Source organism: Rhipicephalus microplus, chromosome 2 (assembly GCF_043290135.1).
Source record: "Rhipicephalus microplus isolate Deutch F79 chromosome 2, USDA_Rmic, whole genome shotgun sequence".
Lineage (NCBI taxonomy): Eukaryota > Metazoa > Arthropoda > Arachnida > Ixodida > Ixodidae > Rhipicephalus > Rhipicephalus microplus.
Window position 1 is genome coordinate 130067310 of NC_134701.1, and position 133734 is coordinate 130201043.

General features: G+C 47.4%; 1 protein-coding gene and 1 non-coding gene across 2 annotated transcripts; one reads left to right on the forward strand and one right to left on the reverse strand.

The window, feature by feature from the left end:
• Nucleotides 1-22739: 22739 nt before the first annotated feature.
• TRNAA-AGC (transfer RNA alanine (anticodon AGC)) lies at nt 22740-22812 on the forward strand. Its single transcript has one exon. It is a non-coding gene; the product is annotated as a tRNA-Ala (tRNA).
• Nucleotides 22813-38836: 16024 nt separating this feature from the next.
• LOC119170736 (uncharacterized) lies at nt 38837-100601 on the reverse strand. Its single transcript, XM_037421986.2, has 6 exons — nt 100195-100601; nt 93783-94264; nt 90961-91247; nt 83259-83450; nt 54518-55363; nt 38837-39335 (listed from the first exon to the last, which is right to left on the reverse strand). Exons 1-6 carry the CDS (start codon nt 100368-100370, stop codon nt 39063-39065), a joined length of 2256 nt encoding a protein of 751 aa, XP_037277883.2. The 5' UTR covers nt 100371-100601; the 3' UTR covers nt 38837-39062.
• Nucleotides 100602-133734: the final 33133 nt, after the last annotated feature.

Consider the following 133734-nt stretch of genomic DNA (forward strand, 5'->3'; position numbering starts at 1 on the left):
CCGGGAGCCGTCGTACAGCGGAACAACGTGAGTTTTCTAGAGAGCATGTTACCACAGCCAACAAACGGGGCTAGCTTCTTCGCAGGCTGGTTGAATCTGACGAATGAAAGCTGGCGGCTCCTAGAGCAAGACATCACCATTGTTCTCAAGCTTGGTTCCTTTCTCAAACACCGACGGAGCTTCCACAGCGTGTTTAGTGTCGCAGAAGAGTACTTTGTGTTTCCTTTGTTTCACCCCGACTTCCCAGCGACCGTTAACTATGGCGACACCGGACGCCTCCTTGCAGAGGAAATACTCAGAGGCTTGTACCATGAGGATGCATATGACACGAACCTTCTGGAGAATCGGAACAACCGCAGTGTAAGTGACAGCTACAACACTCCTGAGTTGTCGCCGAATCACGTAGACTCAAAGGCTCTTCTGACAAGCCTGTCTGCCTACAGGCTTCAACTTGCACGACATACAAGCAGCTCATCCAGCAAAGAATTTTGCCTTGCCCAAGACAGGCTGTGTTTCGTAGCGTCTTGCTACGCTTTGTGCTCGAGCGGTAACTACAAGGACATTATTTACGGGGACGCAAGCCATCGCTGCACAATCCTGTCAAAGCGTTCCGGAGTTGGCAGCAGCGTTCCAGTGTGGAAGCCCAGAATGAGTTTGGCAGGAGAGCTACTGACCCGTGATAGTCTCGTCATTAAAATTCTGTCTTGGAGCTAATGTCTGAACACTGTCGTTAAGCTAAAACTACACAAAACAGGTCCAATTGAACAGACTGTGCACCAGTGTCCGCCAGCATCAACTGAGTTTGCAAAATTGGCCGAAGTATTTAGGGAAGGGGGCTTCAGCTCCATTAAGTTGAAACCTGAAGAGGGCTGAAGCATGCAGCGTTTTGAGAAAGATTTCTTTAATGTGACACTTGTGGTATCATGCCTGAAACCAGAAATGTAGGGAAGGAGCTTTCCGCTCCGCTAATGTCGTTGAAGACTGCTTTGTATGCAGCTCATCATAAGGTCTTCTTTTTCTTCCTCCTCTTCCCTACACACCTGGTTTCACTTTCTACTGCATATATAAGAAAAGGTGTTTCCGCTCCCCTGACGTCATCGGATATTTGTTGGGATAACTGTCGCCTCCTTCATTTTTAGTGGACCGGTGTCGAGTAGTGGGATTTTGTCAATTTTTGTCGCGAATACCCGTTTATGATGGACAGTGGCAACATAACACACCGCGACGACATTAGACGTCGAAAAGCTAAGCCCCTAAGTTGCTTCGAGCCTACAATGTTGGATAAAGTATTCATAAAACAGCGGTGCTCAGGTACGTAAGTCGACGCTTGACTAAAAACTCAAGAACTTATCTTGGCATGTTCTCGTGCGCCTAAATGAACGATTCCGGGACAATTACCGTGTCTCGGTCAAGTTAGGTGAGCGGCGAAAATCAGTGGAACCCTGGACTTGGAGCCCCAAACAACATTATTTTGAATTCCACCTTTTCTACTCCTGCCCTGATAATAAAGTTTTGTTCTTGTTCTTGCATTTGTTCTTGGACTTGCATTGTGGCATGGTTCGATAGTTCATGTATCAGGTGTCTTTGTGAATCCGAATGGCTCTTCACCAGGAAAGTTATACCACCATTTTTTGATAAAGAACTGTGTCACGTGAGTGGTCTCGTTTAACAATGCTTTGCGCTTTCGTCATTAACGTGTTTTTAAGCAAATACATCAGAATATGAAATCTCTTGATTTGTCACCCCAGGTCACCCGGACATCATCGGCTCAGAGTGCGCAATATCAAATCTGCATATAATCCGCAATTTTAATAAGGCAGCGCCCTGATATCTTGCGCTGGAATATATTCCTGTCCCGCAAAAACATCGATGACAAATGAACAGCTTGCACATAGCCGACAAGCAAGACAGATTTCCACGACCTAATCTGTGACTCTTATACGCAGTACATGAAATTTTAGAGAGCTGCACCCCCCCCATTACCGTCGTCATCTTACTCAGAATCATCACCAGAATCATCGCTTTTTTCAACTTCCAGGATTTCATCTACAAGGTGTAGGCTTCGGTGAGTTTGACTTAGATGGATTAGCCTCTAGATAACCCTCTACAATGTGACAATGCTGTCAAAATATATTGCGTAAATGCTTGTTATAGAAAAAATGATGTAGGAAAGGAAAAAAGAGGACTGAATAAAAGGACATTATGGAAAAGAAATAAAAAAAATCGAATATTGAACATAGTAAAGTTGAAAACACAATGCTAAAAAGTTGGTGGTTGTATTTTGGTGTGTACTTCACGCCGAAACAGGGAAAAGAAATTGCGTTTTCACAGCCGATTCGCCGATTTTGGTAGTATTATTTTACGCTACTTTTTCAGATTGGCTTCATTTTTAGTTTAGTTTCATTTAAGTATCCTGCCGCCCGGTTCTTGGCCCATCCCCCTTTGTGGGTAAGCGCCATCCATCAGAGGTCATCAGCATCAGCATCAAATGAGGCGTTGATTATTGGGTCACATGAGAAAGAAGAGGAAGACTAATTGTCACGCGCCGCTTTTCGAACGTGCCACGCGGCGCAACATCTTCAGCAACGGCGGCCCCAGAGTGGAACGCGATTCACCTTGACGAAGCGGTTAACTGCTTCCAGAGCGAGTCGTTTTTTTTTTAAAGCTCGCTTTCTCACGCAGGACGATGTTCAGCCGCACTAGGGACCAGGTCGGATGGACCAATGCGATTTCAGATGCCTGGGCGAGCAACTACAGCAGCATTAGCAGCAGATCCAGTTCCTCGGATTCTGGTGTTGTCGCGTTCGGCGGCCGCAGGCGCATCACACGCCCGGCGAGACGGCCGGGCTTCAATCTCCTCGAGTTGAACGAACTTCACGAAGTTCGCCAGATGCAGGCTGCCGCACGCCGTGCAGCCGATGCTGCGGCCCGTGGTGACAACACGGGCAGCGCATTGGAGCCACCTGCAGCCCCAGGGCCAGCGCCGGAAAGCCAGGCGGGTTTCAGATAAGCATGCCTATCTCGAGTTACCTTTTTTAGTCAGCCTAGTGCTCGCATCATAGAGCTTTTACGTAGAGTAATAGTATTGTGTTTATATATCTAAGGACCCCAAAAGCTCGCAGAGTTCAAAGACGAAATATTGGTTTCTTTCCCATCTTCACTATAATCCTTCAACAGGTGCTATCTTTTACTAACTACTTATTTCTTCTTAAAACAAGTGTAAAATTTCATGGCTAACCATGTAGTCTATCAAGAATTCACGCTTTTTGGAAACACGCTGTTATTTGCGCTGGAACTGTCGAAAACGCGCCAAAGAAAGTGAAATCAGTTGAGAGCGCTCGATATATTGATGCGAGATGAGGTAGAACGTGCCTGTGAGTACACGAAAAAGCATGGTGGCAATTCACAACTGATATCCCTCACATATAGACCAATCGAGAGCTCATTTTCTCATGACGTCACTTGAACAGGCTGCTGGCGAGAAAGTGACGAAATCCTAATAAAGAAGAATGTAAGGCAGGGATACACCAACTCTCCAAGGCTGTTTACCGCGTGCTTACCGAAGGTTTTCAGTTGTCAAACTGGGAACAGTAAGGGATATGAATCGGACCAGATTATCTTAGTAAGGTACCATTTCCTGATGACATTGCCTTGATGAAAAACGTTAGGGACGGATTGCAAATCAAGAATAATGGGACAAGGAAAGCCGAATGGCAGTATGTCCACCTCGGTGAAACTATCGTTACGGTGCTCAGTTGCTGACCCAAAGGTCACGGGTTCGACCACGGCTGTGGCAGTCACATTTCAGTAGAGGTGAAAGGGTCGAGGTCCGTGCACTGTGCGATCACAGCGCGCGTTAAAAAACTTATCGTAGTTAAAGTTTGCGCAGCGCTCAATTACGGCGTTTGTCATAATCATGTCGTGGTATTGGGACATCAAAATCCAGATAGAATCATCATCCTCATTGTTACATCGTGCATAATGAATAGCACAGCATAAACGGAGACATCTTGTTTATTTCATCTTCTTCCTTCTCCCCCGTGGCGGCCACCGAGCGCGTGCCACCGCACAGCGCTGTAGTCGGTAGCGACGCCTTATACCACATATCCCCTCTTGCAAAAAAAAAAAAAAAAAATAAAATAAAAATAAATGGTAGAAACACACAAAACTGTTTTTGTCTACTTCCTAACGAAGTCCTTCAATTTCTTTGGGGTCTTCTTTTTACGCTTGCTTTTCCTTGCAGGCGCATTAAATCCTGGACTGGTCAAAGCTTGCGTGCCGTCTGGTGGAGATGATACGGGGTCTGCCCTTTCATGACCATCCGCTCTTGATGTGTCCCATTGGGGCGCACTAGATGACCGATCAGATGCAGGGGACCAGTTCATAAGGGCAGCGGTTTCAGGCTGTAATGCATGAGAAGACCGATTAAATGCAGGTGTCCAGTTCATAACAGCAGGGGTGCCCGATTTCATTTTGTTGACCGCTCCGGAGTGAACTGCGATTAACTTAGATGCGTTCCACACACGCCCATCGTCCAAAAGGTACGAGGCCGGTCCCCGTTTTCCAATGATCTTCTTGGGCGCGGAAAATTGTGAAGACAGCTTACCGTGAGCTGCAGTTGTCTTAACGCGCACGTAATCACCAACGACGAAACTGGGTTCCTTGGCTCCACGTTTTTCATCGGTGTAGCTCTTCGAGATCATTTGCTTCTTTTTGACATGCTCTCGTAGCTGTTCAATCGCCCTTGACGGGTCCGTGCTGAAGCATCTGTCGGGCAATCCCAATATGTCAAGTCTGGTGCGAGGTTGGCGTCGATGAAGAAGAACAGCGGGTGTCGCACCAGTAGTCGCGTGAGGCGTACAGCGATATACTTGCAGGTAATCAAGCATGGCTGTTCGTACGTCACGACGTTCAAGCAGGGCTAGTTGAATGTACGACTTCAGCACCCTATTGAATCTCTCCACCAAGCCGTTAGCTTGTGGGTAATACACGGAAGAGTTGTAGTGCGTTATTCCACGCTCCGTGAGAAACTCGTCAAAGCTTGCTGAAGAGAACTGTGGTCCATGATCGGATACAATACTACGTGGGTAGCCTTCTCGCGCAAAAAGTTCAAGTAAAAACTTCTTCACTGTAGACGTGGTCGCATCTCGCACGAACGCCACTTCAGGCCACTTGCTATAATAGTCAATAACAGTAATCGCAAAACGGCAGTCGGCCGAAGCTTGCGTGAAAGGTCCCACAATGTCGATGGCAATTTTTTTCCACGCCGCGTCAGGAAGAGGAACAGGTTGCAGTGGCGCTGGAAAGGTACGTGCGGACTTGTCACAAGACTGGCAAATCACGCATGTGCGCACCAGTTCTTCAATGTGACTATCCATGCATGGCCACCAATAGGACTCTCTCAGGCGAGCTTTGGTACGACTAATGCCTGGATGTGACTCGTGGGCCAGATCCATAAGGCGGCGTGTCAACGTTGCAGGCACGACAATCCTGTCACCCCGGCATAGGATATCACTTACAACAGAGAGTTCAGCCTTCACGTAAAAGTAAGGTAGCAATTCTTTTGACAGTGATTTCTTGTCAGGCCAAGAAGTAGTCGTGAAGTGCTTAACTTCACAGATAATCTGATCATTGGCACTTGCTTCTTGAAGTTCTGGCATGGTAACTACGGGAGACAACAAACAGATAAATTCCTCTTCTGGTGCATCGCGGATTAAACTCTGGACGGGTAGCCTGGAGAGAGCGTCAGCCACGACGTTTTCGCTACCTTTCCTGTATTCGACGGTATAGTTGTAGCAGAGCAACCGTGAGGACCAGCGCGCAATCCTTAATGGTCGGTGACCGGTGCCTTTCGTCGAAAGAAGCGTAACCAGCGCTGCGTGATCCGTTCGTAAGATGAAAGGTCGCCCCCATAGATAAACGTGCCAGTGTTCGCAAGCCCAAACACAGGCAAGGGCCTCACGTTCGCCGACTGAGTATTTCCGCTCATGCGGTTGAAGTGTGCGGGAGGCGAATGCGACAGTTTGCAGTGAGGTCCCGTTGTCTTGCTGAAGTACTGCACCTAATCCATATCCTGAAGCATCAGTTGTAACGAACACAGGCAAGTGAGGATCGAAAAGATGAAGCACTTCGCAAGATGTGAGCAGAGATTTCAGGCGCTCCAAACTGCTCTGTGCTGCCGCACTCCAAACGAAAGAGGCTTGTCCTCGTAGCAAGGCGCGCATTGGCTCGACAACATCCGAAAAATGAGGAATGAACTTGGAATAGAAGCCTGCAAGCCCCAGTAGCGAGCGGAGTTCGTTAATATTTGTAGGTGATGGTGCCTTTGTTATCGCCTCAATGGATGACATCAACGGAAATAATCCTTTGGCGCTCACAACGTGACCTAGAAAAGTCAACTCTGCCACGTCAAAGACACACTTGTTGTTGAGCCGGAGGCCAGCATCAGAAAGACGTTGCAATACAGCGCGCAAGTTTCCCAAATGGTCCTCTCGGGATCGCCCATACACGATGATGTCATCAATGTAAAATAGGACACATTTGCACCCTTTCAAGATCATGTGCATCATTTTCTGGAACGCTGATGGCGCCGACGCCAGTCCGAAGCAAACCCTCTTGAAGCGAAATAGTCCATCGTGAGTGATGAACGTGGTAAGGTCACGGCTCTCTAAACTGAGCGGTAACTGGTGATATGCAGAAGCTAAGTCTAGCTTCGAGAAACGCTGTGCCCCAGCCAGGCTGTTCAGGAGCTCCTCAGTTTGTGGCAAAGGAAAACTGTCTACTACCACAGCTTTGTTTGGCTCCCGTAAGTCAACACACATGCGAATCGAGCCGTCTTTTTTTCTGGCTACGACAATAGGGGAGACCCACTCAGAAGAGTCGACACGCTCAATGATGCCCTGAGCTTCTAATTTCTGAACTTCTGCCGAGACTTGCTCGCGAATGACAAGTGGCAGTCGTCTCAGTTTGCTGGCCACCGGTTGTACAGACGCGCGAACTCTGACCTTGTGAGTGAAACCTCTCACAGTTCCCAGCTCTTTTGCAAATAGGTGCTCAAACTCAGAACGTAATTCTGGAGGTAGCACCGGAGTTTCTTGCGTCATTAGAAGACACCTGAGCGGTGACCCTTGGATCTTCATATCCAGAGCAGCGATGCCGTCTAATCCCAGAATGGTCGTTCCCCCAGGCACAACGTATAGTAGAACAGAAGTGCATCGGCCGTGAAATGAGGCAGTAGCAATGAAGCATCCTTGTATAGGAATTGCTGCCTTTGAATAATCGAGAAGCTGGACGGATGTAGACTTCAGTGGATACGCTTTAGAAAAATAGCGTTGGTAAAGTTCTTCGGCCAGGATCGAAACCGATGATCCTGTATCGATCAAAAATGGTACAGAAATTCCTTCTATTTCCAACGCTGCGTAAATTCCCTTCTTACGGCTCCAGGTCTGACAAACACTTAAATGGTCGTCTGGATCAGCTGTATCGTTACCTTCCGCTACATGCTGAACATTCTTCTCAAACTTCCGCAATGACTTGCACACCTTTTCAAGATGGCCAATTTTCTCACATTGTCGACACCTATGTGCTTTGGCCTTGCACAGAGAGCTATTTGCAAGGTGTGCCGTAGAACCACAACGATAACATACTTGCTCTTTCGGAGATATGCGACTTTGACCGTGCATGTTATAGCAAGTACATGTGCTACAATGCCGTTCTCTGTGATTTGAAGTATCTTTTACACGATGAACTTGCAAGTCATTTTGTGCAAGTTCTCTTGCTTCATTAGTCGCTTGATCATGCTGTTTGGCAATGGTAAGAGCCTTAGAAAGCGTGAGAGACTCTTCCAGCAGAAGGCGTTCACGTAAGTATCCACTTGTGGTTTTCTCTATGAGCTGGTCGCGTATCATGTCGTCCGTTAGATCACCGAAATTGCATGCTCCTACAAGACTTCTCAGCGCGGTGACGTAATCAGCCGCAGTCTCACCTGGGGCCTGCGTACGTTGACGGAAACGGTGACGCGCTGCAGTGACGTTCAACGTGGTTTTGAAGTGACCTTCCAGCGTCGCGATGGCGCGGTCGAACACATCAGTACTAGGGGACGTTAGTGTACCTGCCGCAGCGCTCGCAGGCACGAGGCACGGGTCGTCAGTAGTCGTCAGAGTCTGGAAGATACGTTGTCCTTCCAAGCCCAAGCAGTTGAGCAGGATCGCCTTCCGACGAATGGCAGGTAGGTCGAAGGCGCCCGAAGCAACCATGTAATTCTTGAAAGCCTGGATCCATTGCTCCCATGGAATGTCCGGGTGTCCAGGTGACGACAGGAACGGAGGTGGCGGCTGTAGCCCCGAAATACTCATCGTAGAAGATGGTAGGCAATAAACGAGGGCACAGATGAGGTTCAGGCCGGTAGCACATGGGCTGGTGAATCCTCGTCGCCAAAATATGTTACATCGTGCATAATGAATAGCACAGCATAAACGGAGACATCTTGTTTATTTCATCTTCTTCCTTCTCCCCCGTGGCGGCCACCGAGCGCGTGCCACCGCACAGCGCTGTAGTCGGTAGCGACGCCTTATACCACACTCATCATCATCATCACAAAGGAAAACGGTAGGCTGAAAATTGATATGCAAAAAACTAAAGTAATGTTCAACAGTCAGGGAAGAAAACAGCGCTTTGCTATAGGTGGCGAGGCCCTAAATGTGGTAAACGAATACGTCTACCTTGGACAGGTGACCGCAGAACTAAATTGTGAGAGCGAAGTAAAAATGGGATGGAGTGCATTCGGCAGGCATTCGCAAACTATAATTGTAGTTATCCCTGAAGGGACAAGCATGTTACAGGTACTTACGCACGGAGGAAAAATATGTATTTTAAAAAAAACTGTGCCAAAAGTGTATGCGAAGGGAGAGGAGGACAACACAGTCTGGGTAAATTTTTGATAATGGAATAACATCTCGGCTAACAGTCCAACTCGTCGAACAGTTAGAAATATGACAGCTTACAATGAGGGTTGAACTTAAATTGAGGTCAACGCAGAGGTAATGCGTCAGGAAAGTCACCGGTGTAACCCAAAGGATATGAAGAGAGTGTAGGTGTGTGGGGGAACAAACGGGAGTTGAAGATGTCTTTAATCGAGAAAAAAATATCCTAGCCGTGGGCGTGTAGCACGTAGGCATATAACCGTCGGACATTAAGAGCAAAAGACTGGATGCCAATAGAAGGCAGGGGCGTGAGGGCGAGAAAGAAAAATAGATGGACAGATGAGGTGAAATAGTTTGCTAAGATGACGAGGCAGCAGCAAGCACAGGACTGGGTTGCCTTTGCCCTGCAGTGCATGTCGTTGGGCGCTACTGCTACTGCTGCTGTTGCCGCCACAGCGGATTATGATGCTGGTAATGATTCGACGAGGGACCGTGCACACAGGTGCCCGCGGCGAGAGCACAGTACTTACGGTGGATTGGCTGCATGCTATCCTGGAGTGGAGAACGCATTTCGATGGAGGCGTAATGCTAGAGCCTCATGTTCTGTGCGATTTCAATGCACCTTGTAGAATTATCCGCAGTCCGCTAGGGCATCGCTTTCAGCCCACGATTCGCTTTGGGGCACAAAACCCTCACTTACAAACCAACCTTTGCAAGCCGATCTCGCCCAGAGAACAGAGACGTCACACCTTGTGACCGAAGTTTACTAGCAGCACCCACTGAAAGGACTTCAGCATGCGGCCGAGAGTATCACTTGCTGCTGTCTGCTGTCTGGCCTATAATTCCGTGTTACTGGGCATTGACCACTGTGCCTGCGTCCGAAAATATGATATCGTCACTGCCTATGTGATATTACTGGATGACGATTCTTTACTTGCTCTGGAATGAATGTGGCAAGGTGGCACTAAGGTTATGTAGACCAGGTTATGCGAATAGTGTTCCACCATATCGGTAGGGCCCCTCTACGCCTCAAAAAGGGTAGGATAGCCATTGCAGCTAATATTTCTTATTCTGTGGTTAACTGATGAAAGAGCAGAGAAGGCGTTCGGAGGCCACGATTTCAACATTGTAAGCCAGCTTACGACAGGCGGATTAGACAAGCTTTTCGAAAGGGGCTTGTAACAGAGTTCATGACGAATAACAAACTGGTGGCACAATGTCCAATAATGAGCGACCCAAGAAATGTCACGCGAATAAGGTGGTATTGTTTTCGAGAAATTAACGTTAGAGCACAGTTTAGAGAAAAATAACATGTGATTACCATGATGGCTCCGCGGTTGAAAGCTGGTACGCCACTACAACAGGCACACACGCTATACTGCGCCTATTTCCGTAAGGCCAAGTATTGTGGGTGCATAGCAAGTTCGAAATGGTTTCATGCGCTAAGTGTTTGAAATACGCACTAGGAACAAGATGTCGCTATCGCATTCAACGCCCATATGCGAAGCTTTACGGTCCCCTGATTTTTCAGCACTTTTGGCGCCAACCCATTGAATTCGGATGATTCTGGTAGTGCACCCAGCGCGATGCGCCGCGAATGTGCGCTGCCAAGAGCCGAAACGACGTTCGCAAGCCTCCGAGACGAGGTGGCGCAGTCCGCATTGCCAGGGTCAGCATTGCGAACCACATGGTAACAGTAAGGCCAGAGTGCTACATGCTTGCTTGTTTACCACCGAATGCGGCCCCTCGTTGGTTGCAGGCACTCCAAAAGTCGTGGTTGCCATCCACAATTGCGCTCTTTCCTTCAAAGCAGCTGTAATGGAGTGGTTAAACCTCTGCATGTCGTTGGGCGCTACTGCTACTGCTGCGCAATTGTGGTTGCCATCCACAATTGCGCTCTTTCCTTCAAAGCAGCTGTAATGGAGCGGTTAAACCGCTGCGGTAAAATTTTTTTCGCTTACCGATGAAATAATTAAAAAAGCAAAGATATTTTTCCATGGGCATGGTGGAAGTGGTGGTGGCGATACGTAATGAGGTAGTGGTGCAGAGGATGTTTCCAACTAAGACATGGGGGCCTTGCGCAATGAGAGGTAGCATTGCGAAATTAGTTTCAGGATGACCAAAACCGTTGCGGTGCTCCTATGCAAACTAAGTACCGAATTTCCGCATTCAGCAATAAAATGAAAGTCTGCAGGTAATACACAATCATTTCTTGGTTGCCTAATGTATTTGATTATTCGGAATTGGTTAATTCAGAGATTTCTTCCGGTACCGTGAGAAGCTAATTAACGGGATTTCATATAATTCACGAATTAAAACATGCGAATAAGCTTTTTTGGAAGATACTGCAATTTTAGAATCGGAGAAGGGAAAGCTTCAACCAACGTTTGTTTTGATAGGGCCCTGTAACACTTTTTGAGCGTGGTCAGAAAACGCTGCCGATTGGTAATAGAGGGTCCAGACAACACGCAAGCCAAATCTTATAGCGCAGCACGCGTCCTGAAATTCACAATAAATTATCAAAGTCAGCTGAAAATAGCTCTTATATCTACAGATCACCGAAAATAAGCCCAGTAACCCCATATATCAACAATTGGCTGATTAGAACATGGCGCGCTCGGTTGTTACAGAAGTCACCGCGAAAGGCCGTCACTTGCCTACGCGTGCGGGCGCGATAGCACTAAGAAAGCCGCGTATTCGAAGAAAAAAAAAAGAAAACAAATGCTCAAAGTCACGAGGCGCAAGTGACTTTATTTGTTAGCCCCTCTCATCCCTCCCTGCTCAGCTTCAGCACTTTTGTCGGGGCGAGAGAAGAGAGACTGTGTTTGTAACGTGTGACAAATCTTGGTAACTCCGCTCGTGCTGGACGGATATTTAAAATTTTTGTGGTGTTCAATTAGTGAGCGAGTTCCGAGGTTCCACAGAGAAGGGTTTCAGGGCCCCTTTAACCCGGCGTTTTGAAGCCTGGCCGGCTTCTTCAAAAGTGAGAAAGCCCGAGATGTGCAGCGCCTATATACGATCGATTGCCGTGCGTGCGAGGTTTACCGTCGCTCGTCGCAATTCCTGGCAGTAGAGAGATGGCAATGCCTTCGTGAAGCGCTTAATATTTCGCGCTGTCAGCTGAATGTGCCGGAATTCTAGGAGGAGCCACCGCCGAAGGGTCCATTCTGTTTCCAGGATCACCGCGTTGCGGGGACTGAAATGGTTGTCAAACCGCTCGCAGTGTTCTTCCACTGCACTCCGTTCATCGTGCAATTGACGGAAGTCACTCTGGTGCTGCCACATTCCTTTATGGAAGCTCTTGATTTCACTAATGTATGAAGCAGGACAGTCAATGTAGGCAATCTGGTACGCGTGTTTAACAACCGTATGATGGAGAACGCACGAGAGAGAAAGGAGACGCCTATGTCGTCTGCTACGGCGCTCATTGGCGACCACCGCTGCAAACGTCATTTCCGTGCAATGCTTGACGCCCTCGTCTGTTCTCGCCGCCGTCGCCGCACTCGCGGAGTGAAGAGCGGGTGATCGCGGTGCTGCGTTGTGTCAGTGATCCGACTGCCTTTGGGGTTGTTTCCGAACTACTGAAGCCATAAGTAAACAGTGTCCTGCGTGGACAGGCGGCATCTGCACACTCGTGGCATTACGACGAGTAGTAGACGGACAAGATTTACGCGTTGGAGCGAGACGTACGGCCGCGGCCGCTGGGTTCTATTGCGTGGGGAGCTCGTTTTTCGCCACGCGTGTTTAGCTCGTGCCTAAGTTTCAACCACCCAGAGTTGTAGGTTGAATCCCCATTCGAACAGCCGCATCTAACGGCCGTACGCTGCCGTTCATGTTTTGAGCAGTTTCCAGTGCTTTCTTTTACTTGCGAGTTTTAAACAGATCGGCACGATTTGTCTAAACCTAACATTTTGTATTGTACATACCTACCGGCCCAGTTAAGTTCGCTAATGCAGGTGAACATTCTTCAATCTGTTTATGAAAACACTGTTTACACTTGAGCACAGCGTGTTCAAGTCAATATATGTCAAGTTTATTAGAACCGTTCTGAAAGAGCGATACAGCCAAAATATCACATTAACAGGTCCCAGATTTCAGAAGAACTGCTGAGAGCCTATTGTTAATATGTATGTTGTATGTATGGATCCATCCACATGAAGGCAGCAAGAGTGGCTCTCAGCGAAAGCTTAATGTGGAAGCGTAGAAGTAATAAAATGGTTGGGTGCCATGAAAAATGAAAGATATTGCTTAGACAGGAGGAACCTGATGACATTATTCACAGAATTTTTATTTTCTCTGTCCATTAGTTCTTCCTCACTTATAATAAAACACCTTATCCTCTCTCAAGCACGCAACCATATACGTAACACTGTAAAATTAGAAACTACTAATGCTCTCTTTATTTGTGTGCGTTGAATTTTGTACTCCCTCCGGCGGCGCCCTCGTGCCTTGGAAGTATTACAACCAGAACATCCGTCATAAACGAACATACTGTTGCAAAAATGTATTGAAAACTAAAGCCACCCTTAACCATCATTCAGTTTCCTTTTGCACCATCTGCCTGCGATGTATCTCTTTTTTTCGCCATTGTATTAAGCTGATCAGTACCATCACAGTGATACAGCTTCACTGCAGGTAAAAAGCTGTCTGGGGCGTATTATGAGCACATGATGGTTTAAACTGACAATGACTAACGATATATATGCATCGATGATGTAGGCAACACCGTCGGTAGCCTCGAAATTGGTCAATACATGAACGGTGACGTACGGCCGTACCTGCAACAGCGTAATAAGCCCACCGGATGAAAACTTGACGTGCGTTTAAGGGCCTTGACAAAGATGCTGCGGGATCTACGGGAAAAGTGAGCCCTGATGTTAGCGACGCTGCGGCAAACAAATACGTCTTGTGGGCAGTCCGTCTACGCAAATCGCCCGAGACTGTTTATTTACGGTGTCAGTAGTCCGGAAAGATCCCAAAGGCAATCTTATTTAAACAGTTGCCTTCAGTACACCCCAGACGTAGTTTGCCCGATGCTCTTTACATAAGGTTTAGGTAGTTCGGAAAAAACCCAAAAGCAATCTGATTCACGAAACACACCACACACACAGCTGCTCTCAGTGATACCGGCGAGTCCACGGCGGCCTTCGCTGCTGTAGTGGCGACCGCAAAAAACTGAAAAAAAAAAACGCGGAAATGACGTTCCTGGTATCCGCCGCCAATGAGCGCCGTAGCAGACGACATGGGCGTCTCCCATCTCTCTCGCGCGTTCTCCAGCACATGGTTGTCGAACACGCATGCCGTACACGACGCCCTTAGCTTTTACCACAGGTGAGTAATTTTTCGGCTGAGAGGTGAAACTGCTGGTGGTGGTGTACACCCACAACCAATTAACACACCATCAGTATTTTCATCCTTCGGCCTGAAGTTCACGCACCTCCGTAAAAAAGCTCAGGGCGTCAAGTACCATATGACGCCCACCAACTTCCCCGCTTCTATACATTAGGTAAACCAAGAACACTCATAAAAGAATGCGGCAGCACCAGAATGACCCCCATCAATTGAATAGTGAATGTAGCGCATTGGCAGAACACTGCGTGTGGTTTGACCTCCATATAAGTCTCAACGATGCGGTGATCCTGAAAAATGAAAGGAACCTTCGCCCGGCGGCACCTCCTCGAATCCTAGCTCATTCAGCTGACAGCGGGAAACACTAAGCACCCTACAGAGACATTGTCCTCTCTCTACTTTCAGGGCTTGTGACGAGTCACGGCAAACCTCGCGCTCACAAGCAATCGCATTTAAGCCGTGCACATCCCAGGCTGTCTCATTCCTGAAGAAGAAGCCAGTGAAGCTCGGTTGCGTCAGGTTTTATTAAAGGGTGAAAATCTCTTTAGAAGAGGCCCGCAAGATTATTTGTTTGTTTGCTCACATATCCTCAATCGACAGTATGTACTGGATGACTGATGCGGCTAGTACTATAACAGTAAAACAACGGCGAAAAACATTCACAAACAATCATGACGCACTAAATTACTCTACTCGTTTAAGCCGCTGTATAAAGTAATTCCTCTGCGTTTGCCTTCACGTTCGCAGGAACGCAACGGCGCCAAAGTTGAGCTTCGTCGAGGGAACTGGTACTTGAACGAAAGATTGCAGACTATCCTTTCCGCCACGCCAGTCCTCTATAGCGTCACTCTTGTGGTTTACCTTAGCTCGACTATCTGGATCCGTATTAAGTACCGTGACATTCTCTACGCCAGCAAAAGGAAGGTCTACGCGGACCACGCAGACCTACCACTCTTCTCTGGCTGCGATGAAATGGCATGCCAGCAATACATGGCTGTCATTATAAACTACATTAACAAGTCCCAAGACCCTTGTAAGACCTTTTACGGGTTTGTCTGCGATGGTTGGAAGCACCAACATCATCTGATCTCTGTCGTTGACGCGGCTGAAGACTCGATGTACAAGCGTGCGCTCGATGCGGTCGAGCGGGCTTTCCACAATGGCCGGAAGCAGGCCCGAAACTTTTCGTCCATGGCGAGCGTCGAAAAGAAGGTAGCCGCCCTGGTAAAGTCCTGCATGGAATTGTCAGAGAACAGCCTGCAAGATCTGAAGAGGTTTATGACGGAACACCATCTTCAATGGCCAGCAAAATCCCCTTGGGACTCACTGGCAATTCTTCTCAACCTCTCTGGAAACTGGAACATTTACTTGTGGTTCCAAGTCAACGTCAGACTGTCTCCGTTTCGCGTGGGGAGCTCTGAGCCGGTGCCGAAAATTGTTCCTAGCGCCGCTTTTCGTTCATGGATCGCTACGATGCGGCTATTCCTCGGCCATCGAACGAGGTCGACGCGATCGCTCCGCTACCAAAAGTACGTTCGAAGAATGCTGCGCCTCTTCGACGTTTCAGCGCCACGCTCTGCCTATATCATATCCACCATCGAGGCGATGAACAAACTCGCACTGGGCACGCTAGCGCTAGCCATAACAGCGCCTAAGCCGAGCATAGTACGAATGTCAATCCGTGTCCTTGCCGAGACAGTGATTCTCCCCATTCCAACTGGTCGTCTGGTCCTGCTCTTCAACGAGTACCTAATGTGGGCACGACGCTTTTCACCCTACGACGTCATGACAGTGAAAACGTGGGTCTCTTGCGCTCTGTTGTCTACATTTTGGGACTCGGTGTCGAGCCACAACAGGCGCTCACACTGAGCCTGGGTCTTCGCGTCGCCCACGAGCTTGGCTGGATGGCCCACAGAGAAATCGCGGACGTCCCACTGGATATCGCAGGTCTACCTCGATTGGCTCATGCGCGACGCTGTCTTGTCGAGATTGAGAATGCAGCAGGTACCGGAAGGCTGTGTCTGTTTCCTTCACATCTGGAATATGATTCTTTCATTCGAGACGTGAGATGTGTCCTTAACGGTGCTGTGGCACGTCGAAGTAAGGTATTCGTTCAGCTCTGTGCCCACAGCACCGACATCCAGTGGAACGGCGACAGCTTTCTGGCTGTGGTGCTTCCAGAACCACACAAAGAGCTCGTTTTTTCATCGACTGGTTAAATCTAATGGCCGGACGATGGAGGCTACAAGAGCAAGACATTATTAACGTTACTTACTCCTTACAGAGCCAATGATGGAGCTTCCATGGCACACTAACAATTGCCCAGGAATACTTTGTGTTTCCTCTGTACCACTCAGACCTTCCACTAGCCGTCAACTACGGTGGCGCAGGCCGCCTGATTGCGGACGAAGTGCTCAGAGGCCTGCTCCATGAGCTGATGTACAACGAAAGCCGTAGTAGAAGCCGCGTGGGACATGTACGACTTTCGAACTACACTGTACTGTCAGACTGGCCACCGTACCACGTGGACATCAAGGCACTTCTGGCTGTCCTGTCCGCATACAGGCTGGCCGTCGTGCAGGACTTGAGCAGTGCGTATGCAAGGTTGTCGAGCCTTGCTCAGCATAGACTTTTTTTCGTCGCATCGTGCTACGCGCTCTGCTCTAGTGATCGCTATGTGGATCCGTTGTACGGTGATCCTAGGCGACGGTGCAACGAACCCGTAAAGGAGCTCCCAGAGTTTGCCGCAGCCTTTCGCTGCAACTTGCCTCACACTCAGAGCTAGACTCAACGTGAGGTGTCCAATCTATTCATTGCCATGTGTTGTGCTAAACCACCGCTCCAATGTGATGTGCTAAAGGCATCAGACAAACTATATTATTGAGCGAAAATGGCCCGAAAAATGTGTGTTTAGCCTATGGTAGTGTTCTTTTTCAATTTGCTTTAGCGTGGCTTTTTAGATACGTTCATCGTGTCTTAAGTATTTTGTGCATTTATTTGGCTAACAAAATTATATTTTGCAAATCAAACTAAGTAAACGCCTCTTGAATTGTGATCATTCTGGTATAAACTTTCTCTAATATGAATATAAAAGAATATAACATTGCTTAAAATATGAATAAATGCATATATATATATATATATATATATATATATATATATATATATATATATATATATATATATATATATATATATATATATATATATATATATATATATATATATATATATATATATATATATATATATATATATATAACGAGAAAAGAAATGCAGTGGTGCGTCTGCCCAGTTAGTCAGAGACTAGTGAAGCATAATACGTAGTTCGACGGGAAGCTCGCCATGCAATCTTTCTCTACATTGTCGAGAACGCAAAAGTGATTGCCTGAAACCTAAAGGACGCCTCAGCATCGCCTAGAAGTGTAGAACGCGACAGCGTGAATGGTTCACGCGTGGCCTTCAAAATTGCTTGCCTGGTATCGATAATCGGTGGATACCTCCAGCGTTCAGCAAGGAAACAAACTTGTGTACACGTAGCATCGGTTGTTTCAAACTACCTAAGAGTAGCTACTGGAACGCATTGATTATTCCTTTTGTGAATCAGCGAACAGCCCTCAACATGTTCGTGAGACAATACGCAAACCTACGCAGCTGTTAATTTGTTCATGCTTTTGCTGCTGATGGTGATAAAGTATGAACACTTTGTAAGGAATTGGCCATTAAAACACGCAATCAGTGCCCAATTCCCATGTTTTGACGCCTGGAGCTATTCTACACTTCTGCCGCGCAAGAATATACACGCGTATAGGAGACGCTTTCCACTACATGACATTCATGCAGCGTTTTTTATTTTTTGCAGCAGCAACATTTCAAATAATAACGCTAAAACTCCTGCGTTCCACGCAAAAGGCGTGGGTTCTATTCTCACTCGGGCCGAAAATTATCATTAATCATTTAGAGGCATTATCATCGGTTTTTCGCTCACCGACAGCGCTGATCTTTCGCTCACAATAAGCGACACTGGCGTCGACACCAGAATTTCTACGGAACAAGCTGTTTAACGCTATCACGTTAATATTTTGTTTTGCCTTCCAGTATCGGCAAGGTAACTTCGTGTGTAAGTGCAAGAACTATTGCCCCGTTCTTTGTTGCGTGATAACACGTACATATATAACGTTGTGAATGTTTTCCTCACCTTGTGTGTGTTTTTCTTATGGAGTCCTCATGCATCACTTGCGCACGTAGAGTTGTACATAGTACGATACATGTAATGAATTACCTGCAGTCGATCACATCTTGCTGTAAATTTGAAACGCTTGAATTTCTTCAGTTGAAAAAAAATAGTTGTATTGTAACTACTTCCCCTGTGAAGTTTATTTCAAAATACCCAGTACCTTGCCAATTACAAAGTACGTCACTTTTTTTGACGATTCGGGTGCATGCATCGAAGCGCTACGCTGTCACGAACTGCATGGTGCGCATGGCGCTCGTACTGTAAAGCATCGCACTCACGCGCATACAGTGGGTCAACGGTAGGGGTCTCTAGCGTTGTAGTGGACGTCTTCCTGAGTTCCATAACTGAGGAATAATTTTCAGCGCAAATTGAGCGAGGGCAAGCAACGCAGATGAATAACGGAACGGGTGCTTCCCTGTATTTGGTCCTCGTTCCTTCGGTTCAATTGGTCCTCGAAACAGTGCCAACAAACTCGTATATTTCAGGATTCTTCGCGTTCTGTTTCTCCTGTAGACCAATCATCATCACAGACGCTGGCGCTTTTAGTCTTCTTCTTGTCCAAGATACTCAAAAAGCATGCGGCCGGGACAATATACGATTTCTGGAAAGGTACGCACAGTGTTGCAGCACGTATTTCGGCGGTGTTTTCAGAAAATCTCTTCCACTACCAAGACTGGCAACTACCTCGAGACTGGCAAATGATTAAAAATAATCTGATTAGGAAATTAGAGAAATCTCTTTGATCTAAATTCAGGCCCAATCATTAACGCCCTCTACAATCAAAATACTCGGACATATATTTTTAAAATATTTAACACTTTTATAAACGAATGCATCCTGTCCTGTAACCAGGGAATTATCGACCACAATGCAGATAACCGAGGTCTTACGCGATCTCACACTGGGCATTGGAGAAGACAACCAAACGCACGCAATTTTTGTTTCATTATCCGAGAGTATTTGACTGCGTTTGTCACACCAACCTAATAACTAGAGTAAAAAAAAACATTATCAGAGACGGAGAAATCATTGATTGGGTGCGTGAGTTTTTGTTTAGTTTTTCTCAGTTTGTTAATTTTGAACATATCGCATTAACTATTGTACCGGTCACGTCCGCTGCGTCCCAGAGTTTCGTGATCGGGGCCTTGTCATTTCGCGTGTATAATAATGATGTATATATACTAATTTAGACACTAAATTTGAATATTTGTGAATTACTCTATCATTTATGGACGAATTCAAAAGGACCATTGTGTACTTGCTCAAAAAACCGGTTAGTGTTATTAATGAATTGTGTTCAGACTGGCTCATGACTAGTCAATGTAAAAAAAATTGGATTGTATGACGATAACGAGGAAAGGCTACCCTTCATATTTTTGTTACAGTATATGAAAAACACAGCTTTTACCCAGAGTGCACAATCTTAATTAACTAGGCTTAACAATAACGTCCAACCTAAGGTAGGACGAGCACTATAATCAAAATGATACATCTTCCACGCAAAAAAAAAGTAATTTTCTTCGCAGATCAGTTCAAATTGCAACCTTGTCAACACAGCCCCTAGTTCACATGACATTCGTCACGCCGATCTTCGAATACAGAAATATTGTCTGGTTTACTCATACTCGCACTAACATATATGCTTATCATTATCATCGTCACCAGACATACACATAACTGCATAACTGTTCGTTCCAGAGCAGATGAAGAGTGCCCCCGTCAGGGGGTACCGTTTGTGAGCCGCTCCCACAATGAAAGAGGGGAGGAGGTTGAAACTCTCGGTGGTTTCGCGGGCTCTCAGAACAGTCCTGAGCTGCTCTTCCTTGGCGGAGCTGGTGAGGTGCCGGAGCCAGTCTTCCTCCGTCTATTAGGGAGACGCTGAGTCACCACGGAAGTCGTGACACTGCCAGAGCATGTGCTGAAGTGTGTACCTCGGATGTCCACAGCGCGCACAGGCCGAGTCTCTGCCTTCTATGAATTTTGAAGAAATAAACGGAAATGAATACGTGTCCACCTGTACCATTACCAGATAGATTGTCTGTGGTCTGTTTAAGTCTGGGCGTGGAAGCGGAAACTTTTGGGGCCTTAGTTGACCTTAAAAGTGAAAGAGGGTGCTCCTGCCCTCCCTCGGCTTCGAGTGCGCACTACCGGTGCGGCGGGTAGGACCTCGCAACTGGGAGTGTACAAGTTCGCCAGGAACACGGAGGAAGGAAAGGTAAGGAGAGGGCCTGCCCAGCCGGCGCAGGGCGTAAAAAATGTGGCGCAAAATACGTCAAGTGCGGCCATATTCACTAAGCACAATGGCGGCGTTTTGTTATTGTTATGTAGTGCGGTGCGGCACCGTTCAGGCGGTCCAGTGGCGTTGTGCGCGTTTTCATGGGCCTCGCACCTTACCGTGGCGTACTGCAGGTGTTCGACAGCATCCATTCTTTGTGCCGCATTGTTAGCTACGCGATTTTCCTCTGGTAGTGGTTGTAACCAGGTGTCTGAACTAGAAACCACGGAACGAGCGCGTGTATACCTACTCCGAATTTGCAACGTCCGTCAAAATTATGCTGAAAAGCCATCATAGATGATAACGAGTGTGCTCAAAAATTCGTTCAATGAATGCCTTGCAGGTTAGTGACGGTTATGTGGTGTTGCTTCTTATGACAACGGACGATGCATTTGCCGTCCACAGGCCCTTATTAAGACTGTAATCTAATCTTGCTTTTCATGTTCCTGTACAGTTACCACATGCTTCTGCGCATTAAAGTTACTGTTCTGCTTCGCTTAAGGTGCTCCCTCTTCGCAATATTGTCTCACTCTCCGCAATATAGTCTGTATTTTAGCAAAACTCGTTCAAATTTCCACACGCATCTGCACAAGGTAACTAGGTGCACCGCACTAGATGCGCGTGCTTGTGCATTCAGAAGCTGACAAAGCCGTTCGAACGATGTTGACCAAGTGATGTTGACCTTTTCTCACGCATTCTTTCGGCTAACTTTCCCACCTTTCGCCCTAACGCGGTCCTGGTCTCCGTTCTCCGTAGCTACTAGTGCGCGTGAATCACACTGAAGACGTGTTGCCACGCACTTTCGGATGGTCTTCGCTGCTTTCGTCCAAATGAAATCATGGCCTTTGGGATATCCGTAGGAACCAGTGCGCATCGGACAAAAGAGGGGCGAAAACAAAGAGGCCGGCGCAAACTCAATGGGCTGCCATGCACACAAGCTCCACCGACGCCGACTTTACTGGCATAATTACGGACCTCCGGGTTTATTGCGGGGAAGACATTTTTTTTATCATCGTGTCTAGCCACAGCCTGGCCGGAAATTTCATAAAGCCTAAAGAGAAGCGCAAAGCGGAGAAAAAGTGATCTGAAAGAACCTGTACAAATTTCGGTGCCTGGTTCGTGGCGCGGCAATATCCGAAATATCATCTTTATTTTCACATAGAACACATCAAATAAAAAAAAGCTTAACGTGCAACTTGCCGTGTTTATCGTAAACGCCGGCGGTACAAGAGTACAACAGCCATTCGCAGAGATTTCGTCAACCGTATCGCGGCAAGACAGCGTGTTGAAATCCGTTCCGTTGGTTTCGGATAGCACCGGCGCACGCGGCGCGCAGGCCACGTGCTTTTGGAGACAGAGGGAGTGGCGCCTTCTGTTTCGCATTCATATTCAAACAAGAGACGAGAATTCGCCCAGTCAATATTGCCGTCTTCCGGCTTCATCGCGGCTTCACAACGAGTGACGTCAGGGCCTCTCCTTACCTTTCCTTCCTCCGTGCTTAGGAATGATTTTACGAGTGTCACGGCTCACGTGACCGGAGAACCGAATGAGAGGCCTTTTGCCTGACCAAGATCAAGTAGAGAGAACAGGTGCCCTAGAGGCAGTTCGCGAGTGTGTGAAGAAACTAGAACTGTTTGTAGTGGGCATCGGCATGCGAGTGGCACGCAGACACGCGAGCTTCAGGACAATTGTCGATGACGGACTATCTACTCCATAGCGAACTAAAAAAAATGTACATCAGCACAAGCAACATTCACGCAGCGTCCGTCATCAGAAAGAGAAAGATGTTTCACGAGACGGCGGAACTTGTTCAATGAAGAGATTCATCGCAGCTACAGGTTGCGAAACGTCGCGCGGGCCGCAACCGGATTCAATCTGGGTCGAAGAAAAGGGCGGCTTTCTAGAAGCCGCGCGGTGCGTGTTTCACACCACTCTTACTATGCCTGTAGTGCTGTCTGGGGGTGTAGCTCAGATGGTAGAGCGCTCGCTTAGCATGCGAGAGGTACTGGGATCGATACCCAGCACCTCCACATATTTTTTTTTTATTTCAGGACTTTTTTTTCGTTGACTTCTACATGCGTGGTGTGTTCCCTTATTATAGCGCATGTGTCACCGGAGCCAATCAAACGAATTTGTATTTTCAACAGCACTTAAGACACCCGGACCAAAGGATTTCCTTAAAACTCTTTCCAGCACGGTGGTCACCCCAGGTAACCACCTTCTTTTCATTTCTTTCTCTTGAAACATGAGAGCCCCGTGTGTCAAATTTTAAATGTGGCATATTTTAAAGCTTTTGGCAATCCGACAGGGATGACACTACTTCGTTTGGACTTGAAAGTGTAATATGCTACATCTGCTTTCTTCCGGCTGCCGTCGTCATCAAGGCGCGTTAGACCGTAAACCCGATATGTATTTATATATATTTAAGTATATGCTGCTCATACTAAGTTGAAAGTGCAGGAGAGCATACGTGCTATGCTAAACGCTAAATACCGTGAAATAAGGAGCTGTACTTGCACCGGAAGTTACAAGTCAACCTTTTATGCATGGTGGTCACTTCAGGTTACATCGTCATATCTTTTGAACTAAAATTGCCTTTTTTGTTTTTTGCGAAAAAATCATTTTCTGCAAAGGATGCCGAATTTTTTTCAATAAAACAGTTTCCCGGCAAAAGTAAAGTTCTGCGCATGAAAAAGGTAATTATTCACCTCATCTTATATACGGCTACGTTGGCTCTAGCGATTTTAGAAATCAGACTATTTAGCTTCACGTCACCCGTATAAGGCTCACGGGGCAGCTTGTCTTTCGTATAATTATGGCTCCCGGTGGATGCAGGGTAATTGCAGTGAAAACTGGGACCTGTATCCTTCCACAGTCATGCACACGGACGTTGGCTCCTCACTTCTGAACAATAATCAAACATCCGAAATACGCTGGCGTATACCTGTACTTCAAGAGATATGTAACCAGCGCCATTGCTTGAGCGCTTTGCCCCTATTTGTCCACATCGAGGGGCAAATACAGTGGATTCATTTTTCTAATGAAAGAAATAAAAAACCGACCCAAAAATTGTCTGTCTTGAAAGAAGTAATTGTCAGTGGTTAAAAGTGGCATGCAACTGAATGATAACATTCTTGGCAGTACGATAAGAGTTTTTTTCTAATCCATTCTCCTCTTTGAAGCGGCAATAAAAAGTGAACAATTTATTAAGCATTCACTTAGCAAACTGATAAATAATTATTACTTGATTGAAGTGGTCTGGTCTCAAGGCTCGTACGAAAAAAAAATAAAGTGTCAGCAAGTGTCACGTACATTTAGCCACTGCCCCACCTCCTCAAAGACTACCTCTAGCTTCCCCCCCGCCGGGCCTCCCGTGCGACGGACGAGGGCATGCGTCTGTCCTCCCAGCTTGAGCCCCGACGGCTGCCATCGCAAGTACACATAGTGTGCACGTGCGTCACGCAGCGCCCCTTTGTCACTTCCGAATTGTGCCACCGACATGTCCGGGTACCTACCGACTCCGTCGCCTACCGCTGCCGTGTTGTCTCCTCGTGCTTGCACCCGCTTAGTTTTGCCTCAGGATGCAAGTATGAGCAATGATTAGCTGCTAGTGAGGCAAGTTGATTTAGTAGTCCAGCACGAAGAGGGAACAGAGCTTCGGGGTGTTTCTTCGCCGAAAGTTATTACCTAAAATTGAGAATACACATTGCGATTTTTCAAAAAGTACCGGTGTGTTTGGCTGGTGCGGATTCACAACAACTACTTGAAGAATCTCAGTGATGTTTGCGTCTTCAAATGTAACTTAATTACAAGTAAGTGTCATAGCCAAGCACTTCCCTGCAAACAGGAGATAGCTCATCTTGATTACTCTGTATACAAACTTGTCCGCGACCACTGCGTGTACAATCAGCGTGTCAGGAAGGCGACTAAAATCGTTATGGCAATCGCGGAAATCCGGGTATTGCATTGAAACAAACTGTAAGAATGAATGAGAAACAGTATTAGTTCACTTTGAAGTATAGCCGACAGATTTGAGTTGGGAAGTCGGGGTTTTTAAAAATTGGTCAGTTCATTGCGTAACACGGTCTTCGTAATTTTCAAGGACTCAACTCTACATTAGCGTGCAACAAAAGTAAAATACAAGGTCAGAAAGGAGTCAAAACATACGCGAAAAAAAAAGTGATTACCGTGGCACGCACAATGCGAAGTCGCTATCTGCCTCGCATAATATTTTCTTTGGCTGCTTCCTCAAATTTGAATCAAAGAGGCTCAACATCAGCACTGTTTAAAACACTTGGGGGGAAAGGGGGGAGGCGCTGCTACTTTGGTAGCGTGGGCTGCAGCAATATATTATTATTAATAAGATATCTCTTGTAAACTTGCCTAGCTCTACAGGACTCGTTTTCTGTGGGAGATGCTGTGCTTCGCTCATCCACACTTAAAATTGCGGATCGAGGCTTTCACTTGTTTGAAAGTGAGATAATGGGCCCTCGTACGTCGTGGCGGGCTGCCGGTTTACGCGGTGGCTGGTATACGGGTCGCACATCTTGATTTTCTGGTCTTGTATCGAGTGAACAAGCGAGACTTTCCTGATCCGATGAGCTCGTTAAAGTACAAAACCAAAAACCACAATGCTTCCCTTTCAACATAGTACACAGCAACAGATGACGAGCCCCAAACAAACTGCGCTGCACCAAAAGAACTACCGTAGGTACCCAGGCATGGCGAGAGAGCGCGACAACGGCGGAAGTGACATCACGTGAACCCTATGTATTGACACGCGTATACAACATACAAAGCGTGAGACGATCCTATCGATTGGGGACTTCATGCGGAACTTCACGACGGCGAGAATGCACCGGAAGGGTCGATATAATGGCTCTCACCACAAAAGTTCTGACTGCTCCACATAGATATTGATGAGCAGAAAGGAATATCTACTCACTACGAACACACTGGCGGGAACCATGGCGCGGCGGCATCCCGCCCGTCGGTGCCTCCGCTCGGCAGCCAGCGGCACGCTTTCCACATTGGCGGCGCCGCGAGAAAAGCGAGACTAACGTCCCTAGATGAAACAAGTTGCTCATCTTGTTTGATCTAGGGGCCTTGGCGAGACAAGAATGGACATGTCGAGACGCGCGCACCCACTTGCTAGCTGTCGCCTCGCAGCTACGGTCTTCTCCGCAACAGACGGAGAGAGAAAAAATTGGCCCGAATCTACATGTTACACTGTATATATCATCGAAAGACGATGGTCTTGCGTCTGGAGAGAGTGAACAAAACATTTATTTAATGTTCTGCGCAAGAAAATCGGTGAATTGTATTCAAAAAGGCGCTGCGTTAGAGTGCCTCGAGCGTGTAACGGAGGCGAACAAGCGCATCTAGGATGTATGGATGGATGGATGGATGGATGAATGGATGGATATGGCTGTACCCTTTAGATCGGGCGGTGTCTAGCGCCACCAAGCCGTAATACTTAATGAACCAAAAACTAGATTTATTTTTTTTTTAAAAGTGAGTTTGAGGATTCGTACTTTGCAGTGGAGGTTTGATTTTCCCTCGTGCAATGACTTTAGCCACCAATCACATAACCTCCTTCTAGTTAGGTCTACCCGCTTAAAGTCTATTTTGCCCTCCCTGTCCCTAAACCCCAGTGCTTTGAAAAAATCTGCGCCATCATCCTGAACTATAGGGTGAAGCCTTTCACAGAACATTATCAAGTGTTCGGCAGTTTCTTCTTCCTCTCCACACGCGCTGCATACTGTGTCTGCCCCTTCGTATTTGGCCCGATATGTCTTGGTTCGCAGTACTCCCGTCCTGGCCTCAAACAGTAGAGAACTACCCCGAGTATTATCATAGATCCTTTTCTTGGCGATTTCCTGTTCAAAAGTTCGACAGATCTCTAGTGCGGACTTCTTAATCATGCCAATTCTCCACATGTCAGTCTCCGTTTCCTTCACTTTCTTCTTAACCGATAGTTCTTTTTGGTTTGGCCACGTGCTGTTTTCTAAATATTTACCAGTCAATTTCCTGGTTTGCTTCCTCCATTTTGTATCGACATTCTTCATGTACAAGTAGCTGAAAACCTTCCTAGCCCAACGCTCCTCCCCCATTTCTCTCAATCGCTTCTCAAATTTTATCTTGCTGCTAGCTTCCCTGCCCTAAAATGATGTCCATCCCATATCACCTTGTACTCCATGATTTGGTGTATTCCCGTGAGCTCCTAAAGCAAGCCTACCTATTCCACGTTGCTTAATTTCTAATCTTGCTTGAACTTCTGATCTCATGCACAATACCGCATTGCCGAACGTCAGCCCAGGAACCATGACCCCTTTCCATATTCCTCTCACAACATCATACCTATTGTAATTCCACAGTGCCCTATTTTTCATGACTGCTGCATTCCTGTTACCTTTAGTCGTCACGTATATTTCGTGTTCCCTCAGGTATTCGGTCCCATTGCTTATCCATACGCCCAGATATTTGTATTTATCTGTTATCTCTAGCGTGACCTCCTGTATTCTAAGCTCACTACCTTCGTTGTCATTGAAAATCATGACTGCTGATTTTTCCTTACAGAATCTAAAATCTAACCTATCTTCCTCATTACCGCAGATGTCCATCAATCTCTGCAAATCTTCCTTGTTGTTGGCCGCTAGCACTATGGCATCTGCGTACATTAATGCTGGTAGTGCCTGATCAAAGAGTTTTCCTTGTTTGACTAAAGAGAGGTTGAAGCCCAGTCCACTTCCCTCTTATTTGGCCTCTAAGTCTTGTAGGTACATCATGAATAATAAGGGTGACAGGGGACACCCCTGCCTAAGCCCCCGTTTTACCTCTGCAGGCTTGGATACCTGTTTTTCCCACTTTATAACTACCTTGTTACCTTTATAGATATCCCTTAAAAGATTAGTGACTACATGTTCCCCGCCTAGTGTGTCCAGCATTCCCCACAATTCCTCTTGAACCACGCTATCGTACGCTCCCTTGATATCCAAAAATGCTAGCCACAGGGGCTTGTGTTCCTTTTCTGCTATTTCGATGCACTACGTCAGTGAGAACAGATTGTCTTCCAACCTCCTGTGTTTCCGAAACCCATTCTGCAGTTCCCCCAGCACCCCCTCATTTTCTATCCATGCCTGCAGTCTTTCATTAATAATCTGCATCGCCAGCCTGTAGACCACTGATGTCACTGTTATAGGACGGTAGTTGTTTATGTCAGCTTTGTCCCCCGTTTCTTCATAGATCATGCTTATCCTGCTAAGTTTCCATCTATCGGGAACTTCACCATCGATTATTATTTTGCTCACTGCCTCTCTCAAAGCCTGCTTAGACTTCGGACCTAATGTCTTTATCAGCATAATTGTAATGCCATCTGGGCCTGTTGATGTACTACTAGGAACCCTTTTCTCAGCCCTTTCCCACTCTCGTTGTGAAAATGGAGCCATTGCACCACTTGATTCGTCCTTGTCTATTGTGGCGCATAAAGTACTTTGTTGAAATTTTTCTGTCACCTTTGTTCTTATATATTCAATAGCTTCGTCCCCTTTTAGCCTAGCACCTAGGGCTGTAGTTATAAAACTCTGCTCTAGGCTCGTCTCATTTCTTAGGGTGTTCAGATAGTTCCGAAATTTCGCAGCTGCCTTTCTATCTTTTTTATGTACTTCTGCCAGCTACTGAGCTCCCTTTCTTCTAATATTTTCATTGATCAGGAGGGATGCTTCCCTTCTAGAGCTTAGAAAGATTTCCCATTTTCTTTCAACATCATCTGTCGGTTCACCCCGTTGCTTAGCATGTCTGTGTTCCCTAGAGGCTTCCTGACGTTTTGCAATGGCTCTCTTAACTTCCTCATCTCACCAGCTTTTGGGTTTGTGTCTTCTTTTCCGGGGTGAGTTGTCACGTGCCTTAGCAAGCTCCAGCCCAAGCAGTCTAATTAGATTTGTGTATGTCCACACAGTTTTATTATCCTCAGTGATTACTTTCTCAATTTGTTTAGTAGGAATATCTATTTGCCTTTCTGAATGAAAATTTTCCTGTAGTTGCTCGTGTTGTCTCCTTCCCACTTTCACTGCTCTTCCAAAACTTACCTTGATGCGTTTGTGATCACTACCCAGACTTCTGGAGCCACCTTCATCTCTGTGCATTCCCCTGAGCTTATCATACATCCTATGTGACATCAGTGCATAATCTATCGTCAACTGCAGCCTTCCTACCTCCCATGTTATTTGCCCTTCACACTTCTCGGTACTGTTGCAAATGATCAAATCAAGCCTTTCACACATATCCATGATCATTTTGCCTGTCGGGTCGGTATACCCATCTATATCTTCTATGTGCGCATTCATGTCTCCTAGTATAATTATCTCGCACTCTCTTCCTAACTCCTGAATGTCCTTTGATATACACTCTATCATTGCCTGGTTTTCCTCTCTGGCCTTTGCTCCCGTCCACAAGTACACGAAACCAAGGAGTGTCATTCGCCCTGCCACTTTCCCTTTTAGCCATAAATGTTCCTTGCACTCCTGCTTGACCCTTTGCCAGTCTACTTTTATGAATGAATGCCCCAATACCACCCCCCTTTCTGCTGCCTTCTGTTCTATTACAATATTCCCACGCGTAGTCCGGATTGTTCGGAGGTTGTTCCATGTCCCTGAGATGTGTTTCTACAAAACCGTATACCATCGGCCTCTCTTCCCTTAGCTGTTGTTCTATCTCTTCCCACTTCAGCCTGTTCCTACCACCCTGCATGTTAATATACCCTATGTCTGAATTGGCTCGGTGCTCGTGGATACGTGTATTTATGCTCCGGCCTCTACCTATCTAGGCACGTTAAACACGAGTGCCATCTAGGAGTTATCTTCGAAAACGAAGGCATGCGCGACCGCGGAGAAAGATGCGCGCAAGTCATGGAGGTGATAAGGTGCAGAATCGAAAGCGACGGGCAAGTGCCACCACCGTGCCGTCGTATCAAAGCGTTGGAAACACCTTCTTGAGCATCGCGTTGCACTGTCAGCGCAGCGCGTTAAACGGTATACAGTCCTTAGAGTGTTTTGTGTGTGTCCTCTTCTAGTATAAAGGCAGACATAAACATAGACATATTGTTATGGCGCCTCAGATATGCGCAATATTTGCTTTCTTAAATGACAATCACGCAACTATGAACGCTAAACCTTGAGCAATATTGGTGGGCGCAGCAGATGGGATTGGCGGTTCAGTGCCGTTTGAGGTATCGTTAGAACGGACGAACAGATAAATGTACAGACAGACAGACAGACCAAAATGTTTTCATCGAAGGTCCCCAAGAAAGACTATCGTTTTTAAAAAATATGGAAGAGAAGGCGCGCTGATGTGAGCAAGGAGGAAGGAAAAGTAGGCGCTCATTGGTGGTTTGCTTGCGCGGGAGCGGGCGGCAGCGGCAAAAATAGCCCAGCGAGCGATTGGGTCGGCGGCAGAAATTCCACGACGCTCGGCGGGAGAGAGAAAAGCGGCGTCTCGCGAGCGGCGCGTAGGAGGGCGCGGCGCCGCCAGTGTGTTCGTACCTCAAATATAGTGTACTAGAATTTGGTATATTCTAGTACACTATACCTTAAGTTACCAGGCCCTGTTGTGACTGGCGCCCGAACTGACGAAGGAGCGGCGCTCTTTGGATCCTTAAACAAGTAGCCGATTGGCCGGCTGCCTATGAACGCCAGGCATTGTCCCTCCTAGTCGGAGGGTGAGACGTCATATCGCCACGACACCGTGAGCCATTCGAGAGAGGACAACAAATACAGCAACTTCCTTGGAAGAGACCGCGGAGGCCGCCGCGAATCGCCCCGCTAATTAAGCGAGCAGTTCGGCGGATCCTTTGAAATATGCAGTCATGAGCTTGGGACCCCTCGACCAGCGGCACACACACGACGAGGAAGAGCCCCGCTGGCGCCACCTTGGACTGCAGAGTCACACCTCAATATTGGACGTTCGCGTGGGCCGTGCCGGCCGTGCATGCTCGTCCCCCTCGCCAGTTGTGAGTGATCTGTGATTGGACAGTACCATCTGCACGTGTTCTCTGATCTGGGGGTCTGGGGAGCACATACCCTTTATAATGAGCCACCCGGCTCGTTCGAAGAAGCGCCATGTAGAGGAACGCCAGATTCGAAAGCTCACCATGTAAAAAAGAGCTCGTCATGAACGAGAGTTCACCTTGTATATAATGTAAATAGACCCTCCTCAAGTATCCTCCTGCCTCGACAACTTCATCCCGGACCTCCGGTGCCTGCCAACCCGGTCGTAACAGCCCGTAGCCAGGGGTAAATGGGATGAAGCGGGGTGTTTGCCGAAAACAGGCAGTGAAAATATGGAATTTTCAAGCCCGTCAAAAAGTGCTCCCCCCACCAGAAAAAAATTCATGGCTACGGGCCTGTAACTTACTACCTCATTAAGTTACTAACGAGCTCACTAAAGACATAAGAAAATCAAGACATGCACTATCAATCAGGTACATGAAAGGTAACATACTTTGGTGGCTGGGAATGTTTTTCGAGCGATTTACGGCCGTGCCCCCCAATCGGGACGTTTGCGTTGATTCCGGAGCCCCCGAGCAAATAGCTGGCAGGTGTGCGCGTCCCAAACAGTCATGCATATTGACGTTGCGAGGCTTAGCTCCTTCGCCAGGGTTACTCGCTTCATCTTTCAGTGCTCGTGCACCTTTCGTAGAACGTCTGACTGCGAGGACATGGCTTGCATAGACGTGGCAGGCACGTGTAAACATTATAGATGTCGGCAGAGTTTTCTTATAAGCGGGTGCACCCATGTTGCACATCTGCGTTGGGATGAGCGGGAAACTGGTATAGCTTATGTGGGTACAAGTTCTGGTGTGGCTTCAGGGGGCCCCTTTTGCATCCCCCCTGCCGACATCCATGGTAAACACTAGGGTGCCTCAATGCGCATCGCTCGCTAGAGTAGGGAGTATAATTATATACACTAACTCCAGTAAACACTGTAAAACGACACCATCGCACGTTCGAAAAAATAAAAAATTCTTGAGTGATTCGATGCACTCGTTCGCCTACGCTCTATTTGTCGCTGACCCACAGAAAAGGGGTCTTAGGACCCCTTTTATTTCTAGTTCACATTAATGATTTGCCTTTGTGTTTCTTCTAACATGAAACTGTTTGCAGATGACTGCGTGGTGTTCCGTGAAATTAACAGCCCGAATGGCATCACTGCCCTTCAAAATGACATTGACTCCATTTTTAACTGGTGCACGACTGGGCAAATGGAACTAAATATTTCCAAATGCAAGGTATTGCGCATTTCGCGAATATCATCTTCTCCTGCTTCTTACTCACTTGACAGTACCCCACTCGAATCAGTCACCTCTTACCGTTATCTAGGCGTACACATCACCACTTGTTTAAGCTGGTCACTCCATATCCGCTCCATTATGAATAACGCAAACCGCATGCTTGGGTACATTCATCGCAACTTTTTTTCCGTACCTGTCTCTCTTAAACTACTAATGTACAAGACGCTGATTCGCAGCAAGATAGAATACGCTGCTGCGGTATGGGATCCGAGTTCAACTAATTTAATCAATGCTCTTGAGCTAACCCAAAACAATTTTGTTCGTTTCAATCTTCACAACTACAGTCGTGACTCTAGCATTTCTGCCATGAAAAATTCACTCGAACTGCCGTCTCTTGCCTCTCATCGTATGCTCTTCCCCCTCTGTCTATTTCACAAAATTTATCACAATATCCCAACTCTTCGCGAGGCACTTATTTTTCAGCCTTCTTACGTTTCATCTAGAATTGATCATCCTAATAAAGTTGGCGTTATGTCATGTCTAACCAAGACGTGCAGCGATTAATTTATTCCCAGAACATCAGTAGACTGGAACCACCTTCCCGGATATGTGGCCATCTTGACCGATCACCACTTGTTTCGTTCTGCGCTAACTAGCATTGTATAAACGCCCATATACTTCCTTACTTATTCTGTTTGTACACAACGCTTATATTTTGTTATTTTTGTTTGTTTTTATTTATTTTTATTATTAGCTAACATTGTAGGAGTAAAAACTCGTGATTCACCCCCTCCATGATGCCCGGAGGGTATCACGAAATAAAAAAAAACTAAAAAAACCTACATACTACAATTGGCTGAGCCGTGAAGCTGCGTCTCTTCCTTTTCTCAACCTCTCTCTCTCCGCTTCGCTCAGAGTGGAGACAAGTGCGTCGTCAGCTACAGTGGTCGTCATTACTTGGCCTACTTCTCAGTGCGCGGCTTCGCTGCCTTTGTCTCTCGAGTAAAGACACTTTGTGCTGAAATTGCCTTCACAAACGCAAAATAGTTCCCGGATAGTGCTAGTTATGAATTTGTAGGCACACATCGCAACAATAATTCGAAGGTTTCGCGCCTAACAGTATTGCAGAACTTATAATGAACCTAATGTTACAGAACGTAATGACGGCGAAGCCGCTGGCTGCGGCTGAGTGGTGCACAGCTGCAGACATAACTATTTACTTTTACACTTTGTGGGTGGACATGTTCATGTGGTGCTTTTTTTTTTTTTTTTTTTTTTGAAGGCAGGACAGGTCAGCTTTATTCAGGCAAGTTACAGATGCGGGACACTGTGTATCAGAAAACGTAATGAACATGCATGATTCTTGGGACAGTTGAAACGAAAAGCAGTGCAATTATGCATGTACAGTTAGGGCACAGAATATATGCTTTAATGTACGTCGGACATTCTTTTAGCTCGAATTCTCGAAATTCGATGCACTGAGACGCGCAATATAATGCCCGCGTCTTTCTTCGCATCTAGTGAATCATATGAATCAGAGACAAATAAAAATGTGACGACAGCGCCTGCAGACTTGACGGTTAGATTAAATACGGAGTGATAACTAAAATAAAATATATCAGAGCACGACATTACCGTTCATGGAGGCGAAAATGCTGTAGGTCCGTGAGTCCAGATTTGGGTGCACGTTAAAAACACCAGGTGGTATAAAAAATCCCAGGGATATAACTATGCGAAGACAAATTAGGTCTTGTACAGCTGTACGCTGACGATCATGAGGTTTTATTGCCACAATAGATCATTTTCAAACAATTCCAGAACCCCCGCGGGTACGCGAAGCACTATGGGAAAAATCTGTACGTTGAGTGCGCGGGCTGTACCGTCACGCGCTCCTCGTTGATGCCGTGGGAGCATCCAACAACAACAAAAAAAAAATGACGCCGCTTTTGACTACACGTAAACACTACAGAAGTCTGAACGCACTTGCATGCATCTCAACGCATGAAATGGGAGAGGAGTTGGCGAATGTTAGTGCATATCATTGAGTTAGTGTACATATATATTGTCGCGGTGCAGCGCGAACCAAAGGCAGATAAACGTATAAACGTTCCCACAGCGACTCTCAGCAGCCGAACAGCAAGATCGCCTTCTTTATCTACAATCAGCCAGAGCTCCACTACCTGGTGTCCGCCAAATCCCCTTATTGTTGTTTTGGTCCACCAGTACACACGCGTCATTTGCCCCCCCCCCCCCCCCCCCTCTTAATGAGCATCGCCCCGATGCTATACCAGTAGTGCAGTTTTTTTTGTGTGTGTGTTCTTTAAGAAGTGTCTTGCGCAGTCACTACCTTTCATAAGGCTTCATGCGCACAACGTGAACTAGTTCAGGACGGTGCTGGCGAAGCCTCGTACTATATGAACTGTCGGGGACGACCTCGTACGTAACATCACTCAGTCGTCGCAGTACTAGATATGGGCCAAAGTATCTCCTTAGGAGCTTTTCAGAGAGTCCTCGTTTCCGTATGGGCGTCCAAACCCATACTCTGTCGCCGGTCTGGTAAACGACTGTTCTGCGGCGAGAATTGTAGCGGCTCGCGTCGTACTCTTGTTGTTGCAGGATTCGCAGGCGTGCTAGTTGCCTTGCTTCTTCCGCTCGTTCTGTAAACATCTCGGCGTCTGGTTCGATGTCGTCGCATTCGTGCGCTAGCATCGCATCTAACATGGTTCGTACTTCCCTTCCGTGAATTAGGCTGAACGGGGTCATCTGGGTTGTTTCTTGCTTGGCAGTGTTGTATGCAAACGTGATATATGGCAAGATTTCGTCCCAGTTTTTGTGTTCGACGTCTACGTACATTGAAAGCATGTCTTCAATTGTTTTGTTGAGACGCTCTGTAAGCCCGTTCGTTTGCGGGTGGTAGGCGGTGGTCTTGCGATGGGTTGTTCCACTCAGCATGAGGACTTGTTCCAAAAGAGCTGCCGTAAATGCGGTTCCTCTGTCTGTGATTACGACGCGGATGTATACGGCTTGTAGCGGCATGCGAGTTATCGCGGGCCGATACATGCAGTCAAAACATGTAATTGTGAGCTATGTGAGTTGCAACACCGAATTTTCTATTTGTAGTTTGCGCTACGCAAGAAAACACAACTCAGAGTGAATTGGTGCAGTTCGTTATAGAAGCGACCATTTCATAATCACACCTTCATGCATCCGCCGGTCCATTCGTGCGTCCGTCCGCGCATCTGTCCGTTTGACCATGCATACCTGTCCATTCGTCCGTACGTTCATTCGTTCGTGTATCTGTGTCCATGCATTGTCCATAAATCCATTCGTCCGTGCGTCTATCCGTTCGCGCATCTGTTCGTAAGTCTATCTTTCGGTGCGTCTCTGCATTCATCCATCCGTCCTTTACACTACTCGGCGACCTGAACGTAGACATCATGAATCTTAGGGCCTTCACATCATCACCAGCATTCAGTGGATCTGCAGCCATATTTTAGGGCCGCGAATTCCGCGTTGAAATTAATGATCGTGTATAGTACACAAAAAATCGTTCGTTCAGGGAGGTAAACTTGGGAAATTATTTCTACGGATCATGGCAACGAAAAAAATACTATTTGACGTTCTTGTTCCGCAAAGTAAAGCAACTAGAAGTGAATAGTTGCAGTTAATTATACATAGTGTTCATGTGATGTCACTTCCGCCATTGTCGCCCTCGCCAGCCATGCCCGGGTACCTCCTTGGGTACCTACGGCAGTTCACGTGCTGCAGCCCGGTTTGTTGTGGGTTCATTTGTTGCTGTGTACGATGTTGAAAGGGAAGCACTGCAATTTCTTGTTGTCGTACTTTAACGAGCTCAACATATTACGAAGGCCTCGTTTGTTCACTCGATACAAGACCAGAAAATCAAGATATGCGACACGTATACCAGCCACCGCGTACACCCGCTGCCCGCCAGGACCTACAAGGGCTCCTTATTTCGCTTTCGCTACAAATTGCGTGGCCCAAGAACAAATGAAAACCCAAAGACTCTCTAGCCGCAATTTTAAGAGTGAATGAGCGAAGCACAGCAGCTCCCATCGAAAACGCGTCGTGCAGAGCTAGGAAAGTTTACAAGAGATATGTTATTAATATTAATATATTGCTGCGGCCCACGCCACCACAATAGCAGCCCCCCCTCCCCCCCCCCCCCCACGTATTTTAAACAGTGCTGATGTTGAGCCTCTTTGATTGAAATTTGGGAAAACAGCCGGGGAAAACATTATGCGAGGCATAGAGACTTCGCGTGGTGCATGCCGCGGTCAAGCCTGTCATCACTTTTTTTTTCGCGTGTCTTTCGACACTTTTTTCACCTTGTATTTTACTGTTTTTGTACGCTAATGTACAGTGCAGTCCCTGAAAATAATGGAGACGGTGTTAGGGAATTAATTGATCAATTTTTCAAAATCCTGACCCCTCCAACTTGAACCGATCGGCTATACTTCAAAGGGAAATAATGTTGTTTCGCATCAATTTTCACAGTTTGTTTCAATGCAATACCCGAATATCCGGGATCGCCATCACGATTTTAACCGCCTCCCTGACACGCTGATTGTGCACGCAGTGGTCGCGGACAAGTTTGTATGTACAGTATCTTGGTAATCTATCTCTGTTTACAGGTAAGTGCTTGGCTATGGCACTTACCCGGAATGAAGTTGCACCTGAGGATGCAAATATCACCGAGTTTATTCAAGTAGTTTTTTTGTTGTTGTTCATCCACACCAGCCAAACGCGCCAGTACTTTTCGGAAAATCGCAATATGCGTTCTCAACTTTAGGTAATAATTTTCGGCGAAGAAACAGCCCAAAGCTCTGCTCTCTCTTCGGGGACTACTAAATCAACTTGCCTCACTAGCAGCCCTCAAACTGGCATCGTGAGGCAAAACTAAACGGGCGCAAGCATGAGGAGACAACACGGCAGCGCTAGGCGACGGAGTAGGTAGGTACCCGGGCATGTCGGTGGCACAATTCGGAAGTGACAAAGGGGCGCTGCGTGACGCACGTGCACACTATGTATAGACGCGATGATGTTTATAATCACACCTTCATGCATGAAAAGAACGAGAAAAGAGAAAGGAATTACCCGCGACAGTAAAAATACGATTTCCATGCACACCCCTAAAACAACAGCAAATTTATTAGAACAGTTCAAACGCCATAAAACCATTTGGCGTCGCCAGTTCGCTCAACATTAGATCGCGTTAAAGCGCAACGAGTGCGCGCACCAACACGAAGTTCAAACTGTGCACATAACTTGTAATAGTCTCATCAGCGACTATGTTGCTAGGATTATACAAGCCGTTTCGAAAATCGCCCCCAAAGTACCCAACGCAACAAAGGAAAGGTGATAGGAAAGAGCAACAAAACCTTCAATACTCGCCGCTTCATACACGAATGGTATTCGTCAACTTCTACTTGTCACTCTTTATGCTGACTGTCAATAAAAGTCTTCTTTTAGGATCACTTGGAAAAGAAAAAAAAAACGTTCCATCCATTCCTACAGTGGTTCATGCACTGTGGCACGCAGCATGCACTCATCTTGCCGGACTCATACGACGAGCCAGCCGGGCGACAACGCGGCAGGCGCCTCGCGCACATTTGAACAAAGCGCAAAGTGAGCCATAACATGGCGGACGCGCGGCGAGGCGGCCCTTTTAAGAAATGACCACACTATAAGCGGGTGCACGTACATCATGGCCTTCTAAAAAGAGCGCGACGCCAGCGCTGTCTGTAATATACGTTCTTATAGACAATCTTGAAGGAGACACAAACCACTAATAGCCCAGCTGTTTTGACCATTTGGTGGCGCGGCGCACATGCCCGTCCTTGGGTTCTCGCGACAGCCCGTGCTTTCCACGAAAGCGCTGTCAGCATCTGTTCGTACTGGAGTCACTGTATATACTCTACCTAACGTACCTGCATGGTAGCGTACGTTCGTATCAAATGTCACAGGGTGAAGAAAGTCGGTTCGCAACAACTGTACTCCATCACATTACAGTCTAATAGGCCTAAGTCGGGACCTCAGAGAAATTTGCACGAGCCGTGATGGCGAGAACCGCCATTGATAATATAAATGCGACGGCGTTAAAAAAATCGACAGCATTGGCCCGAAGAATGAGGAAGCATATCGTAATTGTTTTTACAGAAGACCAGGCAGACAGCATTAAAAGCGAGAAAACTAGTTATTCCTGTGAAGTGATAAAAATAATCAAGGTAAACAAAACATATCTAAAAACCAAGGATGTTTAAAAAATTGCTGGAGTGGAAGGCCCCACAATACTTTGCCAGCTGTAGTGAAGCCAGCTTTTGCCCTCCACAAATCTCAGAAATTTGCTATTTTCTGGTGGTGCCCACTTGGACATCAAGTGGGTTAGATATTTCAGTCTAAAGGCTATGTTAAATATAAATTAAAAGATAGTTGTTTCCAAAGAAATAATCTGCAGAGACTTGATCTCCTATAAAATTTGCCTTGAATTTGAGGCTTACTGAAGAAAAGTAGTCAGACCAGGACGCACTTTGAGCATTATATAACCCGAAAAAGTTGCCACGTTAAACTGGTCGGGCGTGCGGAAGAACCCTCCTTCTCAGTCGCCGAATGCCAACAACTCATCATGCCCCTAGTAAGATGGCTGCCGCAGTCCCCATTTTATGGTTGCACGGCTTCACTCGTTGGCAAGACTTTCCACTCCAGCAATCCTTTTAAAGCTCCTTGCTCAAAACAGCCACCACCAGTTTCTTCTTAAATACCTCCTTTATCTCGCAGCAAACTCGGCTTTCTGCAACACGCAGGTACAAATCATGTACTTCCATGACTTACCCTCAAAGAAGGGTTTAAACAGTTTCTAGCTGAGCAAATTCACACCAGTCACAACAATAGCACAACTCCTCGAAGTAAGTATGGTCCACCAGTCACTAGACATGGCCACGTTGACAAAACTTCCGACGAAAACACTGGCAACTAGAGCGGTTCGATTGAAGGTGTGGATGTCCTGCTTCGCACTGGAGTGCGAAGTCGCCTTCTGGGACGCTTGATTGGTGGTGCCAATACCCGCCGCCTTTCTGCAGTGGCTGATGCATCTAGCCGCAACAAGAAGCCGTATGCTGCATGGCTAGTGGTCAGTTCTTTCACTTCCGTGACGATTCTGTCCACAAGACCCACGTAGCCAGGAACGTCCTTGGCCAGCTCGTGGACTTGCCTCAGCATCGAGACTAGAGCCTGGTAACTTTCTTCCTGCACATTTTTCAAGGTTGTAAAACTTGGATGACAATTCGAAGCTGCTCAACATATCAGAATTAAGAGATGCGCGAACATTCTCTAAAGCAGGGGGTTTTCAAGCAAGTTGGTGCCAAAGAACTCTGCTAAACTACATTAAGTACTTAAGAACCCCATCCCCCGCCCATCCCCTGGCAAGCTTTTTCTTACTTTTTAAACCTTCCAACTGTCCACGTACACTAGCGGCACCTATTATCAAATACCCGTAATGCGCATGGTGGTATAATATAAGGCCATCAATGTTTAAGCCACCACGCGTACCATTTTCGGAGTCTGACTAGCTGCTAACAGCTGGCAGGATTTATTGTGCAGCTCACGCGTTTCTGTTACGCACTGAGATGTGCTTATTGAAGCTCGGGAGTGAACAGTGGAGGTTACCTAGATAGATCACACCTCGAGATCGCCATCTGGGTGCGTAGAGTGAGCGAGTGCAGAACTAGGAAAAATTTATCAGTGGCTTGCGGAACACCGAGGGGGGGCCTGCGGTACCCTTATGGCGAATTCCATTGAGTGAACAGGAGCGGAGGGGCAGGGCACTAAGGAGTGAGGGACAGAGCACTGAAACCAGGGCCACTCAACCAGCCACTGGAATGCGCCGCGCTCCCGGAGGGCAGGTGAGAAGGTGACGAGTAGGGAGACCATGGGACTGAAACATTCCAAGCCCTGGCATATTCTTTGTGGGGCAGCAACAAAATACGCATGAAATCGGTCAGTCACATATTCGTCACTATCCTAATACTTAGTATGCTTGTGCAATGACTCATTCGGCAAACGTCTAGCTCTCATCACAGTCGTCCAAACAAAGCAGCGGTGTCAAACTACACATGGTTGCTATCATTGCCGCCACGCTCACCGGCTGAAAAAAAATTGGAGGCTGTGACGTTCAAGGACCACGTGACTCGTCGTACTGCACCTACTCTGCTTTTCAGGCGACAGCACTGCCAACTGCTCCTGACTGCTCTCGGCGCAGCAAAAGCACTCTCGCTCTGCCATTGGATGACAGTGCTCCTGCACCTGTTCGACCACTGAAACACGCCGGCTCTGAAGAGAGCACTTTAAGCGTGCTTTTGAGTACTCCTGCTCTTTCAATGGAATTCGCCATTAGATTCCATGGCACTCACTTTGTGAACCCCTGCTCTACAGGGTGCAGGTCACCTCACTGAATGGCTGTCAGTACGATTAAATTCTTGCTGTACAATTCTGTTTTACTGCGAAAGCTATTATGAGATCAGATTTATCAGAACACGGGTCAGGCGCGACGCTGTAGTTGTCATCCGCCCCCTACGTTGTCCGTAACCAGTATCAAAAGAAAAAGAAACTCGGTAAATAAAAACGCTAATGATACAATGGGATTCGAACCAGGGTCCGCTGCATGCCAGCCCAGTATTTTATCACAGAGCCACGCCAGTGCTTAGAACTCATTTCTAAACTGGCGTTAGGCGTGTGGCGGTTTGGGCTAGTTGGTATGACATGATGTCAGTTATAGCGCGAGAACAGAATGACGACAAAGGGACAAGAAGGAGATGTCTGCTTCGTCTCCTCCTTGTCCCTTTGGCATTGTTCTGCTCTCGTGCTATAACTATCATCACGGCCTTAGGCAGGCTTGATGTCGGAAAAGGAATCCCGTTAATATGAGTAATAAAGTGGTTTAAACATCAACAAACTAGCCAGGTGTCGCACAATGCGAATTGCATGCGAGTGCGTCGTCCAATGCTCCATCCCATTAGAAAACTTGCTCTTGGTCAACTGTTGTGCATACCCATCTCAGGCCTAATTCTTTGTCATCGTCAGTCACTGCATAAAAAATTGCACAAAAGTACTAACAAGTGTGTAGTGGATACTTCGCTTTTCCAAAGACGAAGGATAGCATAGTGAATGATTGCCAACTACACAAAAATTATGATTATTTATAACGTAGAGGGTACCTGGCAGTGTGCTCATAGCAGTGAGTTTAGAAAAGGCTCTGAAAAGCCACTTTTCTAGCTTTCGCTGTGACTGTGATGCACACTCCACGCAGGCCCGACGTTTTGTTTGGCATGTTTACATAAAATGTGAGAAAAAAAAAGGGACACAGGAGATGCAATGAAACACCCTTAGTGTACCCCATCTCTGTGAATAAAGAAAAAAAATCATATTCCATTTATCTCGCGCCGAAAATAAAAATATACAGCAAGCTAAAGCACCGACTGAGTGCATGTTCTTTATTCTTCTTTTGGATAAATTGCTTACAGTGCCACTACTATAGATGCATTCTTCCAGCAGATAATAAGAAAACAGAACAAAGTGGCTGCATTTATTTTGAAGGTGAGCACTGTGATAGAGTGCAGGGGATTCAATGTAGATGGAGTGCACAGAATTCGAAGTGAAGCAAGTTAGAAGGTAATGAAGAAGAAGCTGGCGGGGGGGGGGGGGGGGGGGATGGAATGCAGCCACAGAGATGGTTGGTAGCGTGCTAGGAAAGAGAAAAAAAGTCACAGTGGTGACAGATACGATAGAGAGTATTACTAAATGGGCAGGCTATCAGAACCTCAGATATCCTTGCAAATCTCAGTGGAGTCCATCTAGAAAGTTATGAGTTGACTAAATTTCTATACCGTGTCCCCCCATTGAACTTTTATTAACACATAGCTGGTCTGGCGATATCTCCCCTGTGCCCATACTGCAAAGAAACAGTAACAATTGAGCATTAGTTTATATCATGACGAAATTATTAATAAATTCAAAAGCATTCTAGTTATTGCGTTTTCCACAGTAGGTTTCAGTTTAATTGCAGATAATTTTCTCAGTTTTGGCGCCTCCGGCTCGGTACATTGCCATAGAAACGTATTTGATGCAATATGTAATATTTCAAGAACCTAAATGCATGCCAATATAACGTCCACTTTAATATACTATTCATGATGAACATTATGATATAACTGGTAATGTGAATGAATGTTGGACATATATTCGATTTTGATCGGGTGAGGTAAACTCGACTGTCAGTGGTCTACTCAAAATTTCAGCACTATGATACAGTATTAGCCCTCCTTTTATTTTATTGATTCATCTTTATTGTATTATCATTTTATTTTTGAAAGATTCTTTTGAAAGATTATTTTTTGAAAGATTCTTTCTTTTCTTTGTTCTTCTTAGTGAGAGACTGACAGTCATATAGCGTTCACGTGTAGGCGACTACAAGCTTTCTTGGCCACTACAACACAGTGGGTATGTGCCAGTGTTTACAGGCAGCAAAAAACAAGCAAGCAAGAGGAAGACGAGTCATGCATCAGGGCGATCGGCTTCCGGACCTGAGCCAAGGCTTCTACCTCCGTGATCCAATGACCTGAGGGGCTCCATGGGTACCTGGCTGCGCTGACAATCTCGTGCTTCTGGACAGGCCTGAGCAGTCGGATTTCGGGCTCGAGCTCAGACGAGGCTGTCCGATCGGGACTCTACTTCAGAGCCAGCGCTTCAAATGCAGCGTCAACCAGCCCGCTTCAAATGGGGTGTCAACCCAGCGTCTACCAGGAGCCTAGGAAGGCTGCTGATACAACCGGTCGTGTACATGCACAACGCCAACGGCAACGACAAATGTATCAACCTCCATGCTTTGCGCCGGGCGTCCAGCCATTGATGTTGGTGAGGCCCTGCCACTCCTCTAATCTATGCGACTAACCATTTCGTGAGAACTGTGTATTGAACTCGAAGAATCAGGGACTAACCCCCGAATGCAGAGATGTTACTTGGCTCGCGACTTGAACTTAACTTGAGCAAGTCGGCGTGAAGCAAGCAGCGGACTTCAAAACGCTTAAGTCAGCCTTCGCGTTTCATAGATGCTCAGGCTGTCTTACTTGGTCAAGTCAAGAACGAGCTTCAAAGTAGAAACACGCTGCTCGCCTGCTAACGAGGGTAATAATGAAGTTGTTCATGTAAGGCATGCATTACAGTAAAAAAAGACCACACGTTTTAAAATAACTATAAAAACGAAGGGCCACAAGCATATTCTTGCCATTTTACGGCTAACGAGCAGCACATGGTGCCTGCCGCCACAGCGATGTGCAGTGTTGCTTCTGTAAAGCGTTCGTTGCTCGCTGGTATTAATGGCCACCCAAATGCGGCGCGTTTCTCCACGGTTGCTTGTTTGGATGCGAAACAAGCATCGCGTTGGGTTCTTTCGTCGTTTTTTTTTTTTTTTTCAATCGAACGCCATGGCATGTATTTGTGCTGACCTGGCTCACGAGGTGACACGATTTTCACGGTATTTGCCTTGCTGTTCACCTGTGTGCATGCCTGTAGTGGGCTAGGTGGCAGTTATTATGAAAAAAAAAAAACTAGTTCTGGGAACAAATGTGATTCGTATCGTTTTGTTAAGCTTGGTAAACAAGAAAAAAAGCGCGGGTCAGAACATTGCCCTCAGCAGAATTTTGTCTCGCGGGGTGCAGCAGTGTCTCACTGCATGATGGTGAAGCAGATAAAAAAAACCCGTGATAGGGGCACGTCTTTTTTATGTCTGTGTAATTTTACGTAGCGTTGTGCTACAAGCGATGCCTTTGTGAGCGAGAAACAGCACCCTAGACGGGACAAAAGGATAGACGAGGCACACAGACACAGCACCGAGTCAATTTTTTTACCGAAAAAGACGGAAAATGTCGTCGTGTTATAGAAAAACAGAAATAGCCTTTTCTTACGGAACACTTCGGGGCAAGGTTCCTTTTGGCATTGCATAAGTGGTTGCCAGACTGGGAGGGTCAGTGTTGCCAGACTGCCGCTAAATTTGACTGCAAAATGTTTTTCCTATAGTTGTGGCTTCTTCGTGAGAATTTGGTGCCATCCGCGGTGCATTTCGCGAACGAGCGGCGCTGGCCGTTTTAAATAACGAAATGAACCGCGCCTAGCGGTAGTCGAGTGTGGCGCTGCCGTGCAATTAAGAGGTCATTTTAATTAACCGAATGAACCGCGCCTAGCAGAAGTCGAGCGCGGCGCTGCCGTGCAAACAAGAGGCCAATTTAATTAACGGAATGAACCACGCCTAGCAGAAGTAGAGCGCGGCGCTGCCGTGCAATTAAGAGGCCGTTTTGATTAACGGAATGAACCGCGCACTACAGAATTCGCTTTATTTACGGAATGAACCGCGCCTAGCAGAAGTCGAGCGTGGCGCTGCTGTGCAATTAAGAGGCCGTTTTAATTAACGGAATGAACCGTGCCTAGCAGAAGTGCAGTTCATTCCGATAATTAAATTGGTCTCCTAATTGCACGGCAGCACCACGCTCGACTTCTGCTAGGCTCGGTTCATTCCGTTAATTAGCTCCCATTTCCGCGTCGTCGACACAGGGGCTATTAATACGCACATGTGTGTAGTCGACACAACCTGTAACGGCAGGGAACTCAGCCACTTCATAAAAGTCCCACATAACTATAGAAAGTGCCGCCGGCAGCGGAAAGCGCACCAGCATCCCGTACAGGTGCTTTGCGATGAGTAGCGTAACTTTTCCGACTGCACGGCACACTGTCGACTATGGAATGCGGACGAGATTTCCGGTGACTGGTTGGAATGTGCAGCGCCGTGAAACCTGAGAGCCATCAGTAGCTGTAACACTGGAGGCACGGGCTGTCTTCGGTTGTCGCCACTTTCATGGAGCGGCAACATAACCGGCAGCTGCCCCACGGTGTTCTTCGTGAATCTGTACTGGGCGTGGAATTTGTGGCTCGTCGTACAACTTCATCGGATTTCCTCGGTCACGTAAAGCGGGTCCAATAATCTTCGGCAGGCAGTGCACCTCAGAAAATGCTACGCTAGTGGCGAGGCAAGTAAACTGCAAAGCAGCCACCCTCCGCACAACGTCCATTCGAGAGGTGGCCATGTTGGAATAACGCATGAAGTCGCTTTCAAGCTAGCCCCGCAGCTGACTTGAAACTTGTCCTGACTTCGAACGAGCCAAGTCATCTTCAAACCGTCCGCAAGTTCGAGAACGATTTATGGCGACCGGCAAGACTGTCTTGAGTCAAGAAGGAGTCAAGTACGAGTCAAGTAACATCTCTGCATTCGGGGGTAAGCTATAAAAAGTGCATCTCCTTGTAACGTTTGTCTAAGGGTTGAATTGGTTGGCGTTATTGTAATCTTTCATCTTTGTTGGGGTTACATGCTCTTGTGGTATTGCTAATAAATCTTTGTTCTAAACAAGCTCATCCTTTGGGGAGTGTCCTGAGGTGGCTCCTTGGACACTACAATTGAATAAAAAGACTGCACATTATGTGAAGCAAAACCACAACGTTACAAGCGCACGCCACACAGTAATAATGAGTAAATAAAATTGCAGTTATCCACTAGTGCCTGGGTTTATGCAAGCACCACATGTTGTCAGCAATAAGTTGATAAACCCATTGCTAAGAATAATGATGAGGCAACTCTAGAGGCACAGTAGTAGCAGAGGCCTAGATTGTGTCATTGAAAGAGACTGCATTTCGAGTACAATATCTCTTCCGTAGTAGTAGTATTTATGACCATACCTATTAGCTAAAAATGTGTGTCAGCTCCCATGTGTTACTCTAACCAGTTCGAAATGTAGTGTGAAATTAGTAAACATGCTTTTATTAGGCACCTAGCCCTCATCTACCTTCATCGTGCTGGGTGTAGCTGCAGAGGATCACTATGAGACACTAACATATCTGATTCGGTGGACTGCATTATGGCAGCCTTTTCAATTTTTGTTTGCTCGGACTAGACATAGCTGATAACAGATTGCACCCTCACTTCCCACAAAATCCGACTACATGTTTTTACACAAAAGTAAATAATGTGATGTCTGACTTCTATATACAAAGATATTTATTTACACTCTAATCATGATTAATTACCGATATGCATAAATTAACATATTGCCATGATCCTTTCCTCAAGTTTTGTTGTCACCTTGTTACACTACGTTCAGTGCAAACCGCTTCTATGATGTTCGAGAAGCTTCCAGGCTTTAGTAGATCGTTTTGTTAAGATTACGCCCACTTCAGGAAAGTCAAAGATTATTCAAGAACCTAGGTCGCCGCTAGTGATAACGCTAGAATATTCGATGGCAAGGGTATAAATGGCAACACGATTCGCCGCTTGTCAGTTGATTGACAGCCAACGCTCTGTTCGACGCTATCAGTGCCAGTGTCTTACTTTCCTTTTGCGTGGCCACAAGTTTGGCCCGAATAAACAGTTTCTCCTTCGACCTGGAATCTGGTCCCTTCGTTCACGTCACGACCCCGTAAAATCTGGTGGAGGTGCTGCTTCGTTCATGCACCAGACACCCCCGTCAAGCCCTCAACCCAGCCCACGTCGCAAAGAAGACACTGACGCTAGCCACGAGCACCGAACAAGCCACAGGCAGCAGGGTTTGCCTCCGGAGTACGGGCCTCTGCAAGACAAGGCACGGAAAATCAAGGCCATGACCTTGACCGCGGCAACGATGACAACTGCTGCGCCACAGCGCATAATCGTGATGCAGCAGCCAAGGGAACCACCTATTTTCCATGGGTCATCATTCGAAGTCCTGGAGACCTGGCTAGAGACCGATGATTGAGTAGCCGCCCTTAACCACTGGGACGCAGAAGAGAAGCTCTGATGCGTCTACTTTTATCTGGAAGAGGCGGCAAGGACCTGCTTCGAAAATCAGGAGTTTGCCCTTCAAATATGGAATCTTTTCTGCGGCTTATTTTTGCAAACGTTCACGAGCGTCGCTCGCAAAGAGAAGGCTGCTGCATTGCTTGAGACCCGGGTGCAGCTGCCCAATGAAAATGTCACCATTTTCACGAAAGAAATGACCACCCTCTTCCGTCATGCTGACCCCGACATGTCCGAGGAGAAGAAAGTCCATTTGCTCATACAAGGGGTAACGCACAACCTCTTCGCTGGGCTGGTGCGGAACCCACCAAAAACCGTTCAAAAGTTTGTCTCAGAGGCCACACAATTGAGAAGACTAGAAATGCGTACCCACCAGTATGATCGCTGATCGATGCAAGACAGCACAGCTGTTCATGCTCTCGGCTCCGACGACATACATGAAACGATCCAAGCGATCGTACGAGACGAGCTGTGTAAATAAATTGTTGCCGGCCTCGCAGCATCCCGTCGACCCGATCACCGACGCTGTATGCAAGGAAGTCCAGCAATTTTTCCAAAAACCCGAACCAGCGCAGCCTGAGCCACAAGCTATGAGCTATGCTGCAGCAGCCCGTCGTCATGCCCATCCTCCCCGTCCACGACAAATGCCGCCCCGTCACACTTCCATCCCCAGACGCCACCGCCACCACCAACATCCTACCGTTCGCCAGCGGGGCGGCGCAGCGCACCGAGGAAAACTGACATTTGGCAGGCACCTGTGAACCACCCGCTCTGCTACCACTGCGGCGAGGCCGGGCACACCTACTGCCGTTGCCAGTACCGACAAATGGGCCTACGGGGCTTCGACATCAACGCACCGTGCCCACAATGTGGTGAACAACCGCATGACATCGCCGACTACCTCACGGGAGCACAGTCGACGACCTTATTGTTTGCCGTCGCCAGGCCGCTACGCCTCACCGCACCGTGAGCAGTACACCTGCTCTGTTCGGGGCCGATCTCAGAGCCCTTACTCGGAAAACTAAGGGCAGCAACCGATGGAGGTGCGGTTGCCGTCCGACTAACTACTGAAGATCCTCTGCCGCTGCAAACACCACAAAATTGAAAGCACCAGCCGCAAAACAAAAAGGGTCTTGACGTCCAACCTTCACAGCCTGCAGAAGACGTCACGACGCAATGTGGAAGCAGCGGAGCAAACCGTCGTAGCCGTGATCCAACACCGCGACCCCATAGCAACTTAGAAGTGTGGCAGCTTGGGCTAGTTGGTATGACATGACGATAGTTATAGCGCGAGAACAGAACGACGACACAAAGACAAGAAGGACACGAGCACTAACTTCCAACTGAGTTTATTGCGCAGAGCGCGAAAATATATACAGGAGACGGTAAACCAGTCGACAAAAACCATGTGGCACAAAGTAAAGAAAAAAACAAAATCACAGAAAAAGGCAAAGAAAAGTCTATAAGGAAACGAAACAGAAAAGTAAAGGTAATATAACTACTTGCGCGCACCGAAACCTTTGAGGAACCTTAGTTCCTTCTCGGACAGAGACACGGAGGGCTTGCTAATGCATGATACCTGTTCGCGCGCCATCTGCGCGGCCTCGCCAGGCGACGAAGTAGCAACCTCGACATTCCCATCGACGGCCACAGCGTCACAGCTCTTGTCGACACCGGAGGCTACCGACTATTCCATCATCAGTGGGATTTTTGCCGCGAAGTTGAATAAAGTTAGGATCGCTTGGGAAGGCCCGAAAATCCGCACAGCCGGAGGTCACCTAGTAGCACCAGCGGGAATCTGCGCAGCCAGAGTAACCATTAACAGCCGCATTTATCCCGCAAGCTTCGTCGTACTGCAGCATTGCTCGAGAGATGTTATTCTTGGAATGGACTTCCTGAACCTCCACGGTGCGGTCATCGACCTGAGAGCAAAGTTGATAACACTATCCACAGAAAAAGTACTACCGCCACGCACGCCATCAGGAAGCCGTGCCCAGAATGTGCTGGAAGAAGAAGTCACCGTCCCTCCTCGCTCAAGCGTCATCATTTCCGTCGACACCCCAAAACCAAAAGACTTCGAAAGCGTCCTTAAAAGAAATCAGCACCTATTCCTCAACTGCAATATTTGTGTTGCAAGAGAAATCGTTGAGCTACGGGGAGGAAAAGCAACAGTTATGCTCACTAATTTCAGCAACGAGTACAAACACGTGAACAAAGGTACAACGGTCGGCCACATCGACGAAATTATGGAAGGCACCGATGCTTTCGCCCTCGCGATTCTACAGAACCTACTCCGTGGGACAAAGCTCCTCACCCAGCTTTTGACGTCCATCCGAGCCTTCCGATGCATAAGCAAGAACAGCTCAAGGCCCTGCTCCTGCAATACAAGGACTGCATTTCGTTGTCGTCGAAAATTCGCCAGACCACAGTCGCAAAACATCGCATAATAACATAGAAAAATGCCAGACTACTACGGCAGAGCCCCTTCAAAGTTTTGACGCAAGAACACGAGGCCGTTAAAAAAAACAAGTCGACGAAATGTGACCCGATGACATCATCCAACCGCCTAAAAGTTCGTGGGCATCACCCGTGGTGTTTGTGAAAAAGAAGGACGGAACCCTACCTTTTGCATCGATTATCACCACCTAAACAAAATCACAAAAAAATATGTCTATCCTCTCTCCCAAATAGACGATGCCTTGGATCGACTCCACAGCACGAAATACTTTTCGTCGATGGATCTTAAGACAGGCTACTAGCAAATCGAAATCGACGAGAGAGACCGAGAAAAAAACGGCGTTTATAACACTAGACGACCTTTTTTAGTTCAAGGTCATGCCCTTTGGTTTTTGCTCGGCACCTGCGACTTTTTAACATGTTATGGACACAGTGCTAGCAGGATTGAAGTGGCAGACTTGTCTCGTTTACATAGACGACGTCGTGTTTTCCTCAAGCTTCGACGAGCCTCTTCGGCACCTTGAAACTGTACTTCAAGCCATCAAGACTTCCGGACTCACCCTGAAGCCAGAAAAATGCCGCTTTGCTTTCAGAGAACTTTTGTTCTTGGGCCACGTGATAAGCGAATCCGGAGTAAGACTTGATCCACAGAAGAGAGCCGCCATTGCTGCATTTCCGCCACCCTCCGTCAAAAAAGGCCATGCGTCGATTTCTCGGCCTGTGCGCCTATTACAGGCGCTTTGTCAAAAACTTTTCCCCATCACCGAGCCACCTTACGAAAATTAATGTGAAGTTAGAGTGGGAAACCTCACAGGAGGAAGCATTTGAAAACTAAAACAACGCTTACAGACGCCTCCATTACTCGCGCACTTCGATGAAAATGCCGAAACAGAAGTGCAACTGACCCAAGCAGCGTAGGACTTGGCGCCGTCCTTATGCAGAAAACTGACAGACTGTCAAAGGTTATTTGTTACGCTAACCGCTCACTACCAAGGCTGAAAGCAATTATTCCTCAATAGAAAAGGAGTGTCTCGCCATCATCTGAACGATGTCAAAGTTTTGTCCTTACCTCTACGGCAGGGCCGTCAAAGTTGTGAGTGACCACACCACATGAAGGACCCTTCAGGTGGCCTTGCGCGATAGAGCCTGAGACTTCAAGAATACGACACTGCCGTGATTTACAAGTCCAACAGAAAGCACTCCGATGCCGACTGCCTGTCATGAGCCCCCGTCGACCCACCGCCGCCCGAAGACCTGAATGACGACTGCTTTTTGGGAACGATAACAACCGACGACTTCACTGAATGCCAGTGGGCTGACCCGGAACATAGGGGCCTAATCAAATAGGGCAGGACTTCAATTGTTCCGAAGGTATTCAAAGGGGCACTTAAGTCATTTTCACTGAGAAATGACCTTCTGCAAAAGAACCTCTCACCACTTTGAGACAAGTACCTTCTTGTGGTGCCTTTAGCTCTGCGACCAGAACTCCTCCAGGCCCTGCACGATGATCCAATGACAGGACACCTTGGTATTTCGTGCACACTCGCAAGGATACAAGAAAGGTACTACTGGTCGCGCCTTACCGCTGACGTCGCTCTTTTCATGAGGACATGCTGAGACTGTCAGGGATGGAAACACCGCCGACAAGGCCAGCAGGCTTTCTTCAGCCAATCGAACCACCTCGCCGACCATTCCAACAAATCGGGATGGACCTACCGGGGCCATTTCCGACGTCGAATTTGGGAAACAAATGGATCGTTGTAGCTACCGACTACCTCAACCGCTACGCCGAAACAAAGGCCCTCCCCAAAGGTAGCGTCAAAGAGGTAGTTAAGTTCTTCGTTGAGAATATCGTTCTTCGTCATGACGGCCCAGAGATTGTCATCACTGATAAAGGTACGGCCTTTACTGCTGATTTGACTCTAACGATCTCGAGACATAGCCAGACAAGCCATGGCCGCATCACTGCCTACGACCCACAGACAAATGGTCTCACCAAGCGGCTAAACAAGGCAATTTCCGACATGCTGGCCATGTACGTCGACGTCGAACACAACACGTGGGACGCCATCCTTCCGTACGTGACCTTCGCGTATAATACGGCCGTCCAAGAATTGACGCAGATGACACTGAACAAGTTGGTCAATGGAAGGAGCTTGGCAACAACCCTCGACGCTACGCTTCCAAACTTCGCTGACAAAAAGGACCTCGACGTCACCAATTACCTTCAGCGAACGAAAGAAGCTCATCAACTCGCCCGCCTGCGCATCAAGAATGAGAAGGTGACCGGCAGGCGCCATTACAATCTTCGACGAAGCTTCATTGAGTACCAGCTCGGGGACCGTGTCTGGGTATGGACGCCGATACGCCAACGTGGCCCCAGTGAAAAACTTCTGTGATGGTACTACAGACCATACAGAGTAGTTAGACATCTCGGCCCGCTTGACTACAAGGTCGTTCCTAACAGCATTACGAACTCGTCAACGGCGCCATGATCGACCTGAAGTCGTCCATGTCGTGCACCTCAAGCCATTTCATGCGCGAACCTGACGACTGCATTTTGTTGTTGTTGCTGTATTTATTGTTTATTGTTTTTATTATTGTACCTTCGTCTTTTGTTAAAGCATTGGGACAATGCCTTTTTCAGAGGGGGGCAATGCCACATTCCTTAAGTTTTGTTATCGCTCCGTTACACTACGTTCACCGCAAACCGCACCTATGATGTTCGAGAAGCTTCGAGGCTTTATTAGATCATTTTGTTGAGATTACGCCCACTTCGAGAATGTAACAGATTATTCGAGAACCTTCGATGGCAAGGATATTAATGCCGACACGATTAGCAATAATAGAATAGCATAGAATAATAAAATAGAATAGAATAGCAATAGAATAATAGAATGATAGAATAATAGAATAGAATAGAATAGCAATAAACTGTTACAGTGCAGTCATTCAACCATTACCTAAAAAAGTGTTGCACAGCCATTTTGATGTCTACAACGATGCGCCACCTTTGTTTGCCTAGAACCAGCAGAAGAAAAATTTTTGGAAGCAGTACTCTTTGAGCAGAGCCTTTAAATTGTGAAGCCACGCAAATAAAAATATAAGAAAAGATACAAGCAAACTAACCTATTCTTTAAGGGGAAAAAAAATTGAAATAGAAACTACGGTGTGCAAGGGGTCGGTACAGGGAACAGATTTACCACTGATGGTGTGTATATGCAAAAGCTTTCATGCGCCTGCTCATAATCTAAACAAATTAAACTGTTCCGAGCTAAAATATTCAGAGAAAAGAAAGCCACGATGTTGCTAGTGTTGAAAAACTTTCCACACAATTTTCCAAGATGTCACTAGGTATATGATCAAACTTCTTTTTTGCCGAGCTAAAGGAATGTAAAATTTTAACTGGGTCTATTACAACTAGGTAAATTATAACTGGGTCGTGAAAAGAACATCAGCTGCCCAGTTATAATTTTCACTCGCTCAAAAAGCATCAGGCACGCCACTCCCTAAACATTTTGGAGCAATATATTTAGTCTATATTTATAACGCCCATTCGCCATCCGACAATTAATGACTCCTAAACCAACAATGCAGCACCACCAGCCACCATGGGGACAAACTAGGTGACATCATCTTAAGACATTTGAAATCATAAGCACACTACTAAACTTTGTTTGCTTTAAAATTATAGATTTACATGGAAGCTAGGAAGTAATAAATATGGCAAGTTTTTAGTTCACAGTATCACTCAAACCTGGGAAGTTGTCAGCATTCTTACACAGGTGGAGGAATACGAGAGATGTTATAACAGCACCTGCCCCGCATTCTAGTGGTTTACGACAGATCACGCGCTCCTTATCGCTCTATCAGTTCAGGGTGATACATAAGGGCAAATGCAGTGAACACTAATTGTGTAACATTGTATAGCAATAAAATTATTTTCGCATGATTGGCATGTTGTGTCTTTCACCGTCTTTAAAGGCAGAAAACGAGTATCATTCCCAAGAAGACTTGCACTCTGTCTGGCAGTGCAAGACACAATATATTTTGCCCATCACAGATTCGCAAAACTATCTTTGCCACAAGAAGCCACGCGAAAGCAACACACGTGAACAAGCACAAGCAGAGAAGTATTCACAACTGCACGCAATGTGTGTGAACAATGGCCATCCATAGAGTAGCAGTAACCCTAGGCCCGAACTTACAGCACTACCTCTTTGAGGTTGGCTAAATACACAATAGCATTAGCACTATAAAGTGCTGCCGTTGAGAGACCCTTGATACTTGCAACAAGATGGAAAGGTGGGCTAGTTGCTAATTCATGATGGTTCAGCCAACTGGGAGCGCGGGGGTAAACACAGACACAAAGCAAAGAAAAGGCACACAGCATGAGCGCTCATAGAGGCACACAGCATGGAGAAGAGGCACACAGCATGAGCGCTCATGCTGTGTGCCTCTTCTTTGCTTTGTGTCTGTGTTTACCCCCGCGCTCCTAATTCGCTGAACCCTTGATACTCCTTTACCGTGGTAACATACGAAGATGCAGCTTGGGAAGGTTGAACGATTCGAAAAGCTTGTATGCCTAATATCATTACGCGCCACAGTTGCAATACGATGTCCCGAACCTCAGTAAACTACGGTTCAGCGGCCCTCACCACATCGCCATGAACTGTTAGCAAAAAAAACTTTTTATTAGCTGAAAAGACGATGAATATGAACAATTCAGTTGAGGAGAGCGTGCACTGTAAAATCAAAATTGTGTTTTAATCATTTTTTAAATGAACGGTCAAGATTCCAAGTACACACGTAGCTAAAATTATCTGAAAACGATCTTGGGAGGCACATACTGCTGGGCTAGTTATAGACCACTGCTTTGGTGCGAACAGGACGCAGAACACATTGTTATGCTGTGGCGATGTAGTCCATGACATCATCTTTTGTTTTGCTGGAAACTCCCATGTGTAACTGGTGACACAGTTGTTCCATTGCAAGGGTCAAGTTACCTTTTGCAGTAGTACGACTATTTTCATTAACAAATAGATCAAAATAGTAAACTGTTCTCAAAGGTCTTATATAAGGCAATGAAAACAATACACACCTCAGAGACAGGTGCTTCAGCCTGTGGAATCTCCACACAGGGGGACTCCTGCACTTCCTGTTCAGGCAAATGTGAGTTGGAATCTCCAGCATCCTCACAGGCCTTGAAGTAATCATGGTCAAGCAGCACCAAAACGTTTTCTTCCCCGTCATTTGATACACAATGCAAGTTGCACGTCTGTTGGTTTGGCAAGAAGATGGGAGACCGGGATTTTCTGCCAATTGCAAGTGTCACAAGTTCCTCACACTCTTCGGTCGTCAGCTCTGGCGTACAAGGAAAAGGCAGCTTATACTCGTGCACAAGAAACGCTTGGTGTTTGCAAAAGCCACCCTGGATGCCTGGCCAGCAGGTGCAGAGGCCCAGGTCATAGTGTATCGTGCATTCTCTGCGGTTGTGGACATTCCTGAAGGAGAACTCGTTTTCACCATCCTTGTGAATGACCGACCTGCCCAGGGAAGCACCCGCCGTCTGGCTGCTAAGAAGCCTTTCGAGGCTTGTCAAACAAGAGCCTCCCCACTGGTGGTCGGCATAGGAGATGGGGCGGCTATGCTGCAGAATCCTTGCTTTCAAGTATGCCTCACACTCGGTGGCAATAAAGTCCAGTAATGCCACTGCATTATATAGCAGCATTTTGCTCAGAAGGACGTCCTTGAGGATCCGTACGGAGACTTCAGAATAGGCAGCCACATCCCAGTTCTCTGCAGTGAGATTGACACGACTTGGAAGTGACCACTCCCTTTCACGAGCGAAGAAAGCCCGAAGCTGCTCCATGTAGACTTTATGGTTGCATCGACACAGCTCCTCCTTGGCTCGTGCGAGTTCTTCGTGTGACTTAGCATTTAGGACCTACAGGCACAGAGAGGTACAATAGTATTCAATTATTGATGAGAGCATCATCTGTTATTTAAAATGACATTTGTAACATCAGCCAATCAATGTATTATCATTAAAAGCTTCAAGCTTATAACAATGCTTGACTGGAGCAATGTGATTAGGTCACAGTGTATTATGCAAAATGTTGCTAAACAGTGATATACACAGCTGCTCTATGAAGCAATGGTTCCCGTAAATTGAGGCTCTGGCAGCTTCTGTTGTCCATTCAGATAGTATTAATAGTAGTCATTGCTGAGGTTCAACGTCCCAACACCCCCATATCATTATGAGAGACGCCGTAACTAAAGGGTCCAGAAATTTCTACTACGCAGGGTTCGCACTCCTAAATTTAAGTACATGAGCCTCAAGCATATTCGCCTTCATCGAAAATGTGGCCGCTGTTGCCAGGATTCGAACCTGTGACCAGTAGGTCAGCAGTCGAGCACTTTAACCACTAGATCACCGCAACGATTGTCTATTAAAATAGTCCCCTTCAGGAGACAATAAATTCAGTCAAGAGTAAAATTTTTTTGCCACACTTCTAGCGTAATAAAAATCAAGAATATTATACTGCTTTAAAACATATTAAGATGATTCTATTTGTCAGGAAGGTGAACTATCAAGCAAGAGTTCACTACCCTTGCTTGATACTGTGGAAATCGAGAGCACCCTCCTACCGGGCGCCTCGTTCCCCAGCTGCCGCGCGCGCGCCAACAGCGTAGCCCAGGCGCGCATAAGCACCGGCATCCGCCAAGATGGCTGCCAGGGCGCCTCTTGGTCTGGGCGAGTCAAGCCTCGGCTCCGTCCCGTGCTGGTATGTCCGGGCACGCAGCGCTGCGCGGGCCTACGTCACAACGCAGCGCCATTTCCCATTGGGCTGCGCGTGACATCCTCTTCTCCTACGAGCTATGTTGCGCCCGACGATTCGCTCGTCGCGGCGGATGCTCTCAGGCCTCCACGAGAGGTTGACGCGCTGCTCAGCAAGCGGCTTCTCGTTCGTGCGTTCGACTTCGGCCCGTGTGCGGGAGTCGTCGCGCCCTAGGCAAGCGTACTTGCTCGGTCTTGCGGAGTTCCCTATATGGCCTGCAAGCCCGTGAGTGTCGCACTGTGCTGCAATAAACCCGTTGTTGCTGTTATCCTGCCTCGTGCGTGGTTTCTGCGCCGTGCCAGAGAAATCGACGAACCCGGCCGCAGCGTCCTTGCACGCAGCGGCAGTGGAGGACGTCGCATCCCTACATGGTTGCGTTTAGTAGGTAAGCCTTGTGCAAACATATCTCCACAATACTCTTACCTGATTATATAGTACTTGTAGTGAACTATCAAGCAAGAGTTCACTACAAGTACTATATAAGCTAGCAATAACTTCTACTACAGCTTCTCAAAGAATATCTTGCCAGCCAACTGCACTTAAAACAGTGTCCTATTTCTCCTTTTGGTATTTTATACACAAGCATGTAAGCTGCGTCAGACTATTATGCCGACTGAATGCGCTATATGCATTCTTAAATGCAAGCTGTTCTACTTTACCAGTACACCTCCGAAGATTACAAAATAAGTATAACATGATTGTGCTGTTATATTTTGTCCTAAATAGAGCAAACAACGTTTTTTACTTTTTGTGGTGGAGTTTTTCAGACAGTTTTTAAAAACTGTTCTTTCCCATCCCTTCTCATTTTCCTATGCAAAAAAAGTTAAAAATGAACGAAATAAAAGCTTCACTGACTGATAGAGCTCGCAAAAACATGTTCAACACATGAACATTTATTTCATGCCTAACACATTTGCAAAGAACTTAATCACCGCCTTTAAAATATGCCTTATCTTCGAATGTTGTCAAGGACAATAAAAAAAAGATTAGCATGCTATGTGTCAGCGTACTGACACTGACAGCAAGTATTCATAGACTTATCGTCTAGCAACTTCTTTTCCCTGAAGGATTTATATACAATGCAGTCCACTTATAACAATGCTGAGGAAACCTGAAAATATGATCGTTATAACCGATGATCCTTATATCTGGACTGTCACCGAATGTACCTTTCGTAGCTACAGGCTCGAATTCACTTTTTCTACCAGTGACAGATGATGTAGATTAAAGGCTTAAAAAAAAACTTTATTTTATACTCGGAAGAGCGTTTATGGCTTCGGTGCGATAAAGTAGCCTGATATCCACAGTTGCTTCCACGGAAGCTTCAGCTTAACAAGCGTGGTTCGCATAACAAGCGCGGTTCGCATAGCTTAAAGCTGTTGTGGATACTCTGGCAGCAATTCTTGGACACGCATGAAGTCTACTAGCGCGTTGATCGACACCAGTGCACTTTGTGTGGTCATCGACGGGGCCGGAGAAGCGCTGTGACTATTGACTTTGTTGTCACTACTGTCACTGCTGCCGTCGTCTGTTACGACATCACATCCCCGACAATTGCCTCGTTGATGAGCTCCTTGCAGCACGGCAGCACTGTCTGCTGTGAGAAAGTCCTGAACCGACGCGACACACCCGCTATCTGTGTAACCAGTAGCGATGTGCTCCTAAAGCTCATCGAGATCCGTGGTTTGCAAGCAGGTATCGCAGTGATTAGTTGGGGGAAGCTGGTCCTGGCACACAAAGCCTGCTTTCCTGCAGCAATTTTGTATAGTGGCCTGCTTCACCTCGTACCACGCGCCATAAATAAAGCGCACGGCCAATAGAAGGCTGATCTTCAAGTCAGGGGGTCCCGTCTGCACCGCCTGACGTACCGGTAGCCAAGCGGTCAATCGCTAGCACCAGCCACTCGAGCATGCGCCGCTGGTGCAGCGCTTTAAAATTTGCTATCATGCCAGCATCTAGCAGTTGCAAGCCTGCCACCGTGTCAGGTGGCAGGAACAGCAATACTATTAACGCGATAGCATTACAGAGCTCGTGTCGCTGAAATTCCGCCGTCGGAGTCGGCACCGATGGTTGGGACTGAAAAATCAAGAAAGAAGCAAATAAAATAGTGAATAAAATGTTCCCTCCCATTGAGGATTGAACCCGGGCCGTTTGCCTGACAAGCAGAAAAAAACACTACATAAATGCCATGTAGTGGAATGAATCTCCTTAATGCATTTTGTTCGACAGGTGTGACAATGAAAACGAGCCCATTCAACGATTTGTAGGCGCATTTGGGAGGCCATGAAACTACGTCGAAAAAAGCTGGGATAGCGCACCCATCGCCGCTAAAAACAAACAGGAACTTTCGACCAGCTCTAAAATGGACAACTATGTCCATCTAGTGGAAAACATATCATGCCTTTTCAGATGTATGAATCAAGCAAACAGCAAACGCTAGATAATGTGCTGTCATATGTGAGGCATTGTAAGACTCTTTACGGCCTCTAAGATGGCAAGTGCGCGGCGTGTATCTTGAAGACCATGCAACTCTTGCTTTAGATCAAAAACCTGTATGTACCATTTGCACACACGCACCGGTACAATTGTGCGTTTGTGTGTGTAACAAAAGATATTAATAAGTATGCACTTAGCAGTTGAAGGGCACACTAGGGGCCGGATTTCGCTATCGCGTTCCACTCTCACAGGCGAAGGTTAAGGGTTCCCCAGTTTTTTTGTCAGCTTTTGGCTCACGTTGTGTGCGCTGCAGTTAGTTATCCAGCAGCAACACTACCTTCTGCCCTGGCTTTCGATGACACTGTCCATCTCGAGCAGCCACTCCTAACAACACGCTGGTCAACCAGGCCTTCTTATTGCTATGGTAGCGGACCGGGATGTGCTGATTTTCGAAGCAGACAGGTTTCTTGGATTGCCCAATTACGAAGGACTTCATCCGATGACTGCCATCCATGTTCACTGTTCACGCAGAGCAATACGGTCACTCAAACTTTGGAGTGCTTCTCGCCAGGACACGGATCCCTTCTCAGAGATGCGTCTTCGATGGTATCATTTAAAAAAAGGGGGGCAGTCTCGTCAGAGTTATAAATATCTTTGCCTGACAAGCGCTCCATAAGTGCAGGCAGTTTTGTCTGCAGCCAATGCTGCTTCGTTTGTGAGTCTAGCAAAGCCGCTGCCCCCACCACATTTTTGTAAAAAAATTCCATGCCGCTCTTTGAACTTTTGTATACATCCGCCTTCAGGTTCGAAATCCAGCCGACCAAGCAGAAAAGTGAGATTTTCCACCTTTGTGGCAAGTGTAGGCCCACTGATCGGCACATTCTGTGAACGGATTGTCAAAAACCATTGGTAAATCGCCTCTTCCATGTCCGCATACAAATGCCCCCATACCCTCTTCTGCTCGTTGGCACGGCCGCTGGATCCAGTTTTCAAAAGTGCAGTGCTGCCGGCTTTTATGATTGTCAATATCGTCAACTGCACGAGCTCAAATTTTTTCACAAGGGTGGTCATCTTGAATTCTTGTCGAGAGTCCTGTAAAATTTTCAACTTTATGTCAAGCGACACAGCCTTACGCTTTTTCGGCGCCATCTTAGCTGAAGCTTAGCTCCGCCCGTGCAGCTCGCGCGATGTGATCGCTGAAAAGGAGAGATTGGTTCAGTCCGGTTGGCATGGGCGGAACTTTGCTTTTCACTTTTTTTTTTTGCTCTCTCTCCTTTGTTGCGGGCACGATGTTGGTCGCGGGGATCCGCGGTGCAGCTTTGCTTTTTGCATTTTTTTGTCTAAGTCTCTATCCATGCTCTGCGCCACACTCAGTGTGCCGCGGCAACTCGCAATGTTCTCTCCGGCTTTCGAAATGGGCAGGACACGCCGACGGCCCTGCTCTGCATTGGCGATAAATACGAACTCGCCTATGCTAACATCCGTCATGTCACATTCGTTTCAGTGGAACTTGTTGATGTAAATGTTACGATTATTCTGGAACTTGCCATCCAAACGGCCAAATTTTCATTGTATCCGATATGCAGTGAATGATATATCGCTATATATGGTTTTTTTCCCCATAGCTCCAATGTAAAAAGTGAGACTGTTACGTCAATCTATCATTATAATCAATATATCGTTATACGTGGTATCGGTATAAGTGGACTGCACTGTAATATCGAAACTTGGACATGTAGGACCAACAAATCTTTCAAGTTGTCTATGTAGTTGTAAGCATCATATTTTAAATACATAACTTTTACATAACGCTTGCCTTTTAAGCAATACGTAGCTGTGTGCACATAAGACTTCAAGGGAAATGAGGCCTCAACTCCCTCTATTTTTCGCAGCCACTATGGGATTATCAGTGACAAAACAACTGCTCGTGCATTGCCGAATTCAAGCTACCTGGATACTTTCCATGTAATGCTCTGTGGCATGAGCACACGAAGTCACAAAAAAAAGTTGTGTTACTCCCGCTAAAAAGAGCCATGTGTACATGTGAAGCACTGGGAACTAACACACACACTGGTGGCGACATTGATGTAAGCGCTCATCGCGGCGTTTCGCAGGAGAGGAGCCTCGGGAGGCGCATAGTAGAGCTTCTGAATGCAGCTGTTGTGAACCGATTTTCACCCCTGGAAGCTTGATACGAATCTACACTACCGCAGAGATATGAACCTGTGCTGCCCACGCTGTCGTGGGGGGTGTGACCAGCATTAGCGGGCACAGGAACTAAAGCATGTACACTGTGCTGCCAGTTTGTAGGACAAACTATCAGTGACGTGTCTTACACCCGTATTCAGAAACGCTGCTTGACTTGAACTAGACGCCAATCCAGGAAACTGTGCAGATAACGATAAAGAAAAGGAAGTTGCTCTCCAAACGTTCTGTACTTGGGCTCTTGGCGAAAGTAATTAGGGCTACCTCCGAGGCATCATAGACGGTGGCAGCCAAAGGACTTTTATTCGAAAAGATATTTCCAGAATACTCAACTTGAGGACGCTTGGAACTACCGACTTCTACCTAAATAACTTCGGCAGCACGGAGGCTAAATCCCAAAGTCGCCATGTGATTGAGCTACGTGTTTGGAGCCGCTGCACTGGAAAAGAAACGACTATAGAAGCCGTCGAGCTGCTGTTCATCTGTAAGGACGTTCTCCCAGTTGCAGTGGAACATACCTTCGTACAGCAGCTGGAGAAAGAAGGGGCCATAATTGCAAACAGACTTCTTTTAAAGGTCATGCCAGCCATGCCTGGAATTGGAGAGTTAATTAAAGTAGACTACCTCTGGAAGTTTCTAACTGGGGAAGTTCAACGTTGCAATGAAAACCAGGGGCTGGCAGCTATCAACACAACATTCGGTTGGACGTTCCAAGGGTCTTTCAGCATGAGCACCAGCTTTGTTGTGGTATCAAATGTCTATGTCTAAAAGATCGACGTGGACATTTCAGATGACGTGGAATCGACACTTCAGAAGGTTTCGGAATTGAATGCCATCGGCATCTCGGATAAAGCCCAAAATCAAAACATTGAGCAGACAGATATTGCCAAAATAACAAAGAAAGCCGGGCGATATGAGGTAGCATTACTGTGGAAGAAAGAACCAACAGATCTAGCACACAACAGGAATATGACGAAGCAATTCAAGTATACCAGGAATTGGGCCATGCAGAACACGTGACGGAGTCAATGACACAGAATCTAGTTTACTACATGCCCCACCAGCCAGTGACTCGGAATGACTCGACTACAACAAAACTAAAAGTGGTATTCGATGTCTCATCATATGAGCTGGGTCAATTGTCATTGAACGAACATTTTGAAGAAGGCCCGAACCTTATCAGTGACTTGGGGCAAATGCTGCTGCGTTTTCGTCTGCACAGAGTGGCGCTCATTGCAGACATAAAAAAGGCATTTCTGCAAATCGAAGTCCAACCAGAGAATAGAGATGCGCTGAGATTTTTATGATACAGACGCACACTGCTGAACGTGGACGACTTGCCCGATATTGAAGAATAAAGAATGGCAAGGGTACCATCTGGCACAATGGCAAGCCCGTATCTGGTGACTGCCACCAGTCTCCAACATGTCGGGGAACAGACGGGTAGGCTTCAGGAAACAGTGGCCATACTCAAAAGATTCATTTTATGCGGACGACTTCGTAAATGGCGCCGACACTGTAAAAGAAGCACTAAAGATTGCCGCAGTGGCCAAGGAAATAATGAAAGATGCCGGTACGCACCAGCAAAAGTGGTCGTCGAACTCAAGAGTAGTGCGTGAACTTCAGGAGGGCAAATCCCAAGACCAAGATGAAGTACTGAAAGTGTAAGGTTTGCCATGGATGGCTACCAGATGACTGCATGACAATATCTATGGGTGCAGAGCTGAATGCTATCGACACGGGCATCAGCTCGAAGCGGGCGGTGTTACAGGCGTCTGCCGAGTGTTTGATCTTTAGGGCATATTCGCCCCATTCGTGGTGACAGCTAAGGTGCTTTTCCAGAAACTTTGGGAGAGAGGACTGGGATGGGATCAACATATTCTCGAGGACCTGGCAAAAATATGGAAAGATGGATGTAAGGACATCCCCAGCCTACGAGAGCTCTGGTTCCCGCGCTCCATTGCGCTCAGTCAAGCAGCTTCATGGGAGCTCCACATCTTTTGCGATGCAAGCCCGAGAGCATACAGTGCCTGCGCTTATCTGCGACAGCGAAGGGGTGAGTGCAAATCTCATCTTTGCCAAATCCCGAGTGGATACCCTCAAGACGATCTCGTTGCCGCGACTTGAGTTGATGGCGGCAATAATTGGGGCTCGGATGGCCGTTTACCTACAGCGTGTAATAGGCCGACCCGTCCCAGTGTGTCTGTGGTATGACTCCACCATAACACTCTTTTGTATTAAGAGCACTGCCAAAGAATGGAAGCCATTCGTAGAGAACTGCGTCACAGAAATACAAGGTTTGAGCAGTCCGGAGCAATGGCGGCATTGTCCAGGAAAAGATAACGCCACTGACTGCCTGACAAGGGGTATGACGGCGTGTTCTCTGTGTGAAAGTAGGCTGTGGTGGAACGGACTGGACTGGCTGGCCAATATGATGAATGTATGGCCTGCAATGAAAGAGGGCACTGCTTGCCACGACTCTCTAATCGGTGGAGAAGAGCGGAGGCACACCGTGGGACGTTGACAGAGGTGTGCCAAATGACTCTGTTGCTGCCAGCAGACCGATACAGCAGTTATGCACGACTATTGAGAGTTAGCACATAGATAATGAGGTTCATTTACAGCTGTCGGAGACGAACGCGCAGCACCAAGGACAATCTCACTGTGGCTGAACTGCAAGAGGCTAAAAATTATTGGATTCAACACGTTCAGCTGATGGGCTTCGCACAGAAGATTGCTGCCCTCAATCGCGAGAATGGCTTACTTCCAAACAGTAAAGTGGCCTTTTCCAGCTTTTTCTCGATACTGAGGGGCTGCTGCGAGTGAAAGGTCACCTGCAGTTCCCCTCTGAGTGTCATGATACACGGCATCCAGTGGTGCTTTCAAAAGAAAATGCTATAACCAAGCTCCTTGTGCACGGCGCTCACCTAAGGATGTTGCATGGAGGAGTGCAGGCAACCATGACAGAGCTCCGAAAACGTTTTTGGATACAAAGCTGCCGCCAGCTAGTGAGAAAAGTCCTCTCAATTTGCCGGATATGTCTGCGAGATCGATTTAAGCCCGACTGCACCGACTGCACCCCTTCCTAAAGACAGTATGAACTGCAATCAAGTATTTCAAGTAGTCGGCATTGATTTTGCTGGCCCTCTCTAAACAAAGATGGGGAATGACAGCGCTAAGAGCTACATTGCTCTATTCACCTGTGCCACCACGAGAGCAATCCACTTGGAACTGGTTTCAAGTTTATCTTCGGAATGTTTCCTACTGCCACTCAGGCTCTCCGTTGCTCGTAGTGGGCTGCCGACCACAATATACAGTAACAAACATTCAAGCGAGCTTTGAGGGGTATTCAACGAGTGTGGAGCATCTTGTGAAGTTGCGAAACACAGGACTTCTGCAGTTTGCAGAAAATTACCTGGAAGTTCATCGTGGAGAAAGCCGTTTGGTGGGGCGGTTGGTGGGACCGATGGTGAGATCCGTCAAAGTTTTCTTGATGAAAATTCTCGGCCGCCAAAGTCTCACCCAACTTCTGACTGACATAGGGGCTACCATCAACTCACGTCCACTGACATATGATGGACAGGAGCCCGGCGAGGAATTAGTTCTGACTTCATCTCATCTGTTGACAAGAAATCAATTGATCAGTTTACCAGAAGCAAGAGCCGTAGTAGTCACTTCATCGACTAGAGCCGGCATTGGCTGACGTTGGCGGTACCATTGATCACTAACAGATGCCTTCAGGAACTGGTGGCGTAAAGAATATCTGCTACAGTTGCGGTTCGGGCAAATCATTTCATTCAGTGAAACCAATGCACTCAAGACTGGGGACCTGGTCATCTTTCATGAGGACCACTCACTGGCATAGATATGTGGAAAACTGGCTGCGTTTCAAAGGTGTTCAAAGGGCGTGATGGAGCCGTGCAGTTTTACATCGTCAAGTTGCCCTTCGGTAAGGCTGTTCGGCGACCAGTACAACTTCTGTATCCGCTAGAGACGAACCTAAAATCAGCAGCACTCATTTGGGAAGGAGGATGTAGAAAAAAGACCAAAAAAAAAAAGAAAAGGAACATGACCATCTTCCGCGAAAACAGGAGAAGAAACCCTGGAGGAAAGTGGGGTACGAACGACGAAAACCTGAAACGAGGAAGAGGGTCTCCCAACGGCAAGACGAAGGGTTGGCGGCTCAGAACGGATAGACACGACCAAGACACAGAGAAAAGAAGACGTATCGGTTGTGAATATATTGAGTTATTTCCTTGTTACTACAGCTTTCTCGTGCGACTTTCCAACAAGTTTCTATCGAACAAAGCGTAATGAAAAGTACCATATTTACTCCCATAACCGGCACACTCGCATAATAGGCCCACCCCCAGTTTGGTCGCGGAAAATTAGTTTTTTTTCTTAATTCTGCGCATAGTAGGTGCACCCCAAACTTGGTCGTGATCAAAAACGATTATACCCCTGTGGGAATTGAGACCGGTCCGCTGCCTTTGCGCGGGCTTTGCCGCCGATTTCTTCGTTCTCATGTCCCGACATGTCTCCCCTTCTCCGCTGTCTGCCGCGCTGGGGGAGCGGAGTGACGTTTAACCCCCTCACTCGGTAGAGGATGTTGACTATGACACCGCGCGCGGAGTCTCCCGGGAGGTTTTCGCGCACTGCATCGGGAGCGAGAGAGAGAGAGACCTCTCCGGGGACGACATGGGGTAAACGCTTTTCTTTTCCGTTTGTCAGCTCCCTGTGGGGCTCGTTCGGACTTCACCAACAGTGCCTTGCGCACGCGGCGAACGCTAACCTAATGTTGCCCCCCCCCCCCCCCTTCCGAACGCTAGGCCGAAGAGTGGTACGGTGTCCTAGTGCGTGACCTAGCTACGCCGACCCGTCTCCCTCCGAAGCCAACGCGAGTGCCTTTGCCCTTGCTCGAGCAACCGGGCCTTGGTACCGGTGTCTCCGTGAACTACCTTTACCGCGGAGCCGTGCTCGTGACACCCTGCGTAGTACTTTTATGCCTGTGGCGTGGATAAGCCTATTTGCTTTCTCGCCGCGCCTTCGCAACGGGCTGTACTACGTTTGGTGTTGCCACAGACAATAAAGTGTTGTGACTTTGAGCAGTATCGTGTTCTCGTACGGCGACGGTTAACGCGTGCCCTGCGGCTCGCTATGACCAAACTCATGCTAGTGGCCGTACTTTTTCGGAATACGTGTACACTACACTGGCGCCCAACGTGGTATCAAAAGCTCTAGCTTTTGACTGCTCTTAGCGAGTCAGTTCGCCTGCGCGATTCGGGCTCGTCGCAACATGTCTGCTTTTGTGGCATGCCGCGTTGCACAAAGAGGCCACTGTCTCTATCGACGGGCACCCTTCGGCGCCCGTCCGTGTTGTCACCCCCTTTTGTGGTGAATACACGACCTACGTGGTAGCTGACGCGCTATCTCGTGCCCCCTGTTGTCTTCCGAGAAACTGGATTTCGGTGCGACGGCCGCTCGCGGTGCCATAGCACATGCAAGTGTCGGGGCGAAGCAGCAGCGAAAAGGGCGAGTCCCCATGAGGATAACCTTGGCTGCTATCCAGATAAGCGGCGCACTGCGTGACGGCCGAGCGGGGAAACTTTCCGAAGGCCACTGTGCCGAGAGCGAACCCCTGAGTGGGCGCGATACCTGAGTGGGCGCGATACCAGACTCCCCCATATGGGAGAATGGGAGTCGCTTTCGGCAGCGAAGAGCTACTGAAGGCTCAGCAAAGTGATCCGTTTCGAGTCTCGGAGGGACGAGCGCCGTATACGCTGGCTGCTTGCTCTGCGGCGGGCACCGATAAACCGTCTTGAAGAGGCACGGAGCGCCGTTACGCTGCTTGTTCTGCGGCGGGCGCTATTAGAGGGCTGAAACAGCGTGTGTCGCTGAGTCCCCGGCGGATTCATTTTGTTGGACCACGACGGGCTCCTGCTGAACTATATAGCCACTGACGACGAGTCCATCGACCCGTTTAAGGTGGTTACGCCCAAAAAGTCTGAGAGCCGCACTGTTGCGATCCTCTCATGACGAACCCATGGCCGGTCACCTGAGTGGCTCCAAAGTTTTATGCAAACCGAGCAACATTGTGACCTGGCCCAGCACGAAGCGTAGCTTTTATCGCTATTCCGTGCCTGCCACGTCTGAAAAATGGTTGAGCCAAGGGTTGGCAAGCCGCCCAGTCTTATAAACCGATTGTCAGTGAGCGTCCGTGGCGCGTACTAGCTGAAAGATTCCCTTTGGGAAACTCAGCCGTGCCAACACCGCAGACCTGAAGCCCTTTGTCACGGTCTGACGAGCTTGCACCAGCGCACTGCGGCACTTCGCGCAAGCAACGGGCACACCCGGGGCGGCGGACCGCATTCGGACCCTGCACCGGTATAATCTGAGGAAGCGGTCACGGTGGACGGCAGACTTCTCCTCAACCGAAGGCCTTCAGTTTACTGTCTAGCCTCAGTATAGGTTAGCTTCTTTACGGCCTTTTCTCGTAAAGAAGTCGACCCCGCCCAGTCTGCTGCTCGTGTTTCTTTATATAAGTGTTCATGTACATTTTATGTTTTTGTGTAATCTTAAGTGTTATTTGTATTATATGTTTTTATTTTCTTTTGGCCAGAGATTTAGTGTCATTTTGCTCTGTTTTACTTTTTTTCGTGTTTATTTCGTGTACTGCGAAGGGAGTGTGACCTTGAGTGTCGGTGCTTTTGCCGGGAGAGAGACGAAGGACACTATGCGCCTACGCTCGCGCAGCCTTCGGCGGTGTGTGTGCATGCGTGCTTCTGTGCGCGTGTAAGTGCGTGACGCTTCAGTGCATGCCCGTGAAGAGTGCGCGTCATGGCGTCAGACAGTCTGGCTGTGCTCTGCTCTCGGCCGTCGTCGAAGAAGCCCTGCTGCCTTTCCCACCATGGCTCCTGCGCGAGGCCTGCAGAAAGCAGCTATATGCTGCCGGCCAACGCCAGGGCGCCTCACAGCCAATTCTGGTTCGACCTCCCTAACCACTGGAGAGGCCCGGCTTCCCGCAACGTCCCAGCTCCGTCATCAAGCCAGAAATGTGGGGCCTCCGAAGCAGAGCCAAGCGGCGTTCGTCAGACTCGCAGCTAAACAAGAGCAGCAACGAGCCATCAGCCTTTCCATGCCTCTGAACTCGCACTCGGGCATCGCACCAAGCGAACATTGTCACGCTCTTCCACCCCTCCGTGCGGTGGATGCTATCCCTCCCAAGCACCACGAACACTAGTCCCACTTTCCTGTGCTCTCTTCCACAATTATTTTTATAGCGTCATGTGTTTTATTAATGTTTTTTCCTCCTTTGTCACCTTTTTTTTTTTGCAGCAGTTACAGGGCTGGACTGAGAGTAGCTGTCGCTCATAGCAGTGTCATTTTAACTGCATGGGTGACGTCCGGCTGCCTTTTGCAGACCGTTAAAGGGCAAATTTAGGAGAGGAGGATGTGGGAATTGAGGCCGGTCGGCTGCCTTTGCGCGGGCTTTGCTGCCGATTTCTTCGTTGTCATGTCCTGACATGTCTCCTCTTCTCCGCTGTCTGCCGCGCTGGGGGAGCGGAGTAAAGTTTAACCCCCTCACCCAGTAGCAGATGTTGACTATGGCGCCGCGCGCGGAGTCTCCCGGGAGGTTTTCGTGCGCTGCGCGGGAGCGGGAGAGAGAGCTCTCCGGGGACAACATGGGGTAAACGCTTTTCTTTTCCGTCCGTCAGCTCCCTGTGGGGCTCGTTCGGACTTCGCCAACAGCGCCTTGCGCCTGCGGCGAACACTTACCTTATGTCGCCCCCCCCCCCCCCCCCTTCCGAACGCTAGGCCGAAGAGTGGTACGGTGTCCTAGTGCGTGGCCTAGCTAGGCCGACCCGTCTCCCTCCGAAGCCAACACGAGCGCCTTTGCCCTCGCTCGAGCAACCGGGCCTTGGTCCCGGTGTCTCCGTGGATCACCTTTACCGCAAAGACGTGCTCGTGACACCCTGTGAAGTACTTTTATGCCTTTGGCGTGGATAAGCCTGTTTGCTTTCCCGCCACGCCTTCGCAACGGGCTGTACTGCGTTTGGTGTTGCCACAGACAATAAAGTGTTGCGACTTTGAGCAGTATCGTGTTCTCGCCACGGCGACGGTTAACGCGTACCCTGCGGCTCACTAAGACCGGACCCACGCTAGTGGCCATACTCCTTCGTGATACGTGTACACTACACCCCCCAGCAGTACAGTTGAAACGCGGTCCCCGTACCCTGAAGAAAAAAAGAAGGCAAATCAATGAGCAAATAAAAAAATCGAAGTGCAATGACCTTACCAACGTGTTTGTCGCAATAAAACTTGAAAAAAGAAAGTGTACATGAGCGAAAAAAAAAAAACGGCTGTTCCATAATTTACTGATACCCCCAAAATCGTCGCGCTCCTTGGAGGTCACGTGTACAACGCCAGGGGCTCGATCGCCATCACCACCATCAGAAAAAAAGAAAGAAACACCATTTTGCAAGGGGTGTGCGTATGTTGTGGTCGTGTATTCAACTTTGGTTCCACCAAGGGGAAGTACGCAAGGTACATGGCTGGATTTGAACTGAAGGCAGTGCAGTACGCGCTGTATCATGGCAACCGGGATGCAAGCAGGCATGTCTGTGTTAGAGGAACCAGTATTCGGTACTGGAAAGATCACGAAGAAAAACTTAAAGTGACAATGAAGACACGATGGGCTTTCTGCAGTGCCAAAACCGCCAGGTATCCGACGCCGAAAAAGCAACTGTTCCAGAATATACAGGAGCTACGACAAGATGGCTGTGCTGTGTCATCGGATATTGAGCAGACTGAGGCGCGCTGAATAGCCTGAGTGCAGCGCATCGAAGCAAAAGAGTTCAAAGACAGCTCCGGATCGACAACTCGTTTCATGCGGCGCCATCGCCTCGCACTGCGAAGGCGGGCCACCTTGAGCCAGCGCTTGCACAAGGTGGTCACAAGGACAAAGTGGTCGCCTTCCGCCATTTCGTTATATAGCTCCGACAGCAGAAACACTTCATTTTGTCCCAGATCAGCAATGCAGATCAAACCCCCCTTTGCTTTGATATGACGCGGAACACGACAGTGGAGGAGAAAGGTGCCCGAAGCATCATCATCAGAACGTCTGGCGCTGATTAACAACGATGCACTGTAATGCTGGTGGTGACAGCGAATGGGCGCAAGCTACCGCCTTATGTTATTTTTAAACGTAAGATGCTCCCAAAGGCAAATTTAAAGTGCGAGAACCAAGTCGAAACATTTTTCGAGAATTTTACCCCACGTAAATGGCGCAACCCTAACTTCGAGCCGAATTTTTAGAAAAAAAAGTTGTGCCTCTTTTGCGAGTAAATACGGTATTTAATACAGGCCCTTTTCCCAACACAACAGCATCTTGGCTCTATCGTAATGCAGTTTTGATTGCGCAGTCCACATTTTCATATTTCTGTGCTGCTCTCTACTGTATTGTATTGTAGAGTACGGGACTACCAGGGGAACGGTATAGCTAGAACGAAAGACTCTGAGATGAAGGGCCGTATCAGAGGGAAGGGTGCTGCTAAAACTGCGCTTTCTTCCTACCCCACTATGACACATGCTAATGTATGAAACGCGCTTCCAGCACCTCTATTTTTTTCAGTGCCTGGGTGAATGCTCTCTTCAGGCCGTCAAGCGTGCGCTCCGCCTCCGCTCGCCGCTGCCCGAGTTAATTTGCACTCGTGCTTCTCACCGACTTTCACGGGTACAGGGGGGATAAAAGTAACACGAACATAGCAGAACGCTATTTTCACCGGGCTTTGACTGTGGTGGCAACAAAAAGATGCTATATGGTCTTTACCACATGTATAACTCTGCATCAGTCATCCAGGATAAAACCACTTATAAATAAATACGGAACAGAAAAGGAAGTAGATACAGCATGTCCGCATTTTTTTCCATGCCCACTGTACGTATCCTGAAAGCAGTCCGTAAGGCTGTGCTACTAGTTTGATAGCTGCATTCGAGTATTAGTATTTGAGTATTATCAGTATTCGAGCTGCATTCGAGTATTGATATGTGGGGTTTAACATCCCAAAACCACCATATGATTATGAGAGACGTCGTAGTGGAGGGCTCCGGAAATTTCGACCACTTGGGGTTCTTTAACGTGCACCCAAATCTAAGCACACGGGCCTAGCCTACAACATTTCCGTCTTTATTGGAAACGCAGCCGCCACAGCCGGGATTTGATCCCGCGACCTGCAGGTCAGCAGCCGAGTACCTTAGCCACCAGACGACCGCGGCGGGGCTTATTTTCTCTTTCAAGCTATTGCAACCTCATTATTTACATGCCTCGGTATATAATACTGCTTTGCACCACTCTGCATATCTGATGGAAAAAAATCAGATTGATTTTCCTTATTTATCATGCGTGATGAAAAAACTCAGGGGTTCCCTTATGGATTCACTTGAGATGACTGAAAGCCGGAAATTGTCTTCGTTTTTTTCCTATTCAATGCATTTAATGTCTCCTACTTCCCTCCAGAATATTTCTGTGCCTAGTGGGGTTTAATGACTGCTTCAAGTATTGGAGACAAAGCTATAGATTTTGGCCCCTCAGCTGGTTATGTACTGCATCTGTGATCGGCCCATTTCGAACAGAAGATGTCAAGTTGTACAGAAGATGTATGACCTTCCCATACGTTGCAAACATTTATGATCTGTGGCTTCATATGTGACGTCTTCCCGTAATCAGGCAGAATAATTGGTCTCCTAATACATCTTCATACCACAATTGAATATGAGCTGTCATTGAAAACCTAAATATATATATATATATATATATATATATATATATATATATATTCGGTGGGAAAGTTCAGTGGGTCTAATACGTATACGAAAGGAAGCTGGTAGCTGGTACACATACGAGAAAGCAAACAGTTACTTTATCGATTTACGTTTCGGCCGTGGCACGGCCTTCGTCAGAGAATGAAAAGTGAACAAAGCGTATGCTGCTTTTAAGGGCCACTCATATCTCAAAAAAAAAAAAAAAAAGTCGGGAGTTCAAAATTAAACATCGGTGACAATTCATTTTGATCCATCACCTCATGTAACAAGATAAGTGCTACAACTCAAGGCACATATGAATAGGAAGCCATCGCATCATTGAAACATTTAAACAAGTAAAACGATGATCAGGTTGCGAAGGAGACACGAGAGATTAGGGCCACATGCGTGGCAAAACAGATATCAATCGCATCAACTCCGGCACGGCACACATAAAAGTACTGAACAATCACCATACAATTTTTGTACAAGTCATTATGGTCGCTATACAAACAATAGAACGTGTGAGTTTAATGCAATGTGCGGTGAAAAAAAAAAAAAGTTGGGCGCTTGAGGAAAAAAAGAGTGTGTGTGACGGGAAGGGGGAGGATAGCGTATGAATATAATAAACTTTGTCACCCACAAAGAAAGGTGACATGTCCGATGCTTTCATTTATGCCAGCGTGAAGACTGTTGAATTTATTGATGAGGTAGAATTCACGAACTTCTCTGTAACAAGTGCTTCACGATTCTCGTTTACAAGATTCCATTATACCTTAAACAATGAAAATACAGCCCAAAACCGAACCGTATAGCACCTTCGAATGCAGCCACAGCACTAGTTTGCGAGAGAGACGACGCGGCGGCATGTCTAGCCCGGTCGCGGCACCTGGCAGTGAAACACTGCACGGACGCCAATGGCCACTCCTTCACCCGAGCACTGAAAAAATAAAGGAGGTGCTGGCTCTGCTCAGTCATTTGTCGCACACCGAAAATGTATCGCTGGCATTATGTCATACTGCCGGAGTGGGCAGAGTCCCTGCAATGAACTACGGCTTCACCCTCCCTATGGTGGAGAATGACGGCGAGGCCCAGTGAAAATTCAAAACCAGCTCAGACCTACGTTCTAACCCCTGTAACTTTCTTACTAAAGCACGTATTCACATAATTCTTGTGGCAGCATGTTCATATAGCAAAAGTGAACATATTTTCTTCATAACTATTTTTGAACCTCAGGGTTGTTTACTGCCTCTTCAAAAAGTAGAATGTTATAGCATTATTGACCCACATTTGCTCTGTGCGTGTGAAATTGGCCACTGTAAACTCTCTAAGAGGGTTCCTGCAAAATAATGTGGAAATATATGAGCGCACAAGGTAGAAGGAAAAGCACTTGACAGGAAAGATGCTCAACTTACAAGTGAACTATTCAGTTCAGTTGTAAGTTGAGCGTCTTTTCTGTTATGTGCTTTTCCTTCTACCTTGTGCGCTCATATATTTCCACATTATGTTGTACCAACTGGCCCAGCATTCCACTTTATTGGGTAGTTACTATACATTAAAATTTACCATTCTGCTAAAAAGTTAAGGAACCACTACACTTCTGTAAAGCAACGTATCTGCACACTTATTGACGCTGTGAATGATGATGAATTATGGCCAAGCCCTGTTGGGTGTAAAGCTTAGGTGCAAAGCTTTACACCACTCACAGAATCGGCAATCGACGAGGTGGGTGCCTGATGCAAATCTATGCTTCTGCGATGCCATATTATATATGTTAACCTGACTATTTACCTGCCTATGTAAGCTTTTTGCTTTGTTTTCAAGCAGTTGTGAGTGCCTAGGAGTGAAAATGGGCTTCAGCCTTTTAGAGCAGCTCAGTTTTGGAGAAGCATTGAAGCGGCAAAAGGGGAGCTTTAGGGCGGCGTCGGAGGATTGAAAATGTGCTTTGTAGCGATTCAACTTAGTTTTAGAACAGATTTGTAGGGTTGAACTTCATCGTTAAATAAAATTTTTCATCATTTGTGGTTATGATAAAAATTCAAATTGTTTTCACGACGATTAGAAAGGGTATCTCCTTTCAGGAACATGAGATTACAATTAGTAAGGCAGACTCTAAACTGAGTCAAGAGGCAAGCTGGTCGAGCTTATCCCCAATGAAAAAATTTGACAAAATTCATATATTTCCAATACTTATAGTCCTCCATCAACCCAAAAACAGTGCTTTCACACCCTAGTAAACCAGGCAGCAACTACTGCTGGTATTAAACTTTTTTAGTAGTTGGAGATTTCAACATTCCAAGCACGGTCTGGGGGCATATTAGGCAAACTGTGAAGAGGAATAACCTTGCCAAGGTGGCTAGTGATTTCGCATTCACGCTAGTGTCGGATTAGCGATTTTCCACTTGGATTGGCCATTCGGCCTCGAAAGACACAACACCAGACCTTAGATTCCTCAGAAATGCCGAGAAAACTTGGGCTAATCTACAAGAAAATTCAGGAAGTGACCACTAGAGAGTAGCTCTCTCGGTCAAAATCAAGACCGCCCCATCCGATACTTACAAATATGTGGATTGGGATCTATTCAGAAAGATACGAGATGATGGTGATGAAGAATAGAGCATGAAAAATTGAGTGAACTGTTTGTGCAAATTCGAAAAGATATAAAAAAGGCCACCGAAGAAATACCCACGATGCTAGAGGTTCCCGGTATGAATGCACACCTAGCACACCTCCTGGAAGCCAAACAGTCCATCTTGAAATGATAGAAAAAGCAGATGCTAAACTGCAGGTCACCGAACTTAACGAGAGCTTAGAAGAGTTCTGTGGAGAGCTTAACAGACAGCAATGGAAGGAAGCTTGCTCAGCAGTGAATGGGAGGATGCACACGGGAGGAAAGTGGACCCTGCTAGAACGTTTTTCGATGATGGTCAAACCAAAGGCAACCAGAGATTAGCTATCAATAAACTAATTCACAAGCAGAAGGAAGTTGGTCAAACCGCAGCACCTCTTCTCCAAGAACTGGCCTATAAATACCTCCCAGTGGGTCCAAGCAAGCACAGTAGTCCCCCTCAGTACGAAGGTGTGATCGCTGCGGATCTGGATTCCCCTTTCTTGAAGGCAGAGGTAAGGGAAGTCTTACACAGCTTGAATGGTAGAACATCTCCAGGACCCAATGGCATAACGAACTGGCCTTTGAGGAACTTGGATGATAAGGCTACCAGGGCTATTGTCAGAGAAATAAATAGGGTTTGGGAAGAGGGCTTAATCCTGGAATCATGGAAGCAAGCGACTGATTCTCATTCCAAAACCCGGAGCATCACCTAACCAACATAATCTCCGCCCCATCGCACTCACCTCATGCTTAAGTAAAGTGGCCGAACACACTATACATAACAGTATCTCCATGCACATAGAGCTTAAGGAGTTGTTTCGATACAACATGTTAGATTTAGGCCTTCACTTTTTGCTTAGGATGTAATGATCTTGCTCAAGACCCAGGTTGCAGATAATAGAAGCAGGGACAGGAGGGGCACATCGACCTTAGATTTGTCTACGGCATTCGCCGCCATGGCTCATGACTTTATTCTCAAGAAAATCTCTGAGCTCAACCTAGGCGATCGATTTTTAACCATTATGGAATCATTCCTCAGGAGCAGGACGATGATTATAAAAATAGGACAGTCAAAATATGAAACACTTAGATCGAACGTAGAGGTACATCTTAAGATGCAGTAATACCTTCCCTCTTGTTCAATATTGACGCATGCCACCACTAAAGAACGAGCCGATGTAACTCTTACTCGTTTTGGCTGTGAAGAAAAAGAGAATGTTTTTGTTGCTGTGGTTTTGGTGAACTCCTGGCTGTTGGTCTTGTTTTGCTCGCATAATTACTGGTGTAGACACTGGGCAGCCCCCGCCTGCGTGGGTTAACCTCTGAATTTGGTCCCTTGGCATCGACACCCAGAAAAATGACAGCTCTGATGACAAGCCACACGGTCCAAATTAGCGATACCCATGGTTCTCCTCTCGCACTGTTTTTCATGTGCCGCAGACACCAAAACCCTTCCATGGAGACACTTTCGAGGATGTGGATGACAAGCGCGACCACCCGTCAGGTTGCCAGTATCAACACTGCGCCGAGTTTACTTCTACTTGGAAGATTCTGCGCATGGTAAGAGAACAACGAGGACTTCTTTTCGGCATGGCAAGAGGTTAGCCAACAGCTCCGCGACGCCTACCGCAACGCCGAAAGAAAGGTGAGGGCTGAACAAGCCATATCTTGCAGAAACCAGCGGCTGAATAAACGAGTTACCATGTTTGTCGAGAACATTCTTTGGCTCTTCAGGCGCGTGGACACTGCCATGTCGGAGAAAACGAATGTACTGCATTTGATGTGGGCAGTTAACAAACAGCTTTTCGTGGGACTCGTGTGCAATCCACCGACGACAGTCGCCGAGTTCATCAGTGAAACAGCCACGATGAAGCGTACTCTGTAGCAGCGATTGTCACAATACAAACGCCACATCCCGGCCACCTCATGCTCTATCGGCTGACAGCGAGAGACAGGCCCTCGCAGACTTCATTCGAAGTATAGTACGGGACGAATTGCGACAGCTTCGGGCAGTGGGATCCCATTTACCTGTTCGCAGGAATAGCGGGGCTGCAGAAAGCACAAGACTGGGTTGCTTGGCGGATCATGGGAGAGGCCTTTGTCCTGTAGAGGGCGCAGTCAGGCTGATGACAATGATGATGAGCGTTATCTGCTTACTTCGCAACTTCATCATCACGCCCTTAAGGCCATTAAATAAAGCCTTGAGGCGACTGACTTGATGGCATCTAGGTGCTTGAGATCTTTATAAGCCCATCTATCAGCTTTCGGCTGATTTGAACAGGGCATTAGAACCGTTCAGGTGAATTAGGTATTTACACGTATGCAAGTCAGCGCAGTCGATTTGCTGTGTGAATCGGGTAATAATGTTACAAACGGTAAACAACACTGAGCACTTTTGTCCTGAACATACAAGTATGCAGCATTGCATACCCAGCTCGTTGAGGTGCTAGACGTAACACATTTTAAAGTCACATGCACTGTGCGCCAAAGCCTATGGCCAAGTCATGCAGGGCATTCCCACTTAGACTTCTACCAAGAATAAAATAAGAACGGTCAGACTGACGAACCGTGAAAGCATCTTTTTTCATACAAAGCTGTATCACTGGAAGCGAGCACAAGGCCACAGAGCATGCAGTTTGCGCTCTTTCAGTTTAGGAGCAAATATGTGAATAGTACAACATAATTTTTAGAATAAATCAGGCAAATTTGACCTAAAGCCACCTCTTGAGTTGAAATTACAATTTCAAAACAAGGCGTGTACGTTGGATTTTCAGCCATGGACTGTGCTGCACTTATGGGAGAAGGGGAGGTGCGGCCTTTGGGGGGGGGGGGGGGGGCTTAACAACCCCTGAACCTCTTCTTCCTCCTCCCCGTTCGTGCGCCGACGCCATAGGGAATCCGGGGACAAGGACATTGGTTATATAAAAGGGGTGGGGGTCAAGTTGGCCTCTGGGGCTAGGGGGGGAGCTTGCAACCCCCTAAACGCCCCCCGTCGGTGTGCCAATGACTACGTGAAATCTTGTTCCACATGAGCATTAGGACAGCATGCCACCCAAAGGAAATAAAAACTTTGACAAAAAATACTTTTTGTTAGCCAGACAACGAAATCCACAATATCCTTAGGAAAAAATAAGAAAACATCCATGTCCAGAACAACCAATCTGTACCTCAAATGCCTGTGCTGTTGTATTTATATTTTCTGTACACCACCGTGTATTTCGTATTCAAGTCCAGTTTATTTTAACTTCTGATTCTGTTATCATTTTTATTTTTTATTTATTTCCTTATTACTATTTTTAAAATTTTAGCTGCCTCCCATCATTGTGGTCTACACCTCCATCAGCAAACACTGGTTGTGAAACAGTGTTTTCTCTTATGCGCTCTGTACTTTGTCACGCTGCTGGGTTTTCGTATCGCCACCCAGGTTCGGTCAGCAGCCCCCTGAAATTGAAGAGTATGTGGCTCAACATCGCGGAACTTCGTCATCCTTGCACCAGTCACGCTCCCCGTCACCGGGGCGATTTTCTCCTAATCGCCGTACCTATTCGAGCGTGGCACAGGGTCGGTCACCCAGTCCACTCCCGGAAAACTAACCGCAGCGACCTTCAAGGGCGAGGCTGCTCATACTGGACAAGCTCAAGGCCTCCTACTGACGCTTGCAGAAAGTGACAATTCCCCAACAACGACGATACCAGCTGGTTCCGCAAAGATTTCATTAGATTTCCAGTGCTACTCGACGGTCGCAAAGTCGGTGCTTTAGTTGAAACGGGTGCGGATTTTTCTATAGTAAGTGAGAAACAGGCTGCTCTCCTGAAGAAAGTGACGATGCCTTGGAACCTCAGGCCAATTTGTACTGCTGCGTGTAATTGACGATGCTGTGACAATACCACCGCGCTCAACTGTTATGGTTCAAATGGCGTGTAACAAATCAGCACACGGTGAAATGGTGGCGGAGAGCAATCGATCCCTACTTTTTTCTCAAGGTGCCTGCGTAGCACGAAGCCTAGTAGACCTCCAGGCTGGCCACTGCAAGGTGCTTGTTGCAAACTTCAGCTACGAGCGCCGACATGTTTTCCCTGGTACTGTCATCGCCTATGCCTACCCAGTGACCAATGTGACTGAGTGTCTTTCTTCCGAGGCAACCAATAATGCTGAAGCACCTCTCCGAGGCGTCGACATAAATCCAACGCTTTTTGACGAAAATAAACGAAGGCTTAACGACCTGTTGATAGAAGTCCACGCCTGTTTTGCGCGTTCCTCGAGAATCCGTCAGACATCAATTACCAAACACCGTATTATCACCTACGGCGACGTGCACCCTATATGGCAACAGCCTTACCGCGTTTCACCAACTGAACGACGCGCGATTCAAAAGTAAGTAAAGAAATGCTTCAAGACGGTGTAATACAGCCATCAAGCAGCACATGGTCATCGCCAGTGGTCTTTGTAAAGAAGAAGGGCGGCACACTTCGCTTTTGTGTCGACTATAGGAAGCTGAATTATGTCACAAAGAAAAACGCGTACCCGTTGCCTCGAGCAGACGATTCTCTTGACAGGCTGAGACGAGCAAAATACTTTTCCTCAATCGACCTCAAATGTGGTTGTTGGCAAATTGAAGTCGATGAACGTGACTGCGAAAAAACGGCTTTTGTAACTCCTGACGGTCTGTATGAATTCCGAGTGCTCCCATTCGGCCTCTGTTCCGCTCCAGCCACATTCCAACGAATGATGATACCATTCTCGCTGACCTCAAGTAGAAAGGTTGCCTCGTCTATCTAGATGATGTCGTCATCTTATCGAAAACGTTTGACGAGCACCGTCGTCGCCTTTGGAGTGTTCTCGAAGCTATACGATCCGCTGCCCTTACCCTCAAGCCTTAGAAGTGCCATTTTGGCTACAAAAAATTGAAGTTCCTGGGTAACGTTGTGAGCACTGCAGGCGTTCGGCCCGATCCAGAGAAGACTGCCGCTATGGTTGCCTTTCCAGCTCCGACAGACAAAAAAAAGCCTTCGACGATTTCTGGGGCTCTGCACATACTATCGCCGCTTTATTGAAAACTTCTCCAAGATTGCGGAGCCTCTCAAAAGACTTGCGCGTGACGACACCTCATTTCAGTGGACTGACAAACAAGCAACTGCCTTTGCGGAACTGCAACATCGATTGTCTTCTTCTCCTGTACTTGGTCATTTCGATGAGTACGCTGACACAAAGGTGCGCACTGACGCAAGCAACGATGTTCTTGGAGCTATCTTGGTGCACACACAAGATGGGACCGAACGTGTGATTGCCTACGCGAGCCGCACTCTATCACGTGCCGAGACCAACTATTCAACGTCAGAGAAGTAATGTCTTGCAGTAATATGGCCGATTACAGAGCTCAGGCCTTATCTCTATGGGCGCCCATTTAAAGATGTGACTGATCACCACGCTTTATGTTGGTCGGCTAACCTCCGAGACCCCTCTGGGAGATTAGCACGATGGAGTCTGCGACTTCAGTAGTTCGATGTCACCATCGTATACAAGTCGGGTAGAAAGCATGAAGACGCCGACACGCTATCATGAGCACCTCTGGAATCCGACCATACAGCTGTAGAAGACGACAGCACCTTCTTGGGGACTCTCAGTGGGGCGGACCTCCTCAGTAAGCAACGAGCGGACCCCAAGTTAAAGGCCATCATAGATCATTTAAAAGGCAGCACTGTGTCTGTTCCTCGTCCACTTTCCCGTACGTTGCCGTCATTTCGCTGACACGGCATATTATACAAGAAAAACACCGGTGTCAGCAGCAAATCTTATCTTGTAGTCGTTCCTCAAAACCTTCGTGATGACATCCTATTAGCGTGCCACGATGAGCCGACATCCGGCCACTTGGGATACTCACGGATGCTCGACAGGGTATGACAGCTATATTTTTAGCCAAAACTCGCAGTTTGTGTCAAACGCTACGGGAATGGATGCCGCGAATGTCAGCGTCGTAAGTCACCACCTGTAAAGCCTGCAGGCCTCCTACAACCCATCAACCCACTGCGCATGCCATTTGACCAGGTTGGGATGGACCTTCTTGGACCGTTTTCTTTGTCTCACTCCGGAAACAAGTGGATCATCGTCGCAACTGATTACTTGACGCGTTACAATGAGACAAAGCCACTGCCACGCGGTACAGCATCTGAAGTAGCCCAGTTTTTCATGCACCACATTGTGCTTCGTCACGGTGCCCCGTCATTCATCATCACTGACCGAGGGACAGCATTTACGGCAAAACTGTTGGACGACATCTTCAAGCTCAGTTACACGAACCAACGCAAGACAACCGCATACCACCCCCAGAATAACGGCTTAACAGAAAGGCTGAACAAAACGCTGGCGGACATGATTTCTATGTACGTGGATGTGCAGCATAAAACATGGGACGAAATCCTGCCATACGTAACGTTTGCGTACAACACCGCAACCCAGGAAACGACGAGGTTCGCACCATTCCGCCTCGTTTACGGTCGAGACGTGCAAGCCATGGTAGACGCTATGATTCCTTGTGACATCGACCAAGAAGAGCTACTAACTCCTGATGTCGACGATTACATTCAGCGTGCAGAGGAAGCACGTCAACTAGCTTGCGTGCACATAAGATCGCAGCAATGTGAAGATGCCCGAAGGTACAATATCCACCATCGACAAGTCACCTATCAGCCTGGCGACCAAGTGTGGATTTGGACTCCTATTAGACGGCGAGGTCTCAGCGAGAAACTCCTGAGCAAATACTTCGGACCCTACAAAGTATTACGGCGGTTGAACGAGGTGAACTATGAAGTTATTCCCGACGGAGGCTCGGCAACGACCCAGCATCACTCAACACGAACAGAGATTGTGCACGTCGTCTGCCTAAAACCTTATTTTACACGGTGATACTCACCTTATTGTGCCCGGGCAGCAAACATTTTTTTTTTACATTGTCCGTTGGGTCTCGAACGAACTGCGAACTGTGTTAATGTTTTTTTTTTTCTTTCTATGACCAACTACAGACATTTTTTTTGCCCCTCAAAGTATCGATTCTTTTTTTTTTTCTTCTTGTGGGCCCTGCTGTCCCCTTGTGTATGAGCATCAAGTCGATGCTCTAATGAGAGGGGGAATAATGTCACCTAGACTTGTGGGCCGGCAAGCCCTAGTCAGCCAAAAAGGGCAAAGAGAACGAAGAAGAAGTGTGTATTAGCACTTCGTTTGAAGATACACGCTTGTGTCTTTCTGCCCCCGCTGTTCCTGTCTTGTCTCTACAGCTCTTGGTGCATGACAATATAAGCATTCGCTCAGCTATGCATCATATGAAGTCTGTAACCCCCCCAGGCCCCCCACATAAAATTTTCTGTTTAGGTCCATACAAGATGATGATTATACTGGATGCAAATCCACAAGTCTGTTCCATAGAAAAAGATGATTACCTGTGCTGCTTAACAATGCTAGAGCAAGTCCTAGCTATAGTGCGCCAAAAAGCATAAGACTACGAGTTGTTATTGAAACAACGAATGGCATACTATTGGTGGAACAAGCTCAAAAGTTATTTAGAGTAAGAACTATGGGCCCATGCCTGAAAACATTATTGAATAATATGAATATGTTGTCTGTAGTTGCGTACGAGCACTTTTTGAGTGAAGCTTTTATAACCCGCAGATTTCGGCAGCGTCAGATGCTGAAAACTACCGGGCATTGGTGAGCACCAAGAAATGCAACTTTCAAAGAAGCACTAGTCACGTGCGTACTTGTATGCACCATTTTTCAATAACTTATGCTCTCTTGATTAAGGGCTTGTCAATAATCAGTCAATTCCGTTATGGCAATTTGATCTTTTATAGAGGTCACTAGGCATTTCACGTTGCTGCATTTGATTGTTGCCTCGATATCACGCATGATGATCATTGTTGTGGTAACAGCTGATGTATTGCGCTTCTGAACACGTTGGCCCAATTGCCAGCATTGAGGAAAAAAAAACAGTTAGCAGGGAGCAACACACAATAAAATTGAAAGAGAGAAAGAAATAAAAAAGTCAGTACATCGAGCATGCAGACACAAAGCTTCGCTTGCCCTGTTTTCCTCAATAGACAAAGGGCTTTTGTTGATCTTTTTCTGATATATGTACTTATAAAAACCTAAAGCACGCTCGGCATCTCCTTACATTTGCAATACGTTAAAGGAGCACCGACACAAAATTTCGAAGGAGAAATAATGAGCAAGATAGATTTATGTGGAGACATACACATCTAAAATCAATTTTAAAGTGCATGCCGGATGACTAGGCAAGTTGCGAAGCCCCTCGTGATGCTGACATCAATGCAGGGGCAATGTAAACAGACCTACATCGCGAGTTTGTGTGGGCTGGTTGCCGGCATGTGCCTTGCACTTGCGTTACCTGCGATTTCCTCCTGCGTGCCCGTGGCTTCGCGTGTGCTTGCTGTGCTGGCCGTCAGTGTGGCGGCCGTTCACACATCCTCATGCGTGCAGCGCCCATGCACAGTTTTGCGTGGTCATGCGGGCTTTGTTCACGTCGCCACCGGAACTGCTCCCCCTTAGCTCGGTGCTCTTTAAAATCGAAACTGAAGCTCGGTGGTCTTCAAACCGTCTCTAAATAAACAACCATCGTGTGCTCGTTCAAATGAGCTTTTCAGCAAAGATAAGTGGGGTCATAAGCTACCTATAGCAACAACAACAAAAAAAAACTAATTATTAAGGCACAAAATTTTTGTGCAAGTGCTCCTTCAAAGGTTCTCTATCAGTCAGCAAGTAGTGTGCGTCACGTGTCTGACTTACTTCAAGTTGATGAAACATTACACTGATTCGTCATATTTTCATAGTCAGTGACCCATTTCACAAGTTTACGGAGGCACTCAGAACGCCGGAATGCTAAAAGATTAGCATAACGATATGGTACATCAACTAGGCCATGGCCCAACTAATTTCACCTTGCGAAACAAAGAAAAAAGCTGGGCGTGGTCTCGCTTAGGCACATCCATTGCATTTCCACTGCTGTTGAGTCGGCGCCACTCGGCCTGCAGGACACGAATGTGGCACAGCAGCTGCCTGGCGGCAGGCCAGGTTCGAAGAAGAGCTGTCTTGAGTGGCACCGAACTGTCGGTTATGAAGGCTGCAGGATGCTGGGAAACAAGTAAATTTACATTACTTGTTGAGCAATCATATACACTGAAACCTCGTCATAACAAACCCGTATATAGCAAAATATCGGTTATAACAAAGTAAATGAAGAAACATCTTGCAATATATATAGTAGAGCATTTTACAGCGCAATGAATTAAATATCAACAGAGAAGGGACACACATTTATATACATGAAATACAATAAAAACTTTGAAAATTTTCATCTACCCATTGCGATGCAATATATTCTATGATGAAAATCCACTAGCTTGCCCAATTCGCGATTCTGCAATACATATAGAGTGGACTCTCATTAAACGAAAATCTGTTAAGCGGAGCTCCTGCTTAAATGAAACAACTTCCTCTGATATTATTGCTTTCATACCTGAATGCTGCAACCCACTTTACCTCTCAGTTAACAGAACTCCTGATAAAAGGAACACATTTTCCTGGTCCCTTCAAGTTTCGTTTAATGAGAGTCTACTGTACTGTTAGGAATGAAGCTTTATAACAATTTTTCCGAAATAACCAACTTATTTTCAGGTTAGATGTAACTTTGTTATAACGAGGTTCAGGTGTTCCAAGTTACAAAATAGCACAAGCGAAAGCTCCAAGTTACAAAATAGCACAAGCGAAAAAAAAAATTGGACTTGACAGTTTCATGCAACAAAAAGCCTCAAACTGCAGTAGCACAGTGCACTGGGTTGGCTGGTACCTTTCTGAACTCATAAAAAACAATGCTAAAAAAAAAAGAATGACGACGAGAGGAGATTAAATGGCTTCTCTGTCGTTTGCTTAAAAGGACACTAAATTGCAAAACAATTTTTCATGTATTAGTAAAGTAGAATTTACCACCCGATCCCGAAAACACCACCCTTACTGAGACACGACGCTTGGTAAATCAGAGAATGCGCGAATAAAAAAAAAAGGTGGAGACGTTGCCGTGAGACGCCTGTACCGAACACTGTGACGTCATAGATTTTGCCAGTGTCCACTGGGCCCTACATAGTTTCTAATCGGTGGAAATGAAGTACATTGGCATCAGTGGGTGCCCTAGGCCTACCATAATAGGTTTCCGAAAATTCCGTCGAGCCCATGTCGCGAGCGTGCGACAAAGTACACTTTGAAATTTTTTACGTCATACACAGGCATTTCAGCACAAAGTTTAAAAATGAAACTTCAACCTTGATTTTATCCGTTAATAATTAACTGATGATACTGAAATATATGACATTACAGTTCTCAAAGTTCAGTTCGTCAATTTAACCAACGTCATTGTTTCTCTTTAGTGTTCCCTCAAAGTGCAAAGTACAACAAAGTTTTCTCAAAAAACTCACTCTGACAATATTGCTGCATCCTAAAAGCTCAGAGGGGCAGCCTAATTCAATTATGGCTCCTTTCCTTCACACTAGAGCCTGTCGCTGGCCAGAAGACTCCTGCTGCTCTAATCCCTATCAACCACAATATAGCACACTTTCACCTTATTATTGCTGGCAGCATAGTGCACAACAAGGTTGGTAGCTCTTTGTGAAAAGGTGGATACTTTCAGAGTGAATTCAGTAAGTGGCAACAATGATGACAAACTTCTCAATGTTGCCCCCCTCCCTCCCTTTTAACATGAAAGCGCTTTATGCCAAGACTTCGATGACATATTTCTGTCACGAAAGTGATGTAGAAAAAATACGTACGATCAGAAGACGAAGAAATAAAGTTCAGTCATTAGGAGTCCAACCCATGATCTTTGGGTCCGTGGCAACAAATGCCAGGCACGCTATCCACTGCACCACCATAGTCACACACATTACGCCCTAAGAAATACACCTTTTATATTAACCATAATCTTCTCAGCATTCTTGGAAAGTGTAGTAATGCATCACTTTGCACTGTCACGGACTGCGGAGGGACAAGGGCCTTTATCAGGCTGTTCGCCTTTAGCCCTTTGCCCCTGCAGTGAGCTCTGTATCCGGCTTACTGTAAATAAAAATACTACTACTACTACTACTACTACTACTACTACTATCGTGGCATCCGCCATTAGTTCCTTCAACAGGTCGTTTGTTAGCGTCTATCTCATTAGGTGCGCTTCTAGTAGGAGTACTTTAGTGCAATTTTTGTCAACGCCAAACACACTCCAAGGTGCCAATCTTACCCCAAGCGTCGGTGTCATAGCATTCATCCATACCAAGAAATAACTCTTCAACGCATAGAGAAACGCACCTGCTTCGTCTGGATGTACTGCCTCCATTTCTGCCACTTACACTCATTTCGCGAAAAATCGAGGCCAGCCAACAGACAAGACACAACGCATATTGCACTCTCCTCCGGTCGGGCTGTGGCGTTCAATAACTCCAACATGCTGTGAGTAGGCGACCTTAGCCCAAAGTTGGCATCCACTCAGTCGCGTTCCTCTGGCTGTGACAACGCTTTCTCTGGTTCCGCAGTCACCTACAACCACAAGAGTTCGTTTAACCATTATTGATGGGTGCTGGTTGACGAGATGGAGATGTGTGGCTAAGCATTAACGTTGATGCATCCATGTTAAACGGTGTTACAGCTGTCTAACACCAATAGACATTGCACAAGCTCTCTAATATCGATGCGCATTTTACTTTCGTGTTTTATGGATTCCTATGAAAGGGATCAAACATGTTTTTTTGTCATTGCTCATAGGGGACCTAGTCACTTGAGCAGCGTGCGAACGATCAGGCCGAGTGTTAAAGGGCCACTCACCAGGCTCCATACCAAATTTTAGTTAGACCGTGGAAGTTATTGGGTGTCCGATGAGAAACGTTTTGTCACAAAAATTTTTTCCATCGGTTCATTATGAGCTGAAAAAACTGTTTTTTTTTTTTTTTTTTGAAGCAGCACGAAACGAGGATGAGAGGAGGGCAGTTAGAAACCCTTGCCGCTCCTCCCCGTAGCCTTTGCGAACCAATTCTCTTCCCTACCCTCTCTGGCATCTGACCAAGAGGTCACGTGCACATGACATGAGCGAACAAGCCCAACCACCGTGCACGCGAGTGGCATTTTTTTTTTACCATGCAGTGTTATTTCGGTCTACTGCCTGTTTCTGCGGGATAATTAGGAAACGCTGGCTTAGACGTCGTAGAATAGATGAGCACAAGGAGTGCGAGAACGCGTAGGAGCGTTCCACGGCTATCGTCTGCACGATGCGCTGACCGCAAAATCGCGAGGACACAAACACATGCGAAGCGCGGGCAAATAAGCCCCGCATCTCATTGCAATTCACGGAGGAGGGGGGGGGGGGGGGGTATTTAAAAAAAAGAACGCTTACATTTCCTTGTTGCATCTCATTATTTATCAAGAGATTTATTAATCTCTTGAAGTAACAAATACATAAACTACGCATGTTATGTTAAATAATTTTCGCCATGTCGCGTGCCACTGTTGGCAACGTCAGAGCATAGTCATCTACGTAGAGGACCAACGTCACTGCATTGCCCTGTACGTAGGGCCATTCATACATGCACGTCATGCCCTCATTCTCTGGGCGCGCGCCCGCAGAAAGAAGGGAGAGCAGCATTCATCTTGAAATTTGACTCATTTACGTGGCACGTAGCATTGCAAATTTTGGCAGACGTGATCATGAAAGCCTCATCTACGCATTGTGCTTGTCAGCTCAAAATTGTCAAACTTGGTGAGTGGCCCTTTCAGAACATCTCACATTGTAGTAAAATGAGAAAGGTAATTTATGGCCATCAGCAGGGTTTTGTCTTGGGGTGGTGCAAAACACCTGTTGTATTACTGCTTGGAGAAGCACGAGCGTAGGTGTAAATTGGGTAGGGGCCTGTTTTGAGGGGTGGAACAAGTGCCCCTTTTGCAGCCCCCCCTGCCAATGCCCCCGAGTACTCTTTGTCATGTACCCGACAAGCATCATCAGTTCAATGCAAACGCTCACAGTGCCATCACAATTTATGAGTATTAAAGTAGTGTAGCACTTCACACGACAAGTCAGTTGAAATATCTATAGGATTCCTACGATCAGGTTCAAGTCCCTGATGTCAGTCACCGAGCCGGTGTAAAAGGTGGAAGCGACGCCTTGACAATAATCAGCATGCACTGCTTACTGCTGTGTTCTTACCGTCAATAGATTTTCTTGTCTAGAACTTGGTGGCGTGATTAGCGCAAGAGAATACTGCGTGTTCACAAACAGCCCTTCGTTCTAGAACTGTTCAACTCTGCACACTGTAGCCTCTTCCATCAAGAACCACGGCAGGGCTCAGAAATTTTTTTGCGCTCTATTGTGGTGCGATGCTTCTTTGTGTATTATAATTTTGTGTAAAATTCACTGTTTAACAGTGAATTTTACAAACAGGTTTATGGATTACCGTGACCCCGGCTTTTACCGTGACCCCGGCAAGCGGGCGAGCGTCGAAACCTGTTTCGACGCTCGCCCGCTTGCTACCGCGGCCGAAAGACCGACCTCCGAGGGAGCTACACCCGGGCGTTGTCTACAAAGTGTCGTGTTCTGGGTGTCCAGCCTGCTACATAGGCGAGAGCAAGTGTTTCCCGGAAAGAATGCGCCAACACAAGAACGACGTCAGGAAGATGGAAGTGCAACGTAGCGCTCTGGCGGAGCACTGCGAGAAGCACGACCATAGAATTGACTTAGACGGCGCTTCTGTTATTGAAACAGAACAGAATTTGGGAAAGAGGCTCTTGCTCGAGTCTTGGCACATTCAGCATACGCCTGCCAACGTGAACCGCTCGCTGGGAACAATGCCTTCGGTGTACGTTCACGGTCTCCGAAACGTGGTGGAAAGGGAAAGCCGGAGCCGTGGTGAGAGAACACGACGCGACGACACTTCCATGACCAAGACAGTCACCCCCTGAGGAAGGCACCGAGTCGGTCCCGAAACATCGGGCTCTTTTTGAACTGTGGCTGGAGCAATTTCAATTTTCTAAACTTTTCTACCCAGCCAGACAGATTGCTGTCAAAATGTTTACCTTCAAGTGGGTGTTCTATCACACCGCCACGCCTCTTCTTGTGCATACAGTGAAAACGGCCTTTTCTTCTTGGAAATGCAGTGAAGGTAACTTTCATGCTTTACAAACACACTCGTACTGTAATCATGCTTGACAATACAACATAAAATATTGCAGTAATAATGCGTGGTACAAGCAAACAATGCCATCAGGCACCAGAACATGTGGCTTCATGGTTTATAGCCAGTCACCCACTACACAAAGCGCACACCTCACTGCGCCTATTCCCTTAAGGCTACGTAGTGAGTGTATAGCAAGTTCTAAAAAATTTCGTGCACTTAGTGTTTCAAGTATGCACTAGGGACAGCATATCGCTATCCTGTTCAACTGTTAAAGGCAAAGGTTAAGGGTCCCCAAACCTTTATTTGTTTTTATTTATTCTAAGTGGGCATTGAACTGGGAGGGCGATGACTACAATACAATTCAATAATCTTCCCTAATTATACATTTCAATAAATATTAATTTTAAGAAGCATGCCAAGTTTGTGTATACCATCAACATGATAATTAAATATTTCAATGCTATATAAAATACAAGATTTATGTTAGTATGAATGTTAGAATGAGGAAAAATGTGCTACACAACCTTACATCATACATACTATAAAAGAAGGCACAGAATGACACACACATCTTATGCAAGTAGTACTCAAGAAAAAAATGTAAAATATTTACATCTCTACTTGGAACATACACTTCAATTGAGTATTACTAAAGGGCCAGTAAACAGGCTCAGATGTTTTTGTTTTTTTGTTTGTTTGTTTGTTTTTATGTTTTTGTTTTTTTTTTTTTTTTTTGTTTGTTTGTTTTTCACACCCCAAAATGAGCTCACTATTTGGTACAGTAGACTCCAGCGATCATATTTTGCAAGATATGATTGCCGCCGTCTACCGCTTCTAAAACTTTTCCCACAATTTTGAAACACGATTCCCGCACTTCTTTCCTTGAAATGACAAATCTTCCTTGTACGCACAGTGCCGAAATCTTGCTGATGGGCAACAATACACAACCTTGAGCTTGTCCATTGAGCCTTTGCCCTGCGTAATGGCGCCTTGCCCCCGTGATGATGCAGTTTTGGCCACGTAGTCCACAGCTTCATTTGCCTGAGCTGCCCTCTGCCGTTTTGGGAAGCCCGAGACAACCAAGAGAAACAGTATTGCCAGAACGAAAGCCTTCGAGATAAAGAGGCACCTCACTACTCTGTCACTAGAAGAAGGGAGCTCCTCGCATTGTGTTTTTTCACTGTGCCATTATGACACGTGCTCACGTGGGGGCGCACTATTTGTTTGTTGGCTGTAGCTGATGATATATCGCTGACATCGTGTTACGTTTAGGAAGTTGGTGTAGTCGTGAAAAAGGGCGGCTACGCTTATCCTTCTCTGTTGGGAGAAAAAGGTGTGAAAGACGAGTGTGACACCTAAACCAGCCATAGCGGGTCGTGCTAAGCCCTTTAACTTCTTTATTATAGCACTCATTCGCAAAGTTCTTGCGGCAGCATGTTTGCATCGTATTAAAAGTGCACAGTTAATTCTTCATTGTAGATTTTAGACCTTGGAATGTTTCCTGGCACTTAAATAGGTTACAGTCTTCCCCCCCCCCCCCCCCCCCCCCAACTACGCCCTTGGTTGTCAATTAGGTCCCCACTGTTAACAAACTGCTTTTCTGTCCACTTTCATTCATTTCCACTGAAGTCACAACTTCCCCTCTTGAATTAAACTAGCTATAAATAATGACTCTACTGCTTTCTTTGGCTTCATTAAATTGTGTAAAAGAAAATCTGGGTCCTCTTATAGTTCCTTACAATGCTGCCCCAAATGCTAAACTGTGGTTAAGAGAAAGGTGACCAATGAGTAGCCAAAGCTTCAATAGCAACAATCATTCTGTAATGTTTTGTGACAAGACTAGAACCTGCATCTCACCATTAAACACAATGTAGTGGTTGGCAGTAGACAACTTCTGTCTACCTGCGTTTTTTTTTATGCACTATCAGCGTCAAATGAATCCCGAACAATGGTAAGCCTTTGCAATAGTATAGTGTGCTCCATCCAGTTATCAGGATTGATAGGGGTGCATATCCTGTTAAGCAATTCTGCGCATATATGCGTGCCTGTCCATGGTGATAAGCGAACGGCGCACACTATACTATCACGAAGGCTTGCCGGCGTATGGATTTCATTTGACGCGGATAGTACTTTTAGATGTAAATGCACGGGTGTTCCTGCCTTTAACCCCAATCAAAACGTGGCCACCTTGGCTGCCGCATTTTGACAGAGTCACTTTTGAAATTATTTGGTGCGTGAAGATGTGTGATTAGAAAACAAACAAGAAAAGAACTGAAAAACCTACACATGTACTTGCTTCGACTGCCCCAGTTGGGTTTCTCAAGCCCAACGTACCAGCTTTTCCAGCATGTTCCACTAATTATTCTAGCAGCCGGCTAAATGAGCCTAAAGGTTACATTTACGCATCCTGAAAACACTGAAAACGGTAAAGGCTTCTCACCTGCTGGTTCCCAAAGCACAACGGATAGTCTGTTTTCAGCAAGTCAAAGGCCTTTAGGTATCCTCCGGCGTCTTGTTCTTTGTGAATAAACGCGGCAATCGGCACGGCCCCAGCTTTTGTGGCCGTCAGAAAAAAGGTAACCATGCTTTTCGTTGCATCGCACGACGTCACCGTGTCCACAAAGATCAAGTTGCTGGAGGACTTGAGCTGCTGAGCGCGATGCATGATTGGCGTCAGTAGTAGAACCGCCCATGAATCACTTGTGCCACTCAATTTTATGTCAGCCCCTGCAAAGAAATGTGGGAGTGACAAATAAACGGTGCTAGTTGATCATTGTTCTTTATATTTTTTCTAACCCAAGCTACCATTACTCAATGACAACACAGATGGAAAAAGGCAGGCGAATAAATTCATAACTAATATAAGTAATGTGTGATCATCAATACAAGGTTCCTACACACAAAATCAGATATGCAGATGCATTGAAATGTCTCCAAGGCCTATGGCTGAACCAGCGTGATGGCTAAAGCCAAAAGGTGCAGAGCCTTCTTGCTTTCATGCTGTTCGAAGGCTGCCAACACAAAAACTAGACCATTACAACCTATAGGTCGGCAAACTCTCTCAAGCATCAACTCACTCAGATCAAGCTGCGAGTCTGAGTCTGAGTTAGTCCAGGTGAGTAATATTTTAGTGAGTTTGAGTCTGAGTGAGTCCGGCTGGAGAAAATTTTAATAAGTGCGAGTCCGAGTGAGTTCGACTACGGAAAATTTCAATGAGCCTGAGTAAGTACAAAGCAGAACACATGTTTCTTGAGTGAGTAAGAGTGAGTTTCATTCATGTTTCCTGACTTACAGTCCTGTCTACGCACCTTCAGCATTACTACGAGCCTTACCTGGAGCCATGCTTATACCAGCGTCTACTCACAAGTATTTCAACACAATATTGTTCATATGCCATTTCAATATTTATTAATTAGAGGGGTGAATTACGTAGCGGGGTGCCTTGTACTCCCCCTCCACCAATTCCTCCGAGAGCTTCTTGATAAATATATCTTATGTTGTCATCTATTTTATAAAGATGTCCTTGCTGGCTTGCAACCACTCATAACTCGTATTTGAGGATACTATATCAATGGACGCCTATAAGAACACCGATTAAGTGAGTTATCGGTGCTAAATAGCATTGACGCCATGATCTGCAAAGCTAATGCTAGGCTTACGGACTCGTGGGTCCACTCACTCGAACTCGGATCGAGCTGCGAGTCTGAGTGAGTCCGGGTGAATAATTTTCTAGCGAGTCCGGTTGGAGAAAATTTTAGTGAGTGTGAGTCCAGTGAGTCCGACTCAGAAAAATTTTGGCAAGTCTGAGTTCGAGTGAGCCGTAAAAGCAAGATATATTTCATGAGTGAGTCTGAGTAAGCTTCACAGTTTCTTCCAACTTATGTTACAACCTAAGAATAAATTTAGACTCCGTCAACAGCCACTGATGTCCCACACACAAAGACCTTGCATAGATGGTCCACATATTTGCATATGGTCATTAACATGGCATCAAGCACCTTTTACGTGTTTTAACGTGAATGAAGGAAGGAAAATTTGAGGCTTCGTTTCTCTGTTTGACGGATCCTTAATGGAAACCAGAAGATAAGGTACCAAGGAAGGTACAGGTGACATTGGTTGTGCTGTTTCAACTATGTTATAGCAACCGCGATATACAGATGCGAAAGAAACGTAAAGCGGACAAATAACTAGCTACCAGTAGGCACCAAACCTACAACTTTTCGATCATGTGCCAATGTTCTTACCGACTAAGCTATGGCGGCAGTCGTCCGCTCGATCACTTATCGTGTGCTTATGAGCTTGCGTGCAAAACTGGGAGTGTCAGCACCATTAGCACTCACGATAAGTATGGAGCAGCCTTTATCAAGAGGCGTCATGTAGCACGCGATGCTTTGCCGAGCGGACAGCTGATGACTAAGCACTCGCATGCTATCTGAAGGCACCAAGTCTGTTAGAATGAGACCCTCGCAATGAACGAATGAAGGAAATTATGAGGCATTCTCTCTTTCACACAACTTTAATGAGAACCAGCAGATAACAAAGCAAAGTAGTGTGTAGAGGATGTTCACTGTGCTGTTTTATGTATGAACACTGAAACTTGGGCTAGTGGGTTGTACCTCATATTGAAATGGCAGTGCTACGGCACACGGACATAAGAAAGAGCCCCATGAAACACAGTATTGCAAATTCAACGCTGTGTTTGGTACGCCTTTTTTTTTTGTTCATATGTCATAGCGCTGCCATTTCATTATGTTTTATGTATATTGTAATAACTGCGATAGAGATGTGGAGAAAGTAAAGTTGACCAAAAGACAACTTGCCATTGCAATAGACTGAACCCGTGGCCTTCGGATTATGCTACTTTGGGATTATTCAGGTAAAAGACTTTCACACGCAGACACATACTTGTGCCACAGGTTCTTGACCAAAAAGTGGAACTTCATACCCAATTTTAGAAAATAATATGACATCAGTGCTCAGTTAACTATAGTATTTTATGAAAAAATAATGAAATTTAAGATCTTGAAGGACCCTAGACCATCTCTGGTAATTATTTTAATATTTAAAGTAAACACATGGATCGAGTTCAGAGAGCTGCCCAGTGAACAATGCCAAATGCAGCAGCGCCACAAGCTGCGGGCGCAAGCCCCCGGTTTTCCGCAATACAGCAAGTTCAAGAAAGGTGCCATCTCTATTTTCGAATCACGAAGCAAACAAAGTCGGCCCAATGAGGCCACAATAACAGCTGAAATGCCTACATACCGCTACTCGCATAAGTAGCGGCTTTTTCAATCAACTTTGGCAAAGGATTCTCTGGTGATCCATATTTGTTTGACCGCCATTGATTGAACCAGGTGTACAGGATAGAGAGCTTGGGATTCATAGGCCCATCGGCGCCACTCTCCCCCGCCGCGAGAAGAAGCCGCTGGTTGTGCCGCTTCGCTTCAGACGGATTCATGCCCAATTCGAAATAGCCTTCAAACTTGAGCCTGGCCTCTGGTGTTGGGCGCGTTGACATGGGTGCGTCGGCACAGTCCGTCTTGTGATTGTGCTTGGAAATGAGTCTGATGACGGCTGGAAGTGGAGGATGTAACCGGAGGTACGAGTCATTCCTTTTGGTGCCTCGGTTCACCTTCTTTATCTTGATGCTCAGTTTAGCAGGGCAGGCTGGTTTCTTGAGGCAGGTGAGGCGACTTTTGTTTCGATGGCTGAGATGACACTTCCATATGTTGTGGTAAACCATCCTGTAAAGGAAGAGCAAACAGTTGGCCGTCATATGCAATCAGGTGCCCGTCTGATGCAGTGCTTTGAGATAATGACATTTTTTTCTAAAAGCCTGCAAAAGGGATAAAATGATTTCACGTGTGATATGTGCCTCACACTGACACAATTCCAATGACACCAGTCTTGGTGCAAGATGCTTGTTAGGCTAGAAAAATGTAAAAAGATAAAGTACATGCTGTGCTAACCCACTGGAGTCGTGCACACACTTGTCGTGATGTCATAAATTTTTGACAAGCCATCTGCTATGGACTGCATACATCTTTCTGGACAAAAATATCTATCGTTGTTTCCTAAGGAAGACAAGGACATAACATGATAAGCTTTAGAAAACTTTATCGAGCCAATGTGGCATCAACATGAAAGAAAAAAAAGACTAGAATTCCTCACGGTGATATTAAGGTGGACATTGGCCTTTTCACACGAAAGTGGAAAAAGAACCTTCAGTCTTGATTGTCTCATTTAATAATGAACCCATGATTGCAAAATTTTATGACCATAGAGCTGTCGAAGAATGATTCAAAAGTCTCAATTGCTTCACTGCTTTAATTCAGTTTCCTTTGAGCTTGACAGCTAAAATCCAGCCACCATAGCCTTGGCAATCGTATATAATGTCTGCACATTTGTCAGTTGCTTTCATCATCCTTTCTCACAAAGAAAGGCCATACCAAATGATAAGCGCACTATTATTAAATATATGTTGATCAAAATTATTACTTCCTTTTGTAACTAATTTATTTGGCATTCCACTGGCATCTCAAGCCAGTGAAGAATAGTGGGATTGAGCCACTATCTGAAGAGCGGACGCCGCAGTCACTGTTGCATAAAAAAATGAAAGAATGGACTGTTGCATGACTGTGGCAAGACTACATGAAGTGTCAAGTAAGCCATAGTTAGCTCACAATAAGAGATACTTTTTATTGCAGAAACACTTGCCCTTCCTAATTGACATTCATTTTATTGATGTGAAGTAGACTGGCAACTATCGTGGAGAGCCTCTCAAAGGTAGGGTTTTGATTTGTGTGGGCTCTGGTGCTTGCCATTTTAAAAGCCCAGAGTATACACCATGTTTTGTATCTGCCTCCTTGTGTCTTCTAGCACCAATTTGCTAGCTTGGTGACAATATTAGCCAAAGGAAAGTTGTTTCTTCGAGTGTTTAAGGTCCTTTCTTGCAAGGTGTTCAGCATTGAATATGCAGAAAAAACCAAGCTGTGCTCTTCTTTTCGTCCGAATGGCCATTTGAACTGCAGCGAGAATTCCAACAGTAAACTGATCACTGTACGATTGTTAAAATAACGCACCATATCAATAAAACTTGTTGACAGGACTTCAAGTAACAAACTTCCGGCAAATACTCTAGCTCAAAAAGAACTACCGTAAGTTTTACTGTCTTTGTTATCAAGCACTGTTGCACACAAATATGATTTTAAGGCCTTGCACACTCCTCATACAGGTTATTTGATAGGGCATGGATCTTGAGGCCTCTGCACTATAATGTTACTATAGGTTAAAAAATCAACAGACTGGATTTATTCACTGATAACTAGAGACCGAACTACAGGCAAATGCCTATTTTGTTTCTTGCACTCCTGTCATGCCACTTTGATATATGAGCATGAATTAGAGGTTAAGAACGGCTTTTTACGGCACTTCACTAACATAAACGGCACTTCACTAGGTCCCATGAAAAAATTTGATTTCATTGACTGATATGTCGAGTTTAACGTGCCAAAACCACCATATGATTACGAGAGAGCCCGTAGTGGAGGGCTCCGGAAATTTCGAACGCCTGGAATTCTTTAACAAGCACCGAAATCTGAGCACACAGGCCTACAGCATTTCTGCCTTCATCGAAAATGCAGCCGCCACAGCCGGAATTCGATCCCAAAATTTGCAGGTCAGCAGCTGAATACCTTAGCCACTAGACCACCGCGGTGGGACCATGAAAAAGTTTAGTGAAGACGCTGGAAGTTGTTGCATGCCCAATGAAAAGCTTTGTACTATTATAATTTTTGAATTCTTTTATTACAAGCTGTGAAAGCACGATTCGAGGAGGTAAGCTTCAAAATTTTGCCACTTGCCCGGTGCAGACTTTAGAATCCAAATTCCTTCCCAGCCCTCTTCGGTATCGGAGCAACTCTGAGTCGGAAGATCACACGACGCAGACGCAACACGTCATGCGCACACAAAGTTACATTCACATAACATGCCCATGCGAGATTGTGCATGCAAGCAGTGTCATGTCGTTTTGATGTTTTCCGTATTGTACTCTTGATTCTGCGGGTGAATCCCTTTATGTGCGCACATTCGGAGAGGCTGGCATGAATCATGTATCCTGGGCCCGATACACAGTGTCACACTGCTGGAACTGCTCTAAGGGCCGATGCACCAAAAACACACCAAACATTGTGAATGCTGACACAGGCACGCTGCAAGAACACTAATGCAAACGAAATGGGAGCAGCTTAATCTCGCATCTCGCTCAATATGAAGTGGAGAATAATAATATGCGTAGATTTTGTTTGTATGTTTTAGTATTTCCGTGAACCTTGATTCTTCTATTCTGACACCAGATTGAACATAATAATCACATCGCCTCGAATAGTTCTCAGAGTGTCACGTACTACTTTGACGTATGGAGGACGATTCCTTGTTGTATATGTCACCTCTGCCATGTTCTGGCGCACCCCCCATGATGAAGATCAAGCTACGTTCAGTCTGACATTTCACCTCTTTTTGGAGCGCGCAGCATTGCAAATCTTGGCAGATGAGATCACGTGCACCCCATATATGCATTTCCCTTGCCTGCTCATAATTCTCACACCTGGTGAAGGGCCCTTTATAGTGCTCACAGACAGTAGGAAAATTTACCCTGTGTGATCAGAACAACTTCATATGAGGCAAAATGACCCTTCTGGCCTATTAGCGCACTGGCTTTTTGCTGCTGTTTTGCCCTTCTACGTCATGTTGAAAATAAAGAGACCCAGTAGCGTGCTTGTTCGACAGTGGACACCTATCTCATTATGCTGGGCTAGAAAAGAAGAGACCGTATACTGCAAACCCTGCGGGGAAAGAAATTGCATGGCTATGCTAAACTATTGCCGCCTTTGTACTGTCCTAAACTAAAACTTTTCTGTTTGCTTTCCTGTCGTAGACAACAGATCTGACACGTATTTCTTCGAAAATCTGAATTTTGTCTAAGTTTATTGTGCCTATACTTAAAATTTCGGGGGCCTACAACAATGTTTTGCCTGCCTATTTTGGTGCCTGCACCCCAGCTTTTTAGTGCCTATAAATGCAGGTCAGCATGTTCAACTGCAGGTCAGCAGTTGAGCACCATAAGCACTAGACCACCGTGGTAGGTAAAGACCTACTTGAGTGTGCTTAGATTGACTACAATGCATGCATGGGTATGGTATACAACATCACTGTGTCGAATAGCAGGTACAACTGCCTCTATGATTGTGCAAAGCAAATCTTCTATAACATGAAGGGAGTGGAGATTTGGAGCATATTTTTTGGCTGAGCTTTGCAACCAGACGACCCAAATCAATTGCATGGTCATGTAACTTACTTTAACTGAATATATAGATCACATAAACTACCAATTTGTTCTATTAAACTGTCATAATAGTTGAGAAATTTAGGCTTGTAATAATACAGTAATGAGGCTTGACATTCAGTTTTATTATTACAGTAGAACTTTGATTATTCAAAACCTTTTTGTTCTGACTGGCAGGTGATTCAAAATTCAGAACTGGTGCCTGAAATGTTGTAGGAATAGAAAAAAAAACTACTGTAAAAGTGTAAGTGTAACGCTATGACATAACCAAGGATTCTTGTAGATAAATCCTTCCTTTCATGAAAATCTCATGTCTCTAACACCAAACCAACGCAACAGTGTGACTAGTAACACAAGGCGTGCAAGAAATGGTGCATAAAAAGTGATCAAATGTCATTCTCAGAATACATTGTCACCAGATAGACGGTGCCGACTGCTTGGTCCCTACGACCATCGCTGCACAGAGAACTCGCAGCCCTAGCTACCATGAATCACTGCCCTCGACCATTAAGACTGCTGTGTCGCTCATAGACACAACTAGGCTCACTGCCACTGCTGCCCACTAGTGTGGCGCACTCACTTTCTAGTTGACCATTGTTTTCAGGTGCCAACCATGATCACTGCTCGCAAACTCAACTGCACCCTGCCATCCATACAATGGAGGGTAAGGTCATCTGCACAACGTTCAAAGATGCTCTCGGTAGCTCAATCTGCATTTTATTATATGGCTCAAGCTCAATTCGAATTACCAGGTTCCACTATCTCTCAATTTATTTATTTTAAATACCTTACAGGCCTGTGTAAAGGGGGGGGGGGGGGGGGGGGCTTTAAAATGACACCAATCAGCCCAAAATAGAGATGTAAAACAATCTACACCCTACAGAAAACTTTAACAGTTCCCACATGCTATTTAGATAATGCAAAATAAATATAGAACAAATGCATAATACGTGCAAAATACCGACACAATATATACAAATCCAGCTTTTTTAATTGATAACGTTAGTGAAAATGTCCAACTAGTTGGTAATGAAATATGTCAGGGTTGGACGTGAAGCTAGTCAAGCAGGTTTTTCCATATTCTAATGGCGCTTAGAAGTGCTGATGCACTCAATGTTAAAAGTGTGACGAAATACGCCTATAAAACTCATATTATTAGGCAATCTTTTGAATAAACCCCTGCATATAAATCTCAATACTATTCTTTGTATATTTGGCATTACGTGGTTTGATTTAAGATTGTGTGATTGCTTTGGTGTAGTTGCAAAAGTGAAAAATTTTTTTTATTGAGCACTGAGGGAAGAAGATTTAGGAAACTGCAGGCCTATTGTATTATACTTGATTACCTCATTATGATTGGTACAGCTCCGCAAGTTCGACAATTGTTGGAGACACAGACAGGTGAGTCCCAACTGTCATTAAAGGCCATTAAAAGAGTTGCAGTTTCAACTCATTGGCTCACAATATTTCTAAGCAGTGCAATGCAAGACGAGGAGGGAGACCAAGTCCTTTTTCTCTATGCCCCTATCGTGCTTGGCGTTGAACCATGCAGTAATACGGAACCTTTACATCAGATCTAAGGTGGAGCTAGCAAACGCAACTTGCGGCGGTACTCTCGGTCAATCACTTTCACCAGTAGCCACACCCTTCTCAGATTGCAAGACAGTAACCCCCAGTATTAAGAAACGCTGCTTGAGTAGCCACCGACTTTATTGCAAAACAAACCCGTTTCGAACGCTCTGTCTTTAGGCGGTGCCAAAGCAGCACAAACGCACAGACGCGTTTTAAACGCGCTGCATTGAAGGCAATTTCAAGTCAAGAGTCAAGGTGCGTTTCTGAAGAGACCCCTGCACCCATGTGTCCAGCGTCAGCTGCCACAAAATCTCACAAAAGTGAAAGTTTTCAAAAGTAAATTATTGCAACCAAGTATGCGTCGATTGCTCTTACAGTCGCCAGGTTGGTCTTAATTTAAATAACTGATTGTTGTAGTTGGGTGCGTGCTGTTTGTTACCACGGTACAGCGCTTTTGATTGAGAAATATGTTATTGAAAAATTGGCGCTTTGTACACAAACATGGTGCATATGCGTGGTCGCTATGGGTGTAGGAGGCACTTCTGAAGAACTGCTCGACCATGCTTAATGCATTGCGCTGCCTAACGACCAGCACTTTACGTGCCCGACAGCATTACCTCACTAAAAGGTTATCACACTGGCGATGGCGGGATTCGAACCCACCAATGGTCTACTTCTCCGTCATAATGGTCACACAATGAAAACAGACGAAAACCATGTCTGCGATTTCGGGACATTGCAACGGCCTGCGCTGCTTACCTGGTGCCATAGCGACAAACACTGTTGAGTATCCAAGACGTGCGCGACTCCGCACTGTACTTTTTCATCCATGCTTCGGCGTCATCCGCATTATCGAAGCTTGCGCGCAGTACTCTGATGTTTTCATTGGACGCGGTAGCGTCTTCCACAATGTCGAAGCTAATGGCTTCAGACATTATTCGTTGTTCCGGCTCACTGTATCCTGGCTCAGCTGTGGTCAAACGCGCTTGCACTATGACATCTCTTTCAGCACGGGACGACTTGAGGTTGTTCTAGCACGGTTCACAAAGTGTCACCTGAACGTTTAACGTTCAACGCACTGGTCTCAACGATGCACAACGTAACCACATGGCGAAAACAGCGCGGAACTACGCTGAATGTAAACATTGCCACAAAAATCAAAATTGCTTAATGATGATGACGATGGCGATGTGACATTTCATTTAAGCTGGTGGGAACACATTTGACTCCAGATTTGACTTAATTTTTTTTTACCTCAGGTGTCCACAAAAACATATTAGAAATGAATACAAAAATTGCAAATAAAAGTTAGACAGGAATTAAAAAACCACCAAGAAAGGTGGCTTCAGAGCCCGCTGCAAATTTCCAAGAAACGTAGATTCGTTTGTAAGTTGTAACTAAAGCAAGGGGCCCTAAAGTGGTTTGTATGGTTTTGCATAAAAGCAATAATTGAGCCGGTGAAAGAAGCTTAAAGAATTACTTGCGCATCAATCTGAGTCCAGAAATTGGTCGGCATTGGTCGTGCCCTTTCGTCAAGGTGGAACACGAAAGGATACAACTCATTTTTCGACCGACTTGGTGCTAAGCAGCGCCCGTTGAGTTGTTATATATGATTTCATTTGTTACAAATTGTGTTTCATTTGGATCTATTGTATCGTTGTACCCTTGTATCGTGATATCACATTGAATTCTTGTGTACATGTATGCCAACATAATCATGTATATTAGAGCAAATGTCTTCACTGTAACGTAGTGATGTTAGTCGTGAAATATAGATGTGCTGAAATGTATGTGCCCTGTTACTGGAGTGGTATGAAGCCTTTGTGTTCTGTACATGCTGTAAATATTTTTTTATAAACAAAGAAATTAAAAATACGTACACTGGTCTGAAAAGCACACTAGTTCTGGATGGCTGGGAAAGTGCCACTTTTTCCAAAACACGTGGGGTCCGTCAGGGATGTCCATTGTCTCCTGTGCTATTTGTCCTCAGCCTTGAGCCATACTTGCGTGCTATTGACGCGGATTCACGTGTCCAGGGTCTTGCGCTTCCTGGTAGCGGTGTCGTGAAAGTCACAGCTTTCGCTGATGATATAACCTTGTACCTTTCAGATGAAGATAGCCTTTCACGCAGCCTGCGTGTATTTTCCCAGTATGGCGACATTTCAGGTGCTGCGTCGAATATCTCCGATTCCCGGTATTTCTTCATTGGCTCTCCAAACTCCAGGCTTAGCGCCGGTTTTCCCATTCAGCCGGCCGCGTCCCTTCGTATTTTGGGTATTCTATACAACCACTACGGCATTTGCGAATCTGTTTGGTTAAACACTCTCGAAGAAGTAAGACTGAAAATTCAGGATGCACGGGATTTTGACTTCCCGCTTCTTGAGCGGAGGTACCTAGCGCAGACTGTATTTTGTGGTCGCGTTTGGTATATTTCTCACGTCGTGCAACCATCTTTACGTATCGTGTGATCACTGGAGTCTGCTTTGTGTTCCTTTATATTTTTTTTTTTTTTTGGTCAGGCGGCACTGAGTTGGTCTCTCGCGCGGCACTGGGACAGCAGCGTTTTCAGGGAGGCTTTGCTTTCCCTTCAGTGTCCATACGCTGTCGGCTGCTGGCACTGCGCTTCCTTTTGCGCCTAGTGCCAGGGGAGGAATCTCCCGCACAAACGCTTGCATATTACTTTCTGGGTACTCACCTTCTGCATTTGATGCCTAATGTGCAACTTAACAGGGGGCCGCAGTCAATAACACTTCCTGCGTTTTATGCAACAACTGTTGCATTTTTTTTGCCATGTCAAGTCGAGCTGTCCTGGCATAGATGTTTTGAACAACCACATAGTTGAGACAACTGCTGCTTTGTTGCTTCCATTGGTCCCGCCAGCCCGCTGTGCTCGCTCTAGACGGGTGTCTTGGAGCACCTTAACGGCTTCTTTCCTGTCTGGACACCTCCGGGACTTCATGTGGCGCCTGGGATGGGGTGTGCTTCCCACTCTCGACCGCCTCGAAAGGTGGAGAATAGTCCAGTCAGCAACATGTCCGAACTGCTCCCTTCGGGAAACAAATCAGCATTTTCTGAGGCATTGTGTCATTGCTCGCGTTTTTTGGAGAGCCGTACATGCCGAATTTCACTGCCTCAAAGTAAATCGCTTCGTTTCTTCTAGGCGTTGTTCGCGAGACCGCTTCGCTTGTCTTCTCATTGTTGCCGGCTGTTTCTGCTTCTGGCGCAACCGCTGCGAGGCGGTTGCAGCGGGCCGCCGCCACCGCGTGCTCTACCCGATCCTAGAACGATTGCACTCAGAGCTGCTGTCTGTTTTGTCGCAGGAGCTCTTCTTCCTCGGTGAAGAGGAATTTCTTCGGCACTGGTCTTGCCCTTTTGTGTCGGTCTATGATGGACAAGTGAAACTTGTCTTTCGGCCGGCCTGGTATTGGTAGGCTGATCTGTCGATGCGCTGGCAGAAATGGCATGCCAACTTGTATATATGCAAAATGCACATATTTCTTTTTTACTTGTGTATCTTGTTTACCTTGAAGTATTTTTTTGTGGTTGTGTTTGTGTGAACCATCGAATGTACATGTTCTTTCAACGTCATCTCATATCCATGTTCATGTAAATGACGTCTGTTTTGTCATCATCGTTAGAGTATGTCTAAGAAGGAAATGTTCTGTTGAGTGTTATTGACGTTTGTGGCAATAATTTTTTTTCTAAACAGAAAAGAATGTTCATGTCAATGACGTCTGTTTTGTCATCATCGTTAGAGTATGTCTAAGAAGGAAATGTTCTGTTGAGTGTTATTGACGTTTGTGGCAATAAATTTTTTCTAAACAGAAAGGAACGTAGCATCTCGTTCCTAATCTCTAGGGACGGCTTTCAGCTCTCCTATCTGTACCAAGAATTCTAAATCGTTCACCACTTTTTCTGAACACACAGTGCGTAATTTATTAATTTTTCAACTTGCCATTTACTTTCTAATGTCTGCGTAGCGTTGCTACAATTACCGCGAAACACAAAACTTCTAAGACGTCTCGAAACGTGTTTTGTTCAACGAGAATACCTCAAATAAGCAAAAGTCTTGTAGAAAGCGGCGCCGTCAGGACCTGGTGACTTGCCTACAAAAAGTTCTTCAATTGCATGTTCAATTTTGCACGCGCCTATAGGTTTCTCCAGACTACCTTTTATTTCATCATCAACCCGGGGCATGTAATTAAAAAACCATGCTTCATATTCATCTCCCGCGTGGATTGGGTCTCCGAACAGTTCGCGGTAAATTTCTGTTAAGGCTTGCTCTATCATATTCTTGCCCTAAGTAACGCCAATACGATAAGCAACCTGTCCTCTCCCATTTTTCTTCGCGTATATACCGCTTTTCGTCGGCAATAGCGCGTTTGTTCGGCGTTCCATCAGCCCATTCTTTCCCCACGTGCCCAAATAACCGCTGCTCTATAATTTTCTCTGTCAATGGCTTCCATCTCGCTTTTTATGTTTCCAATTTCTTCGCGATATTTTACCGGCTCCGCACTGTCCATTGAGTTAAGAAGATCGAGTTCCTTCTGAAGCTCATTTTCTTTTATTTTTTTCATTATAGCGTCTGGTGGTGCCTATTGAGATCGCGACCATCTTTACGTGGACCTTGAATTCTTCTCATGCTTCCGCGTAATGTAAAAATGTATTTCTGAACAACTTTCTAATTTGGCTCGTAACATATCGTTCACAAAGTTGTCGTCATCTAGGTGATTTTCGTTAAACTTCCAAAACGACCAATCACACTTAAGTTTTTTGGGCTTAGTACCTAGTGTAAACAACACTAAGCTGTGGTCACTAAAGGACACCGGTTGTAAAACATAGGTGTCCCACAAAGGCACTAGATCTAATGAGATATAGGCTCTGTCGAGTTTTGCCTGACTATCTCGCTGACAGTGCGTAAACCGCGGCTGCAATGTACTGGCCATAAAGTGGCCTACATATTATAGGTTGTAATCGCTTATTAAAGTGTTCAAGAACACCACACTCTTGTCGCAGGTGTTGGTAAGTTTGGGGCGATCTTCTGAAAAACACACACAGTTGAAATCACCCAAAAAGTTTATGTACCTTTCGCATTGCAGGTTCTCTTTCGTTTGTGTCGTTTGGGGCATACATGCAAATGAGTCTCCGTTGTGATCCACTAAAATGGAAATCAAGGACTACCAGTCGGCCATTTTCGCTTTCGAAGACACCCCGAAACGGTAGTCTAGTGGCTAAGGTACTCTGCTGCTGACCCACAGGTAGCGGGATGAAATCCTGGCTGCGGTGACTGCATTTCCGGTGGAGGCGGAAATGTTGTAGGCCCGTGTGCTCAAATTTGGGCGCACGTTAAAGAACCCCAGGTGGCCGAAATTTCCGGAGCCCTTTACTACGGCGTCTCTCATAATAATATTGTGGTTTCGGGACGTTAAACCTCACGTATCAATCAATTCGCTTAAAGTGGCGACCTCTCCAGCTATGCCTATGCCCCTTCAGACCAAGACCACGCAACCGCCAGACGTGCCGACAGCGAGGCAAATACCTACGTTGTAATATGTTCTAAAGGGACTTATCATTTTATTCGTCTGCTCTCAACTTTCAACTTTTGTCTCTTGTATGGCGATGATATCTAGGCCATTTTCGACGCATAGTCGGCTCAGCTGGTACTGCCTCCGCCTTGAAGCGAGGCCACGTACATCAATATTAGCAACACGAATTCCTTCCACTAAATCCATTGTGATTACTTGAATAAAAAATTCACCGGATCCCCCGTACCTGGGAATTGACGTTATGCGAAGCATGCGTAAAGAAGGTGACCATGTTGCAATTTTTTTATTGAGTGACACGTCATGAAATGATGCCAAATATATGTACACATGTTGCACGCACAGACATAAGTTGAGGAGTTGCAGATGTTCATATAACCAACTGTTCGCACTTGCACAACGATGCCAACTGTAACACGCGTATCAGCAACACCAGAAGCTGATATGAAGCGCTGATGCTCGCGAGGGCGCTGACCCTGGACGCTGCTACATAAATCAACTTCAGCGCATGGTAACTAACCACGATTGACGTTAACCTGACGTGGCGGCTCTATCAAAGGGGTACATATGTAATGTTTATTAGGTTGGGTAGGCAGCACTGCAACTACTATGAACGTTTCACGAAGATTATCGCCTATTCGAAATGTAGTTCCGAGACCTGGCGTAGCTCTGTGGTACAATGCTTAATTGCCACGCAGAATGCTTGGGTTCGATTCCAGCTGGAACCCCGACATTTATTCTTTGCATTTTTCGGGTCAACGCTACCGATGTCGGGTATTTCTTAACACTCGTGCGTTAAAATAGCCCATGTGTGTTGTCGTCGTTTCTGGGTAGATACTATAAGTGTCAATCACCTGTGGCACATACCTGCATAACAGCGGCACATACCCACCCGTGGGTATGTGCCGCTGTCTGGCGGGAGGTGTTTGATGACGTACGCGACGGGATTGTGACGTTATTCATGTCTTGACCAGCGCGTCACATTCGTCAAATGATCTTTACACTCTCATGCTCATTTTGGTTCACTCCACGTTAAGGGGGTGACCACGACAGCACCCAAACGTAAGCAGCTAGATAGATAGATAGATAGATAGATAGATAGATAGGTAGATACGCTCAAAGTCGCCGCAGTTCGCTAAGAAATGCTTCGCATTTAACAAACTTTTTTTAAAGAAATCTCCCCGCATCTTTTCATGGGTGAATGGAGGGGGGGACTCGAGTAAATGCGTCGCAGAGGGGGAGGGGTACCGCGAATAGAGTTAATATAGAGACTGCATCACGTGAATGTTGCGTAATTGAGTGTGGCTTGCGAATGCCTAATTGCTATTCGGTCTTTATTATTTTTATCATATTTATTGAATGAAGGGGAAGCGCTGCCTTCAACGAGTGGTGGGATGCTGTTGTGCCCCACTACTGGTTGAACGTACTGTTGCCTCCATCGCATCTACTCAAGTCATGAAGAGCGTCAAGTCAAACGAAAGCCAAGACGCGTGAGCAGTCGTTTTTTATTATTATTAGCAAACTCTGCTTGCGTTGGCTTTGCGAGGAGAGAGCGGGTTAGGGGAGCGACAGTTGCACGAGACGCGAGCATGCGCAGTGGCGGTGTGGACGGCGCCACCGCCCACGCCGGATTCGCGACATCGTGCGACTAAGAAATGGAACGAAATGGAAAAAACTTTATTTCTTTGTCCTGCAGGATACACTTAGCGCGTATAGCAGGTTTCTCCCATATAGGGACCGACAGGGAGTACTTGGCGGCTGCTTCGTGGGCCTGCTGGACGGCCCATTGCTGGTCGGTGAGCAGCGCGAGCTTCTGAGGATCGAAGTAGAGTGCTCCGCATTAAATATAACATTTGCGCATGAAATACGCTTGCGTAATGTTCACCGTCAAACCCACTTATCATACAGCCGGTTTTAACCTGCAGGCCAATGGGGGGCTCTTCAGACCTCTCTCTCGGTAAGCTTCATTCTCAGCATCAATAAAAATTATTTTAAAAATAATTGTTTGGGAAACAATTATTTACTCAATTGCGTATAGCGTACATTTTCAAATTCATTTCAAACATGTTTTAGCCTATATTTGCCCTTGATATCTCGTAGATGTTGTATATGTCTCCCTGTAGATCTATATCGCTCAGCTTCGACATTGTGGAAGACACTACCGCGTCGAACGAAAACATCAGACTGCGTGCAAGCTTCGATATTGCGGATTACGCCGAAGCGTGGATGAGAAAGTACAGTGCGGAGTCACGCACGTCTTGGATGCTCAACAGCGTTTGTCGCTATGACACCAGGTAAGCAGCGCAGGCTGTTTGTCTAAGATTGCAATGTCCTGAAATCGCAGACATGGTTTTCATCGACAACGTGGTCTTGGGAGGCACGGCTTTCCGAGCTGGCACTGGGGAGCCAACTGGTGACCCTAGACCAAGCCCGGCGAGCCGCTGTGGCCAGTGGGGCTCTACAAGAGGGCTCCACCCGGGATTAGTCACGTAATTTTAATTCTTCAATAAAGTTTATTCTCTCTCTGGTTTTCATCTGTTTTCATTGTGTGACCATGAATTATACCTCCAGAAATTTTTCAATTTTCCTCGGAAATATACAGAGGCACACACACGAACGCACGCACAAACACAAAGTATGATGGAACCCTCCTCCCCACAAAAATAAATTCTGGCGGCTCCCTTGGTTTTCACAATATATTGGTTAAAACAATGAAAAGCTGGTTCATCATCAACTTTCTTATGTTTCTTGGGGTAATAACCCGTTTACATCAATGCCCGCAGTCCGCAATATCGGTTATAACAATGCATTAACGCTGCTGAGTGGCTGCTCCGAAAAGTTGGTTGGTTGGTTCGTCAAGATTTTGGTGCAACCCACTGTGGGGGATTGGCCATGAATTGGACGGTGCCTTGCTCATTAAACAAATTGACTTTTTGAGGGGCAAAGGTCTCTTGAAAAAAACCTTCATCCTTAGAAAAAAAATCTTTAAAGAAAGCATAACAATGAAACGTGAATTCTTTGAAAAGAAAAAAAGAAAATGGGAAAGTTTATTATTGCAAGACACATATGTATTTTAATCTGCTCGGTGCTGGTACCAAGGCACAAAAGTTTAACTTTCAATGATTATGAGTACAGACTCGGAGAAGCATCACAAAACGGTCCTTTACAAGAGCACTGACACAAGATTTCGAAGGTAAGACAATGCGTGAGATATATCTACAGGGAGACGTATGCCCGCAGTACGCAGACGTCTGCCAGCAGTACAAGCACTGCGGGCAGACAGCCGATGTCTACCACATGGTATGGGCTTATCAGCTAAGCACAGCCATTTCTCCACTCCCCAACCCTACGCGAGAGCACTGGGAGGAAACGCTGCTTATCTGCTCCGACTTGGGGGCACAACAGGCCTTGATTGCCCGAGCAAAAGCACTAGTATTGTCCAATGACGTCCCGGACTGAGGATGTAGTATGGCCCTTTCAGGGGCTCGTATGTTCTCTTTTATAAGGAAGTTTTAGGGGCGAAGCATCTAAGCCGTGGGTCGTGCGTCTGCGATGTATGTAGTAGTAGTAGTAGTAGTAGTAGTAATAGTAGTAGTAGTAGTAGTAGTAGTAGTAGTAGTAGTAGTAGTAGTAGTAGTGGTGGTGGTGGTGGTGGTGGTGGTGGTGGTGCATCCTAGTAGTAGGTAGCCAACTCCACGGCCGGACTAGAGGAGCGGCACGCACGCACTCATTTAAATTGAGGAGAAACCCGTGCACGTTAATCATCAACAAAAATATAGTTGTTTCTGATGAACTAACCTGCGGAGCTCGCTCGCTGGATTTCGTGCCGACCGGTTGTGCCCCCGCGATCTTTGACGACAGCGCGGCCCTGGCCGACTGGCTCGCCCTACGCCATCTCTTGTCGCCGACAAGAGCTGTCGCCGAGTGGAGCCCCGTCATCGGACTCTTGCGACCTTGTCCATCTTTCCTATCTTCTCCTTATTTCCGTATGTGAATCTCTCTGTCCCTGTTATATCTCTATCCCTATCCCTTTATTCCTTGCTATCCTGCAAAGCTGCAGGGGGACAGGAGGTCCGCCTGCGGCCTTGTGCTTTCGGACCTCCTCACGTATATATACTTTGTATTCTGTTCCTTTTTCTGTACAATTAAATAACTGAAAAATAAACTTCAAACTTGCCTTGAATCCCTCCTTACCCCCATCCCTCGTGAGCCACTGTTGAGGTGTCACACTATGATGCAGGTAGTTGTGGGGCTCACTTTTATCTTCTTTTCTTTCTTTCAAGAACCACTTACTAACCTGCAGAGACGAGTATCGGTGACTTAATCTTCAATGATATTCGCCTTCAATTTGATCTTTAACAAAAACTAGTAACAGAAGGACACGCTTAGAGCACTATCTGAACAGAAAGGATTGCCACGCTAAACTCGCTGGGCGTAACCTCCTTGGTTTTAGTAAAATTTAGCGAGGGTTGGGCCGCAGTGCCATAAACTAGCGGTGGTGAAAGGTGGGTACTAGACGAAGCCCAGACCGTGTGAGAGAGCGCTCGTGCCGCTCCTCTAGTTGTCCAGCTGCACCACCTCTTCTTTAGCCCTTGGAACGTCCGCTGGATGTGGGTACTTCTACACAAAAAGAGGCGGAATGGCGGTACTTGGAGTGTTCACTAAATGACGAACGGAGAGGCAGACAGATGCATGGACGGACGGACGCATAGATGAATGAACAGATGGACGTAGACTTTAAGGCAAAGGGGTGTTAAAAGTGTGTGTGGTTTGTCCTCTTGGGAACTAATGGGGCTGCCACAACCATTTATTCCTTTAAGGACTAACGGCACCGGTTCTACCAGTTAGTCCCCACAGACTAGCTTAAGGGATTAACATTTAGTCCTCACATTTACGCCTTGGTGAGTAACCGTTAGTCCGAGAATTCACCTCAAAGGACTAACATTTAGTCCTTACGTTTGCACCCTATAAGGCAACTGTTAATCCCCACATTTACACCTTACCGGGCAATCATCAGTCCTCACAGTTGCACTTTCCCAGATGAACGGTTGATTCACTCAAATACTCCAATCGGGTGAACTTTTTGTCCCCAGTTCAAACACTGTTTTTTTGTTTATTTTCTGCCAGGCCTAATACTTTTTTCGCCTGTTTTTCTGCGCAGTGAGCAACCAATTGCGCAGAAAAGAACACGCGAAAAAGTGGTTAGCCACCTATGTGTAAATGATTTCGCACGGCAACAACGAAAGACAAAAGTGAGACCTCGAAATCTTTTATTTTTCTACATAAACATGAAGTTTCTCCATTCTTTCAAGTGAATTCATGGTGAAGTGTACAAGTCCAGTCTCGTTGTTAAATCTTGTTCACTCCTTGTGGAGCTCCTCGGACAGAAGCGATAGATGACAGGCATTGCAGACGCCAGCGCACGCAGCCTTCTGCCTGTTGTGTTCCCACGGCTGCACGTACAATACTATAGTAAAAATAGTTAGACACACGTGACGGAAGATAAAGATGCACGCATATTACAAGTACGTGCACGTTAATATAAAAGTAAGCGTTAAAACATGGCAAACAAATAACTTTACCTTCACATCTCGCACAGTCCTTCTGAAGCTGCTCTGACGAAAGGGATGTATGACAGGCATCGCGGACGCCAGCGCACACAGTCTTCAGCATGGTGTGTGCCCACGGCTGCACAATTAGTATGTAAAATAGCGAGTCACACGTGACAGAGGATGAATACAAATGCATATGAGAAATGCGTTCAAGGCGAAATGAAAACATACGGGAGATATGATATGCTAATAATTTCACCGTGATGTCACACATCGTCAAAGAATCATTTTGATCCCCGTAGCGCTACAGCTTAGGAGCGGTGGCCGCAGCCACAACTCCGCGAACCACCGTGCCGCTAACAAGTCGGCGAGTCCTAAGGGAGCGACGTCGTTCAGCTCGAGCAAGCGAACGCGAGACCAAACACGGCGCTGCTCGTGGAGTGACTGCCGCCAGCGAACTTCGAACAGGAGAGCGAGCGTACGCTTGGCCGCCGCCACGAACAGCGCCGAGATGTTTTGGAGCTAGTGCCGAAGAAATCAACGATTATGCGGCCCTTTTCCACTAACTCGAGCGAGTGCAGCGCGCAAACGCGAGTCCACTGCCGCGGCCAACGGACGGCGCCGAGGTGCTTGCGACCGACCGACGGGAAAACCAACTGTAATGGCAACCAATATTCAGTGAGTTCCGACGCTAGCGAAAGCACCGCCAGCCCGTGCTGGTGCACTTACAGCGCGATATACTACAACCAAGCTCTTTACGAGAACCCGCAACGTGTTTTCGACGACTCCCAACACAGCGACGACGTCTTAGCCCAATATCGTCAGCCCGGAGCTCATCGCGGCGGCGAAGACAGGCGAGCACTCGATGAGCGAGCGTAGGGGAGGGCGACGGAAATGGCGGCCAATTTTCAGGCGGTCGCAAAGCAGAGGCAAACTGCAGACGCCGAAGCGGACCTTCGCGATGCATTTCATGCGTGCGATACACAACACGACCGAGCCCGTTGCAGGCAAGCGCGATCAGTATCGCACACGCGACAAGTAGAGTAGAATAAAGAATGATAGCCTACTTGCTTAAGAATCCAGCGCTGATTTCATCCCTGAGTCAGACTGAAGTATATATCCGATAGGCCTGGTGTCTTCGCGGCCGCCATATTGGCCTTTCCAAGTGTTGCTGTCATGTGTGTGTCGTGACTATCTTGAAGCCAGAAATATACAGCATGGCGTGGTGACGTGTCGATGTCGATACTTGCTCCAGACTTCACGGGTGCAGCGAAACGCAATAGCAGCAGCCCACGCTCATCCAAGCGTACACACAAGCACCACGTCGTAATTCCTAGATCGCCGAATCCAGGCGGCCGTGGTCGATCACTTCGAGCGCGACGCAACGTGAACCGTCGCCAGCAAAATACGGAGAAAGACTGAGTCAGCAGAGGAGCGGAAAGAGGGCTCGTCACCTTAGCAACGCTTTTCGCACTGCCTGCTATCCCCAGGCGGTTCATCCCTTTGGAGCGTGTTTGGAGACTAAGTGGTTTTGCGCGGCACGCTTCCCTCTGTGGTCGCTCCTCAATGGTCTATCCGTTCATCGCGCGCGCCTATTGGGCTCCGTTACTCTTTTTTCGGGTACTTTTGCCTTGGAGTGTACAGATAGACGCATGGACGGTCGCAATGATGGATGCACTGACGGACAGAAGCAAGAACGGACGGACGGACGGCAGCGCAGACGGACTGACGGATGCTTTGTGCCCGGTGACTCATCATCATGCACTCCGCGGATATGCTGTGATTTTTAGACCCGAAGCTCCTTAAACCACGGGTCTAGTGTCCGCGATGTATGTAGTAGTAGTAGTAGTAGTACGTCGCAGTAGTATGGGTAGCCACCTTCGCGGCTGGACTATAGAAGCGGCACGCACGCACTCACATGAATTGAGGAGGAAACGCGCCCACGTTAATCATAAGTAAAAGACAGTTGTTTCTGATGAAATAACCATCATAGACTAGTGATCATCCTCATCATCATCAGCCTGACTACGTCCACCGCAGGACAAAGACTTCTCCCATGTTCCGCCAGTTAACTCTGTCCAGTGCTTGCTGCTGCCAATTTATACCCGCAAACTTCTTAATCCCATCTGCCCACCTAACCTTCTGTCTCCCCCTAACCCGCTTGCCTTCTCTGGGAATCCGTGAGTTACCCTTAATGACCAGCGGTTATCCTGTCTACGCGCGACATGCCCGGCCCATGTTCATTTCCTCTTTTTGATTTCAACTATGATAGCCTTAACCCCTGTTATCCTTAACACCCTAATCCACTCTGCTCTCTTCTAGTATCTTAAGGTTACACCTACCATTTTTCTTTCTATTGCTCGCTGTGCCGTCTTCAATTTAAGCTGAACCCTCTCTGTAAGTCTCCAGGTTTCTTCTCCGTAGCTAAGTACCGGCAAGATACAACTGTTATATACCTTCCTCTTAAGGGATAGTGGCAATCTACCTGTCATAATTTGAGAGTGCTTGTCAAATGTGCTCCACCCCATTCTTATTCTTCTAGTTACTTCAATCTCGTGGTTCGGCTCCGCGGTTATTACTTGCCCTAAGTAGACATAGTCTTTTACAACTTGAAGTTCACAATTACCTATCTCAAAGCGCTGCTCTCTTCCGAGGTCGTTGTACATTACTTTTGTTTTCTTCAGATTAATTTTAAGACCCACGTACCTTTCTGCTCTCCTTGTCTAACTCCGTCATCATGAGTTGCAATTCGTTCCCTGAGTTACTCAGCAATGCAATGTCATCAGCGAAGCACAGGTTACTAAAGTACTCTACATTAACTCTTATCCCTAACTGTTCCCATTCTAGGCTTCTGAAAACCTCCTGTAAGCATGTGGTAAATAGCATTGGGGAGATTGTGTCCCCCTGCCTTACACCCTTCTTGACTGGTATTCTGTTGCTTACTTTATGAAGCACTATTGTAGCAGTTGACCGCGTGTAGATTTCTTCCAGGATGCTTATATATACTTCATCGGCGCCCTAATTCCGCAGTGTCTGCATGACGGCTGATATTTCTATGGAATCAAACGCCTTCTCGTAATATATGAAGGCTATGTATAGTGGTTGGTTATACTATGAGCATTTCTCAATTACCTGATTGATAGTATGAATGTGGTCGATTGTTGAGTAGCTTGTTCGAATTCCTGCTTGTTCCTTTGGTTGATTGAATTCTAATGTTTTCTTTACTCTGTTAGCAATTACCTTTGTAAATAGCTTGTATAATACAGAGAGCAAGCTGATTGGTCTGTAATTCTTCAAGTCCTTGTCATCTCCTTTCTTATGTATTAAGATGATGTTAGCGTTCTTCTAAGACTCTGGTACTTTTCTCGTCAGGAGACACCTCGTAAACAGGGTGGCTAGTTTTTCTAACACAATCTGTCTTCTATCTTTCAGCAGATCTGATGTTACCTGATCCTCACCAGCAGCTTTGCCTCTTTGCATGCTCTCCAAAGCTTTTCTTACTTCTATCATTACTGGTGGGGTGTCATCTGGGTTACTGCTAGTTCTTATGGTATTAAGGTCGCGGTTATCCCGGCTGCTGTACAGATCTCTGTAAAACTGCTCTGCTGTTTTAACTATCGTATCCATATTGGTTGTTATTTTGCCTTCTTTGTCCCTTTGTGCGTACATCCGATTTTCGCATATCCCAAGTTTCCTCTTCACTACTTTGACGCTTCCTCCGTTTTTCAGAGCATGTTCAATTCTCTCCATGTTATACCTACTTACATTGCATACCTTACGCCTATTGTTACATCTTCGAAAGTTCTGCCAGTTATATTTTGTCTTGTGTGCTTGAGAATTTCATGATTTCACACTTCCTAATGAGATTCTTCGTTTCTTGGGAAAGCTTGCCACTGTCTTGTCTAACTACCCTGCCCCCAACGTCCACTGCACACTCCGTAATGATACTCGTCAGATTATCATTCATCATATCTACGCTAAGGTTAGTTTCCTTACTAAGAGCCGAGTACTTGTTCTGAAGCAAGACTCTGAAACGGTAAAAACATCTTGTATGAAATGGTAAAGACATATTCTTGCAAACGAATGGCCCATCATGCGAGGCGGCCGGATGGGTCATGGAGGTCGACTCGCCAAAACGGGGAATGGTGATCTGTGACGATAGTGAACGGGTGACCATAGATGTATGAGTGAAACCGTTGCACGGCAAAGACTACCGCTGGGAATTTCTGTTCGGTCACTGTGTAGTTACGTTCAGGCTTGCTTAAAGAACGACTTGCGTACGCCACAACGTGTTCCCTGCCAGAACGCTGAACGATAACGGTCGACCTCAGCGAGGTCATTAGGCGGCACTGTTTAAACACTAGCCACGGTGGGGACGTTGGACAGGTGGCCGAATTTCGGAGAAATTCATCGCTTCTTGAGAGATTAAAAGGTACGAAAGTGCTTCATCACGTTGGACACGGAGTTCAAGCAGTCTTTCGCAATTAAGAAATTGTACACGTATTCGGATATACCCCTGAGAACGTGTCCAACCTTGTCTTCTTCAGACATCATTGCATTAACGATCTTGCACAGCTTCAAGGTTTCTTAAGTATACGTCACACATGTTTCTCCTGAAGCTGTGCCCTCTGAGACATTGTCTGCACCGCGCGTTTCTTCTTTGCGTCCGAATCACCGAAACACTTCTGCACTTCTTCAACAAAACGTTCCCAAGTCGTGAACATGTCCTCGTGGTTCTCGTACCACATGAGGGCAGTGTAAGTTAACGAGAATACAACATGATTGAGCTGTTCATTCGAGCCCCAGCCATTGCTTCTGCTCACCCACTTGTAGTTCTTGAGCCACACATCGACGTCTTCTTCTGAGGTCCCGCCGAAGTTTGGTGGTACTCTGTAGTACGGCATGGAACCCATGGGAGTTGGCCTCGAAGCGTTGTATGGCTGTTCTTGGGCCATTACGATCAGCAAAGGTGGAAGTCCGGCGAGGCGGTGGCTGCGACGAAGTTCTGGTAGTGAAGCTCCCGTCTTTGGGTTCGTCCTACCGAGCACCTCCACCGAATTGTTACGTAAGGTAAGGTAACTTAAGGGTTTTTTAATGGGCTCTGAGTCCACGATCACAGTATGATGATGATGATCATTCAACAGCCATGGCTCGTTCACACTAAGGGGGATCGCAGTAAGCAACGTCGTCTTCCTTCACTACCCGCGCTTCTCTTGTTTTTCCTGGTAGGGACACTTTGTAACAATATAATGAAAAGATGCGAGATGGGGGTGCTTGGAGTGTTCAATAGATGGACGTATGGATGGACAGATGCACGAACGGATGGATAGGCATACAGACTGGTACACGGATGGATGCATGAACGTATGAAAGGACGCACAGACAGACGCATGGATAGACAAACGCGTGGACGGATGGGCGTACGGACGAACACAGAGACGGGCGCACGGACAGACGGTCGCACGGACGGACTGATGGATGCTTCGCCCTACTCATCATCATGCACGCCATGAATATGCTGCGATTTGTTATTGCGGAAGTTTTTTCTCCATAAAGTAGAAGAGAGACCTGTGGTTCAGACCATAAATCCATCACTGCAAGTCAGGTGGCCTGGTGTGCTGGAGTCCTACACACTGCAGATGGAATTGACGAGCCACTTGAAGCCCAGGGCATGTCCACAAAAGGTGGTTAAGGCCTGCTTACCACGCCGGGGCGAGACAGAACGGGCAGGTTAAGGTTGTGTTGGTGTAGCCCCACTTCACGCGTACTGAAGGCATCATAACTGCACTCAGGCGAACCCTTCCGAGCGATACCTCCTTTTAACGAATAAGTTTACCGGGGAGGTCATGACGAAGTGGAGGTATGAGAGCTCGCGTGGCGCGCCGAAGATTTTTTTTTTTTTTGTGAACGTCGACATTGTCAGAAGGTGCCAGCAGGAGCTAATGCTAGCAGACTTGCACAGCCTGCATGTATCTCTCATGTGTATATCTCAGGATAGAAAAGCCTTTAATTACATGATAGGGTTCGGGTGCGTTTCTATCTATAATCGCCTTCAAGCAACAGACTCAGCTGTGTTGGCTTTAATGTGAGCCAGTGGTAAAATTCACTTCCGCGTTGATTATAATTGGCAATATTGCTAAATATTTTTAATCGGTCCATTTCTCTCCAAACCTCCTCCTACACATTCCCTTGACCGATAACTCCTTGCTCAACTCGGTGAATAAGAAGTCGAGCTTCGCTGAGTGCTATATCGTAAGGGGTATATTGCGGGGATGCTTGTAGATGTAAGCAGTGGGAACTAGAGCAGTGGCCTGTCGTTCTTCTGCGCAATGGCAACTATTGCTTCGTTAACTCAGTGATGGATCTTGGGGGCGGGTGGTGATCATCTTCAAAATGCCTATGTCATCACCCCCCCCCCCTCTCTACCCTTCAGTGCCCGTCGTCAAGCTCTATCACCGATAAGGACGAATATGAGGGCAAGATTAACAGTACTTGCACTGTAATGCGGTTCTTGAGATGATTGTAACTACAACAACGAAAAAGTCAAGGACCTCCTCCCCCCCCCCCCAAGTTTTCCTGTTTTACTAGCCTTCTGGTGTTACTAGACTACGTATTGCTAATATTGATGTTGGTGTTGGCATCGTTACGCAACTGCAAACAACTGCTGATATAAAACATATGCGGCTTTTTAACGTATGTGTGCATGAACGTGGGCATACATTGAATGCCATTTCATAATGAATCGCTCAATAAAACAAATCAAAACACATTCACATTGTATCCGCATGCTTTGCATAACATCGATTGCCAAGGTACGTGGGATCTACCGGTTTTTCTTTCCTTCTTACTTTCGCCATTAGGGCTCCTCCCTGTCCACTTACGGTTCTCTTGTTTTCGGTAGAAGGTATTCAAAATCCGTAAATTATTGCGTTTTGTGAATTCTACTAATAACTCCCCTCTGGCAATTCCAGTACCGATGCCATAATCTCCCACTGCCTGTTCTACAGCCTGCTTCTTTCCTACTTGGGCATTGAGGTCCCCCTGTTTTTCCCTCACTTATTGCTGATTCCACGTAAGTTATAGAAGCTTTCGACTAGCGCGTCATCATGGCTGGATGTAGGCGCGTAAGCCTGTACCACCTTGATCTTGTATGTCTTATTGAGTTTAATTACGATACCTACCATCCTATCATTAATGCTTTAGTATTCCTCTATGTTAACAGCTATGTTTTGTGGAAATCGAGAGCGCCCTCCTACCTGGCGCATCGTTCCCCAGCTACCGCGCGCGCGCGCCGACAGAGTAGCCCGGGCGCGTATAATCACCGGCATTCGCCAAGATGACTGTCAGGGCGCCTCTTGGTCTGGGCGAGTCAAGCTTCGGCTCCGTCCCACGCTGGCATACCCGGGCACACACGCTGCGCCGGCCTACGTCACAACGCAGCGCCATTTCCCTTTGGGCGCGGGTGACAGCCTCCTCTCCTACGAGCTATGTTGCGCCCGATGATTTGCTCGTCGCGGCAGACGCTCTTATGCCTTCACTAGGGGTTGACGAGCAGCGACGTTACCAGAATTGAGGGCCGCTATCCAGTCAATGCCACCAAACTCGGCTCCTGGTGCGGACGGCCTCACAGCGGGCTTCTACGCCACCTTTTTCGAGAGCCTATGTGAACCGCTCCTAGCCATAGTCAACACGGTCCTCGAGGGACACGCGAAACCTGCCTCCTTCGACATGGGGCGTGTAGTCCTCATTCTTAAAGAAGGTGCACCGCCGCACGACCCTGCTTCTTGGCGCCCGATCACGTTGTTAAATGTAGACTACAAGATCGTGGCGTCAATCTTGAACAGCCGACTAAAGACCTTTTTGCCGGATAATATTGCTCCACACCAGGCTTGCGCAGTCCCGGGCAGATTCAATGTTCACCAACCTGACCACGACAAGGGACGTGTTCCAGTACGCTTCGGAGAAAAGAGTCACTGGAGCCTTTTTTTCACTTGATCAGGCCAAGGCTTTCGATAGGGTCAGGCACACCTACCTGTTCGAAACCCTGCGAGAGTTTGGCCTACCGGCAAGCTTTGTACAAGTGATAAGGCTCCTGTACTCAGACCTCAGGTGCCACGTAGTAGTAAATGGCTCCACGACGGACACCTTTCAGTACACGAGAGGGATCAGGCAGGGGTGCCCGCTTGGCCCAACCCTCTTTGTACTCGCGATAGAGCCGCTACTTACATCCCTCTCAAGCGATGCGCACATCCAGGGCCTTCCTCTCACAGGAACTGCGGACCTGAAAGTCCTCGCATACGCTGACGATATCTCCCTTTTTGTGCGAGATCCAAGCAGTCTCGAGCGCTTTCACCAGGTATTCGCGTCATACGCCCTAGCATCAGGTGCACAGCTAAATGAGAGGAAGTGTAAAGCCCTCCTATTCGGCCATTTCCCGGCGCACGTGATCGGCAACTTCGAGGTAGTCACCGTTGTTAAGGTCCTCGGTATATACTTTTCCAGCGAGGGAAGTTACGGCCTCAACGTAGTCCCGAGTCGTGGACAGGGCTGCACAAGTGTCAGAGAGCGCTAGCCTACAAGGCCTGACGCTATACGAGAAAGCCGTAGCCGTCAAAACAAGCATTTGCGCCCTAGCCTCGCATGCGAGCCGAGTAGCGGTGATGCCCACAAGAACAGCAAGCCAGTTGACCAAACTCATTAACGCATACCTCTGGGATGGGAAACCGCCACCATTGAAGCAAAACTTGCTACAACTGGCAGTGTCAGAAGGGGGTCTCGGCCTACCACATGCGTTGACCACGAGCAGATTCCTGGCCCTGAAAACCGCCCGTATGCTCGCGCGAGCGATTACCTAGGGCGCAACCTACTCCACTACTGGAGTGGAGTGAAGCACGACTGGCTGGGTGCAGGCCACCACACCAGGCCCTTTGCTGAGGCACCCGCGCCCTTCTATAAAACGGCGTCGGCTACCTGGCGCATGTTGAGGCAAGAAGTGCCCGAAGGCGATGTGGATGAGGACCAGCCAGCGCGCATCGTTGAAGCCATCACGCGGAAGCAGCTGAGCGACACTGAACAAAAACGAGCCGAGCGCGCGAAGCGCGAATTACTCTCGCTCCGTTGCGGCACCCCTCGTGATGCACACGATTTCCTTCTGAAAAAGGCCTGGGCCGTCCTCCCCACCAGACAACGCCTGCATAAATTTGGAATAGTCCCGGATGCACGTTGTCCGAACTGTCACGCAGTTGAATCGCAGGATCACGCGTTGTTCCAATGCGTGGCGGTGAAACCCGTGTGGCGGATGGTAGCCCACTCCTTTGGTATCCGCCCACCTCCTTACCACAAGCGCAACAAAGGTGCCTTCGGTCAACTTGAGCTGATCTTCACGATGCTAGCTATTTGGCAAAGGAGATCGCTAGCGGAGGCGCGTAGAAAGCCTGTCCGGAGCGCGTTTCCGGTAGTCTCACGTATCCGGCGGTTGCTATGGGCCCACCTATCCGGCGAACTCGAGGCCAGCGGCGAGGAAAACTTCCTTCGTCGCTGGCATACCAAATTCTTTTTTCTGAGGAATGGCAAGCTAGCCGCCCCAATCACTACCTGGTGACCCCCCTCCCGCTGTCTAGCACATGCAGAAGGGGACTTGTATATATATATATATATATATATATATATATATATATATATATATATATATATATGTGTGTGTGTGTGTGTGTGTGTGTGTGTGTGTGTATGTATATATATGTATATATATGTATGTATGTATATGTATATGTATGTATATCTGTATCACCTTTTTCATTTCATCACCCCATTGTCGTTGTTATTTGTAATCGGTTCGGGAAAGTGTGCTGGTCGACACTAGAGTTAATTTTTGTATAGCGCCTTCTTCATTGATTGGCGCCTTCAGTCAGTTTTTTTACGCGCAGATTGTTGCTGATGCCTTATTTGGGGGGAGACAAGACCCCCCCCCCCACTCCCTTGTACCGCCCCCCCCTGCCCCCCAGCCTCAACGCCTCTTTTATACTTCCGGGCATGCACTTACCGTGTACGAAAGCAGCATTGTTTCAGGCGACAAAAAAGAAATAATACCTAGAGTTGTACAGCGCTAAGTCGCTACTTGTTCCAACCGCGTGTTGAGAAGACCTACCACCGTGCATGATTAAGCCTGCTGGAGCACCACGTGCTGTACAGTAAATAGACGGGTACGTTCCCCCACCTACATTGTACCTCGGTAGTGGTGCTTTCCTGATTGTACATGCACCCTTTGTAGTCGTGAAGCTCGATGTTTTTGTCATGTACTTTATCCTTGGTTGGAAGTCAATAAACTTCTCCTTGTTGCTAAGTAGGCGGCTTCTCGTTCCTGCGTTCGACTTCGGCCCTTGTGCGGGAGTCGTCGCACCCTAGGCAAGCGTACTTGCTCGGTCTTGCGGAGTTCCCTATACGGCCTGCAAGCCCGTGAGTATCGCACTCTGCTGCATCTTGAGTTATTAAACCCGTTGTTGTTGTTAACCTGCCTCGTGCGTGGTTTCTGCGCCGTGCCGGAGAAATCAACGAACCCGGCCGCAGCGTCTTCGCACGCAGCGGCAGTGGAGGACGTCGCATCCCTACACGGTTGCGCTTAGTAGGTAAGCCTTGTGCAAACCTATCTCCACATAACTGGCGCCCAACTTGGTTTCGGCATGGCTTCAGAGCACATCCCTTCGAGGCGCTCGTTCCTGTTCGATCCTGGGGCGATGGACTTGATCTCGTTCGAGGCTGACGGCTGAACAGCACGGGGTACGGCCCTCTCGGCGACCCTCTGCTTTCGTTCACCGGGAGAGATCCCTTTTTCGAGGTCCCCTACAGTGATGCGAGTCGCTTGAACGAGGACCACAGTCCTAGCCAAGCCAGTAACGGGCTGTATCAGCTGTTCGAGACTCACGCGCTTACGGGCCCGTCCCCGGCGCAGTCTCCGCTCGCTGGCCTTTCCCCGCCAGCAGCACGGTTGACAGCTCAAATCGCCGCACCCAGTTTTTCCTACCGGGGCACTCAGGTGTTGGCGGGAACGCGCTTAGTGACCCGTCGTGGTCGCGAGCGCAAAGGGTTTACGATGTCGTTCGCGAGCCTGCGCGCTTAACCGACAACGTTGCCGCGTTCACTGACGCTCGCTGGCCTGAGACTCACGTAGGCGACGCATTCGACGGACGTTGGCCACCGTGCTCCGCTGTCGACCCGTTTGCCAGTCACGTGAGGCCTCAAGCACCAGTTGGAGCGCAAACCCTACCCTCCTCCATGCCATGTACTGGTCCTTTTCGGTCGGACACGCATGTTGAGGAACAGGCGCGCGCACCTGTTACGGCCGCGCCCGCCTCGGAGCAATCACCGCTGCACGCAACTGCGGCGCAGCTCCTAAACGTTCTGTTCGAAGCGGTGCGCTCACAGCCTTGCGCATTAAAGGGAGACCCCGAGTCTCCTCAGCCAAGCATTCCGAGAAGCTTCAAGGTGCCTCTGCCTCAGTACAGCAGTTATTCGGACCGCATCAGTGCCACAGAGTACCTCGATGCGCTGCACCGCTATCAGCAAGCTACGCGGCTGAGCGGCAGCGTTATGATAGGCTCTGTTTTGCCCGTGTCGCTGACAGCCCAAGCGGCGAGGTGGTACCGGCTCATCGGCCACCAAGCTCGCTCGATGGAGGAGTTTAAGGCGCTCTTCCGTAGCGAATTCCTTCCTGCTGAATACGAGCGCCGCATGCGTCGCGAGATAGAACTTCGCACACAGCATCCCGACGAATCTCTTCTCGAGTACGTTCGGGCTTTGCAGGAGCTCTACCTCCTTGCCGATGCTACGGCATCAGACGCCGAGAAGGCGGAGCGAGCCATACGCCAGGCTCATCCAACCTTCGCCGCTTACCTTCGGAGCACCCATTATCGTGACCTAAACGAGCTGGCATCTGATGCTAAGCGTATTCAGGGCGACATTTTGGCGGCGCGAGCCTATCGCCCGCCGTCCGCGTCTCTCGAGCCTCGTTGCGCGTGGGCTGGTCGTGACTCGTCACACTGGGGTTCCCCGAACCATGAGGCGGCCTCTGCCGCGAGAGACCGAGACGCGCTCGATGTGTCGGACCGCACTCTGGACCCGTACTCGTACACCCGGGCAGCCACCGTTGCCCGGCAGCGTGAACAAGAACGGAAACCCCGTGCTCCAGTGCACGAGAGGATATCCGATCGCGGAGCTCCACTGCGGCTAGCGAACACCTCGTAGCTCTAAAGGATCGCCAAAATCCCCCCCCCCCCCTGTTGGAGGAAAAGGCGTGGTCTGCTTTCGTTGCCGTGAGCGTGGTCATACCGCGCGAGAGTGCAACGCGCCCCAACCGACACAAGGCCTGCTCGCCCGTCGGGAAACGGGGTGAGCCGTCGGTGAGCTCCCCCTTGCCGGCGGCTGCAGCAGTAAGAGAGCACGGGGGTGTAACACAACCTCTGGCACCTATGGCGTGTCGCGCTGGACATGACATTCCAGCCACGCCGATGCCGTTCATCGCCCTTACGATTGCTGGTCGAGAGTTTGCGGCGTTGCTGGATAGCGGGGCTTCTATCTCGCTGTTCGGCGAAGAGGTTAGGGCTCATTTGCGCCACCACTCTGTCCGCATTCGAGCTTGGTACACTGCCTTCCACCTCGCCAGTGGTACCGCCACCTCGTGCAGCGCTGCGCGGTTGGTTGTGCGTTGGGAGAATCGCGCACGCCGACAGCGCTTTGTGCATCTCCCTAGTCTTTTCGTGCCTGTGATTCTCGGTCGCGACTTTCTCGCACGCAGAGGTATCGTGATGGACGTGGCAAGCGGAGGCTACAGGGACGGCCCTTCCGGCGCCCTACGGCCTTTCGCTGCACCTCCCGTGGTCACGGCTGCCAGTAAGTCGCCAGACGTTACGAGGAGGAAGGAGGAAAGGAGACCAAGCGTTGCCCCCGCGGCCCGCGTCTCCCTCTCCGACGCCAAGACTGGTTCTTTGGCCGGCGCGGCTGGAAACGGTCCGTGCGTACAGCTTTCCCTCGAGCATAATGCTGCCGCGGTGAACGAGGTCTCGGCTATGCCGGTGACCCCCCCCCCCCCCCCCCGCTAAGCAGCAACTCAAATGGCTCGCTGCCGCCTTCGCCGGACAGCTTGTCGAAACGCAAGAAAGCACGCCTGTCGTCGCTGTTGACACGTTTCAGCGATACGTTCACGGAACGCCCGGGTTGCACCTCTCTGGTGAGGCACCGGATTGACACAGGTGACGCACAACCGTGGAAATGCAATCCTCGCCCCGTTAGTGCGGCAAAGAGGAAAGCAATTGACCAGGCACTGGATGAGTTGATTGAGACCGGAGTTGTCCAACGCTCAAACAGTCCTTGGGGTTCACCGGGGGTAACGGTCCCCAAAAGAGACGGCTCTCACCGGCTCTGTGTGGACTACCACCAGCTGAACGAGGTCACGAGGAATGATGCTTACCCTATGCCTAACGTTGACTCGATCGTGGCTGCTCTAGGCGTTGCTTGCTACTTCAGCACCTTGGATGCTAGCCGCGGTTACCTACAGGTTTAGATGGAGCAGGCTGACGCGGAGAAAAGTGCGTTCACCTCTCACAGAGGTTTGTACTAGTTTACCCGCATGCCGTTTGGCTGTTCTGGAGCTGCATCTACGATCCAGAGATTGATAGACCATGTTCTAGGGGACACTAAATGGCAACACGCCATGGAGTACCTCGACGACATCGTCATCTTCTCTCGAACGTTCGAGGAACATTTTCGTCACTTGGAGGATGTCCTTGGGAGGTTGCGTGCTGCCGGGTTGACTTTGAACCCGAAGAAAGCTCAAATAGCTGAGACTCGCATCTCACTATTATGCTTTACCATTCAGAGCGGTCGTGTTCTGCCGTGCGAGGAGAAGGTACGTGCCACTATGGAGTACCTGACGCCGGCAAACATTCAGGGCCTGAGGCGCTTTTTGGGCATGGTGAACTACTATCGACAGTTCACCCCAAACTGTGTGGCCCTCCAAGCGCCCTTGACTGCACTCTTGAAGAAGTCGGCACGATGGAGCTGGGGGCCAGAACAAGAGCGAGCCTTCAAGGCGCTTTCCGAAGCTCTGGTGGCCACAGACAAGTTAAAGCTGACCGACCTCAACAGGGAGTTCGTTGTCCAAGCGGACGCGAGCGACCTGGGTCTCAGCGCGTACTCCTTAAGGAGCACGACGGCATCCTCCGGCCAGTCGCCTTTTCGAGCCGGTCACTTAACGCCGCCGAGCGTAACTATAGCGTCACAGAAAGGGAATGTCTCGCTATAGTTTTTGCTCTCCGGAAGTTCGACTGCTATGTCGACGGCGTGCCATTCGTGGTGGAAATGGACCACATGACACTCACCTGGCTTAAGCGCTTGCGCGAGCCCTTTGGCCGCCTCGCGCGCTGGGCGTTGTCCTTGAAGCGGTACAACTTTGTTGTACGCTGCCGGAAAGGGAGTTCGAACGTCGTGGCTGACGCTTTGTCGCGTGCCCCCATTTCAGCGTCCGACACTTGTGTCCGCCACACCCGAGAGCAATCGCATCAAGTAGACCCCGGGCCCTCTGGCTCCAAAGGGTCGAAAGGCGCGAACCCCGATGGCGAAGTGACTTTCGAGTCTACAGCCTCGGGTGAGGGCATATACCTGGTACACCCTGTCACGTCCACCGGTATTGCCTTTAGCAGAGAGGAGCTGCTCAAGGCACAGCAGGACGATTCATTTTGTCAACACATCGTTGACAAGCTCAAAGAGCTGAGCTGCCAAGTGGAGTGGGGCGGTAAAGCCGCCGGGTGCGAACAGACAGCTGGTATTGCTGTCGGCTCCGAGTGCCGTACGCAGGCTGGTATTGCTGCGGGCACATTGGACTCGTACCTGCTTGACGCTGACGGCGTTCTCCTGTGCTACGTCCCAACTAAAGAAGCTCCCCAGGAGTCTTTCAAGGTGGTGGGGTTTGGGGTTTGGGTTTATTTCCAACAGAAAAAGTTGGGGGTTCTTCAGGCAAAAAAGCTGTTTAAAAACAGCTTGAAGGACTGCATGGTGATACCCCGCAATCTAAGGAAAGCCACCCTAGGTTATTTCCACGACTCGCGGTTGGCCGAACACGCGAGTGGCTTTAAGACTTTCCAAAAAATGAGCCACTCCGCTACCTGACTACGCCCGCTCATGCCGCGTGTGCCAATGCGTGAAGCCTCGCGGGGGCAAGCCTCCCGGGCTCATGCAGCCGATCGACAGCCAACAAACTTGGCAGGTCGTGGCCTGTGACATTATGGGACCTTTCCCAAGACGCTGGAGAGGCCATGTTTTTCTCCTGGCTGTCCCAGATCACTTCACAAAGTGGGTCGAACTGTTTCCCCCTCGGAAGTTAACGGCACGCGTAATATGGGACAAGTTGACCGAGGTCTTTACCCACTTTGGCTTTCCGGCGGAGTTGATCACGGACAATGCGTCCTATTTCACGGCCAAGGTATTTGTGGATGCGTGTGCTGCCTTTGGCCTTAAGCACCATAAATCAACCACGTATCACCCACAGGCCAACCCAACCGAGCGGATCAACTGAAACCTCAAGCCCTTGCTGACAGCCTTTGCGCAGCAACACGAGGTTGGGATGCTTGTCTTAACTAGATCGGCTTCTCCTTGCGGTCTACAGTCAATCGCTCGACAGGGTACACACCCGCCTTCCTCAACTTTGGGAGAAAGCTGCCTAACCCCATGGACCGCGTCCTACGGGGTGGCGGCGGGGCAAGCACCACGAAGGTCAGCCCGTCTGGCTACGCGGTGGAACTGCACTCACGGATGGACGTGGCCCTCGACCTGGCGCGTTCCAACCTGGCAAAAACGCGAGCTGGTCAGAAGTCTCAGTACGACCGGTCGCATCGGGATGTCCGTTACGATGTCGGCGATCTCGTCCTCAGGTGCAATCACGTCTTGAGTGACGCCGCCAAAGGCATCTCGGCCTCCCTTTCGGCCAAGTGATTGGGCCCATACCGAGTGCACACCAAAGTGTCGCCCCGGGTATACAAGCTGGCTGACTCCCAAGGGAGACCAGTCGGCGGTCCAGTTAACGTCTCCGACCTCAAACCTTTCGTTGCCCGCAGCAACGTCTTCGTGGAGGGGGAGGCGGTCACCGAACCGCAGGGAAACCGGGATAAGGCTGGTTCCAAACCACGCCACCGGTACAACCTGCGAAAACGCACTTAGGCTGATTTTCGCCTCCGGCATGTAGCGGGACGTTATCCCCTCCATGTAAGGGAGCGGATGTTTATAGCTGCTGTGCGAGAGCCCATCCAGCAGCAACAGTAACGGCTACCTGGCGAGCTTTCTCCCTGGGAACACCATTACACGCGCTGCGCGCGGAATATCCACCCAGTTCCCAGCACTCCTGGCTGCTCGAGAGAGAAAAGCCCTTTCCCTGGTGGCTCACTCTCTCACTGGGTATCTTCCGCGTAGTCGGCGGGAGAAGGCAAGCGTGCATCCTATTCGCTCACGCAACCTTCAATCGGATGGAGTAGGCTCTCTTTATTGGGCCAGCCTGTCACGCCTCCGGGGCCGCACCTTCAGTTGCGTTTCGGCTTTTCACCGACACCCCAGCTTTCGTTATGTCGTCCTCGATGACCCGTTCTTCCAAGAAAAAGCCCGGGAAACCAGCCGCGCGCTCGGTCGTTCCGCAGGTACCGGCGACGTCCATGCCGCCTCCGTCCAATGCTCCCCCGGCCCCGGTTAACAAGACACCGCCTCGTCGTGAAGTCGCTACGTGGACGTTCCAACATGGCACTGAGGCCCCCGTCGCCTTCGTGTCGACTCGTCGCTGGTCCAAGCAACGCAAAATCTGGGTGAAGTTAGACACCGAGTCCGTCCCGCGTCCTTTCCGTAGACGCACCCTTTCGGACCGGCTCGACGCTTCCGGAGGTGCCTCGATGCTGCCTGCTCCCGAGGCCTCCTACTGCGACGCTTGCGGTGTCCTGCTGGTGCACGAGGCTACCCACCTCCATTCGCGGGTTCACCGAATGAAGTCCAGCAGTGCCCCTGCGGTCCTGTCCACTCCGGTGGTGCCACCTGGCCCGGGCCTTCGACCCACCCTGTCGACCGACTCCGATCAGGCGGTCGTGGCGGCGCTCATCACGGACTCATCGTTCAAGTCGGCCATCGCTGCTGCGGTGTCCGCCGCCCTACCGCGGCCCCAGGCTCCTGCTGAGACGCCACCGAACGAAGACACCGTGGCGCTCGACGATCTCGTGGATGGCACAGAGCTGGACCTCAGTTTTTTCGGTGTTGGTAGATGCTCTTACTACGGCGTCTCTAGGGCAGCCTCGGTCTTACGAGGGGGGGGGGATGTGGGAATCGAGAGCGCTCTCCTACCTGGTGCATCGTTCCCCAGCTGCCGCGCGCGCGCGCCGACAGCGTGGCCCGGGCGCGTATAATCCCCGGCATTCGCCAAGACGGCTGTCAGGGCGCCTCTCGGTTTGGGCGAGTCAAGCTTCGGCTCCGTCCGGCGCTGGCATGTCCGGGCGCGCTACGCTGCGCCGGCCTACGTCACAACGCAGCGCCATTTCCCTTTGGGCGCGCGTGGCAGCCTCCTCTCCTACGAGCTATGTCGCCCGACGATTTGCTCGTCGCGGCAGACGCTCTCAGGCCTTCTGGAGGGGTTGACGCGCTGCTAAGCAGGTGGCTTCTCGTTCGTGTGTTCGACTTCGGCCCTTCTGTGGGAGTCGTCGCGCCTAGGCAAGCGTACTTGCTCGGTCTTGCGGCGTCCCCTATACGGCCTGCAAGCCCGTGAGTGTCGCACTGTGCTGCATCTTGAGTCAATAAACCCGTGGTTGTTGTTATCTGTTGTTATCCTGCCTCGTGCGTGGTTTCTGCGCCGTTTTGGATAAATAGACAAACCCGGCCGCAGCGTCTTCGCCCGCAGCGACAGTGGAGGACGTCGCATCCCTATACACGGTTGCGCTTAGTAGGTAAGCCTTGTGCAAACCTATCTCAGTTTCTGTGAATAAGGAGCCCTTGGCCGAGTTCTGTTCTGTCAGCCAATCCACAATAGCAAAGGACGTGCCCCTTTCAATGTATCATCGTATAGACCTCACTTGTCCTTCTAACCTGACTGAGCCCTGTTACATCTCATTTAACACCCCATAGCTCCTCGGAAAGTACAGCTAGACTTCCCTCTCTAGATAGGGTTCTAGCGTTGAACGTTGCCAAGTTCGGGTTCTTATGGCGGCCTGTCCGGACCCAGAGGTTCTTGGCACCCTCTGCTGCATTGCGGATCTGACTGCCGCCATGGCCACTTGCTTCGCAGCCGCTAGAGACTGAGGGCCGTGGGTTAATTGACGTATGCATGCGGGAGGTCGTGGCCAGATACTGCACCAGGATGGCCAATCCTTCTCTGGCGAGGGAGTGCGTTACCGGCGGTGGTCACCGGTGAGGCCACACCCATGGCCTCTTAATTCAGTTCCTTCATTACGTAATTTTTAAAAAAATCTGGTTCAGAACTGCGCGGCATCGGGATTCGAGTCAGGGACCTCTTGCACACGAGCCTGATACTCCACTGAGCCACCGCAGCTCTCGCTCCCGCTCCAAACAAAAACTCCAGTTCAACAAGACAACGAACAAGGCAGCCCAGCAGCCGAGCCAGGCAACTCCACTGAAGAAGTACAAAGACCAGCAACAGCAGGGGACGAAGACTCTAGATCTAGAGGTAAGGTGGGCAGACGTCGCGTCGTCCACGGCCACTCTGCCTATACTCAACCAGGCGTATCAACAAATTATAGCAGAAAATAAATAACAGAAAGTGGAAATGAAGAGCTACGCCCATGAAATCGACCTATTAGAGAAGAAAATCGAGCTGATTCTAGAACAAAGGCAGGCAGAGAACACGCAGTCACAATCAGCGCAATCTTTTCAAGTACAAGAGCACCAACTGGCAACTAGTCTACGGTTTAGCTAGAGGAACGAGCCGTTACCTGCTTCACTAATGCTCTTCCGAACGAGCTGCACAGCCTTATATTGTATACCAGCAAATTGAAGGACTTCAACAGGCTTTGTTAGAACAGTTACGAAAAAGCCTGTAACAGCAAACAAGCCAATAATTTCCTCTCTTTTATAAAAAATTCAACACCTAAAACGTCACGTTGATGAAACCCTTCAGAGTGTCGTTAAGAGGAAACCGCATGAAGCCCAATACCGACTCCAACAGCCAAGGAGCAAAGGTGGTTGTAACATTAGATATAGAAGGAACTGCCTGCAGCAGCAATATCATGGATAAGCACTTTCGGTCGCAAGAGAATCTCGCATTGTGGTCTTGAATCGCCGTTCTTTTAAAAACAAACATGCTTCACTAACACAATTTGCGCATACAGCCTTAGAACAGCCAGGTGTAATCTGCTTACAGGAAGCTGGCAAGGGCTCCAAGCCGCTCACAGGCTATCGCCTTCTCTCAGACACAGTTGATCCCAGAGTGGCACTCCTGATAAAGAAAGACTTGGCAATTACATATGATAGTCACTTCACTCCAGATATAGTCTCAGAAACGCTCACTATGTGACCAGCAAAGAAGGGTCATCCCAAAGTAGTTATCTGCAATTCATACAGCCCACCTCAGGCGTGCTTGCCTAGCTTTAAGACATTATTACGCGCACTTCATAAAAACATTACTGGCTATGATTGGTTATTTTTTCTTGGTGAATTCAACGTGTGGAGCACTGCCTGAGGCTATAGAGTAGATCATCCTAAAGGGACCAAGCTGTTGGAGGCAACCTAACGCTAAAATTTAGAGTTGCTTACATCCCGGTTATACCAACCAGACTGGGAAATAGCGTCATAGGAGACACCACACCAGACATTGCATTTACTGACAACATGCGGCAGGTGCAATGGAACAACTTCGGGGAAACCCGCAGAGTTTTCCCGACGTTCAGGAACTGACCATTATATAACACAAATACAATGCAGCTCCATCAGTCTTAGACGGGCACTGGAAAAAAACAAAGTTAACCGACTAGAAGAAATACCTCGAGGCCCACGAGAACAGACTCCGCAGACTCACCACAGCGCAAGAGTAGGGAGAATACATCCCTGAAACCCATGCTCAATTTATCGAGACGTATCAAACTACAGTGGACAGACCAGCTGTAGACATTCACCTAGCACACATGTGGGAGGCCTGACGGGGACTTGTTAAATGGTGGAAACGTCAAAGGCTTAATCGTAAACTGAAGCAGTGGATCTGGCAGCTAACTGATGAAGCCAACTTTTACGCTGCATAGCTCACACAGAGCAATTGGTGATATTTCTGCGATTCGCTAAAAGGCGCTTTAGGAACCGAAAAAAAAACCTGGGACAACCTGCGCGCAATGATTGATCCTGCTAGCACGAGAACCGAAATAAATACATTAACAATACAAGCCACTGAATATAACAGGAGCACCGACCAACTGCGTCCCGTAATTCCATTCTAGACGCTCCGATCAAGGTCTAGGACCTCTAGTCAGACGCTCAGAGCTTTCAAAGAAATCCTTTCCGGGGCCCTGATGGTGTCACCAATTCCATGATGCAAAACTTGACAGAGGAACATTACCGAGATCTCACAGACTACTTTACCAGCGCAGTTTGGACACCAGAAGGAGAACTGCCTGCCCCATGAAAAAAGGCTAATAAAGTTCTTATACCACAGCAGGCCAACCCAAAACACTCAATAACATTCATCATATTTCTTAGACTTCATGGCTAGGGTAGCTGTTCGAAGAGGTCGTGCTGTAGCGACTTAAAATGTATGTTGAAGAACAGCATTCCATGACAAATATGATGTTCGGGCTCCGCAGAGGGGCCTCGGCATAGGACATCTTTTTATACTCAAGTAGGAAGTATTGAATCCACCCTCAGGCAGTCTAGATAACACAGTCTTGGTATTGGACGTGCACAAAGCGTTTGACACACTTTTCTGCGCAATCGCACTGTAACTCTCGCCTTGGGTTTACTCAAATCCAACCTCTTCAGTATGCCCGATAGAGGCACACCGCGAGGCTCTGTAGCGTCTCCCTTTTACGCCGGGCTACGCAAGCTGGCCCTAATGCTTACTCATGAACCCGCCTTGGCTTTTCAGTGTATGCAGACGGCATGACCCTTCGGACCACACAAGGTTCCTACGAAGGACGCCAGGGCACCCTGCAAACTGCCTTGAGTATAATGAATGATTACCTAGAAAAAGCCGGGATGAAGTGCGCACGGGCGAAGTCAGAATACAATCCCATACGTCTATATAAATAACGGGCTCACCGACCACCTGAGCTAACAATTTATTTAGGAGGATTGTGAGTACTCAAAGGAGTTATCACCCTTGGAATACTCCGCATGAACATTCAGGAAACAACGAGTCGGCTTACCTACGCTCTCCCTTACCAGAGAATGCAGAAGACAGAACAGGTGAATATTATTTCGACTTGCGACTAAAGCAGCCCTTGGTACACCAGTAAACGCACACAACACCTGCTGTAACGGTTGGGGGGGGGGGTGCATAATACCTTCGAGGAGTCGGCAGCTGCCACACTCATCTCCAAGTGAAAACGACTCTGCGGCGCACCACAGGGGGAATTTCTCTTACCAAAACTCGGATTTTCTATCCCACCGCTATATTGTTCAGCAGCCAAAAACCTACTTGCACAAAATCTCTGGCAGCGCATCATGACACAGCCCATACCTCACAATATGCATCCGTACCACCATAGAGGACCCCGAAAAGCTCAAGTACAGAAGCTGCAACAACTGACGGACCACCCTGACATTTATTAGACAGACGTCAGTCCATACCCTAAGCAGCAAGGGCAATCTCACGCTTTCGCTCTCGCTGTAGTCAACCGGGGTAAACTTGTCAACTCCGCCTCAATACGTACCTCATCCTCCGCGTCAGCCGAAGCTACTGTCATTGCTCTCGTCATCCGAATTGCAGACCAACAGGATATCTCTGCTTGCGTGGTCTCGGACTCTCAGGCAGCATGTCGCATGCACCTCAAGGGCATATTACCAACAAGGGTGATCAAGCTGTTGGAAAGCGAACTCTTATTTGACCATGGGCTAGTCTGGTGTCCGGCCTATACGGGTCAGAATGGCAATGAACTAGTTCATTGCCAAGCCCGAGTACTCAGTGGCCGAGCCCCACGACCACCGCCGCTGAAGAGGATACAGATGAAGGGGTGACATGGCGCGAAATCTTAGACAAACAAAGATCGCCGTATCAGGGCACCTCTCCACAAGGACTTCGATAGACATCAAGCTTGAGACTGGCGCCGCTGGCAGGCTAATACATTTCCAAATCTGCATAAGCTTCGCATCATGTACCAGGCAAGATATCCCAACGCATTCCTGTGGTGCGGAGACACTCCTACACTAACACACATAACTTGCAGCTATCCAGATCGAGCTGTCACAGTCGACATAGGACAGACGTACGCAATACATACGTGGTCGTGGGAGGCGCGACTCGTTGAACCAACCCTAAGCCAACTGGCGACCCTGGGTCAGGCCCGTCGAGCTGCTATAGCTAGTGGAGCCTTGGAAGAAGGGCCACACCCGCGATGAACCACCTTTTAGATGCGAAGCATCTTTTAGCGAACTTCCGTGACTTTGAGCGTATCTATCTATCTATCTATCTATCTATCTATCTATCTATCTATCTATCTATCTATCTATCTATCTATCTATCTATCTATCTATCTATCTATCTATCTATCTATCTATCTATCTATCTATCTATCTATCTATCTATCTATCTATCTATCTATCTATCTATCTATGTATCTATCTATATATATATCTATCTATCTATCTATCTATCTATCTATCTATCTATCTATCTATCTATCTAGCCGCCTACGACTTTTAGCTCTCCTGGCCACTTCGCTAATGGTATCGATAACAAGCTTTGTATGGCATAACATGACTGTGTGAAGAACATATTTGACTAGTCATTACAATAAAATCAAGACATGTATGTCATGAATGTCATGATTTACATTCCATGGTTCTACAGGCTCTTGCAGTAGTTTCGTTCAAATGGCATGTTGCGAAACTGGTATGGTATGATATGATTGCATGGTGAACACAAGCGACAGAACCTAACATGAAAATCATGTTATGCATATGATGTAACAACACGACTACATGCCACGCTCATGATGATGCACTGGCGGCCGTTTCTCTAGCTTCACTTA

Bases quoted from the DNA above. Each gene is read 5' to 3' on its own strand.
- LOC119170736 (XM_037421986.2), bottom strand. From the start codon at position 100,370: ATGTCTGAAGCCATTAGCTTCGACATTGTGGAAGACGCTACCGCGTCC. The intron at 55,364-83,258 runs GTGAAATTAGTT...CTGTGCCTGTAG, and splicing joins TTTTTTCTTTGTTTCGCAAG to GTCCTAAATGCTAAGTCACA. The intron at 39,336-54,517 runs GTGTGTATTGTT...AAAAATGTGCAG, and splicing joins CTGAAGCACCTGTCTCTGAG to GAAGAAAGTTACCAGGCTCT.